Source organism: Zalophus californianus, chromosome 11 (assembly GCF_009762305.2).
Source record: "Zalophus californianus isolate mZalCal1 chromosome 11, mZalCal1.pri.v2, whole genome shotgun sequence".
NCBI lineage: Eukaryota > Metazoa > Chordata > Mammalia > Carnivora > Otariidae > Zalophus > Zalophus californianus.
The window spans coordinates 72,008,870-72,123,563 of record NC_045605.1 but is presented as its reverse complement, the minus strand read 5'-3'; the positions used below and the strand labels follow the sequence as shown (position 1 = coordinate 72,123,563).

The 114,694-nt window shown below is 49.8% G+C and overlaps 3 protein-coding genes and 1 non-coding gene across 6 annotated transcripts; 3 read left to right on the top strand and 1 right to left on the bottom strand.

Moving 5' to 3' along the window:
- Positions 1-2,672: 2,672 nt before the first annotated feature.
- ABCC8 (ATP binding cassette subfamily C member 8) lies at positions 2,673-75,599 on the top strand. 3 transcript variants are annotated; one of them, XM_027579534.1, is made up of 39 exons: positions 2,673-2,820; positions 4,109-4,250; positions 8,812-8,933; positions 13,974-14,140; positions 15,354-15,596; positions 16,490-16,678; positions 23,395-23,559; positions 26,588-26,743; positions 31,068-31,202; positions 31,570-31,732; positions 40,558-40,598; positions 41,783-41,928; positions 43,668-43,773; positions 43,937-44,053; positions 44,435-44,510; positions 45,225-45,330; positions 53,337-53,369; positions 55,095-55,130; positions 55,728-55,826; positions 56,925-57,009; positions 57,661-57,741; positions 59,349-59,486; positions 60,907-61,032; positions 61,935-62,034; positions 62,262-62,500; positions 62,608-62,774; positions 63,863-63,932; positions 64,437-64,594; positions 66,331-66,423; positions 70,120-70,222; positions 70,779-70,892; positions 71,212-71,332; positions 71,429-71,559; positions 72,487-72,565; positions 72,775-72,883; positions 73,298-73,401; positions 74,176-74,309; positions 74,805-74,867; positions 75,405-75,599. In XM_027579534.1, the coding sequence occupies exons 1-39, from the start codon at positions 2,673-2,675 to the stop codon at positions 75,540-75,542; spliced, it is 4,743 nt and encodes a 1,580-aa protein (XP_027435335.1). In that variant the 3' UTR covers positions 75,543-75,599. The 3 variants fall into 3 exon arrangements, with proteins under 3 accessions (XP_027435335.1, XP_027435336.1, XP_027435337.1); XM_027579535.1 differs by having other exon boundaries at positions 16,493-16,678; positions 75,405-75,542; XM_027579536.1 differs by having other exon boundaries at positions 75,433-75,518.
- Positions 75,600-78,643: 3,044 nt separating this feature from the next.
- Positions 78,644-82,515, top strand: KCNJ11 (potassium inwardly rectifying channel subfamily J member 11). The gene has a single exon (XM_027577968.2). The coding sequence runs from the start codon at positions 79,853-79,855 to the stop codon at positions 81,023-81,025; it is 1,173 nt and encodes a 390-aa protein (XP_027433769.1). The 5' UTR covers positions 78,644-79,852; the 3' UTR covers positions 81,026-82,515.
- A 4,432-nt stretch (positions 82,516-86,947) lies between these two features.
- On the bottom strand, positions 86,948-112,872 carry NCR3LG1 (natural killer cell cytotoxicity receptor 3 ligand 1). Its single transcript, XM_027579835.2, has 5 exons — positions 112,314-112,872; positions 108,981-109,328; positions 91,115-91,441; positions 89,310-89,404; positions 86,948-87,372 (listed from the first exon to the last, which is right to left on the bottom strand). Exons 1-5 carry the CDS (start codon positions 112,387-112,389, stop codon positions 87,283-87,285), a joined length of 936 nt encoding a protein of 311 aa, XP_027435636.1. The 5' UTR covers positions 112,390-112,872; the 3' UTR covers positions 86,948-87,282.
- Positions 110,666-110,797, top strand: LOC113915599. Its single transcript, XR_003517745.1, has one exon. It is a non-coding gene; the product is annotated as a small nucleolar RNA SNORA72 (small nucleolar RNA).
- Positions 112,873-114,694: the final 1,822 nt, after the last annotated feature.

Here is a 114,694-nt window from a genome sequence, read left to right as displayed (position 1 = left end):
TGCTACAGCAGAAGCTCTTCCATGTCTCCTTGTGCACCTGACTCCACACTTCCCAAAATAACTCTAGCACTTGCATGGTGGGCAGTGTGATGGGTATCCTTCTATAAAGCTAGGTATAGGAAGGTTGGAATATGGTCACGTCACACACCGGGTTTGTGCTAGAGATAGCAAACGTGGTGCCCCCTCCAGTCTCCAGACCTAACACTCTTGGTCCCAGCTGATGAATCCTTAAGTCCTTTACACATGGGTCCAGCTTGGGTTGGACCTGGTCTTTTGTTTATGTCAAATGGCCTGGAAGAGCAAAGTTTGTGGGTTGTGCCAAGCTGAATGTCAAGGAAAGGAGAGACCACTAGATAACCTTCAGGGACTAAGGATGCCCCTTAGTGGGCCCCCAGAGGATGAAGTGGCCTGGACTATCTTCCTGGTTTACCAAGCATATTTATACCTGTGATTTCATTTTACTCCCCTGGGGTGTGTATTATTATCTTCCTCATTTAGAAAGGAGGAAATCGATGCACAGAATAAATAACTTGTCCCACATCACACAAACTAGTAGTGGTAGAGCCAGGACTGGGGACTTGTTCTTTTAAAATACATACATAATCACCGCTAAAAGGAAAAATAGCATTCCTGAAAGTGTGAAAAACTGAAATTGCAGCTACAAAAATACAATGGCATCCTCACAGAAAGTTTGAAGAAAAAACTTGGAACAACCACCACCAAAAATCTTAAAAAAAAAAAAAAAACCTTATTAGGTGACCATGGGCACATCATCTCATGTCTCTGAACTGTGGTCGTCTTGTTCTTACAGAAAGAGAATGGTAATAACGGTAGTAATAAAGGGCAATGGTAGCCAATATATACCGCACTCGGCTCTGACGTAATAGCCATTTCCATTTCTGAGCTTCCCTGGCAGACTTGCATTCAAACATACATATTTAATGTGGCTATAATCACAGGAAACACAATTTTGTTTCCTGGTTTTTCACCTGACATTATCTCTTAACTTTTCCCCACTTGTCTACATGGATTCAGCAATCACCTTTTCAGAGGCTGTATCAATCACCCAGATTGATTAACTCCTGCTGCTGGTGCTGGACAATTTGCTGCCACCAAGTTTTCACTATTTTGGCGGATACTGCAGGAAACATCTTGTGGCTTCAGGGACATTCCAGAGTCAGAGACTATCAGAGACCTTAGGACCCTGAGCTCTGCTCTCCCCAGGCTGTTCACCCAATCCCACCTGCCCTTTGCCAGGGTGCCCAGTTCTGCTCTCCCCTCTCCCAGAGCCTGAGGCAGAGCTGAGACCTTGCCTGACAGCATCCTCTAAAGGCTAGGAGCCTCAAATCCTGGGGAAAAGGGCTGAAAAGAGCTTCCCTTGGTGTCCCCCTACCCCTGAGAACGTGTGTATTTATTCTCCATATCCCTAACTCAGGGAATTCTTCTAAAATCCAACCTAAAATCCCATTTCCCCCTTCTTTGTTCATAGGATGTACACTTTTTTTTTTTTTTTTTTTTTTTTTGGCCAGGGACCTGTGAGAATCTCTCCAAAGGTGTAGGAATTCATTACACTGTCTTTCTAATTCCACCAGGTCCTTTCACTCCTCATGCCTACTGGTATCAGGTTAAGAATACGGCCGAGGGTGACATTCTCTTTTTCCACCCCTCCTGGCTGCCTCCCATTGCTTTCCCTGGGTTTAATTCCGTAAGTGCCTCTTTTTCAGTCTTGGGCAGGGCCCCATTCTACCCATTCACCTGACAGTCGCTGGAATGTTCTATGTATTAGATGCATGCCTGAGGGAGATGGGTGGGGGGTGAAAGAGGGGATCTGAGGCGCTGGGTTCAGTTATGCTTCCACACTTGTTGGTGGTGAGAACTTGGGTCAGTCAGGTAACTCCCTGAGCCTCATTGCCTCATCAGAAATATGGGAGAAATTATAACCTGTACTTAGCAGGAGTGTTGAGAGTTCCCCTTTGTGACAGCGCTGGATACACCGTAAAGCACCCATGAGCGCCCCGCGCGTGGGACCACTTTTGAAAAATATGCCAAGCGTTCCCCAAGGTAATGATCTTCACTGCTTTTCTTATCCGTGTGGGGTGAGGGCTTGCTCCACTCTGCCCCCACTAGGACCCTCTGATCCAAATACATCCATCCTCGCCAAGTCCAGGTGAGCCCACATCTCGGCCCTGAGGCAGTGAGCTCGCACTCCAGATCCGAACTCGCCCACTGGGGACTCACTCGGACCCTCCTCTCTTCTGCCCACCCCCTCCCACCCAGACTCGAGCGTGCCCACCCACCCAGCCTGCCTTCCCTCTCTCCTCCAGCACACACGCGCAGCGGGGCACTCAAAGCGCCCCCAAGTACATCTGGGCTCGCGGGCCGCCACAGCTGGAAAGCGGGGGCCCCACGCGGCCCGGCCCCTCCGGCTCCTGGCCGCCCCCCCGCCGTCCGCCCCCGCCCCGGGCCGGGCAGGTAATGGAGCGAGGGTGGGGTGGGGGGGGCGGCGGGAACGCTGGCGGGGGGGGCGGGGCCGCGGGCGTGGGGCGGGGGCCTGACTGCCCGGCCGGGCGCCGAGCGGCGAGGGACAGAGGCGCGGGAGGCGCGTGGAGCCAGCTGCAGCCGCAGCCGCAGCCGCAGCCGCAGCCGGAGCCCGCGCCCGCGCCCGCGCCGCCATGCCCTTGGCCTTCTGCGGTAGCGAGAACCACTCGGCCGCCTACCGGGTGGACCAGGGCGTCCTCAACAACGGTTGCTTCGTGGACGCGCTCAACGTGGTGCCGCACGTCTTCCTGCTCTTCATCACTTTCCCCATCCTCTTCATCGGTGAGCGCGCCGGGAGCGGCGGAGGAGGGGAGGGCACGGGCGGGGAGGGAGGAGGAGGAGGCGGCGCAGCGCGCCGCACTGCTCTCGGTCCCCCTCCGGGCCCGTGACCGCCGCTCGCCTCCCTCCGGGGGTCCCCTGCTCTGTGTTCTACCCCGCGGTCCCCGCACTCGCACACCCGCTCATCCCCTCACCCCCCCGAGGTGCCCCCGAACCCGCACCAAACACAGCGGACGCTCCGGACCCAGGGAACCCCAAGTTTTCTACCGCAGAGCCAGAGCTGAAATGGAGAACCGGAAAAGCAGAGGTTTCTGTAGGCGCTGGAAAGGTCGGGAGGGTCTCGGGCTGTACCCCCAGTAGTGCTGTGTAGGGAGCCAGGACACCCTTCCCCCAAGGCACCCTCCCTGTCAACTGAACCTGGGCCCAGAGAGGAGCGCAGCCTGGCCTCAGAAGCCGGGATGGAGGCCCTGTGAACCCCTGCGCTTCCCGGGGCCGAGCCAGACAGTGGTCAGTAGCTTCTGACGTCCCCGGGGGTGGGGGGTGGGGGGTGGGGGGGTGGGGGGGTCCCACGCGCCCTGGGCGAGGAGAGGCGGGAGCTAGGGACTTGGGTCCCCTTCCTCTGCTACCCCACCTGGGTCAGCGTCCCTGCCTGAAAGCCCTCTGCAAAGTTGGGCACCACTGTCAGGACCATCCTACATGCCTCTTCACTGGGGTCCCCCTCATCTCTCTTTCAGACCTTGAATTTTCCAAGCTGGCTAGAGCTCTGTCAACTCATACCGCGTCCCCTACCTCTGCAAAACTTGTTAATTCACTCTAATTAAGAAAAAAAAAGCAAATTTTAAAATTCATATACAGCTTTTGGGAAGAAAGGAGAGATTGTCACAAAATTAAAAAAGGGAAGGATGCTGCGCAGGCATTGATGCTAGTAGTTATTGACAAAGACAAACAATTAGAAATTGGGAGGACGCATATGTAACTTATGCTTATATGTGTATCAAAAATTGTACCAGCATTTACACTTCTGGTCTCAAACAAATGGTTTATTTACATGATAATTTGTCAGACAAGATGTCAGCATAGAAAATGAGTACTTGCATAGGTGGGCCTGCATGGATCCAGGCTTCATGCTGGGACATTTAGGTCACACATACCAGACCTGGGCATTCTCATGCACAGGTGTACAAATGGATACACTCCCCACTGCGGACCCCATACCTACGCACCCTCCTGGGGCTCATGCACCCCTTCCTGGTGAGCCAGGCTTCCCACCTCTTCCTGCCTCTCCTTGCAGGATGGGGCAGTCAAAGCTCCAAGGTACATATCCACCACAGCACGTGGCTCCACTTCCCCGGGCACAACCTGCGCTGGATCCTGACCTTCATGCTGCTCTTCGTCCTGGTGTGTGAAATCGCCGAGGGCATCCTGTCTGATGGGTGAGTGTCTCAGGAGAGTGGATCTATCCCAGGGTGCTTCCTGGAAGGCCAGGGGAGACCCCAGTTCACCTGCATTCCAATGAGGCAGTAACATTTGCTCATAAATCCAGCAGTTGTTGACCCAACATCTTCTGTGTGTCAGGTTTTCTGTGCCAGGTGCTGGACACAGGTGAGACCCAGGCCCTGGCCTCTGCGTAGCAGGGTAGAAGGAATATGGATCTCATACCAAGACCCAGTGAAACAATCCTAGAGCTTCTTAGAATGCCCCAACTCTTGGAGTTGCCTTCTTGGAAAGAATAAAAATCACTCTTGCTGAAGACCTTTCCTTGGTTCCCAGTTGTTTTCAGGGTCCCAGGTGCTCAGCCTGGCATGTGGGGTCCTCCCAGTCAGCACCCCCCACTGTCTCTAGACTCATTCCCAAGGCCTCCCCTCACCCACCTTTCCTCCGGGCCTCACAGCACATTTCCTCACACCCCTGCCACTGCACAGATCATACTGTATTTAAAGTTTATGTCTGTTCGCAAAACTGTCTCCCGCTGAGTGAGAGAGGCCTCAGAGTTGGGTTTAATTCATCTTTGTCGTCACAGCACAAGGCACACAACAAAGCTCCAAAGACATTTATTGGCTCCGTAAGAGCATAAGTGAAATAATGCTACAAGCAAGAACTCTGGGAGGGGGACAGGAGGGCAGGGCTGGCCAAGCTTCCGGGTTGAGGGGGCTTCTGAGCTGAGTCTGGAGGGGTGACAAGGGTTCTGACAGCAGAGGACTCCAGAGAAAGAGGGCCAGGGAGGCAGGAGGGAGGAGGAATAAAGGCAGGGGGAGGAAAGGTTGGGGTGGGAGCAGTGCACAGGCGCTGGAGCGTGAAACACATGCAGAGGAGTGATGGTGGCTGGGACTTGGAGATGGGGTTGGGGGCATCTCTAGAAAGGCTTCGAATGCCAGGCTGTGTCTGGGTTGGATTTTGTCAGCAGTTTGGAACAGAAGAGACACATGGTCAGCGCAGCACGAGGCGTTTCCAGGGCAGGCTGGAGGCAGAGAGAGGCTGGAGGTAGAAACAGCACTTAGGAGGTGACTGCAGTAGTCTAGGTGAGAGATAACTGCAGCCGGAAATGGTGTGTCAGCAGCAGGGGTGCGGAGGAGGAGGAGATGAAGCCGCCATCTCACGGAGGAAGGCTCAGTGACTGCCTGGGCGAGGGGGTGGTACAGGGTGGAGGGCATTTGGCTAAAATATCAGAGGTCCAGCCACTCTGAGCTGGAATCAGACTATGCCTGATTCCACTCTGGCCGGCTAGACAGCAGGGCGATGGGGTCCCCCAGCCCACACACAGTACCTCCCCCTCCCACCCCCAGTGTCCCTGCATGCTGGCTCCAGCAGTAATCTCTGTGACAACTGCTTGCCTTGGGGCTCGTCCTGCTTATCCAAGTCCCCCAGACCAGCAAGAAGACTGCCTGCTGCCACATAACTAGCAGGAGAGAAGTCCACCCCCACGCCCCCATCTAGACACCCCTTCCAAAGCAGCACAAACGCTCAAAAGGGCAAGGATGCCTATGAGTCCTCAGGCCAAAAATTCTCACTGGGTTATAATTAGCGGGGTGGCAGAGAGGGAAACACCCCACCTGTGGAGAAGGTAGACCTGGGGCATCTGCTGGGCTTCTGCCACCTACCAGCTCTAGGACTTTGGACCAGCCACTCAGCCTTTCTTTCCTTTTTTTTTTTTTTTTTTTTTAAGGTTCTATCCATTCATTTGACAGAGAGATCACAAGTAGGCAGACAGGCAGGAAAGCAGGCAGGCAGAGGGAGAGGGAGAAGCAGGCTCCCTGTGGAGCAGGGAGCCCGATGAGGGGGCTCGATCCCAGGACCCTGGGATCATGACCTGAGCCGAAGGCAGACGCTTAACCATCTGAGCCACCCAGGCACCCCAACCTTTCTGGGCCTTACTTTCTCTACCTGTGAAATGATCAGCACCATCCCTGCCTTGCCCGCTTCACAGAGCCGTGGAGGATGAAATTAGAGCACGAACGGGGTACAGAATGGCAGAGCCCTGGGGCAGAGAATACATTCTCAGAACGTGGGAGACGGGAGTGAATCAGGTCAGGGACTCCCTCCTGCCTGCTGTCAGCAGCCCCTCCTGTGGGCGCTGCATCTGTATCCCGTTTCTCCCCCAGCTCAGTGCAAACTACCATTCCCTCCCCAGCAGGCAGGTTGGCTCTGGAACTGGACACTTGTCACCTGGTCTTTGTGGGTCTCCATCTGTGGGGACACTCCCCTGGGCAGGCAAGCATGAAGAAAAGACATAGGAAGGGAGCAGACAGGAAGAGAAACCACAGATCCTGCCATTTGGCTCCCCCAGGCCACCCTGGCCTGGGTTTGCAGACCTACCTGCAAGTGTAGGGGCAGGAGGCAGGGGGACTAGTTAAAGCAGTGGTCTTCAAACTCTAGTCTAGTTTAGGGTAAGCCTCATTTACTGCTTAATTAAGGCATCTTAAAATTTGTAGGGTTTCCTCTCTTTTCCTTTGGGTATGATTTTTGTGTGATGCTTTGAATTTAGAACAACCAAAGCAGTACAAGTTAAGAGAGGAAACACTTTTTTTAGCAATATAATTAGAATGTTTTCCTAGATCACCGTACACTGGAAAAAGCCCATACCTAAAGCTTTTACCTAATTTCTAACCTAAGTTAGTGTATCTTATTCAGTAAAGCAGCCAAAGTCTATTTTGTTAAGTCATGTCATGAAATATTTATTTCAACTCTGGTTATTCTTCATCTTATTTAATTATATCAAATGTTTATCATTTCTACCTCCTATTGCAAAAAATGAATTTATTCAAACTTATAACATGTAAGATGTCACTTAAAAATGTGTGAGGGAGTATAGTGTGTTTCAAAAACTTACTTCAAGGAGTACAAAGGCAGGAGTTTTGAAGCCCCCTGCAAAGGGTGTTGGTTGCTCCCAGTGACCCCACTAGTGACTGATTGCCTTGTACCTCCTGTATGTCTTTTGCTGAGAATATCCACCAATTAAGGCTTAAAGAATATCAACATTTATGGTCTCATTTAACAAGAAATTTAGAGGTCGCCTCTCTAGTTGGTTTGGTGACTTAGTGATGTCATCAGGGACCCAGCCTCTTCCCATCTTTCCATGTGTCGGCCATGTCTTTCCCCATGGTTATAATATGGCTGCCTAGCTCCAGGTATCACTTAGGGAGGAAGGCAAGGGCAGAGGAGACATGCTCCCACATGCCTCTTCTTTATGCAGGATATCATTCTTTGCAGGCTTTCCTTTGCATCTCATTGGCCGGAATTGAATTATATGGCCACCCTTAGACCAATCACTGGCAAAGGGGTATGGAATTGCATGGCTGCTTGAACCAATCACTATCATTCCCTAGGCTGGGCACATTGCTGCTAGAACATACTTGTGGTTCTTTTAGCTAAGCAGAAGGGGAACATGTTATTCGATAACAGCCCGCAGTGCCTCTACACCTATACGCTAGTCCTACCGGACTACTTAGGGCCCCTGCATGGCTCTTCTCATGTCTTCCCTCCTCTGTTGAACTCTTGTTCATCCTTCAAGGTCCAGCCTGGTGCCACCTCCTCTGTGAAGTTTTCCTTAGTTGCCTACCTGCTCCTTGTGCTCTCAGCATTCAGTCCATCTGCAATATCACTTCCCTAGACTGCATAGTTAGACAGTTAGTTCTGAGCATGGTTGCCCCCTCCCTACTGTCAGCTTCTTGAGGGATGCTCAAGGGCAGGGATGCTTGGTGTGCTGGATAGAAGGAACAGTGCAAGCAAGGGTATCACTGGAGGGTGTCCCAAAATGGCTTCAGCAGGAAGAGCAGGCTGGGCGGTGCTGAAAAAGTGGCTTGAGGCCATTATCACCTGCACCTTTGGTCCCAGGCTCAGCAATGTGAGTGTTGCTTTCTGTAGGAAACTGTAAATGAGGAGACTAAGAGTACCGACCTCATGGGATTTCATGAAGATTAAGTGAGCTTATATACATCACGTGCTCAGAGGAGTGCCTGGCACAGGGTAAATGCTCTGTAAATATTGACTACCGGTGTTGTCATTACAGCACCCGGGGCCGGGGGCCAGTGCTGACCTACGCTGTTCGTGGGAAATGGGGATGTCACTGAGAGAGTTGTGGTGGACAGGCCCCTGTACTACCCAAGGGGCCCCAGGGACAGGAACCCAGCTGTGTTCACTACCAGAGAGGGGGTTCCAGGTGAGGCTCTGCAGCTGTGACTGCCAAGGCCGGCTTCCCCATGCTGGCTTTTGTAGGCATGAACCCAGGGAGAGAAGGCCATGAGTTCCAGAGTCTGCACACTGAGCCCTCATAGCATTCTCGTGTGGACTCCTGGAGCCCTAACCGGTGGGCATGTGTGGGGTATGTTTGGGCTGGGCAGAGCTGCCAATATACAGAGTAGAGCTGTGCATATGATCCAGAGGCCCTACTGTGTGCTGAGCCCTAAACGCAGGGCCTGGGCTGGTCTACTGGGGCACTTGGCACATCTACCTCCAATCTCTCTTTCTCTCTCTCTCTCCCCCTCTCCCCCATCTCAGGGTGACGGAATCCCGCCATCTCCACCTGTACATGCCAGCTGGGATGGCATTCATGGCCGCTGTCACCTCCGTGGTCTACTACCACAACATCGAGACCTCCAACTTCCCCAAGCTGCTGATAGGTAGGGGAGCGGAGGGGGTGGGAGAGGGGTAGTCACCTTCATTCGTTCCTCCAGGTAATGTTTGCTGAGCACTTCCTAGGTGCCAGGCACTTTTCTAGGTAGCTAGAGGTTCAGAAGTGGAATGGAAAAAAAATCCCTGCCTCCTGGTGGGAGGAGACTGGCAAGCAAAGACACTGAATAAACAAATAGGTAGGAAAGATGCTACGAAGAAAATAAAGCCGGGCAAGGGTTTGAGAGTGATGGCAACGTAGCTGTCTCTAGAGGGTGGTCAGGAAACACCTCTGGTAAGAGAGAGCATGTGTATATTTCAGGGAAGAATTTTCCATGCTTTGGAACAGCAAGTGCAAAGGCCTTCCGGTAGGAAAAAAATTGGCAAATAGGCCAGTGTGGGCAAAGCCAAGAAAGGGGAGGGATGGTAGGAGATAAAGTCAGGGGCCAGGAGGGGAACAGGGGAGACTCCCAGGCTTTGGGTCTGAGCACCTAGGCAGATGATGGTATTAATAACGGACATGGCAAAGGAGCATGGGTTGGGGTTTGGGGAGTTGGTGGGTGTGGGGGCAGGTTGGGACATGTTGAGTTTCAGACAACCAACTCAAGTGTCAAGTGCACAGTTGGAGAAATAAGTCAGGCGTTCGGGGGAGGTCAGGACTGGAGATAGACGTTCAGAGGTCAGGGGCTTATAGGTGGCATCTAAAGCTTGAGCCTGGCTGAGGTCACCTGGAGAGAGAAGAGAAAGACCCCAAGACTAGGGCCTGCAGTCTGTGAACATTTAGAAAGATTCAAGAAGGAGTGCCTAGTTAGATCTTCTGACGCTGTGCGGCTGGGGTCCCAGGCAGAAACAACAGCGATGAATGTTTGTGCTTGTTGAGCATGTACTGTGTGCCGGGCTTGGTGCCAAGCTCCTCACATGCATTATCTCACTTGATCTCCACAGTCTCCATATTGGAATCATTGCTATCCCCATTCCACAGATGTGGACGCTGAACTCAGAGAGGCTACAAATAACAGCTCAAACTTTCATTTAACACTTGCTATGCATCAGGCATGCTCCTAAACATTTTATATATATTAACTCGTTTAATCCTTACAACAACACTATGAGGTCAATACCACTATTATGTCCCTTCACACAACGGGAAATTGAGACCCAGAGGTTAAGTGATTTACACTCCTCTGCCAACTAGTCGAGGGCAAAACCAGGTTTAGATCCCAGGAGTCTGGCACCCAGGCAGGCTCTTAACCTCTTCTGAGACTGTGTGTCTAACTAAGGGTCTTCAGACTGCTTGGGCCAAAGGTATAAATCTGGAGGTCTGCCTCTATGTTTGGCTCCATCTGCATGTCTAAGGTCAGGGCTGTCCATCTGGCTGGTAGGCTGCGGTCAGACTGTGTATCATTAAGTCAGGCTATGATTTTTAGGAGTCACAACATCTAATTGACGTCTGGAGTCTGGAACACTCTGTGCTAAGCCAGAGACAGCACAGTGTCGTGAGCGGGCAGAAGGTATTTCCCAAGCTAGTCGCAGGTCTGCCTTCCCGGGTAAGGTGGGAGCTGGGCTCCGTCAGCATCATCCAGGGCATCCCCTACCTGGGTGATGCTATGAGAGTGTGGCTGGGGAACCAGGGAGCAAGTGGAGAGAAATGATAGGTACAGACAGCAGAGAGCCTCCCTCTCCTGAAGCTTCTGAAGCAGCTCTTCCTGTATAGAGAACCCCTTATTAACCCCAGGGCCTGGCTGACCAGTGCCCCCAGAAACATCCTGTCTGGGCATCTGGCAAGTTTGTTTTCTCATTCTCCAGAAAGCACGTAATGTTCTTTCTTTAAAGCACAAATTGCTACCAATAGATGGACCGTTCTTTCTCCAAAGAATAAGGACTAACGTCCTCCATTCCCCTTTGTTAGGGTTTTGCGCTACAGAACCAGTAAGTCTAGAACAGGTAAAAGCAGAGATGATGCACCCTATGAGCTGCAGGGATTGAGGGCAGTGGGTATTGGGGAAACAGCTGGCCCTCTGAGAAGATTCCTCTCTGGTCAGGTCCGGAGTCCTGCAGAAAGGTGAACCCTGATGTGGCTTACACTGTCTCACAAAATAACTTTGGTCCTGAGGCCCCAGATGAGATCAAGGAAATGTTCTGTGAAAAAGTCACATCTGAGCTGGGAACCGAAGGATAGGTAGGAACTAACGAGGAGAAGGGAGAGGAGAATGTTGCGGGCAGAAGGAACAGCATGCGCAAAGGCCCTGAGGCAGGAGAAGCATGTTAGGAAATCTGTAAGAAAACCAGGGCCTGGAATGCAGAGAGCAGAAGAGAGCTGAATTTTGGAGGCTGGAGTGGCAGATGGGGACCGTACCAGGCAGCGCAAGCATTGATCTTCATCCCATAGGCACTGAGGCTTAGGGTGTGTGTGTGTTGGGGGGGTGTAACTTATATATAACATAAAATTTACCATTTTAACCACTTTTAAATACACAGTTCAGTGCCATTAAAAACATTCACATTTTTGTGCAACGATCACCACCATCCATCCAAACTACCCATCTCCAAAACTTTTCATCTTCCCAGACTGAAGCTCTGTGTCCGTCAGACGATAACTCCCTGTTCTCCTCTCTCCCCTCAAGCCCTAAAAACTACCGTTCTACTTTCTGTCTCTATGAACCTGACTACTCTAGGTACCTTATATAAGTGGAATCATACACTATTTTGTCCTTTTGTGACTGGCTCATTTAACTTAATCTAGTACCCTCAAGGTTCACCTGTGCTGTAGCATCTGTCAGAATTTCCTTTCTTTTTAAGGCTGAGTAATATTCCATTGTACAGATACACCGCCTTTTGCTTATCCACTCGTCCATCACCCAAGTGGTCACTTGGGTTTCTTCCACCTTTTGGCTCTTGTGAATAATGCTGTTAGGAACATGAGTGCGTGAGTTCATATTTGATCAGATTTATTGCTCCGGAGGCTAAACTGGAGGCGGGCAAGAGGAAAGTGGGGAAACCGTGAGAAGGCTCTCAAGGGGAGATATGATGGCAGCCCCCCAGAGATAGGATGGTGACCCAGCTGGCCCAGGAGTTTAGGAGGTAAAGGAGACAGAACCTAGTAATAGGTGGGGTGTGGAGAAGGCGAAGGAAGACACGAGGGTAAGGGGAATTCAGAGCCTGAACCTCAGCAGCAGTCCCTGTGTCATACCACCGTCCTTTTCTCTCAGTCAAGCACTAAGCTTTGGCTGAGGGCTGCTATGTCTGGCACTGGGGAAATAGCCCTGGGGCTTAGTCCTAGGTCTACCACTCACTCCCTGTGTGACCTTGGACATGACACTCAGCCTCTGCGTGCCTCAGTTTCTCTATCTGGACAGGAATAGTTAAGTCCCTGCCCACGTCACAGGGTTGTCACAAAGAGCAAATCAAACCACATCTGTTAGGACCTGTGTGAGGCATATTTTCAAGTCTGGGCCCCCATAGGTGACCTCATGAAGGACCAAAGAGGTTCTGAGGCTTGGGTTCTGTCTGGGGGAGTGTAGGTGTGGAGGCAGCTTGATGGCCTCCAGCTGTGGGACCCTTGTGACCTGGGGACCACACCAAGCAGAGGAGATTATCATCCTAGTCCTGGGCCAGAGGCAGGCAGCGCACAGAAAATAGGCACTTCTGTCCTCTGTCCTGGTGCCTTCACCCAGGGACCTGAGATAGATGGCATTTGTCCCTCCCTGGGCAAGTTCACCATCTTGGCCTAATTCCTTGCCCTGGGCAGACCCCAGCTTTGATCTCCAAGAGGTGCCCTGGCATTCATGTGACCAGGCCCACCTAGAGTTGGAGGGTGGGGTGAAGATGTCTCCTTCTCTGTGGTCCCACCAGAGAGGAGCTCTAGGGGATTTAGACTGATCTTGTCTGCATATGGCTCTAGGGAGCCAGGGGGGAGGAGCTGCCCACACTAAAGCGACTCCTAAAGGGGGACTAGTTATTGCTGCTTTCTCTTGTTGCCAGCTAGCGGTGGTTTATTAGCAGGTGGTGGTGGTGAGAATTTAGAGATTAGCTTCTGACATTTAGGGTCCCAGGTCTAAAATCTGGAGATGATAACAGTATTAACAGTTGATGTCCAAAGAGCACCCACTGTGTGCCAGGCCTACTGTGCCCAATGCTTTCCATACATTGCTCACAACAACCTTTGAGGAAGTACTATTATTATCCCCATTTTATGGGTGAAGAGACTGAGGCCCGAATGGGTTAAATGGCTTACCCCTTAAAGTACAGGATCTGAGCCCAGGTGTGTCTGGCTGCAGGGTCCTGCTCTAACGGCTATACACACTGCCTCACAGAACTGTGACTTACATGTTGGTACCCCCCAGGCCCCCAGGCTCCACAAGGAGCATCATCTTGCTGTCGTGGGCTCTGGACTGGGCACACTCAAGCTTGCAGTGAGCTTGGGCAGCTCACATCCTCTTTGGGGCCCCAGTTGCCTCATCTACAAAACGAAAGAGCAGATTGAAGAACCTTTAAGATCCTCCCAGCTTGGAAATCCCACAAGCAAACCATTATAGGATGGAGCCTCCGGACATGGGCTCCGGGTCAGGCTGGCCCAGTTCTGCCACCTGACCGCCCAGCTACCTGAGCCTGCCTTCCTTCGTCCATTCAGTCCGGGGTGGTGGCAGTTCTCCCCTCACAAGGTGACTGTAAGGAATAAGTGAGATAATACTTAAAGTGCTTGCTTGGCACAGCGCCTACAACTTATGTAAACCGAAAAAACAATTTATTAATTACTGTAAAGGGAAATTTGGCTGACTTACAAGACAGCTTGACTTACAAGATTATTGCTGTTTTGAACATACCCATCATGATGTTTTAATGTATGTACACCAGCTCAAAATTACACACTTACAGATTCACACACACAGCCCTTTACTCAGAAGGGTGCTCTCACACCCATAACATTGGCTTATTCACTCACACACATGCTTCCTCCCTGACACACTTCTTGTCTCCCCTTCTCTCCTATACCCTTGCACACATGTGAGTGCATATGTGTGCGAATCGCACACACATGCTCTCGCCTGCAGCCCTGCTAGTCTACTGGACCTTGGCCTTCATCACCAAGACCATCAAGTTCGTCAAGTTCTATGACCACTCCATCGGCTTCTCACAGCTGCGCTTCTGCCTCACGGGGCTGCTGGTGATCCTCTACGGGATGCTGCTCCTGGTGGAGGTCAATGTCATCAGGGTGAGGGTAAGCAGGCCACTCCTGGGCCACCCCAGCACCCACCTCAGGACACACCTGGGCCAGGGTGGAGCCTTTCCCTCCCAGGTAACCCAGATTAGCAACCTCATATGTGCCCTTCCACTCTTGGTTTTACTAATAGAATACCATATTCTTGTATCTATTCAAGGTTCTTTTTTCTCAACACATATAAAAGTTTTTCCTCTCAATATTCATTTTATAAAAATAGGATCATATTATACGCAGTTTTCTGCATCTTGTTTTTCTCACCCAACAGGTATCTCTTAGGACACCCTCCAAGTCTGGTATGGCTAATTTAGTTTTCTTAATGGCTGCATAATATTCCATCAAGTAGATGAGCAATAATTTCTTCAGCCATTACCCAATTGATGGGCCTTCGCTTCATTGCCAAGTTTCTGCCTTCACAAATAATGGTGTATAAACAGACTTACATCTTTATGTATCGCTGCTTTTATTTCTGTGGGAGAGAGTCCAGGGAGCGGAGTTGCTAGTTCAAATGGTCTGTGTATTTTAAATTTCAATCAGTGTTGCAGATCATCTTCCAGAAAGACTATAATCTACCAGCAATGAATAAGAAAACCTTCTCCCTGCCTCCAACGAGCAATGGGCCAGCCCCATTTGGGGTGATGAGTATCAAGTACTACTTGAGTTTGCATTTCTCTGACACCCCTGTTTTAGTTGGTGATGTACAGGGTACAAAGGCCAACTATATTCCATGCCTCAAATGACCCTCACAGCACCCCGGGGATGTGACTACCACCCACTTTTCAGACAAGGAAACATTTGAGATGAGAACTCATCCAAAGACACCTTGCTAGTAAGTGGAGGAGGCAGGATTTGAGCCGAGGTTTGCATGACTCCACGTTCTGCAAACCCAACATGAAACATGGTCATGTCCTCAGATCTGTGAAATGGTATATGGGAGATTTCTGCTCTTCCCCAATCCAACTTCAACCCAACCCAGCCCAGCCAAGGGAATTCAGAGTAGACCTCAAGGAAGAGTTACAAGTGGGGAGGCCCTGGCACTGGTAGCCAAGAGGTGCGGAGTGATCCTTCTCCTGGGAATAGGCAAGAGATAGCCCCATATGTTAGAGGTCAGGGTCAAGGATGGGGTGCCACAACCTCAGATCTTTTCTGGGGCAAAGTGGAGAGGGGTGAGAAGTTACATTTACCTGTCCCCGGTGACCCATGTTCCCCACAGAGATATATCTTCTTCAAGTCACCAAGGGAGGTGAAGCCCCCTGAGGACCTACAGGACTTGGGGGTACGCTTCCTGCAGCCCTTCGTGAACCTGCTCTCGAAAGGCACCTACTGGTGGATGAATGCTTTCATCAAGACTGCCCATAAGAAGCCCATTGATCTCCGAGCCATTGGGAAGCTGCCCATTGCCATGAGGGCCCTCACCAACTACCAGCGGCTCTGTGAGGCCTTCGACACCCAAGCGGTCAGTGGGGGCCCTGCCACACCATCCATTCCCCTCCCTCCAGGTTAGAGTCACAGATGGGGACCTCTGAAGGCATCAGGTCAAACCCCCAGTAGGGCCCACTGAGGAGAAGAGGCTTGCATGAGTCACACAGGGAACCGGGGACAAATCCAGAAGTTAAGGTTCATAGGACAGTCCCAGCTAGAACAGCCCTTACAGTTTAGGTCATCTGAACTAACACCCTCATTGTCCAGATGGGGGAAACTGAGGCCCTGAGAAGGGAAGTGACCCCACTGAATTCCCTCATGTCCTAAGTTCTTCCTTCTAGAGCTCAGTGATGAGAAAGGTGGGAATTTTCACCCATTTTAAAGGGGGGATTTAGTGGCCTGATACTTCTAAGAACTCTTAAGCTGAGCCAGGCAGAGTTCTCTCTATCTCACTGCCATGGAAACAGAGACCCCAAGAAAGGCCGTGACCTGCCCAGAGCTGGGCCACAGCCGGTAGGTGGCAGAACCAATCTCCCAACTCCCAGTCCCATGTTCCCTCACTGCCTCTGCACTAGCACAGTGGGGAGACACTGAGGCAGATGCAGTCGCAGGTGGTGACAAGTGAGGGTGCCACCTGCCACTTCCTCATTGCAGTGCTGTGCTCCTCACATCGTCCCTGACCAGCTATGTGACCTTGATCGAGCACTGGCCTCAGTTTCCCCATCTGGACCATGTTGGTATTGATAGGGCCCACCTAACTGTGTACTTGGTGACTCAGTGATTTCTTCCTGGAGTTCACCCGTTTGCAGCAAATATGGCCGCTGGGTTTCTCCAGGCAGTAGGAGCTAGGGACTTCCTGGGAGGCCGGGCCCTGCTGCGAATGGGCCCTCGGCCCTTCTGACCGGGCCATGGGTTCTCGCTGGGCAGCAGAAGGACTTGCAGAGCACGCAGGGGGCCCGGGCCATCTGGCAGGCGCTCTGCCACGCCTTCGGGAGACGCCTGGTCCTCAGCAGCACTTTCCGCATCTTGGCTGACCTGCTGGGCTTCGCCGGGCCACTGTGCATCTTCGGGATTGTGGACCACCTTGGGAAAGAGAACCGCGTCTCCCAGCCCAAGGTAGGTCACCCCAGGGGGAGAGCAGAGCCCCCTTTGGAAGATTTTCCCTTGTACATGAGAATGTGCAAGAGGTCAACGTGTGTGCACTTCAGCTGCACTGGGTCAGCTCCCCACACTGGCACAAAGCCCTTGGCAATATCTCCCTCTAGAAGATGCTCTGCATCCAGTTAACAAAAATGCCAGGAGGCAAGCTGGTGGGAGGATTTACGGTGCCCCACTCTCCTCACCATACCATCACTGCCATAATACCTCTCCCAGGTAGTAGTCATTCGGAAAGTTGTAGGAAGTGCATTTGTTTACCCAGCGTCTAGGGCTTCTCTGATTTGTCGGATATGTTGGCTTCCGTTTACATCATCTTTGTAGACTCCAAATAACTTCTCATGATCTGACTGCTTCAATTCTGTATATTCTGGCATCCAAGGTTCCACAGGTGCATCTTGGAGGCTGCTGTTGGCGGTGAAGGGCAAGGGAATCCTCCATGGGTTTCTCCCCCCAATTCCAGATTTCACTCAAAGCTGCCCCGGTTTTATGAATATGTTGGACTTTCCCATTAAGAATTCTTTGACAAAAGGATTCCATGTCTTAAAAATACTTCAAACTCATTGGACTAGATGGTATCTAATGGCCTTTGCAGCTTTAAAGATGCTACAGACTGAAATGTGTTGGACCAAAGAGGCAGGAAATCTTTCTGAGGGTTTATTTTCCCTGCTTGGGGCAATAGCATCCACTCTGTTGATGGAGTGGGGTACTTAATTCCTTCCTCTGTTTCTTTGCCGCCACGTAGGTTCAGATGGTCACAAAATGGAAAACTTTTCACCTCTAACAAGACTCAGAGTTTTATTTTCCCAGCAGAAGTATCATTATAAACTTTTAACCATCAACAGTCCGAAAATGAGGCTGAGAATTGCCAATTAGCGATCTTAATGATTTATGACACTCCCTTGTGTCACACTATTCATCTCATTGGCTCTAAGATCTCAGAGAGCATTTAATCCTCGGGTGGTTTATATTAATTTTTCCCACGGGTATAATCAACCAGCTGAGTACTTCTGGTCAGGAATATGAGATACTCCAAGTCTGTTTGTCTGATTTATTCAGCAAACATTTATTGAACCCTACTGTGTGCCAGGCCCGGGTTGGGCTGTGGGAATCCAGAGGCAGTGGTTATGATGGGGCCTATTAACTATAATAACAACCACGTGCTGACCAATTAACGCATGCCTGGCTGCTTGTGGGAGTTATCCATGTGCTGTCTCCTTTCACGCCTAACACAACCTTTTAGGGTAAATACTTTTTTTTTTTTTTGGTAATAGCTTTATTGGGATATAATTCACATACCATACAACTCACAAGGTAGGTATTTTATCCCCATTTTACAGATGAGGGACTTGCGGCACGGAGAGATTAGACAGTAACTTTCCCTAGGGTTTCTCAGCTACTTTGTGACAGAGTTGGGATCTGAATCCAAGTCTCTTTCACTCCAGAGTGTGGGCACTAGAACTGTCATGCTAAATTGACTTACTATTATCAAGCCATCACCTCTGGCTCCAAGGATTGTGAAATCCAATGGAGGAGAGAAATCCAAATCAAAGATTTTTCTACTGTGTCTTAAACGCTGCTATTAGGGCATATATACAGGGAACTGTGGGTAGAGGGAGTGACTAACTCAGCCAGTGGTCATGGACAGCTTCATAAAGGAACAAGTATTTTGCATGGGGCCTTGACATAGGAGTAGGAGTTAGCCAGGCTCAGATGGGCAGATTTCTAGTTCAACAAGAATGTGAGGATGCTTCTTGCTTATTTAGACCTTGATGGCTTTTGAGGCCTTCTCTGGCTTTTGAGCCTCTGAACTGTACTTGGCCCAAAAAGAGAGCGGAAAGGGCGGCTTCTCTTGTCTACAAGAGTGTCTCCTTCAGTTCTAGTCTGACTGTAGAGGACTCCAGAATATTTTACACTCATAATCCCACAGAAGCAAGAGCCCGCTATCAGGAGGGAAGCGACACTGGCCAGAGCCCTTCTCAGCTTGTTCACACCATTGTCTGCTTCCTGTGTTTCCCAAAACTCTGGTGGGGTTCTCCTGGAGAGAGAACTCTGAGGCAGGATGTGCCAAAGAGGTAGGGAGAACAACACTTAGAATCGTGGTTCATCTGAATGTCTCTTTTTTCTTTATCTATATACCAACCCTGGGATTTATTGCCCTCTCATTGGAATGCTCTTGTCCTGGTTCTTTGTTAGGCTGTAAATCCCCGAGACAGATGGCTCTGCCTCAGTGGCAGCAGGCCTTATCAGATTTAATATTTGTTCCTGCAACCCAAATGCAATCAGCAAATTACAGACATTGAAACAAGAGGTGAAAGTAAATATAAGTCTCCAGTGTCAGCAACAAAGAATCCTCAATCGTGTGGTCGCCTGGGATATGGCTTAATTCTCATTTGGGCTTCTGGCTCCAGAAAATGGGGGAAAGGGGTCATTTGCTGAGGTCATTTGGTTCATCCCCCTGCCTCCCAGCAGCTGTCACCCAGGGACAGGTGCTATTCTGGTCTTTATGAACCTACGAAGACGCTCTCCACGAGCAACCCTCTGTGAGAAAGCCCTTCTTTGGGCTCAGCCTCCATCCGTGCTGCTGCAGGCTGCACAGTGGGGCACCATTGTTTACTTCATTGTCAGTGGCCGCCCTGGCCTCTCTTCCCTTTCCAGGACACTCACTGTTGGCAAGAATCACACTGCCCTTGGAATCCGTGAGGACAAACATCATTTCTTCTTTAATTCCACTCCCCTGTCTTCTCTGCCACTCCCCTGGGAAAGCTGAGACCCAGGCTGGGTGCAGCCCATGACCTCTCTCTCTCTCCAGCCCCCTCTCCGGCCTAACCCCCACCCACAATCTGTCACCTGCCAAGGATGCCACTGATCTGGCTGCAGGGCAAGGGAACTGGATTCGTAAAGAACTGCCAAGCTTTGCTCTAGGCTGTCAGCTGAGCAGAGAAAGAACAGTATGGCTTTGGTCTGAGGGCCAAAGCTTCCAAAAGCTTCTAACTTCAGAGGGGAAATGTGTGTGGGTTCGTGAGTGTGAAAGTGTTTGTTTCTGAATGGGTTCTCCTGGGAACCGTTTATAATTCTGTATGTATATCCTTCTATTTGTCCTGTGTCTCTTGGTTTCTCTTTTTCCATGTGTGTCTATGTCTTCATTTGGGTACACGCATTTGTAGCTATCACTGTGGGTGACTGTGTAAATTGATATGCATTTCCATGACTTTGTGATATCACTATGTGGGTTGGTCTCTTCATGACAATGCCCACGCAGCAGCTCTGGCCTGGCATGCCTCCCTTCATCTCACTAGCCCCTCTCAGCCCCCAAGACTCAGCTTAGATGTCACCTCCTCCAGAAAGACTCCCTCTGGTTGGATGAGGTGCTCCTCCTTTGTGCTCCCATAACATCCTGGGCTTGCAGCATCAAACACCCCTTGTCTCTTTCCCACCTCGACCCTGAATCCCCGAAGACAGGAACTGCATTATCTGACCTCCTTGTGCCCAGCACCCAGCTCCATGTCTGACACTCAGGGGCACAGGAGACATGATTCTTCAGGGATTCATAAAGAAGCACTCACCTACTGAGTGCTTATGCTTACTAGATACTTTCACCTGCATTGTTACACTGATTTCTCACAACAATTCTCTGGGTAGAAACCCGTTGTGGCCTCATTTTACAGTGAGGAAACTGAGGCTCAGGGAGATTGAGGTACCTTACATAAGGACACAGTGGCTAATATATAACGAGTCAAGACTCAAACTCAGATATGGCTAACATCTAAGTCCAGGCTCTAAACCACCATGTTAAATGGCTAAAGATGGATGGGTGGGTACGTTGGTCCATGAGTGGTCAAAGATAGCTGTCATGGCTTTTTCCCAGGGCCTTCCAGGGCTGGGACCGATGGGCAATTGACTTCTGGCTCCTGCCCAAATAAGAAGCAAAAGCCCATGTGATCCCTGTCCATTAAGCTCTAGAGAACAAGGGAAGGCGGCCTTTGCAGCCATACCTCTGGCCAGGCGGGGGCAATGAGGCTCAGAACCATAGAGTCAAGAGTCCTAGGTTCTAGTCCTACCTGTGGAATGAACCAGCTCAACTGCAAAATGGGCAAGTGTATAACTTCTATAGAAAGCAGATGGGGGAGGAAGAGCATATGCATTGGTTAATTTCAAATACGTATTGAGCCTGGAAACAAACACTTCCCTGAGAGCTTGTGAAAGTGTGAGACTAGGGCATCTGATCTTCCGAAGCATTTAACTCCCACCAGATGTCCAGTTGTAGGTCCTTGGCCTTTTCTCTCCAGCCTTCAAAGTGTTGGGCAATGTCCATGCCCTCACACCCATTTAAAGCTTCCCAGGGCCTGCCTTCCTTGGGCAGGATCCTGGGTCCCTTTGGCTAGTCTAGTACCCAATTCTTAATAAAAACTTAGCTCTTCTGGGCCCCATCTCTTTTAGGCTGTCTCTTTGAAGAGAGATCTAATAACACCCTAATGACTTAGACCTGCAGGGAGATTTTCATCTTAATAGGCCACAAGAAGTTGATCCAAAAAAATAGTTTCTGCCCCAACAGTGTGTGTTTTGTCGTGGGAAGGGGTCAAGGTTTTGCCTTGAAAGCTGTGAAAAAGGAATTAGTTGCTTTGCTAAAAATGTACAAATAATGAGCGTATTTAACAAATACCACCCATACTTTAACCAACATATGTGATCAGGTGATTTTTCGAGTCCACATTCTCCAGCCCATGTGTTTTCTGATCATTGTGAGACAGCACATGCGTGGCATGCTCGAGGGCTTTTGTAGCAGTCAGTGTTCCCATGAGCATCAGAATATACCCAACTATCCCCTATGGATGCACAGGGACGTGGCTTTTCACCTCTCCCTCTGCTGTAAACCAAGGATAGAACACCTTCATTTCCTGATGTTAAATGATTTCCTTTGGGGAAGTTCCCAGGATGTGCTTTGTTGCTTTAACATAATGGACTCCATTCTCCAGAGCTGGGTCTCTGTGGAAGATGGTAGAACCGAAGAGTTCCAAAGTGTGTTGGGTCTTCCCAAGCCCGTGTGCCTTCATCTTTGACCCAGAACCAGCCACGTGGCCATGGGTCTGTCCCCCACAAGCTTGTAGGAGACTCGAGGTCAAGAGGCTGGGTGAGGCTTAGGTAGTGGATCTAGGGGTGTTTTTGGCATCACACAGGTTCATGTTCATGTTCATGTGTTCTGCCTTATCAGCATGTGACCTTGAGGCAGCCACATAACCATGCTGAAACTCCATTTCCTCATACATAAAATTAGGCTCATAAGGGTATTCTCATTGGTGTATTGCGAGGATGGAGTTCTGCACCTAACAAATACTGTGTCCTGCCCCTTCCTTCCCTGCAAGGTCAGGTCTCAACCCCTGCAGCCTCATTTTAAGGTCCATTTTGCTGCTTCCAACTCATCGCCCCCCCCCACACACACACTTCCTTCCTTCTCCCTCTGCCTTTCCCTCTGGTACTTTGATAAATGAGCCAGAGTCGGGGACTTCAGGCCTTGGTAGGCCTTCCTCTAGGAGACTTTAATTGTCTCTCTGTGCCTGCTTCCTGCTGTCCCCAAAAGGAAAAGACTCCTGTCCCACAGAGCCAGGGAGAGATAGTTCTAAGTTGCATGAAGCAGTAAGGGCTGGTTGAGAAGGCACAGTTGAAATGAGAGGCAAGATCTTTTGTACCATCAGACCATCAGAAAGCTCTGTATCCATGATCCAGGAATTTCTGACTCTAGGAAAAAGACTCCTCTTGGTATTCTGACCCCTTGGGCCTGATCCTGGCCAGAGACGTGCCCTCAGACTCCTTCTCATCACTTTGTTCCCACCACCCTTCACCCTGCAGCAGCTCCCATACCCTGCAAATAGCTTTCAGAGTTCAGGGCAGAGTCTCAGGAAGGGGAGAGTGCTGTCTTCATGGAAACATTGATGTGGTTCTGCTGGGGAGCAAAGGACTTAATCAGGATCAAAGTTTTCCTGGGAGCTGTTGATGCTGAATTTGGAAACAGACATGCTGTTGTTTCCTGGTATCTTTAGCAACAGAGTCAAAACGTTTGGGTTTTTTTCCCAGTGCTTATCATCTGAGATCTTGTTGGAGGTGTAGCAAGAGGACAATTTCAAAGGAGGTCCTGGGAGCCCACAAGGCTGGGGGGGCTTCTGAAATCTTCTCAGTCCATCAGAGGTGATGAGTTTCCACCTCGCCTGGGAGCACTACAGTTTTCCCACTGGCCTTTTCTCCCCAGAAATTTCTACAGGGCTGGGTGTTGGTGAGTGTAGGATAAGACCTCAGGTCATTCCGGGTTTTTTTGTAGCAGAGAACACACATTGTGGGATTTGCTCAAGCAGTTCTGGTTTTGGCTGCTCTGATTCACTCTGTTTATTCTTGTTCCATTCAGAGTGAGCTCCCCTGGGCCTGGTGGCCACACAGCTGAAAGTCATATTTATGGGCACGAGGTTAGAGCTGGGCCACACTCTGTTCCCCTAGGTAGGATGATGAAGAGGGTATAAGCAACCCTCCCTGTGGCTAGAAGAATGTTTAGTTGGATTTATCAGACTGATTTTGCCCTTATACCCAGCTGCACAGACTTTGCAAGCATGGAGGGTCCTATAATAATGGCCACCATGGCACAGTAACAGGTATTAATGGTGGTCATCTCCGAATTCTCTTTCCCATAGACGCAATTCCTCGGGGTTTACTTTGTCTCGTCCCAAGAGTTCCTTGCTAATGCCTACGTCCTAGCTGTGCTTCTGTTCCTCGCCCTCCTACTCCAAAGGACATTTCTGCAAGCATCCTACTATGTCGCCATTGAAACTGGAATTAACTTGAGAGGAGCAATACAGGTACTTGGCTAATGATGTTTTCACTTCGCAGTAAAAACCACAGTATTCATCCTCACGGGCACTCAAGAATAATTCTGCGGTGAGTTTATCTTTTTGTTGTTGCCCTTTAGCAGTGCTTTGAAACAATAACTGTTGACAAAGCAGTGTAGGAGGGTGGAAAGTGCTTTGGGCTGGACTCGGGGAGTGTAGGGGTCCAGCCTTGGTTCTGCCTGGCACTGGGTCTGTGATGTCACCTGCTCGGCCTTGACTGGGACAGACATCACTGATGGGTCACCTCACTCTTTCCTGCTGAATGCACATACAGACTCAGAATCCTTCTCCAGCTTCTGTTCCAGGGGTCTGCCACTGGTCTTCTTTGGGTGCAAAAAAAGAAACGAGTTTGACATACCAGAACTAGATAGCCTCGAGTATCGATTTGAGCTCTTAAATCTTGGGTCCTAACAAGAGAGATTTATCTGGCCCAGTGCGTCCCTTGGGTCTAGGTCCTTGCTCCTGCCCCCTATGGCTTCCTTCTCAGCCTGGGTTGAAAGGATGATCAAAATCAGGAAGGATTCAGGGCACTTCTAAGCAAGGCGGTGATGAGAGTTGTCTAAGTCCTAGTGTTTTCTTTAGAATTTTGGTTCCACTGTGGGGATGAGGAGACGCAGAGTGATAGTGGTTTAAATAGCATAAAAGTTTGTTTTTCACACTGAGTCAGGGCTGGTATGGCAGCAGCACGCTCATCAGAGACCTTGGCTCCTTCTGGAATGCTGCTTTCATGTGACTTTTGTCTTATGGTTGAAGGTGGCTTTTGGCATTGTCACTATTAGGCCTACACTTAAACCAGCAAGAGAAGAAAGGTGGGGCAACAGGAGGGAGCGCTGCCTTCTTTTAAAATCATAACACAGAAGTTGTGCATATTCTCTCTCATCCCATTGATGAGAAATTGGCCACCAGGCCATACCTAGAGAGGCTAGAATTTGTGGTCTTTATTCTTGACAGTCCTATATGTCCCCTAGAAATTCTTCTTGTGAAAAGGAGAGAATGGATCCTGGGGGACAATTAGTTGATTCTGCCATACCCAGAAATTCCCATGAAGTCAGTGGAACACTCAGAAGTTGTGACCAAACCCAAAGCCACCTCATACTTCAGGACAGAAATGTTCCTCAGATTAACACCAACCGGTCCTTTGGGAGCCCAGGATCAGAGGCTTTACAGAAAAGGGACTGAGAGGAGAAGGGGATGGCCTGGGCTGGGTCCAAACTCCAGTTATCTTAGTATAGTCCACGTGAATGGCGCCCCCCCTGAGTTGTGTAGTGCACAGCCTGTGCAACTGTACATGACAATGCTGCCCATCCCCAGTGGTTTTTCACTGAGAAAAAGGTCATTTCCTCAGGAATGCCATCATGTGAGAACGGTGGAAAAAGCCCAGGAAATCTAAGACCCTCTGAGATTCCTAGGGGCTCAGAGCTAGGAGGAACCAAGCTATTCCTCAGTTCAGAAAACTTCTCTGAAAGGTTTTTTGTCCAGGTTCTGCACGAACTGGCAGGCACATGCCACCATAGACCACCATAGACGACAGTGAGTTTTGTAGTCAAACAGTTTTGTAATTAAATCTTTCTGTTTGTATGTCATAAATTACACATTGGCCCAGTATTTTCCAATTACACTCAAAGAGCCAAAAATGGGTTTTAAATGTATTAGCATGTAATTGTTTTTATCAAACTGTCTGATCCAGGAGGGCTAAATTCATATGCTATGAAAAGAAAATGCTAGCATTGATTATGGAAACAAATTAGAAAAACAAACCGCTTTTTCAGAGCTTTACATAAAATTATAGGTAAGGGTCCATGTCTTCATGAGTTTGAGAATAACCACAGTTCTTGCATGAAACATTATTAAGCGAAATTTTTGTACTAGATACATAATTTTTTGACATACGCCAGCTATTAGTCAGTTGCATATTTCTGTATATGCTGGTCTTTACTGAATAATGCATTCTTTGATAGATTACTCTATGTTCCTACTTCACTAAAATAGATTTATTATTATTTTTTGAAGACTGATTTCACATAACCTAGGCTGTGCATAGATCTGTCAAAAATGTCATTGCCATTATTTTACCCATGGTGTATATAAACTCACTAAAAGACGTAGAGTAGGTTCATGCTTTAAGCAAACCTGACCCGCAAATAACCTGGGTTTCACAAAAGATGAATTAAGGGAGCTGGGAATCCACGTTATAACAAATGCACAATAGAATTTCATTTAAGAGCAGGCATCCCTAGGGCATTGAAGATGGGAATGGATTTTTCCTTGTTTAAGAGCACACACCCTGAAAATTGCCATCTTTCTAGGAGGCATGACCACTCTGCACAAAGAGCTTTTAGGTTCAGAGTTCTCCCGTTACCGTGGCTGCTCCCTATCTGCCCTGGAGAGACAGAACAAGGTGCTCAGGGTAGCTGGACTCCCAGTGATGATAGGGCTGATTGACACTTGTATGTCCTGTCTCACATAAGACCTTCCCAGGCTGACCGCCTGTTTTGTTTCAAGGCTCAATTAAGACAGGACTTGGCCTCAGAGCATCCCCCTGCCCCCGGCTAAAGGTAGCCACATTAATACAGGCAGCTGCCCCACTTTATCATTTTTATGGCTCTGAAGTGTGTTCTCCACTGGCTTCTGGCAAATCAAGAATACAACTGAACCTGAAGATCTGCTATTAAGATTTAAGAGCTAATTAAGTCCTGTCCCCAAGGGAGAGGTCTTGCTTTGCTGGGGAAAGTAGCTTGCCTTGCCGGCATGGATTCCTCATTTGAATACTGCCTTTCTGACTTGCTTGATCTAGAATCAAAGCCCTTCACCTCTCTGAGCCTTAATTACCTCATGTGTGAAATTGGAACATTAATTTTCCAATCGGTGCCCCCTTACAGCGCCGCTCTGTAATGTCTGAGAAAGTACCGGCCCATTGGAGACACATGGCATCTGGGAGAGGGATTAGGATGATGATGATGATGATGACAAATGTGCAACACTCTACTCTCATTTCCAGACCAAGATTTACAACAAAATTATGCACCTGTCCACTTCCAACCTATCCATGGGGGAAATGACAGCCGCGCAGATCTGCAACCTGGTTGCCATCGACACCAACCAGCTCATGTGGTTTTTCTTCTTGTGCCCAAACCTCTGGGCTATGCCAGTGCAGGTAAGGGCTGTGTGTCAGCATTGGCGGTGGAGGGCACAAAGTCAGAATCTTCTAGGACATGCACGGGGACTAGGAGCTCACCATCTTCCATTCCATGTTTGCCTGCACCTTCCACCCCTTTGGGGTCTCGCTGGCTCCCTATACTGTCTCACGCTCAGCAAATGGTCTAGCCATCTCTCTCAGCATTAAGGCTTTAAAAAAAGCAGCCAACCTTAAAAAAATTATCGAATCATCGTATGTGGAACAGTTTTGCAGACCTTAAAAGTTATGTAGCCACAAAGGACTTAATTACATTGAAAAACGTTCATGATGTATATTTAAGCCAAAAAAGTTACAAAATAGTATATGCAGTGAGCTTCGCACTGAATTGGAATGTATGTATATATACATATTTGCACAGAAACACATAGAAAAAAGAACTAGAAGGCCACATGGTGGGATTACGGTAATTTTTATTTTCTTTATACATTTCTAAATTCTCCAATAAGCGTGTATTTATTTTTGAAAATCAAAACCAGACAACCTTTGGGGCTGGCTCTGAAGGAGGTGGCATTCTCCCCCAAAGATAGTAGGCGAATCCTCAGCATGGCTTATCTGACCCCTGGGCTGATCTGCTCTGTCTTTCATCTGGAGCTTCTCCCATGGAGCCCGTGCTTCACTCTGGTGCCCAGACCAGAAGTGGGAATCCCAGAGCACCTGCAGGCTCCACAGAGACTGCCTGGTAGAGATGATAGTGCCTGGGCTTTGGTGAAACAGGTTGATTCAAATACTTACCTGTCTGAGCCTCAGTTTCCTCATCTATGAAATGGGCATGATTCCTACCCTTTGGAGTTGCTATGACAATTCAATTAGATGATGTAAGTAAAGCGCCAAGCAGAGTGCCTGGCACAGAGTAGTCACTAAGTAAATATCAGATCCCTCAAAATTGCACACTTTGGTGTGAGTGAGGACTTTATCGGTCCAGAATCCATTGTTCCTTGGGATGAAAATTCCACAAGCCTTAATCTCAAGTGATTTCTATTGGTCCTTCTTATCTGTCAAGCTTATATTTGAAAGACATTAAAGGAAAAGAGAAGGAGAGACTTGCACAGGGAGTCAGCTAGGCATCTTGATGCGGAGGTAGGGCAGGGAATCTGATGACCCTTTTTATGGGGACAGCCCTATATGCCATCCCCTATTACCACTTACCCATGCATAGACCCCTGTCTGCCCCCCTTCTCTGCCAAGCTGGATCGGTGACTACAGAAGCTATGGAAGGGCCTAGAGAGCTCATCTAATATAGTTACCAGACTTTTATCCACAAGAATGCTTTTTGTTGTGTCCCCTTAAACCACCTCCTTTGAAAGAGTTTGTCCACCAAACCTACTGTATTGTCATCATTACTATTATTTATAACGTTTATGGCGCATACATCATTGCTAACAATACTAACTAATAACACTTGCCTCAGCCTCTCTCGCTTGTGCAGTTAACCCTCCCAACAGTGGGGCATGGTAGTTTTATCTCCACGCATCACTTACCTTTGCTTATTTATCATGAAGTATCATTTGGTTTTCCATTTTTAATTCCTTGAAGGCTATACCTTTGCCACTAAGAAGAGGTTTCAGCAACCCTCAAGACCCAATGTTACTACCCAGAGTTGACACAGTGCCTTCAACCTAGTCAGGATGCTCTGTGCAGCCTGGCTGGCCACAGGCCCTGCGGCTTTTGAGCATACCCAAACCAGCTCGGGAGCTCCCCTGCTTTATCCCCAAGACACTCCTTGATTTCTAATCTTTTTTTTTTTTTTGATCACATATACTTTTAAAAAAGAACAGCTTCATTAAGATATAATTGACCCATTTAAAATGTGCAGTTGAGTGGGTTTAGCATATTCGGAGCTGTGCAGCCTTCACCATTTTAGAACACTTTCATCACCCTGGAAGGAAACCCGTGCCCATTGGCAGTCACTTGTCATCCCCTTTCGCAGCCCTAGACAACCTCTGATCTACGCATACTTTTGAAAATCTAATGAAACCTTCTCAGAAAAACCAATGTGCTTTCACACATTTTGCCTACAATTTCAGGGGTTTTGCTGGCCCCCTGAAGCTTACGAACACCATGTTAAGGAACTTGGCAAGAGCAGGGACTTCTTTGATTCCCCATCCCATGGGCGCTGGAGGCCTGGAGAGGGTGGGCCGCACAGTGAGCCAGTAGCAGTGCTATTCCCAAGTTATCTCCTTTCTGTGGTTCCCTAGTGACAGAGTTCCCATAAGGCCTATTTGTTTGTTTGTCTGTTTGTTTGTAAGAAGAGGGTTGCCACCCAGTCTTGATCTCTAACTACATGCCAGGTATTATTCTAGGTACTTATTATATATGTCCATTTAATTTTCACAGCAGTCCTGCTAAGTAGGCATTAAAATCTCCATTTTAAGGATGAAGAAGCTGAAACTCAGAGAGGTTAAGTAACTTACCTAAGATTGCACAGCTAAGTGCTGGGACTGCATTCAAACTCAGGCCTGCAGACTCCAGGGCCTACGATCTCCCCACTACTATACTAGATCACTTTCCTAACTTGAAAATAGGGGCTACAATAGCCCTTGTAGTCCCCACCTTTGTTTTGCATACTCAGAATCCCTGATTTCTGGTCTGTTCTTCTGGGGGGTCCCCTGAGACCCCTGCAGAATAGAGGCGTGGACAGAAGAATTTGGGGAGCATGACAAGGGGTGGGTGGAGGGTGAGAGGGAGCCTGGCAGAAGCAGCAGCTGTGTTTCCAGGTCCTGTTCCAGCAGCTGCTGGTGCTGGGAGGTGGTGGGGGTTCGGGCACTGCCCTCCAGCAGGTGCCGTGGTGGTGACTCTGGGAGTGCTCTGGGAGTTCCCTTGATGTCTGGCTCTATACGCTGCTGAACGATGCCCTGATTGCCTCCATATGAGGACAGCTAATGAAAAGACTGGATGCCAGGGTTAATTTGGGGGTAGGATGATGCAAGCAGAGCCGGGCAGGAGTAGGAGGTTCTTTATTTCCTAACGCGCTCCTCTGCACTCCTGTGTCGGCATTTAACATCAGTGAAACCCTGGGAGACAGGGGGTGAAGGGGTCACTTAACCAGGCCCTAAGATCCTGCTAACACAAGAGGCATTCTGTGATTCAGAGAAATTACAGAGCCGCTCACCTGCTCTTCCGTCCTTGAGGTAGTGCGAGGAGCTCACTGCCAGTTTCGTTCAGGGCTTGGGGAGTGCGGGGCCAACCCAGGCACACTTTTTTTTTTCCCCCAATTAAGGAAGACAGCACATCTGTTCCTTTAGAATAAGCCCTGAATTTAGAGCTGTCTGCCTCTGAAGGCAACCTGATAAATTGTCATCTCGATGCTTCAGGGGCTGGCAAGAGTAATTTACACTTCTCATAAATATTCAGAAGCAGGCGGTCGTTTGCATAAAGCTAGAAACAGAAGAATTCTCTTTTCAGAGAATACTTGCCAGAGTCACTAAAAAAGTGACGACAACAGCCTTCATGTACATATGTAGTTCTGTATTATAGATTATAAAGTGTATCTGCCACTAAGAATTATAAAAACTTCTATTTTAATCCAAAGACCACTCACTATACAGCATGTCACAAATTTAAGAGATCATTTTCATTTTCTTATATATGTAATAATTAGCTTAATAGAAGACAGTGCATATTTTATTTCTAAAAAGATGCCAGGAGGGACGCCTGGGTGGCTCAGTCGTTAAGTGTCTGCCTTCGGCTCAGGTCATGATCCCAGGGTCCTGGGATCGAGCCCCGCATCCGGCTCCCTGCTCCGCGGGAAGCCTGCTTCTCCCTCTCCCACGCCCCCTGCTTGTGTTCCCTCTCTCACTGTGTCTCTCTCTGTCAAATAAATAAAGAAAATCTTAAAAAAAAATTCTTTTTTTAAAGATGCCAGGAGCCTAAGAATGGAACTTGAACTCCTAGCCCCCGGACTGGTTTTGTCCGGCGGGACGCAGCAGAGCCCCTGTGCTCCTATGTCACTTTTCTCCCCGCGGGAGGGAACTGTCAGCTTGGACAGCCAGCAAACAGAACAAAGGGTGCTGTTACACCCGTTGTGCAGCCTCAGCTCCGAGACTCCCATCTGGAAGGTAGATTTGGAGAGAGTTAACGCCTCAGCGGGCTGGCGGATAAATGCAGTTAGCCATCAGCCCAGAAAGCCACTGCTTGTGCAGATATCCCATCATGTTAATACCTCTTTCTGAAATTGCTTTGTCACACCTCCTCCTCTGGCCCCCGGGGACAGCTGGAAATGGCACCCCCTCCCCCAGGGCAGCCAGCAGGTCAGAGGAAACTCACCCCCGTGACCCTCCCCCAGATCATCGTGGGTGTGATTCTCCTCTACTACATCCTCGGCGTCAGTGCCTTAATCGGGGCAGCTGTCATCATCCTACTGGCCCCTGTGCAGTACTTTGTGGCCACCAAGCTCTCCCAGGCCCAGCGGAGCACACTGGTGAGTGAGTGTCCCCGGTGTGCTCAGGCCCCCTTTCCCCAGCCTTTCCCCATGCGGCTGCTTGCTTCCTCTCCCTGTACGTCAGCAAGGCTCCTCGCTCTTCCCCCAGATGCCGCCAAACAGCCACGCACAGGTGCACACACACACGCACAGCCACACTGTCATTGGCCCTGAGCAGATCACTTCACTGGCCAGGCCTCAGTTTCTTTGTCTGTGAACGGGGATGAATGGAGAAGTCAGGGGGCATCCCCATGGGCACAGGAGCTGGGCACTGTCTGTGAAATGGTGAGGGCATTGACTCGGCTCCTTCCTCTTGGGTGGGATGGGTGCAAAGGAGACTCCTTTCTGACTTGGTGACCGCTGGCAGGAGTATTCCAACGAGAGGCTGAAGCAGACCAACGAGATGCTCCGTGGCATCAAGCTGCTCAAGCTGTACGCCTGGGAGAACATCTTCTGCACCCGTGTGGAGATGACCCGCAGGAAGGAGATGACCAGCCTCAGGGCCTTCGCTGTGTACACTTCCATTTCCAGTGAGTCCCCGCGACCAGCCAGCCCCATGCTCTGCTGCTTGCATGCTGGGAGAGGGTGTTCAGGGCTTGCGGCGGGGAGTGAAGGTGGCAGAAGCAAGAGACATTGGCATCCCCCAATCCAGGGGAGCCTCAAACTGTCTCTTGGAGCAGAGCCCCCAGAAGTCACAGTGTCCTCAGTCACTTACCCAGCAAATGTATATCGACAGCCTGCTGTGTGCAGGGCACTGTCCTGGCCCTCGAGACACAGTGATGACAAAGACGAGGGAGGTCTTTTACACTCCACTGAACTGATCTCTTATTGGGAGGCAGCCGTACATTTACATAAACAGCAACAGTTTTGAATTCTTGGGGGCCTGAAGACTCACTGCCCTGGAGCAGCTACAAGGAAGCTTACACCTACCTGGGGTATCAGAAGGAGAAAGGTTCTTCTTAAAGAACAGAAGTTCAAACCTGAGGTACTCACAGATGTAGGGACTGAATCCAAGTAGTTAGGAAACCCCAAGCCCAGCATATATATACGGGAAAAAAATAAAGACCAAAACTGGTAAAACCCCTAGGTCCTAGCAGACACACATATTACAAGTACTTTCCAGAGAACATGGAGCTCCACCGAAGAAAAATGTACCACCTGAGTATGAGCCATCAAATGCAAAACAACAGGGGAATTATTCCCTCGGTACCTGGAAATGATAAGACACTCTGAAAAAGAGATCATAAACTAAGCATGTCCAACCTAATTAAAGAGCTAACGGAAGGTGTTAAACCCACAAGGTAAAACAGAAAAGCATCAGGGGGAAAAGGGGCAAAAGGACTTCCAGAAATTAAAATTTTGGTTGTTAAAATTAATTTGCTGGACAGGATCCCCAGGCCAGGCCAGGGCTTATGGAAGTCAGGCGGCTGATGGAACCCTGGCCCAAGTTGCTGTTACAGTTGGTCTAGGGGCTTCCGAGGACCCACCCTGTTGCGCTTAGTGCCCACGTGCGTGGTTGGGATGGAGATAGCAGCTGGCGACCTCACGCTGGTTCCCTGGCCTGTCCAGTTTAAGAGCCAGTGTGGTAGGAAGGGCCAAGGAAAGGCCCCGGAGAGAGGAAAAGAAGGAGACAAAAATGACTCAAGTGTGAGGCTTAAATGAATTAACATACCTGAAGAGAACCTTTGTGAGTTAAAAGACAGATCTGTGGAAGTTCCATAGAATGGGGCAAGGAGACGCAAAGAAAGTGTTTCCTGCCGGTTGAGAGAACCATTTCACAGATGTGAAATGGGGGGCCGGAGCGGGGTGTTTTCCTGAGGTCGCTCCTGAGGTCAACGGCATGGCTCAGACTAGATCCGCTGGAGGCTCGTGCTATTTTCCACCAATGGCTGGGCCCCTATGTGGGCTGAGGAAAACTTAGGACTCTATGGGGCCCCATTTTCAGACGATTTTCTCTGAGTAGGAGAGAAACAACCAAGAATGGGCTCTGATGGGCCTGGGAGACGGGGGAGGAAGTTAGAAGAGACACACTCGGCTGACCACCACCCCCAGCTGAAGTGGGTTCTTTTGGTGTGCCAGGAAGAAACACCGCTGTGGGGGTCACCGGGGGTGGGCCGGGAGTGGAGGGTGCACTGGGCATGCCTCCCAGATAGGGTCATGGAGAATGAGACGGCCACTCAGGTCTTCTGTGTGTTCCTGGTGTTCATATTGCCTAAAGAGAGGGTCCAGGGGGGCCAGGTGGCTAGCATCCAAGCTGGAGTTTCTCCCAGGGCAGGACTTACACTGAGCACCCCAAGTGTCTCACTCCCTGTGTCCATCCAGACCATGGTGTCCTATGGCCCGACCATCCATGGCACCAGTCATGGCGTCTTTCTGCAGAGAGTCCTGCTAGGGCCTGCTTTTCTCAGAATGGAGTTGTGAACATGGCAGGCAGCGTGGCTTCCTGGAATCCTCACCGAGACACTCCAGGTTCCTGGTGTCTCCCCTTGACCCTCAGCCCTGACCATGCGTGTTCAGGGCCTCTGAGCACCCTCAGGCTGGGCACGCCACAGGATTGGTAGGAGAAATTGGAAAGGAACATGTGGGGAGCTGAGAGAAACCAGTGTCTGAGCCCCAGGCCCTCTTCCTTCTTCCCCCTGTCAGCTCTGCCTGCCCCTGGGCCTGGTTGTGGTAACAGTAACCCCACACTGCATATAACCCAGGTGAGGACACCTGGCTTCCAGACATCTCACCAATGGGAACAGCTGCTGAGGTGGAGGAGGGTTTCCCCCCACAGCTGGGTGACTGCCTCTTCCAGCAACAGCATAACAGGGTGGGGTAGGGCAGGCTCCCCATTGCTGCGATGGGAGCTAGGGAAGGGAAGCAGCAAGGAAATTGGGGGCACTGGGGCCCCAAGATTCCTAGCAGCAAAGTAAGGGCAACCACAGGTCACATCGATGGGGGCAGCTAACAGCTACTTTGCTCCGAGGAGGTGTATGCTCGTGTCCTGCATTCCAAACTACAACCTGGGATGTATTGTATATAAACAACATTGTGTGATGCCTAGGTTCCCAGGTTAGCCCACTGAAGCCTATCTAGTAGGTCTTCTTTGTCCCGCAGAGCCCTCAGAAGACAAGCCATGGCTTTATAAAGGTCCTGGGGCCAGGAAGACGTGGGGGAAAGAAGATGCCATGTTGTCAGGGGCTGAGATGACTGTGTTAGGAGTGAGGGGCTCTGGAGCCAAGCAGGGGTCTGTCCAGGGCTCAGCGACCTAGAAGGATGAACAGAACATCCCAGGCTGGTCCCTGGAAGAGGGCAGTGGGAGGGAAAGGGAAGTGCCCTCCCGGAGGGCGTTGAAAGCTAAGTGCTGTTTACTCCAGGTTTGCCCTTCCTGGGAAAGGTCTGTTAGTCAGCCGGGGGGGAGTGGGGAGACGGGGCGGGAGGGGCCCCTCCTGGCTGCAGGTATATGCTGTGAGTGTGTTTTTGTTTACCTCCTCCTGGACTTCCTGCCTTCTGCTCCCTGTCACCAGGGATCAGGACATAGGTCATTAGGCTTGAGGTAATGGGGCATCTTTCCTTCTCTTCCCTGGCGCCAGGCATGGGGTCCTGGCACCGCAGGAGAGCCCCAGAGCCACTCTTCCTGCTGGGGTCCATCCTAGTGCCACCTGCTGGGCTCTCAGTGCAGTCATCGTGTGCCCAGCTGTCAGATGACTGGGCAGATTAGGGTACCTCTGACACTCTGTCAGATGCTCTCGCCATCAGAGCCCTGAGCTGGTACAGGGCAGGGCAGGGCAGGGGGCTGGGAAGGAAATGGATACCGTTTCCCTACCATCAAAATCCAGAATTGAAGAAAAAGAGATGCAGGTCACTTAGCGGGGGTTGAGTGAGCCCAGCCTGGGTGCCCAGCCCTGTGCTAAGCCCTGGGAGGGGTGCAAGAGACAATACGTGGTGCTCCCCGTTTTCCAGGACTTTCTGCTCTGCTGAGAACTCAGAGCTGCCGTACACGAGACAGTGCGGCGGGGAGCACTGCGTGGCATGGACCTGCCCTGTGCTGGCTGCCTAGCGAGCCTGATGGCATTCAGTCCTCACCATGGCCTTGTGAGCTGTGTGGTCTACTGTCCCCATGTGCTGAGGCTCAGGGAGGTGAAATGACTGGCCCAGGTCCTCAGCCAGTAAATGGCAGAGATCAGAAAAGAAGGAAGCCCCTATGGGCTGGGACTTCACCAGAGCTTCCTGCAAGAGGTGGCTTGAGCTGCACCTCGTAGGATGGGCAGGGTTTCAATGAGTAGAAAGTAAAGTAGGGAAAAGCTGGAGGCAAGTGCTGGGGCCACTCCCCTGAGAAGTCGGTTCCTTTTTTCCCTACAGAAGCTGGTGACTCTAGGTGTCCAGCCCCACCATGTATTGGAGGACAAGCTTTGCAGGAGTGACAAAGGGGTCCTAGGCCCTACCCGTGGACCAACAACCATTCGGCCAGTTCATGGTGTCCTTCGTTCAGCACCCATCCCAGGGCCTTCTCTCTGTGCCAGACTCCACCAGGGCCTTGCGCATTAACGAGGGGGCAAGCACGATCCTCTCCCTCCCAGCCTTGAGAGAGACTGTGCTATGAACATTGGCTGTGAATGAGGCCAGCGCCAGGGGCTCAGTTCCAGATGCCCTGCTTTCTCTTTTGTGGTACTTACCTGACCCTGGCCTCTTTTGTTTCTCTCATCACTTAGCTGATAAATGTTTACTGAGTGCCCATGACGGGCCAGGACCTGGGCCAGGACCTGTGCCAGGCACAGGGGATGTGGTGCTGAGAAGAAATTGTGGTCCTGCCTGTGGGTTCCTCAGAGTCTTGCAGGGAGGCCAGATGTGTAAGTGTGTTGTGAGTGAGAGGAACAGAAGGGGGTATTTGAGGTGCCTGTAGAGTTCTATCCAACCTAGTCTGTACAGTAGTGGGTGTCAAGGAAATCTTCTCAGGGGTGCCCAAAGGATGATTAGAGGCTAGCCCGATGAGGGGAAGAATGTTCCAGGCACAAAGACCTAGAGGTGAGAAGGATGATGGTGTATTCAAGCCTGGAGCATAACTCGGCGGGGAGATGGTAACAAGACCCGATGGTGTGCTGTGTTCAGACCCCTGGACTTTCTCCCAAGGCAGGAGAGCCACTGAAAGAGTTTAGGGAAAGGACAGGTGTGTTTGCCATCACTTCCCGTGTTCTGTGGTGAAGGGGCTTCGGTCTTCCCAGCTGGGTCTGAACCACAGCCAGGTGGGCCCTCCGTGTCCGGAAAAACAAAAAGCGAAACCCCAAGCCCAGCTGTGCCACAGATAGGAGCGTGGGGGTGGGCAGGGTGGTGCTGGCGAACCTCAGTCTCAGGCCACCCAGCACCTGCCAGGGCCCGGCTGTTCTTGGCGAGTCTTGCCCCTGTCCTCCTCTGTGGAGCCCCTGACTCAGAGCGGGAAGTGTTGCACGACACGGTGACCTCCAGACCTGGTCCCCCTTCCTCCTCCGGCTTCTGTGAATTTCCTCTTCAAAGTCTGCCCTTCCTTCCACTGGCTGGCGTAGCCACAGTGTGCAGCTGGTGCAGATCCTGGCCTGCTTGGGCCGAGAGGTGGCGGAGGGAGAGCGGGGAGGTGCATCCGTGAAGGGGCAGACTCAGTGTGCCTGTGGGCCCTCCAGCCACGTTGCCTCCACTGTCAGCAGCAGACCGCCCTTTCCCTGCCCTCTGTCGACCGTGGGCCGACCATCCGACTGGGTGCATTGAAAATACATTTCCCCTCTGGCAGGTGCACCTGCAGTTAGGCCCCGCCTGGAACCTGCCGCCGCCCCCCTGCCCTCCATGGAGACAAAGATGAAGCTAACCAGAGGCACGAGTGGCCGGCTGTGTCCCGGACACATGGCCTCTGAAATATTTATCAATGCGGTGGGAATGAAAAGCTCCTGGTACTGCGGGGCAGGCTGGGGCACCCACGAGGCCAGGCGGTGTTTCTTGAGCAAAGCCAGGAGGGTGGGGGGGAACGGGTGGAGAGGGTGGCTGATCGGAGCCCTGCTTGGGTTTGGACTGATTTGTTGTTTGCTTTGGGTCCAGGGCAGTATGAAAAGCTGACACAACTGTTAACTACTACACTCCCAGGACCCAGCACAACACCTGGGACAGAGAAGATCCTCAACAAGTAATTTTTGAAAGAATACTTCTTAAAGGATATTTGGAGAGGAGGCTGTTAAAACAACACAGACTCATATGTCTACACCGTTCCAGAAAGACTTTCACTTTCAAACTTGGCATGGCGGGCCTGCCTACATGCTATGACACTTTTCCGAAACGGTAGCACACTCACACAGGATTTCCTAATCTTCTGCTTTCACTTAGAGCTGTTTCACTGTACTACCTGCTCCCTAGCATTTACGATTTGAGCACTATCATGTTCTTCTCCCGCCCCCACCCCCCTAGTTCCCCTGGCACGGCCCCCACCCCCCACCCAGATCAAATCCAAATGAGTCAGCCCACCCCACGCCAATTCTTGGTCATATTTCCCACCCATCCACCACCTTTAATGTCTTATGGGACGTTATGGGGTTCAGGAAAACGGAGGCAAGGCCTCAGGTCTTCAACTCATGACAGCTGGGACACCCCACTCCCTTCCCCCCACCCTCACTGGGTACCAGAGTGTCTGCTGAGCTCAGAGACCCGCCAGAGCCTGCAGCGCCCCTGGTTCCCGCCATGTCCACCCCAGGGCCCAGTGCAGTGGTCTTCAGAGAGGCCTTGACAACACAAGCAGCTGGTGATTCTCTTTCCCCAACCCCCGCCCTGAACGGGACCCAGAGCTCCCTGCACAAACGCTGTCCTTCCAGGAGAGGGTGAGGGAAATGGAAAATTACATTTTCATTCGCTAATGTCTCCATACAACAACAGAACAGGGCAGAAATTAATTATATCATATACATTCTCCACACTGCTGCATCAGCGTTGGAAAACTCATTTTCAAATTTATTTATAGCTTGTCTCATTCCTCAAAGGAGTTCAGGCCGCTGCAAGAAAAAAGGAATAAAATAGGAAAAAAATAAATTAAAAAAAAAATCACGACCAGAGAAAACATGCAGTAGAACAAAATGTCAATTATCACACATTTCTGACTGCAAAATCTCCCCTAGAGCTGATGTACCACATTTACTAAAACAGCCAGTTGGCATTGGATGTTGCCAATTTCTTTCGTTTCGGGTGGTTTATTGCTGTGGTTGTGGTTTTGTTCTGCTGTAACAGATAGCACTGCAGCTAACACCGTCTTGCTGAGGGCTTTGTGCTTCTCTTGAGTGATTATTCAAGATAAACTCCCGGGAGAGAGATTACAGGATCGGAAGGTCTGAACTTCTGTGTGGCTCTAGCTAACAAAGCACCAGATTGCTTTCTAAGCAGAGTTGTGCCAATTTGCAACCTAACTTCTAGCCTATTCTTGAGCTGGGAGTTGAGCCCCCGGTGTGCGGGAGGGGGGTCTCAGCCTGGGGCAGGGGGCCTCGGGGTGGTGCTTATTGATGGGGACAGGCAGAAGAGAAAAAGACGGAAGCCCCTGCCTGAAAGGAGCTTTTGGGAATAATTGGCCCTGGAGGGGATGAGCATGGCCACCCCAATGTTTAGAGCCGTATGGCTGGTGATGGTCACAGGTCCAGGCCTGCTGGTGTCCTCCTGTCCCTCCCTCTCTCTAGCCTGATGGCTGTGCTATGTCCTACATCCCTGAGCTGGGTCCCCCACACCGTAGGAAACCCGATAATGTTGGTACTGCCCCCTGCCAGAGACTCTGAGGGAGCGCTGCAGCCTGTGGAGGGTACCTGGAGACCATAGCACCTTCTTCAGGAAGGGCAGTTAAAGGTCAGGTATTATATTGGTATCGATCAAAAGCCTTATGGTCAGAGAGATTAGCAGTACCCACAAGAGCAACAGCTGTATCTCCTCCATGAGACTGGGAACTCTCCAATGGCTGGGGCTGTTTCCCTCTTCAGATGAGGAATTCCCCCCAAAAATGGGCCCGATATCTTTCCTGTCTGCTGGGGAACCGCCTAGAGCATGTTGTCTGTGTCCCCATCATAACAGGGGCTTCCTGAGAGCATAGTTCCGTCCCCTTCCTCAGACAAGGACCCCCTATGGCCAGAGGCCATGCTCGTGCCCTCACTTGGGGTCCCACACATCCAGAATGCACTGCGTATGTCCTAGCTGGTAACGGATTCTTGGAATAAGTAGACAGTCAGCTTCTTGGAATCGTGTTGACCATCTGTAACGCCTCAGCGTCTCCAGAGACTTCATCATTCATTAGATAGGGGCCATGTGCACAGGCTGATCCCTTGGCGTCTGGCTCCTGGCTCCTTCTGCTTTAATTTGGCTAATTATACAACCAGACTCCTTTCTAGGCTGGTCTGGAAAAGGCTCCTGGAAGGAAGGGGGAGGTCATGGGAAGATGGCAGCTAGGATAGTCATCTCTTACTCCAGGAGGGCTGCTCTCTGGAAATTTAGGCCTGGGGTCAGGGCTCTCTCCAGCATCTCACACCTTGGGCCAGAGGAGCGTGACCTGTGGAGCAGAGCTAAGCTCGTAGCCTGTGAGGTGTGATGTTCAGGCAGCATCCCGGGCTCACGGAGCCTATTCCATACATTATTATCCCCTCTTACCTTGGAAGAAGCCAGAGCATGTGAACAAGTAAATTCAAGTTTACAAAACTCAGGTGAAGAAACCGAAGCGCAGGAAAGGTAAGTGACCTGCCCGAGGTCAGGGTCTCCACCCTCCTCTGACTTGAAGTCCGGCTCTCGTGGCTCTCTGGAATCCCTGTGAAGGGCCCAAGGGCCACAGCAAACCAACTGCCCGCCTGGGCATGGACGCTAAGCCTTGGAGCCAAGGGAGACGCTCTTTCAAGCTGTCCTTAGTTCCTAGTACTTCAGTGTGAGTGAGTTCGAAACCCTTCCCAAGAGCCTTGAGAGGTTAGCAGTCCCCTAAGCCTCAGAGAGAACCTGGCTTGAGGGGACACAGGGACCGAAGGCAGAGGAAGGGCTAGCAACCTAGTGCCCCCAGAAACAACTGCTGACATCGCAGTTGCCCAGAGACAGTCACCTCTCCGATCCTTCTCTCACCACCTTGCACAGGGCTTCCTTCACACTGGCCCCTGGAGCAGAATAGAAGCACTGAAGCTTCTGTCTAAAGGCGGGGTGTCAGACACAGGGGACAAAAGTCCTGAGGGAAGCAGGGTAAGGAGCTGGAGGGACCGCAGGGCTGGAGTTCCGCCCCTCCCCTGCCCAGCTCTGCCCTGCTGGCTGCAGAAAGGACCCCCGGGCCGCACTCCCTCTGGGCCACCCTGGGCAGCCTCATCTGTAGCCATCTCATCCCTCCCACTAACCTTCCCTTGTGCTTCCTCCACAGTTTTCATGAACACGGCCATCCCCATTGCAGCTGTCCTCATCGTAAGTGGACCCCTTCTCCATCTCCGGCTGGGGTGGGTGGCAGAGCACGGCTGTAGCGAGAGGCCACCCAGGGTTTGGCCTTTCTGCACAAGGACTTTGGATGGTGCGCTTGGCAGTGGGACTGAAAATAGGGCAACAGATTGAAAGTCTGTATGCGGAGCAGGTCCCTCCCCGCGGACAGGCAGGGCACAGGGGCCCCTGCCTCTGGGCCCGGACCGACCAGCAGCTTAGGCTTTAAAGAGATCTCGCTGTCTTTTCAAAAGAGCTATCAAACTCCTAAATTATAAAAGTAAGACGTGTTTATTGCAGAAACATTGGGAAATTCAGAAAGGAAAGGACGAAAAGAATTTAAATCACCCATAATCCCACTGGCAACATCTTTAATGTGTTTTTTCCCAGTCCCTTTTTAAGGCACATAATATGACATTTTTACAAAAATAGGATTGTGCCATACATGCAGTTTTGTAACCTGCTTTTTGAAATTTAAGAACATGGCGCCAACAATGGCGCCATTAAATATTACAATGGAGGTTTTCTAAAGCGATTTTGACCCAAGCTGTGTGGGAGCCCAGCAGTGGGGCCCCAAGGTGTGCCCCTCCAGAAAGGCCCAGGCCCCCACCAGCCCAGGGCTCCCATCCAGCTTCTGTGACGGCCACAGTTCTTTAAAAAGATGCATTTGCTCCCCGCCCCCCAACTCCCCCCACCGGGGCCGGTGTCCCTGAGCTGTGGCGAGTTCACAGCCTGTCAGGCACCCTTGGGAATTCACTTTTGACATGATTTATTGGGCTGGGTCTGACCTGGATCCTTGGGGAACTCTGGGTAACAGAGGCTGCTGAGCCGGCCAGGTAGCCGGGGGCGGGCACAGAGAGGGGGTGGTTTGGGAATGATCGTGTGGACATTTTCCCCGACTGAGGACTGCTGTCTGAGGGAACAGAGCTGACCTACCCCGAGGGCTCCTCTCTGGTCATTCCTGGCCAGGAGGGGGCAGGGCACAGGGCAGCAGCTCCGGCCCTCCAGCTTGAAGTCCTAAACTTGCTGGAGACGTTTCCAGGAGGTGACTGAAGATGATGAACGAACTGAAAGTTCTCCTTGGGTCCCCCGTTCCAGCCCAAGGGCTGAGCGCTGCCTGTGGGGGAGAGGCCCAGGCTCTGAGTCACACATGTCCCATGTGCCTCCGTCCACAGACCTTCGTGGGCCACGTCAGCTTCTTCAAAGGGGCCGACTTCTCACCCTCGGTGGCCTTTGCCTCCCTCTCGCTGTTCCACATCCTGGTCACACCACTGTTCCTGCTGTCCAGCGTGGTCCGGTCCACAGTCAAAGCTCTCGTCAGGTGAGAGGAGAGTCCAGCAAACACACCGGACAGGCAGCTCATGTGGTGGCCCCAGGGCTTGCGCCCGTGACCACAGCAACTACAGCTGTTTGGTCCAAGACATGCTTCCCCGTTGACCTGGGCCACCCTGAAGGTGGTCAGAGTTGGCCAGAGGGACTTAGCCATGTGCGGCTCCCCTCCACGCCATCCCTGAGAAGGAATTAGGCAACTGGCTTACGTGCCTCCAAGGAGAGGGAACTCAATGGCACCTGCAAGACAACTCTATTTAAAAAAAAAAAAAAGAAAGAAAAAATGCAACGTTGAGCCAGAATTGGTATCTCCTCGTAAATTCTACCCATCAGTAGTGGTTCTACCCTCCAGAGCCCCACAGAATGAGCACTGTGCCTTCCCGCATGGCAGCCCCTCGGATTTCAGAAGGTATCCACCGAATCTTTGTCTTCCTCAGGCTGAACATCCCCTCTTCTTTCCACGGGTCCCAGAGCCTTCCCAACCCTGGTCAGTAAAGCAGCTTTCCCCTAAGTGCCTGCATGTCCTGTCCCTGGTTAGCTTGCAGCTCTGGGAGGTCCCCCACTGCTGGGCTCTAGAGCCCTGTGGCCACTCTCCCAGAGGCGTCACCCTCTTGGGAATGAAAACCTGAGGGTAGAGGCCTGAGGTTTTGGCTGGGGAATTCCATACCTGGAGTGTGAAGATCTCCTGGAACCTCTGAAAGAGTTCCTTGAAGGCTAGAGCTTGCCACGCCTCTGGGGAGAGCCATGCCACCTCCCATTGCCAGTGAGACCAGCCGGTAACAAATGTGCTCTGTACCCAAGCCCCTTCAACCTTGAGGAAAGTGACATGCCCTGACCCATAAGACCCTAGCAGGTCCTAGGCAAGCTGGCAAGGTGAAATAGCTGTTGAAACCAAGTCGCTGATGGAAGGAGCAACTTACATGAGGAAGCTCTGACCAGGGCTCAAGGCTAGAAGGGGGCAAAACTCAGCAGAATTGTGGTCAAAGGAGTATATAACTAGGGAGTAGTTAAACCAGGGCTGGGAAAAGATTAGCTCCCATGTCCAGGCTTGGCTGTGCTGATTCAGTTTAATCGGCCATGGCATTGTTACCTCTGATGATCACCCCTCCTCGCCCACCCCCACCCCAGCCCAGCTCTGTGATTCTGTATAGAAACCACAGGTTCAAGGATGCAGCCCCTGTTGGAAATCCCTGGTGCTGATCCAGCATTTCCATACGCAGAAACTCCTAATCTCACTCTGAGGCCAGACTATCTGAGGCCTTCTCCTCCTTGAGTTGGGAATAATGACACCTTCCCCAGTGGAATTTAATTGTATGCTTATAAAGCATTTAACGCAGTGTCTGGCCTATAGTACATGCTCAATAAATACTAGCTATTGTTAATAACCGATCCCAATCCTAACTAACCTTAACACTGACCAAACTTAACTCCAAAAGTAACTGATAAAGCCCAACACCAATGAACCAGCTTTAACATTTAACTAACCCTAAAACTAACCAATCTCACCCTAACCCAGGCCCACTGACTGGTCAACCCTAACAAATCCAGGTAACACCGACTGCCCACCCCGGATGCCCGCTGGTCTGGCCCCCTCCAGTGTGGGCTTTGCGGGGACAGCACCGCAGGACCCAGAACCTTCTCAGAGCTGCTCTCTCAGGGTGCGCCCTCCTCCCTCTCCCCTCCCCTCTGCCCCTGGCAAGGGTGAGGGGTGTCTCTGTGCTTCCTCTGCAGTGTACAAAAGCTGAGCGAGTTCCTGTCCAGTGCCGAGATCCGCGAGGAGCAGTGTGCCCCCCGCGAGCCTGCGCCCCAGGGCCAAGACAGCAAGTACCAGGCAGTGGTGAGTGCCTGACATTCCCCCGCCACTCTCGGTGTTTTTCTCTAGTGCCTGTAGCTTGTGTCCTGGCGTGTCCTGCTTCCACATTTCCTCATTGGAGAGGGAACTCCCTTCCGTGCACAGCTCCCACCCCTATGGACCCTTACCTCTTCCTGACCATTCCCAGCCCCTTAAGGTTGTGAACCGCAAGCATCCAGCCCGGGAGGACTGTCGGGGCTTCACGGCCCCACTGCAGAGGCTGGCCCCCAGTGCAGACGGGGATGCTGACAACTGGTGTGTCCAGGTGAGTCCTGGACCTTGCACCCCCATACCTGGCCCCCCAGCACCATTCCAGGAGGGAGCTCAGCATCAGAGATCTATGTGCTGAGTCCTCTGCCCTGGAGGTCACCCTGCCTGCTGGGAGGGTTCATTGCAGTCCCGAAACCAGGGACAACTCTTCCTTCTCCATTGAATGGGGGAACGTGTGACTGTCCTCTTGGAGAGGGTGCTTCGGGCAGGGATCAGCATGAGAAGGCCATGCCCCTCTACCCTGCCCTAAAAGTGATCCAGGGCCTGAAATCAGTGTTTTTTGGCTTTTGTGGGGGAGGGGAGGCAAGAGACCATTCGCACGAGAACCCAGCTGCCTTTCTGTTCTCTTCCGGGTGGTGGGGTACCACCAATAAAGATCATTGGAGGCTTCTTCACGTGGACCCCTGATGGAATCCCCACACTGTCCAACATCACCATCCGCATCCCCCGAGGTATGGCCCGGCTCACCTCTCCAGCATGGTCCGGGGGTGCGCCCTCAGAGTCATAGCTAAAGTGCCCCCTCCCCATGTCCACTGAATGACAGGGAGAGAAAAAAAAAAATCGGCATGTACTGAGTACCAGCTCAGTGCTCACTCCTGGTGGGTACTCTGGGGTATGAGCACTGCAGAGGGGTGGGCTGCGTCCTCTAGGAGTCCCCGTGCAGGGGGGCGTGCGGCAGCAAGGAAAGGACAAGACCGCAGGACCAAGCATCTGTTGCAGACATGCGGGTGCTTCACAACAAGAAGGGCAGTCCCGAGTAGCCAGGGAAGGCGCTATGGAAAAGGAGGGGTTTCTGAGAATGAGCAGGATCCCTCAGGCCATGAGGCACGGTGGGCATCCTGGCAGAGGCAGTAGCATGAGCAAAGCGTGGAGGTGGGATGGAGATGGGAACCAGAATGGCCTCTGTTGGGACCAGGACGAGCTGGGCTCGCCCTGGGGAGCACTAGCAAGGAGAGCAGCGAGTGCTTAGGAGGGAGCAGGGGACCACTGGTGGAGGAAGGACCTGGGAGGGGTTCCAGAAAGAAAGGCTCAAAGGGGGATTCTAAGTAGGAGGAAAGCAAATGGGGGTCCCAGGGTCGGGTATATCTGTCTGTCTGTCTTTCTGGGTGGTAGTCGTTCAGACTCCCTCCTGCCCCAGTCCCATCTGCTGCCCGCCCTCCCTGCAGGCCAGCTGACCATGATCGTGGGGCAGGTGGGCTGCGGCAAGTCCTCGCTCCTCCTAGCCACCCTAGGGGAGATGCAGAAGATCTCAGGGGCCGTCTTCTGGAACAGGTACTAAATGTATCCTCAGGGCCAAGTTAGTGGGGAGAGCAGACGGTGGGCAGGTGGGCAGCCTTTCTTTCAACTATCCTCAAGGGAGGGTGCATCATGCACTTATGGGGTACTTAACTAATGCTGTTCATTGTTATTCCCACCATCATCATTTGTACTTACTAAACCCTTACTATGTGCCCAGTACTTTGCTAAGTCTTCTGCATGCATTATTTCACTTGATCCTTATGACAACCAGCAAGATAAGGACTGTCAACAGTTCTTGTTTTATCCATGAGGGTTAAACTCTTTGCCCGAATTCACTCAGCTAGTAAGTGGCTGAGCTGGAACTCGAACTCAATTCCATTTGACTCCAAATCTCATATGCACGCTCGGCTACACTGCCTTCCTGTGTGGGAGACTACGGCACAAACATTGGTTTCCGGCTTGGTCATCAGCAAAACCAACACAGACCGCTCAGTGGGTGTTTTGAGGAGCCAGAGATAACCCAGACAGACGTGGGTTTCTGGACAAAGATCACTATCTTAATGAAAGAGCCAGAACCCCAGGTTGAGTCAATCATGAATCTATTATTTATACCCACGTACTTCCAAAAAAAACCACTTGAAACTAGTTGATAAAAGATACATATAAAATAGAAGCTTTTTTAAAAAGCAAAGAAGAGGGGCGCCTGGGTGGCTCAGTTGGTTAAGCGACTGCCTTCGGCTCAGGTCATGATCCTGGAGTCCCGGAATCGAGTCCCGCATCGGGCTCCCTGCTCAGCAGGGAGTCTGCTTCTCCCTCTGACCCTCTTCCCTCTCGTGCTCTCTATCTTTCATTCTCTCTCTCAAATAAATAAATAAAATCTTTAAAAAATAAATAAATAAAAATAAAAAGCACAGAAGAGCTGAGAAGTGAAGAGGGTGGGAAAGATGTACAGAAGCCTGGGTGGGGCCTAGCTAGGGCCCTCTGCCCCCACACCCACAGCCCGGGCAAGGGGGACCTGACAGGTTTATAGAGCCCATTCAGGAATAAGGTTTGCAGCCGATCCATCAGAGTTGTCGACAAGCTTTCCTTACAATCATTTCTAGGGGGAGATTATCATTCAAGAGGTCAGGTTTTTCATAAACCTGAGTGCAGAACTGAGCAGAGAGAAAGGCCCAGTGTCTGAATACCTATAGGGACCTCCATTCCCTGCTTTTCCAAAATGTCCCTGAATGGTGCATCCAACAGATGGCAAGTTTCCCTCCTCTGTGGGGCTGTGGGCTGGCAGACAAGGGCTTTGGGTTTCCTGTGACTTCAGTCTCTGGAGTCTGAATTCCATCAGGGACAGAAGGGCCTCTGCCTCCATTCCCCGTCTTATTTGGGGGATTTCTCAACACAGCCTGACTGGGGAGGTCTTTGTACCAACTGCCCCTTAGGGTTCTGAAGGGAGGAGCCCTTGCCCATTGGCTGACAGTGTGTATCTGTGAATGGAAGATGGGATTATAGGGCCCAGAGATTGGGGCCGCCCCTGGATTCTTGGGTCTGTGTCCCACTCAGCATGAGTCAAACCCCCTCTGGGCCTGGTCCCTCGCCCCCACTTTGTTTATCTCCTCCCCCAGCCGCCAACCTCAGGTGCCCTCACACCAGCATCAGCCCCTCTCTGTCCTCTGCAGAGGCAGCAGGCCTGCTTTGCAGGGGTTCAGCCCTGCCCTGGCCCCCACCTCTTCTCCAAGCTTTGCCAAACCTCAGGCTACTGACTACTGCCGCGTCTGTCTTTGGAAGCCTCTGCCCCAGCCTGGGGGATACAAGGGGCCTCTCTAGGGCAGCCAGCATTGAGCAGCACTCATGTGCCAGGCACTGGGCAAGGCGCTTTATTTACTTCATTGTCTCAGTCAGTCTGCACCAAACTCTGTGAGGTAGACATCATTCATCCCATTTAACAATAAGGAAGCTGAGACGAAGCAAGTGACCCGAGGCCACCCAGCTCTCAAATGGCAGCAGTGGGATTTGTCCCTAGGTGCTCCAGGGCATGGGCTTTCCACTGAGTGCTGAGAGAGAAGGAGCTCAAGAGCAGTGTGAAGAAATTGTTAGCCTGATAGTCCCCAAATCGGCAGCGCTGGTGGCCAGGGCACCTCTCTACCTCGTCAGCAGAGCCACCAACCAGGTGCTCACAGCTCTGTCCTCATATGAGTCTGGGTCGGGGGTTGGTGATGAGAAGGTTCTCGCTTCTCCAGCATCCATTTTGCCCTCCTCCATTGTGCAGCTTCCCTCCCAAGCACAGCGAGGCACATCCTGGCAGCCTGCAGCCAACTGTAGGAAGTTGCAAGACTTTGTTCGCCATGCAACTCAGACTCGTCTCTCTACCTTGATGTATTCACTCCCCCCCCTGTTTATTGAGCGCCTACTGTGTGCCAGACCCTAGGCACAGCGATAGCAATGCAAAGATGATTAAGACACAGCCCCCGCTTTTTTGGGAGGGGGGAAAGGAGATCAGTACCATAATCCAGCACAGAGGAACAACAAGGACCTCTGTGGCCAAGGAGAGAAGGCTCAAGTGGATGTGGTATTTGAGCCTTGAAGGATGAGCAGGGTTTCATCTGATGAAAAAGGCAATGGTAGAAGAGAAAGGTGTTCCGGGCAGGGGTATCGGCATGGGCAAAGGCGTGCTGATGTGAAAGAACATGATTCTGGTACCTGGAGCACTGGAGGTGTGGGATGCAGCGGCAGACAGCAGGAGGGGGGCTGGGCTCGGCTCAGACACCCCCATATACTAGGCCCCGGGGAAATAAGATTTAGCCTGAAGGCTGTAGAGGAATCATGCTGGTGATAAAGGAAGGGGGGGGAGGGGCTGCAGAAAGGGAGACCAGTTGGGAGCTCGTTACAGCGTACACTGGCTGGGAGGAGTCTGGACAGACACGGCTCCGTAGCCATCATCTGCTGCTTGCCTCTCAAAATCCTGGACATGGACGAGCTCTGTCCGGCCCACCTGGCGTGGACAGTGAGTGAGTGAAGTGTGGGGGCTGTGTGTGGAGGGCCCCCTCCCTTGCCTGCAAGCTCCGTGCCTCAGACACTGGGCCCAGGTCCGCAGGGGGAGGAGGCACTTGCAAAGTGAGCCAGGAGCAAAATGGCATTTAACCTGGCAGCCCTTCCTGCAGGTCTGCCTGTCTGCAGCCAGAGGCAGGGGCGATGCCAGGCTGCCCCGATGTTTTTGTCCACGCCGCTGCCAAGGCCTGGTGACCAGGCAGCCGGGAAGAGCTCCAGGAGGCAGAGGGCAGGGAGCTGGGGGATTATGAGGGGCAGAACGGCCAGTGCTCTGGGGAGACGGGTTGGTCTGTACAGCCATTCATGTATTCTTTCAAAGAACAAATGACGAGTATGGCTGAGCAGAAATAAGGAGCAAAATCTCTGGAGGCAGGCTGCCTGGGGTCAGGTCTGAGCTCTGCACTTTGGGAAATGCCGTGACCTTTCTGTACCCGTCTTCTCGTAGTCCCATGGGGTTGATGTGAGGCTTAACCTAGCATGTAGCAAGTACACTATAAATATTATCATAAATATTATTCTTTGACAATGGACTTTTATGGCAGGTACAGAATTCCCCTGTGGCTCTTGAATGCACTCCGGCCTGTCTCCCAGGAGAGATGGTAGTCAGTTCCCTGGGCACAGAGACCATATCTTATTTGTCTCTCTGCATCCACAGAGCCTTTGCTAAATGAACAAACCGGGAACAATTTATAACCTTCAAGAGACTGCCATCATAAATGTGTCTTTACATCTCTCTCCGCCAGCATGCCTTTGCCCAGGCTGTTCTCCTAACTCAGAATTCCACCACACAATTCCCCACCAACTTTTGGAAAGTGGGAGCCCTATTCATGTGTGCCTCACACTGTGTAATGATTATCTGCTCATGTGTCTGTCTCCCCCATGAAACGGAGCTCCTTGAGGACAGGACCGAAGGATTAGTCCACGTTGTACCCCAAGTGCCCAGCACAGGAGGTGTATTTTGTGAACTTCTCTGTGCAGACTACAAAGGAGAAGACCTACCCCAGGGAGCTCACAAGTCCTAGGTGGATAGAGGCATACAGGCGGAGCCCCAGGGTGGGCATGGAGGGTCCCTCAGGTGAGGGCCTGCATTCTGGGCTAAAGATTCACCACAGTGGCCCTGGGCAGACCCGGCACATTGGCCGCCGGCCCCAGGTCTCAGGGAGAACCACGTGGCTCCCAAACATCCACTTTACTAATAGGTGCCTGCCGGTGCCTGGCTGTCTGCTTCGGCGCACTATCAACCTGGGAATCTGCAAACTCTCTCCTTAATATCTAAGAAGAAAACACTTTGATGAAAAATTAATATTAGCAGATATACTCCATTGAAATTCTTTCCCTAGAAATAGGGAATAGGGCCATTACTGACTGCAGGAGAATGATTTTAAATGTCCCCAGGGAGCCGGCAGGAAGCAGGGCCCTGAGGAAAGTGCTGGGGTGGGGAGGAACGTTCCATTTCCTGATGAGGAACTATAAATCAGGCTCCCTGGAGCTCCTGCTGCCCCTGCTCCCACCACCTGCTAAGGCATCCACATAGGAGCTGTTTATTATTTCTGTCTGTGCCCACTCAGGCGGCCTGGGGCCTGCTTGCCCTGGGCTGGCCTCAGAATACTGTGGGGGTTGGTGTGAAGGCTGCCTCCCAAGACCCTTGATGCCCCACCAGGTGAGAAACAGCCTCCTTTCATGACTGCCCTGCTGTCCAATCTGCCCTTGCAGTTCCTGGAGGCTTTGGGGAGTAAGGGCAAAGGGCTCAGGTGACCCCAGGTTTACTGGAGGCAGGTGTGGTGAGGCGGTAAGCAGACAAGATAAGGAGCACGGCATGGAGGTGATGAGGCAGGCTTGGAACCCGATGGTCTTTGGTTGTAGTTCTGAGTCTGCAGGACGGTGGTCCTCGCTTGCTGTTGACCTTGGGCAGGTTATTTTACCTCTCTGAGTTTCAGTGTCCTCACTGGGACAATGAGAAAAACCCTTTCCCCTCTCAGAGACTTGGTGTTAGGACCCAAGGACATTAATTGGAAAGGGCTCTGTGGGTAAAAGGTAACAGGAGCTACGGGCCTGTCAGGGGCAGGATGAAGGGACCCTGGGGACCCAAAAGTTCTAACTTCCTCTTGTAACCTGTTTCTGCCTCTTCCCTGTTTATTGATTGCTGGGGTCTTAGATGAGTGGCGGGCCCATTCGATTCCTCCTCTGTGTGCATCTTTGGGACCATGCACGGAGCTGAAGGGTGATCCCCAGTTCTGCAACCCCACGCCTTGCCTCCAACTAGCTATGAGCTATGTCTATAATATATTCTCCCAGTGTTGCTGAGGTTTGGGCCATGACCCCAATTTTATACAGAAGGAAACAGAGACTCCCCTAAGGGACGGGACTTGCCGAGGATTTCACAACCAGCAAATGGAGAAGCTCCTCAGAGACGCACTTCAGATCGCACATTCTTTCCAGTTCTCTGCGCTGCCTGCCCTCCTGCACTGCCTCTTCCTCTAACCTAGAATTCCCTTCCTCTGTCTGCACTCGGGCCTCCCCTGCTTCAGAGTTCATCTCGGCTCTGACTTCTCGGAGCCTTTCCGCACTCTCTCAGATTTCTTCTCCCCCAGACTATTTTTGAAATTTACATTGTTCTCTGATTCTAGAAGAGCGTCCATTAACTTAGAAAATATAAAACATACACAAGTATAAAGAAGGTAAAAACCACCTAATATCCCATCCCCTGGAAGTTTCCAGTCTTCTCTCTATGCATTTGCAAAGTGTTTGTGGGTCCTTTCCTCCGAAATTTCTATAATACTTTCTTACTCCTACTTTGTTTTGGTCCTCATAACTTTCTGACCTCTGTACCTGTCTGATTTGCTCTACCAGGCGGCGAGCCCTGTGAGGCAGGCTCTGTGCCTTGACTCTGCTGGGTGCGCACACGCATGCCCAGCAACTAGCTGGTTGGAGGGAAGGACATGGGGTTGGAGAACTGGGGAGGAACTGTCCTTCAGCTCAGTGCTTGGTCCCAAAGGTACAGAGGAGGGATGGAATGGTCCCAACACATTTAAGACCCCAGTGATCAATGAGAGAAAGTCCGTGCCACATGTACCATTTTGTAATTTTCAGATGGAAACATCTACACACAAAGCCTTGGGGAGGCTCATTCTAGGGAGGCTGGGGCTATACTAGGAAAAGGTGAAGATGTACTTGGATTCATACCCCAGCTTCCGTTCATCCTAACTGAAACATTGGGCATGTCATGCAAACTCCAAGCCTCAGTTTCCCCATCTATAAAATGGGGGTACTAACACCTCTTTATAGTGTTGTCCTGTGGATGACGTGGTTCATACCAACAACTTCACACTGTGCCTGGCATGAGGATGGCTCTCACTGTGTGCTAGTCTCCCTCCCTCCCTTCTTCCCAAATGACTAAGATGTCAGCCAATAACCCTCCTTTATTACAGGTCTGTCGTGTGCTAAGCAAGGTGGGGGCTGGAAAAGTTGCTCTTCCTGCCTTTAAATCCCACCGGGGATAAAAGACTTACCCAGGAGCTGATTAGAGAGTAAGGTAGTCCATTATACGGGCTAACTGAGCAGCCCAGACAACGATGCAAACTGAGTTAAGGCCGAGAGTGTTCACTGTGTGCTGGGGTCCTCAGGGAGGCCGCAGATGCGCTTTCCTCCAGATAAATAACAGACTTTGCAACTCTGGAAGCAGGCAAGGCAAGAAGATTCCAGAGACAAGCTTCTCTGGGCCATGGCCACAGTTGGAATTTGTAAGCTTTGGTTTTTCATCTGTCTCACGTTACCAGCTGCCCAGAAATTATAGCAATCTGGTGCTTGGGGAACACAAGGTTAGGTGGGGTTGAGAGAAGAGAGGAGAACCCAAAGATCGGAGAACAGAATCTGAGGGGACATGGGACCACACATCCATCAGGATCTCCTCTTAGCTCTGCTCCTCAGGAGGGACAGAATGGAATTCATCAGGCTCCTTTCTGTCCCTGGTTTTGTCCATCCCCGTGTTCCTGACAAATCACAGTGAAATAATGTAGCATGGTCATTAAGAGCATGAAGCTTTATAGTCAGGTAGATCTGTTTCCTCTGCTACGTGCTGGCTGTGTGGCTTTGGGCAAGTTACTTAGCCTCTCTGACCCTCACTTTCTTTGTAAAGTGGAGACAGTCAAAATCAACCTCCTTCGTGTGATTATTTAAAGCTTTAAGAAAGTGATACTATTAGGGTGCTTATCACAGTGCTTACAAAAGCTCAATATAAACGTTAGCTGGTTTTAGTATGATTAAAGTAAGATCTGTATGAAAACAGAGCCAACTGTTTTTCCCCAAATGTGCATGTCAGAAGCACCCATTTCATTGGCAGAGGGCTATTTCTGGAAGGTTGAGAGGTGGTCTGGGGGAGGAGAAAGAGCACCGGCAGAGTTGGCACCAAAATTCAGGTAGCCTCACTCAGTGTTTTCAAATTTTTTTTACTATAATCCACAGTGTGAAATGAAATGCATTTTACATCACAGTCCACTACGTTCATGCATTGATAGATAAGAGAAAAAAATTGGCCAAAAAATACACATCTTACCAAATGCCGTGCACACTTTTTTTTTTTTTTTTTTTAGTGCTATTACAGTTCACTTACTTCACATGCCATTATTGGGTCCCAATCTACAGTTTGAAAGCACTGTATAAATTGATTGTGACCTTGGCAGAGTTACTTTTCCTCTCTGAGCTTTCGTTTTCCCAACTGGAAAACCAACCATCGTGATGCCCAGCCAGCCTCACTGCTGCCCTGAGTTGGCCGGGAGCACAGATTTAGCCTTTGCTATTGGGAGGGTGCTCATCTGGGTGCTGTGGGAGGGACAGAGATTGAGAAGAGCAGTTTGTGCCCCAAGGAAGCCACTTGAGGACACTGGGCAGGGGGGAAGGGGTGGGGGTGGTGGGGATGGCTGCTCTCCAAAGACCTTTGTGATAGAGAGAAAGGCAGTGGAATGAGAAGTAACTGGTGTTGGTTTTTCCCATTTGTGCCCCAGGAGCCTTCCTGATGAGACGGGAGAGGACCCCAGGTACAGCCATGGAACTGGGTTAGAAGTGGGTCCCAACAAAGGGAAGAAGCTGGGGGGCTGGGAGGGCTTGGAGGGGGGTGGGGTACTGAGTCTGGATTGCAGGGTATGCAGCCTACATCATGTCAGAGGCACCGGGCCTTATAACAAGGCATGCTTTCTCAACAAGGGCAAAATCTGGTTCTTGGAGTGAGAAAAAAAATCTTAGACATGCCAGTCTGTGGCCCTTCAAAGGGCCATATAGTATATAAACAGATATATAATATATTTGTGGTTTAAATTTCATGGTGAATGGGGCACTGGCTGGCTCAGTCGGTGGAGCATAAAACTCTTGACCTCTGGGTCGTGAGTTCAAGCCCCATGGTGGGTGTGGAGCCTACTTAAAATAAAAATTTTTTTAAATTAACTAATTAGTTCAAATGTCATGGTAGATAGCAGAAAGTAGCTTCCTGCTTGCCATGGGCTGGTGGGAAGGAAGAAAAGGAGTCACTGCTAATGGGTACAGGGTTTATTTTGGGGAGGTGAGGCTTGCACAATCTTGTGACTCAAGTAAAAACCATTTAACTGGAAAAGAAATGTGGCAGGGAAAAGACAATTCGGGGGGGAAAAAGTGTGTCTAAAAAGACCCTAGGGAATGCTCCTGAAAAAAAAAAGAGAAACACAGCTGTGAGAGAGGAGGTAGATATCCCCCAGGCCAGACAGAAAATGTGGCCTTACTGCTTTATGTTTATTGTACAGGTCTGAAAAAGTCTAGGTGAAATCGATTAATGAGGCTCTGAGACCCTCACAACCCTCCCCAACCTCACATCGGGACACCCTGGCGGGGGCATGCACTCACAACCGGGGAACATTGACTCAACTCTGTAATTACACTCAAGTCCCTGGCCTTGGCTCTGACCCCAGAGTATTTCACTTCCCCATGTTTCCTCTGCCCTTTCTCCCACCTTGTCCCCAAGTGCCAGGGTGTGATGACAGGCCCAGCCTCTCTAGCCACAATAACCATGGTTCTTGAGCCAAAAGGCCGAGCTGACAGTATGTCACCAGTCTGACCTGTGGATGACAACGGCAGGACAAAAGAGCTGACACTAGATCCATTGCAGGCAGCCCAGGGCACGGGGATACTGCTGCTGACCATGCCCCTCCCCGCAGATCCCCCAGATTCCACCGCCGGCCGCTGACAGGGCCGCACGAGGCTTCTCGGCCCTCTGGCTGCCACCACTAGAGCTCCATGGGCCGAAGGTTCCCACACACAAGCTGCGGGCCTGGCCTGGCTCTTTCCAGACAGCCCTCCGTGGCCCAGCTGTTTTGGCAGCCATGTCTGTCTGAGATGAGTCTGTGCATTTGAGCCCCGAAGCAGAGGCTGGAGCCTGGAAGGAGCCACGTATTGGCCTTCATACTCCTGTGACACGGGATTCCCCCCCACACACACACACACACAAGCTTACACCATTGGTGCCTTTCCCCCATTCTCCCTCTCAGCTGGGGCCCTGGGGCCCTCCTCACACACCCCACACATACTGGGGATGTTACACAGGGTCAGGCAGCGGAGGCTCCCCCAGGATGGCCAAGGCCCACTCCTCACCCCTCCATGCAACGTGGGTGGCTGCATCCTTGGTCCCAGGGACTCTGAAGGCACCCTCATGCCGGGTTTGAGGGAGCCCAGATGTCTGTGGAAAAGGTGGTGCATGCATGGGAGCCCTGAAGTTGTGTCTTTTCTTCCTGCTGCAGCCCAGAGCGGGAGCCGGTGGCCGACTCGGACATCAGGTACTGTGCCCGGGAGCACCTGCCCTATGGGCAGGCTTCCTCAGAGGGGCTCTCAGGCCCCAGGGAGCCACGGAACTCTCGAAGGCAGCCCCCCGCCAGCGCCCAGCCCAGGGGCAGGGAAGAGGCCCAGGGGGGCTCTGTACTCCATCAGATGGTTCAGAGGCCTCCACTGCTTCTGAGCACCAAGCTGCCCCCCCTCCTTGTTTTTGGTCTTCAAAAACCTTATCATACTACATGTGGTTTCCTTGGCTCTATTTTTAAAAAGTTCCACTTGGAGAATTACCTGTTAATATCAAAAGCAAGTGGTTTGAGGGCCACTCAGGGAAGCAGGAAATTAGGGGTTGAGGGTTTACTTGGTTTGGTCACATTTTGGGCTCCTCCCAGTTCTGGGTATAGATTCAGGAAGACAGATGACAGGGGTGGGACAGGTCGGTTGCAGGGCAGGGCAGGGTTGAAGACCCAGGCACCAAGCCCGCCCTTGGCCACCGGGGGCCGCAGAAAGCAGACTGCTGCCAAGTGCACCTCCCCAGTCTAAATTACTCTGCTTGACAACTGCCCCTGAGAAGGGCGCCCCTACTCCCACCTGCTTCATTCCAGGAAGAGAGGCCCCGTGGCCTACGCTTCTCAGAAACCATGGTTGCTGAATGCCACCGTGGAGGAAAACATCACCTTTGAGAGTCCCTTCAACAAACAACGGTAAAATCCACTCAGAGGACGACAGCCTGGGGGAGGGAAGAAACTGGTCAAGGGCAGCATCAGCCAGCCCTCCCCAGTACCTGAGCCCCAGCCGGCTGCCCTGCCCCTCCATTGATCACCCCACACCCAGCCATTCTGCTCTCCAGGATGCTTATCTGGATTCCAGCCTGTTCCATATGGCCCATCTGAAAATGATCCAGATGTGCCTGGGCATTGGGGCAGTCCAGCTCCTGTGGGTATGAGGGCAGGAAGGGGGGGGTCGTTGGGTGGAAGCCTTGGTGCCTTCTCTTGAGGCTAAGGGGAAGGCTGACCCAGCTCCCCATTATTCCCTACACCCAGCTCTGCAGCTCATGCACTATTTTCCCTCCAATGATGATAATAATCACTACCATCGATTGAGCTCCGAGGTGCCAAGTGCAGTGTCCCGCTCTTTATATGCGTGGTTTCTTCTAATGCTCACAACCACCCCAGGAGGCAGCTACTATTATTAGTCCCATTCTACAAAGGAGGAAACCAAGGCTCAGAAAGGTTAGGTAACTTGCCCAAGGCCACCCAGCCAATAAGTGAGAGAAATGAGTCTCAAATCCAAGGCTGCCTGACACCCAATTACTTGTCACCAAGACACTCTGATGCCTCCATGCACCCTGGCTGGCACCTGCCCAAGCTAAGAGCTGATCGGGGAAGTATGAGAGGAGCAGGCTGGGCAAATATTTGATCAGCCATCATCATTACTGCCGAAGCCAACCAGCAGTGATTTTTCCCTGGCAGTGCCCCCAGGGTGGGCTCTGGCCACAGTTTCTCCCACTGCACGTGGGCCTGGGGCCCCCTTTTGTCACTTACATGGCATATTTGCTACTATCCAATTTCATCCTTCAAATATTTAACCGGCCCCAAGACTCTGTGAGGTGCTGCCCTCAGCTATTTTGAAGCTCACGTGCTGTTTACCTACACCCAGGCAGAAGGCCATTAAAGCCATTGCTCCCCCTGAGCACAGCTGCCCAGAAGCTAATGACCCTCTGCATGTGCTCAGGTCCGACTCTGGCCAGGCTGATCAGCTGTGTCCACCCCGACCCCCCACCCCTGCCCCAACCACTCCAGGTACAAAATGGTCATCGAAGCCTGCTCCCTGCAGCCAGACATCGACATCCTGCCCCATGGAGACCAGACTCAAATTGGGGAACGGGTTAGTAGCAGCCTCTATAGGTTTTTTTCAGGGCAGGGGCCCTCAATCTCCCCTGACCCCCAGCATGCCCAGAGATCATTCTCAGGGAGAGCAGGTGACTGGAAAATAAGAGAGAGTAAAGGTGGAAGAGCATCCTGCAGTGAGGTCAAAATGATCTCGAGCCCTGGGCGGCTGGCTGTCCTTGACAGGTTTGCAACTCGCGCCTTGCTGGGCTAAGATGACTTGGCATCTCCTTCATTCATGCCCCGTGTATATACTAAGGGCCCACATGATACTGCGGTAGGCCCGGGGTTATCTCCTTCAGGTACCCTGGCCAGGTGGCGCCCCTCCTCCATAAGCTTAGGCAAATAGGATTCTCCCACGACTGTCCTGCTCATGTATGATTTAAATCCCTACTTTCTGTGTCTTAGTTGTCACCAGTCAGACGGTCCCTAGCACCTACATGATGAATCTTCAAAATGTGGGGGCCCTGCTCCCCACTTCTGAATGAATTTAGTAAATGTGTACAAGTTCCTCCTGTCTTCGAAATAAGAGGCAAAGAGGTGGATAGAGCCAGGCCTCCATCTCAGAGAGCTCACAGTCAAGTAAGGGCCAGGACAGTCCTTCCTGAGGGGCTCTGAGACCATGACCTTTCCTCTCCTTTGGTCACAGGGCATCAATCTATCTGGTGGCCAGCGCCAGCGAATCAGTGTGGCCCGAGCCCTGTACCAGCACACCAACGTTGTCTTCTTGGTGAGTGCATTAGCTGGGATCCCCCTTGGGGCCCTCCCTGACTCACTGCCTGTACACACACACACACACACACACACACACACACACACACACCCCAGCCTCCCTCTCCGTGAGTAAACCTCTCCTGCCAGAGATATTACCTAATCATTGATGGGGAAACTGAGGCAAGGATAGTGCAAATGACCCACTGTGGACTTCACACTGAACTCTGCAGTAGCCGTAAGGGGAGATGTGTAGTAGTTACAGGCCGCCTCCCTGTTGGACAGGCCTAAACTATCAACACTTAGCCCCACTATAATTCGTGGAATGTATGCTGCCACTGCCCATCCCATGCCCAGAGCAGACATTGCTAATTGATCACAGCAGTAGTAATAGAAAATTCAGCATTATCAATGAAAGCAGTTCTGTGAAACCCCACATTAAGTTTCTGTGGGAAAATTAACTTGGCTTCAGAATCCTTCTCAACACAGCACTCCAGATAACCTTTACCAGTCAAACATGAGATCACATTATTAGCTATCCCTGCCGTAGTTCATGCCAAGTTCTGTGTTAGGTGCTTTGGCTGACACTGAAGCATTCTGAGAGCCAATCCTCGGCCTCAAAGATGTAGAGTCTAACTAGAGAGACAGAGCCACAGCCCAGTCGAAAGCCAAACTGTGTGGCACGGTCTATGAGGAGCCTTGCCCAAGGAGACAATGGGGAGCACTAGAATAATCAGGGAGAGCTTCCTGGAGGAGGACCTTGAAAAGTGAGTCAGTTAAACGGAAGGAAAGAGGAAGGCCATTTGGGTAGGAAGTCAGAAGAAGGAACCTCAGGTCTCTGATCCCCCACCCCCCGGCGCCCAATACACATAAATGCTCCCCACTAAACACACTTCAAAATGTAAAGGTTCATTGTCTTTGTTACCATCTGACATAGCACTTTACAAAGTATTAGCTTATTCATGGTCTCGTATGAGCTTTAAACAACCTTGTTAGAAGTAAAGTGGTTATTTTCGTTTATTTCAGCAAAGGTGTATTAAGCTCCTACTCTACCTGGCACGGGCACAAGGGGTGTCAGTTCCTGGGAGTCTCACAGGAATGGGCAAATAACCAGCACAACCGGAACTGAGAGGAGGGAAGGCTAGGCGTGGAAGTCCAGAGAGGACACAGGAAGAGCTCGGACAGAGCACTGAAGGGCGAGTAGATGTTCACCGGGCAGACAAAAGGCGAAATGGCACTTTGGGCAGAGGGAGTGGCGAGTTCTCTAGAACCCTGGAGTTACGGGGGCTTGGACAGGACAGAGAAGTGAGACCAGACAGACTGGGCAGGTAATGGACGGCCTAGCTTACCATGCTAAGGAATTCGGATTTCATGGGCAATGGGGAGCTATTAAAGGTTCAGGAATCAGGAAGTGCCTGTGATTAAATCTGTTTGAGAGCAATGACTGATAACAGCCGCATTTTAAGGTGAGGCATCTAAAGCCCAGAGAGGTTCAATACATTGTCCAAGGCCATACAGCAACTATTGTCAGTCCCTGGACCCGTGCTGGTATAACTCTGATGGTTTTTATTCTCACTGTTACCCCCTCCCCCCCACCCTTGCCCCCACCTTCTCTCCTCTGCCCAGGATGACCCCTTCTCAGCTCTGGATGTCCATCTGAGTGACCACCTGATGCAGGCCGGGATCCTTGAGCTGCTCCAGGATGACAAGAGGACAGTGGTCCTAGTGACCCACAAGCTCCAGTACCTGCCACATGCAGATTGGGTGAGGGGCCACAGGAGGTGAAGCTATGGAGGGCTGAGTGGGAGAGGCAGTAGGAGAGGCGGGAGAGGCAAAGGAGTCGGTGTCTCAGTAGCAGTTGCTGAGGGCAGAAGAGATCCACACCGAAAGGTTCATGCAGGCTGATCCTGCACAGGCCCAGGGTTTGGTATCACTATATAGCTGCAGACGTGCCCACCCTCACCTGGGGCCCTTGTGCGGACATGCAAGTCTGGCACCAAGAAGTCTCGGAAAGAGGCAGACACTCAATTCCTACCTTCTGTTTATGGCCCAGTTTGATGACTCATCCCCCTGGCGTTGGGACTGCCTATTTGGATGGGAGAGCCATCTTCCCGCCCTCTGACCACAGAGGGTCCGATGCATTTAAGTCAAGATCAGCTGGAAAACATGGCAACAAACAATACAAGTAGTAATGGAAACTTCAATATTATCAATAGAATGCAATTTTGTGAAACCCCACATTAACCAAATTTGTGTACTCCTCAATATGTAGACAACAGCTACTTTTCAATTCATTGGAAAGCATTTAATCTTTAAGATGGAAATCATGTGACTTGTAAAATCTGGGCCTTGCCAGACTCCTATATAAACTTGCTCCTGAAAAGTGAGCTTCAGGCCTATGCTAAATGGGCCTAAATCTTCCTTCTACATGTGGTAAAATCCTCCCTCTACTATGAAAAAGGAAAAAAAATCCATATTAAAAATAAAAACCATTATAACAGGTGCAGAAGGTCTGCGACTGAGTTTCCATGGTGAACTTGGCAAGGCAGTTTGGGACAATCGTTAGTCCAAAGAGGGCAGACAAAGGCATGACTGGTTCCTTGGAATGTCAGAGAGCAAGACTCCCAGGCATCCCTCCCTACACCCCATCACGGGCTGGATGGGGGTGAAGGAGCAGGGGAGGGTCCCTGAATTAATGACAAGTGTCTGTGAGTGGGAAACATTGAGTGTTTCAAATAAAATCAGTTTTATTGATTTCAAAGAGGCATGGCCATGCCACACACACTTAGACCAATAGGTACTTTGTTAACCACTGGTGGAACCTACCAGACCTGTGGTCAGGGGAGCTAGAAGTAGCGTGCAATTAGCTGTTGAGTGTGTGAAAACAGCTGCCCCTGATGGGATCCTAGCAAGGAATCAGACCGCTTGGCCAGGATCCACCAATTTGCTCTGCAAACCCTCTTAGCAACCCTGGGGCAACCCCTGAGAATCACCCCCCAAAAGTACCGACCTCTAGATCCTGGGAGTGTGTCGGTGAGTACTGCAGGGGGGAGGCCAGTGGCCAGTTGTGGTGGGCAAGAGGGTGTGTGCCAGTCCATCTCAGAGCCCTTGCCGAGGTGGTGGCGTGACCGCCACACCCCCTTCCTGTTCATCCCCGGGGCTGGGTCTGTTTCTGCCTTTCCAGATCATCGCCATGAAGGATGGCACCATCCAGAGAGAGGGTACACTCAAGGATTTCCAGAGGTCTGAGTGCCAGCTCTTTGAGCACTGGAAGACCCTCATGAACCGGCAGGACCAAGAGCTGGAGAAGGTGAGTATGTCCTAAGGGCCAGGCAGCCAGCTACCCTCTGAGGAAAAGTTTCTGTTAGAATCCTGAACACACAAAGGCATTCCTGCCCTCCTTGCCCTAGGAAACCCCTCAAAGGACAGATGTGGGAGCTGAGCATGAACTTCCTCCTACCAGAGTAGGGCCGGTACCTGTGCCAGGTACTCAGGGCAGACTCAGGTGGACACCTTCCCCTTATCCTGAAATAGTCAGAAACCATCTAGTTATAAAGCTTCAGAGAATCAACTCAAACTGGTGAAGCAGAAAAGGGGAGAGGTAAGGACTTTTTGGCTCATGAAAGTAAAAAGGATCAGCTTCAGGTAGAGCTGGATCCAGGTAGTTAAACACTGTCATCAGGAACCTGTTTCTCTCCCTCGTTGGCTCTGCTCCCCTCAGACCGGCCTCATTCTTGTGGTGGTGGAGAGAGTTGATCAGCAGCCTCGAGCTTACCTTCTCCCAGCTCAACACCTCTACCAGCAAGAGAGTCTCTCTGTCACAACAGTTCGGCAGAAATCCCCAGGCTAACTCTCCTTTGTCCACTTTGGTCCTGTGCCCACCCTGAATAAACCACTGTGGAATGTGAGATTGGCCAGCCCTGGATCTCGTGCCCACCCCCAGAGCCAGGGAGAATGATCAGCCCACCCGAGTCACAGAGACTAAGAATAGGGGAGAGATGATCTCCCACAGGAATATTTGGGGTACTGTTAGCCGATAAATGGGGAGGAGTAAATTCGGGCATAACAGATTTGTGTCCATCTGGACTCTCCCCCAGGTGGGGGCACCCTGGAAACCTGACACTGGTCATTGCCAGTGGTGGCTGCCCTCCACCCTCACTTCTTCCCTCTGCACACTCTGAGGACAGTGGCCGGGGTCCGTCTGTCTTTCAGGAGACTGTCATGGAGAGAAAAGCCACAGAGCCATCTCAGGGCCTGCCCCGGGCCATGTCCTCAAGAGACGGCCTCCTGCAGGATGAGGAAGAGGAGGAAGGTACAGACTGGGGGCTAGCAGTGAGACCATGGCCTGAGGCCGGACAAACCATGGGGAGACAAAGTTTCGGGCTTCTGGGGGTGCTGAGATAGTGTGACTTTCATTAAATCCCTTGCCCTCTGTGTGCCTCAGTATTCCCATCTGTAAGTGGGGAGAACACGCGCCCCGGTTCACCCTCAGAGGGAGGGCGAATGGGAAGCCACAGGGTGGGTTCTTGCGGCCTGCAGAGGAGGGAGCTGAGAGCGAGGAGGACAACCTGTCTTCGTTGCTGCACCAACGGGCCAAGATCCCGTGGCGAGCCTGTGCCAAGTATTTGTCATCCGCCGGCATCTTGCTCCTGTCGCTGCTTGTCTTCTCCCAGCTGCTCAAGCACATGGTCTTGGTGGCCATCGACTACTGGCTGGCCAAGTGGACTGACAGTGCCCTGACCCCGAGCCCTGCGGCCAGGAACTGCTCACTCAGCCAGGTGTGGCCGACCGCCCCAGGCAGGGGCCGGGGGGGGGGGAGGGTGGGGGGAGAAGGGCTGAGCCACGGACACCCCCAGGACCCCACATCATTCTCTGCCCGGCCCAGGAGTGCACCCTCAACCAGACTGTCTATGCCATGGTATTCACGGTGCTGTGCAGCCTGGGCATCGTGTTGTGCCTCGTCACGTCCGTCACGGTAGAGTGGACGGGGCTGAAGGTGGCCAAAAGGTTGCACCGCAGCCTGCTGAACCGGATCATCCTGGCTCCCATGAGGTACCCCTCTCCCCCGGCCATGCCGGGGCTGTGGGCAAGTCGCTGTTCTCTGGGCCTTAGTTCTCCTATCTGTAAAATGGAGATATGCAACCTCTGTCACAGGCTGAGGTGGCAGGGGCGGGGTGGGGAGGGTGGCTCAAGGAGACAGTGTGTGTAAAAAGGCCCTCCTCGGGGCAGAAGGCAGAAGAAAACCAGCATTTACTCAGCCACACACGGTGCTAGGCATTCTATGTGGTTCGCTCATCTAATTGTCACAACAGCCCTTCAAAGTGAGTGTCTGCAGGCTCTGTGTAAATGTAAGTTTCCCTTCCTCAGGCAGGTACCGTCTGCCGGTCTCCGCTCTCCCTCTTCTCCCTCAGCCAGCCTGCAGGTTCTGATACCGGGCACACGGGGACATGTTTTAATCTCCTGGAAGGGGATGGATAAAAATTCCAAAGGCCACTTGGTGTGAAACAGATCTAAGGTGGTCACTGCTCAGTTGACTGGCTGACTCATTTTTAAAGCATGACAGGCAAACAGGTGGTCTGGCCCCTTGTCAATGCCAGGCCTCACCATCTGACTACGCTTTTTACTTTTCAGACCCATGAGCTCTCTGTGGCCCACAGACATGACCTCAACATTTACTCACCCTCTATTTGTCCCCGGTCTGAGCTTCCGAAACCCTCTGGTTAGGTTTGGGCCGGTTCTGGTTCAGAGCCAGAGTGATGACAGCTGGAGTAGCCTCGCAGGGTCAGCCAGCTGACAGCCTGTCCCCAGGGCCCTGTTCGCCCTAGAGAAGCCTCGATGTCCCCAGAGTGAGCTGCTGAGTGAGTCAGGCAGATCAAATAGCTGAGGAAGGTGGTGGTGGTGATACATGGGCTTGAGAGCCAGAGAGGTTAGTGAGGGGCCAGCACCCCCTTGGGCAGCTGCAGGAATTCTCAGGGAAACAGGCCAGACATCTACAGACTTGCAAAGGTAACCACCCCTAGGCAGCCAGACCCAGAGATGACCCCACAGACACTAAAATGAAAGAAGTAACTACCCTCATTCAATAAACAGGAAGGAAATCAATAAATGGATGAGTAACTGTTCTTCTGGTTGCCTCTTAGGTTTTTTGAGACCACGCCCCTTGGAAGCATCCTGAATAGATTTTCAGCTGACTGTAACACCATCGACCAGGTACACAGGACTGTGACCCATTTCCCCAGTTCAGAGAGACGCCAGGTCCCCAAGCTTTTCCTCTCTGGTGCTGGCTTCCCCAGGTCTGGTGCTCAGAGCCCCGTGGGACGAACCCAGTATGGGCCCCAATCTGATTACAACGCTGCCTCAGGGCCTGGGGCTGCCCCTGTGAAACTGTCATGATAAGACTGAGGGAAACCACATCGCTTTGGCTTCCATCCAATACCCCCTGGCTCACTCCAGTAAGGTTCCTGCATAGTCTGAACCAAGGTGGCTGATTTTGTGGAGAACATTCCTTTCCATTCAGCTTGTGTTCTTGGTTTACCATCGTACTAGATGGTGAGGAAACAAAGTCCTGATTCCTGCTCTCAGGGAGCCTACCGTGTAGCTGGAGAGATGAGACATGTACCTGTCATAATGTGAGAGAGCAAAACATGGCGGCAGGTAACACACTGAAGATAAACACCAAAACTCACCTCCCTCTGTCACCCTCCGCTCCGTCAGCACATCCCATCCACGCTGGAGTGCCTGAGCCGCTCCACCCTTCTCTGCGTCTCAGCCCTGGCTGTCATCTCCTATGTCACGCCTGTGTTCCTCGTGGCCCTCTTGCCCCTGGCCGTGGTGTGCTACTTCATCCAGAAGTACTTCCGGGTGGCGTCCAGGTGATGGCAGCCTTTGCCAGCCCCAGGGGGCGGGAGATGGGAGGTGCTTTGCAGTGGGCAGTTGGGTACTCTTACTAGAGTAGTCATCAAAAAGTAGTAGAGTCCTATTGCCCCTGAAGAAGAAAATAGAAAGGAAGGAAGGGGAGATATTCATCTTCCACCAGCCTGATGTAACCATCTGTCAGCACACACACACACACACACACACACACACACACACACACACACACACACCCTACAGTTAATATCGGAACCATTTCCTTAGGAGATAGGGTCAGGAGTAGAATTGCTAGGTCGGGGTGTATACACACCTTTATGCCCTTCATTCATTTTGCCAAAATGCTTCTCAGGAGGGTTGCTTCTCAGGAGGAGTCCAGTGACCGGGCTGATTGCTGATGCACGAAATCGAGGGCACCTGATGGCAGGGGTGTTATGGCAATCCCACGGGGGCCAGAGCATGCCTGGGAGCCCTCACTTGAGGGAGCCTTTCACAAGGATCACATTTGCCCTCAGGAGTCTTCGAGTCACACAGGCTTCTTTCCTACTCAAAATTTTCTAAGAACATTCTCTAGAAGTTCTTTCTGGGAGTGATTCTGTTAAACTCATAGGTCCAAATAATTGTCAGGAAAATTTGAAAGAATCTCTAGACCAGTGTTTTTCAAACTGCCAACTGCAACCTATCAGTGGGTCATGAAATCAATATCATAGATCACAGCCAGCATTTTTATCAAATGAAATTGAAGAGAGCATATCAGACTGTATGTACATAGTAACAGTAAGTTTTGCTTCATGAAACCTTTGGGGCGTGTAGGAGGGTGTGTGTGTGTGTATGTGTGTGTGTGTGCGCACGCGCGCGTGCGTGCATGCACGCATGTGCACTGATTTGTAGTATAAAATGCATTTCTTACCGCAGGTTATAATCAAAAGGTTAAGTAACTTTCCCAAGTGCACATAGTTGATTAGTAACTGGAGTCAAAATGCTGATTATCAATAAAAACAATTAAATTTAGATACATTTTGACCACGATTACCTTGCCCATAAGGACCAAGATTCGTATGCTGGATGGTGTAGAATCCCCTGGCACCCAGAAGGAGCATGTTAGTGTTCACAGATCACTGTGGCTTTTTAAACACTGTACAAGCTGTTTTACAAATTTCATTTCTTCTGCCAGAGAAACCACCCTGTTCCCCTGGCATCCTCTCTGCCCTGGGGACAGTCTGTCCAGGAACACTGCCTCCCGCATCCCAGCCTGACCTCCTTGGCACTGATGTGCTTGTCAAGGTGCAGCTGTGGGGAGCAGGGGCAATCCTGTTGCCATGGAAACCTCTGGCCTGTCCCCCTCAAGGAGCTCTGTAGATACTAGCCCGTGATCTGCCTGAGCCTATTGTGGTTACCAGGGAGGGGACTGAAAGCTTTGTGTGAGGTCTTTCTGCTCCTTTTGCTAGCTGTCTCAAGGTTCAGGTTGTTCCCCGTGAGAGAGAACCGACCGTACCTGCCCTGCCTTACTACACTCGTGAGGTAGACATTGCCCAGGGTTACAGTGCCTGCCCCGGCATGCTGTTTAAGCATTTTGCTGGGGTGGTACCACTGGCTTCCCTCTCTACAGGGGAGACACTGAGACCTGGACAGGTAAAGCCATTTGCACACACAGTGGTTGTCGGGGGAGCTGGGATTCAGACCCGAGCCGAGCCCTGCACCTGCCCTCTTGACCATTCTACTCTGCTCTCCTGCACAGGGACCTGCAGCAGCTGGATGACACCACCCAGCTCCCCCTGCTCTCCCACTTTGCTGAAACCGTGGAAGGTCTCACCACCATCCGGGCCTTCAGGTACCAGATTTACCCAAGGGTGGGTGGGAGTGGGGCCAGGGCCACAGGTCATGTGGTTCGGTTGTCAGGGCTTGGCTTAGGAAGGCCCAGGACACGTGTCTCCCAACCACTCCTCAGGCCCTGAAGCCTTGATGATGTCTCCCAGAGGGGTCAGGTCCGATGGGCTCCACTGTATGATCCAGAGAGGAAAATCTCAGCCCTGCAGCCAAGTCCAGAGCCTCTGTGAACTAAGGCGGGACATGAAAAGAAAGCTGGGAAGTATATGCTCACATATCAATGCTAGAAAGGCTTTTCCATCATGTGGGCCATCCCTGAGGCCATCTTTGATGGAGAATCTCCAGTGACTCGAACACTAGGATAAGTAATTTACATGTCATCTCATTGATTGTGCACTGCGATCCAAGGCAGTAAGCATGATTATTCCCATTTCCCAAATAAAGAAATTGAGGCTCAGAGAGACTGTATAACCCCTCTGGGTAAGGTCCTCTGAAGCCTAGACTTGAACCTGCCCATTCGTTCAGTAAACATGTACTGAGCTAAAACCCAAGCCAGACACTAAAAAGACAGAGCTGAGTCAGATGAGCCCCGGTCCTGGAGGCATTTACAATCCAGGCTTTGAGCAGGCCAGCGGAAAACCATGTGACAGGTACTCTGAAAGAAAGGGGAATGCAGACTATGGGGACATAGAAGGGAGGCAGTCACTGAAGACTTCACAGAGGAGAAGTTGTCAGAGCCAGCATCAAAGGGTAAATAAAAGTTCACCAAGCTGGAGGATTTCCCCGCAAAACTTCAGTGTCCCTGCTTTCCACCCTCAGTCATGACGTTGGGCTAGACGGGAGCATCTCAGGCTGCCTGGGGAGGAGAGGGGCCATTGCTCCCTGCCCCAGTCTCTGTCTGATGTATTAGAACATCTCTCCTCCAGCCAAACAGGCCAGAGACCCCTGCCTCAGACAGTTGGACTCTGGTCTCTAAGCCTTACCCAGAGAGTGATTCCAGGTTATTTTTAGGATGGCACAGCTGTGCAGGGGGTGACAGTAACCATGCGACACCAAGCCCCATGTCCAGAAATAATCCCAGGGCTCCAGGACCAGCCAAGAGGATTCAGGGAGGCTTGCGTCTCCTCCCTCCAAGCCCCAAAGCTCCAGGAGAGGTGCCCAGGCCCCTTGGTGCAGCACTGTGGCCCTACTGACTCCCTGGGCCATCTGCACCAGTGAAATGTCCTCTGAGGGGTCTTGTCTGAGTGAAGGAAAGCAACGCTGAGCTCTGCCCTGGCCTTGGTCCACTCCCTGGACAGCCCTGCGCTGTCCTCTGCGCAGAAGCCCCTTGGAAACTGGCATGATGCTAAGGTCTCCTCCGAGTCCCCGTCCTGTCTCAAGCCTGCACTTCCCCAGGTCCTCTGACTTCGGGGGCCCTCCACACTGGCAGGCCTGGTCTCTACTCAGTCTTAGTACTGTTCCTCTTACACGTGCTGTCCTGGCGGCCTTCGGGCTGGGCCTGGGGCAGAGAGATTGTGACTTTCTTCCGGGGGGGCTGGACCCTCTCAGTAGGATCTGAGTGGATGCAGCATCCTGCAGGCAGCCTCAGACCCAGCCTGTGGTCAGTCAGAGGAACTGCTGCTCAGTGAAGCCTCCCACGCCCTACACTGACACAGGGGGGATCTCGACATGTGGATGAAGGACTTTCTAGTCCTCCCTGGATGTGTTTAATTCATTGGCTCTTGCCTAGCAGCCTACCCTGCTGAGAGCTAACTAGCATTTACTGATTGTGCACCTCACACATGCCAGGCACTGTGCTGTATGTGTATTATTGCATTTAATGCTCACAAGAGCCCCATGACATAGATTCGAGCAGCCACGTTCAACAGATAAGGCTGAATCACCAACCTGAGGTCACACACGAGGTCAGAGCCAGTGCTAGGCTTGGAACCCAGGCCTGTGGGACCTTCCGGTTTCTCTAGGAGGCCCTGCCTTTTCCCAGAAAAGTTTCAAGAGTACCCCAGCCCCAGACTCAGTGTTGGGCTCAGAGGCTGTTTCAGCCCAGGTGGGAACTATTAGTGTCCCCATTTTACTAATGAGGAAACTGAGTCTTGGGCCTGACACACAGCCAATTAAGGAAGAAGGCTCAGAATCCAATGTGGGTCTGCATGGCCCCACACTGGCACTCTCCACATTCCTCACACTGTCACACACCTATCCCAGAAGCCACACCTCCCACATACACCCTCACGCACACCCACCCCTCAGGCTCGCCAGTCACACACACTCGGTCATACCCTTCAGACTTGGGGCTACACACTCGCCTCAGCCACATGACCCACCACCACCGTGCTGTGCGATCGTACACTCTCTCACACCTCAGAGTCTCACTCTGCTCTCCTCAGACACATGGGTCAGGCACAGCCCCTCCGCCCAGAAATAAAGCAGAACAAACACCTTCCAAGAGTGAGAAGCAAAGGCGCGGTAAGACTTGTCTTGAGCCTTCTGAGTCCCCAGTTGTTTCCCTGAGACCAATGCTAAGACGGCTTCGGCTTCCATTTGTTCCTTCGCTCGCCGTGAAACAAGTGTTCCACCCCCTCCTCTGGGCCTGGCCAAACCATCCTGGTGTGAGGGAGTGGACAGGGAGAGTGATGCCAGGAGCCCAGGCTGCTCAGAGAGAAAAAGCAGGTCCATTCGAAGTAACGCGAGAACATCATGAGGGCACAAGTGAAGGAAAGAAGTCTCTGGGGTCAGGGAAGCTTCCATTTGTTCTTTCAGCAGGTATTTATTGACAGTGCTGGGGCTAGGGATGCCCTGGTGAACAAAACAGCCATGGGCTCCATTCTCATAGAGTTTACAGTCTCGTGAGGGAGATAAGCAGCTAGAGAAATGAACATAAGAACAAAGGTTATGAAACAAACAGGCTGCAAAGATGGGGAACCATAGGCCAGGAAAGGCCACCCTGAGGAGGTGTCATTTGAGGTAAAGAGAGGAGTCAACCTTGTGAAGAGCAGAAGAGAAAGCATTCCAGGCAGAGGGGACAGCATGTACAAAGGCCCTGGGGTGGGAAAGACCTTGGTGTTGTCACAAAACTGAAAAAGGGCAAGTAATAAATTACTTTATTGTAATTTCTGTGGCTGCAAGGCAGTGAGCAAGGGAATTTGTGGCATGGAAGGAGGCTAGGTTGGCAGGAGCCAGCTCACGCAGGCTCCTGGCAAGGAGGTGGTTCTTTAGCCTCAAAACCATTGACATTCCAAATAGGAGAGAGATGGGATGTAATTTATGATTTACAAAGATTATGCCGGCTGCTGTGGGAAGACAGCAGGTAGACCTATGGGGAAGCTGACGCAGTAGCCCAGGCGAGAGGCAGGCAGAAGCAAGGACTATTTTGGAGGAAGAAATAAGAGGTCTTGTAGAGAGATTGGATGTGAATCCAGAGGACTCCTTGGTTTCTGGCCTGAGCATCTAGGTAGGCAGAAGTGCGCTTTACTGTAATAGCTAGACCCTGAAGAGAAGAATGGGTCTTGGGGTGAAAGCAGGAGTCTGAAGGAGGTGGGAGTCTTGACAAGTTTGAATAAAGTAGCAAGGAGCCGGGAGGGTCATCCAGAGAGGAATGGCATACATAACGTCAGACACAGCATGTTTACTGGCTGCTTCTCTGTAGGTAAGGAGAGGCCTGGGGGTCATGTGGACCCTCAGACCCTCCCCATCCTCCCTCCAGGTATGAGGCTAGGTTCCAGCAGAAGCTCCTCGAATACACAGACTCCAACAACATCGCCTCCCTCTTCCTCACAGCTGCCAACAGATGGCTAGAAGTCCGCATGGCAAGTGCCACCCACCCCCCACCCCGGGCCCTGAGACAGGGGTTTCTGATAGGGGTGTGGAGCCAGAGCAAGGGCCAAACATGGACTAGAGGGTGGGAAGAGAGGATGGAATAGCAGCCCATGTGTGCCCATGGGGCAGGCGCCGAGCCCTCCTCTTCTCCCAGCCCTGGCGGCCCTCCCTGTGTCTGCCCTGAGCCTCCTGTTCCCCATCCCTGCCCGGGGGCTTGTGCACCTGAGGTGTGCACCAGTAGCCGGAAGAGCTGTGTGTTTCACTGTGATGAGTGTGTGTCTGAAGTGGGCCATATGACATGCGTGGGCCAGCTGGTGAGGCATGCACGTTCAGGCCCGCACAGACGGCTGGGGTTGGGGCAGAAGCCGTGTGCACACGTTGTCTCCTGGGGCTCTGGCCTTCAAGGCCTCCTGCATGTCTGATGATGTGCAGGTGTGTTGCTGGGCTGGGGTAGAGTGTCTGCTGAGCTGAAGCGAGTGAGGTGGGTTGGGGGGGCACTGTGGTTTCGACCCCGGAGGACCCACACAGGCTCACCTCCCCCCGCAGGAGTACATCGGTGCCTGTGTGGTCCTCATCGCGGCCGTGACTTCCATCTCCAACTCCCTGCACAGGGAGCTCTCTGCTGGCCTGGTGGGCCTGGGCCTTACCTATGCCCTAATGGTGAGTGGCAGCAGACTGGGGCAGGGGAGGGCTCAGATATCAGCCCTCAGGGAATCTCGGAGACACCCTCCAGGCCCTACCCCAAGCTACTGTGAGTCTGATGCGGGAGGGACCATGGGGGTAGGAGGGCTAGCCCAGGGCCGGAGCCCCAGACAGGTGGTGGGTAAGGATCCACGTTCGTTGTAACCCTCCCATGCCTCCAGGGAAGACCCCCCCCCGAATAGCAGCCGGAGACACCGAGGGCCCCTGGCCCCCTCAGCTGTAAGAAGAGCCATCCTGGTGGCCCGGGTTGGACCAAGTGCTCACTGACTCCCCGCAGGTTTCCAACTACCTCAACTGGATGGTGAGGAACCTGGCGGACATGGAGATCCAGCTGGGGGCCGTGAAGCGCATCCACGGGCTCCTGAGAACGGAAGCGGAGAGCTACGAGGGGCTACTGGGTGAGAGGCCCGGCCGAGGGGCACGTCGGGGGCGGGGGGTCCTCCGGGATACCAGCGGTGCCATATCCGCTGGCTGAGCCCCGGTCTGGCCCCCAGCGCCCTCGCTCATCCCGAAGAACTGGCCAGACCAAGGGCAGATCCAGATCCAGAACCTCAGTGTGCGCTACGACAGCTCGCTGAGGCCAGTGCTGAGGCACGTCAACGCCCTCATCTCCCCAGGACAGAAGGTCAGCGGGCGGCGGGGCGGAGGGCTGGACTGTGGCGCAGTCAGCTCACGGCCCCCTGGGGCCTTCCGGGGCTCCCAACCAGTCAGAGCCGCCCCCCAGGTGCTGGCCCTGGGCTCCTCACACAGACAAGGCTCAGCCCACCTCTCCCCTGCTCCTTCTGCTGCCCTCACTCACCCACCAAGGAGACGGACACCCCAGACTCCCCTGGCTGAGAGGGCTTTGTCAGGGGCCCCCTGAGCTTCAGAGCAGGTCCTCGGGACAGAGAGTGGGGCCGCAGTTGTCTGGCACTCTGACCCAACTCTCTGACGGATTCCCTCCTCGTGCCCCCTCTGCTCTGACACTGCCCCCTTCCTTCTGTCTCTTAGTCCCTCTCTGTCTGTGGTGTCCGTCTCATTCTCTCTGACCTTCATATGTACCTCTCTCCCTGCCTCTGGCCCCCCCATCTGTCCTTACCTCTCTCGTCCTTCTGTGTCACCATCTCTGTCTTTGTACTGGTCCCCCATTGTCCTTTCCGTTGGTACCCATGGGCCTGGAAGCAATGGGGTCAGAGGTGACTGCAGTTTAAGGTGAAGCACACAGATACGTTGCTGCAGACCTCACCGAGCCACCCCCAGGCCTTCCTACCACACCCGCGCACATACACCACACACCGGGGCCCCCAGTCCCCCTGCAGCCACGCACCAGGCACGGCAGGGCCTACACCCAGGCCCAGGAAATGGACATATACGCCCTGTACTTGCTTGTGGGTCCCTGTGGGAGGCCCCTCTGGACCCAGGAAGCAAGCCCAAAGCCGGGGCCCAGCCCTGGCCAAATAGAAGCTGGTCAGAAAGGCAGGACAAGAGATGCTGTGACGTCCAGTGCCTGCATAGCCCAGAGCTAGCACCAGAAGCTTCCCCAGGCACTCACAGTACCTGCTCCTCTCTCCAGATTGGGATCTGTGGCCGCACAGGCAGTGGGAAGTCCTCCTTCTCGCTCGCCTTCTTCCGCATGGTGGACATGTTCGAAGGTGAGTGGTGTGACAGGCGCCCCACGTGTACCCACAGCCACCAGATGGGACCTCAGTCCTGGTGTATGGTCAGATGTCATAGGAGGCCCAGCAATCACTGCCTCCCCCTGCATCCTCGATGGGACCCACGTTCCCAGGCTCAACCTGTCCCCGGCACCACCCGCTCCCCCGCTCCTTGGTGCCCCACCCGTGCCCCTGTCCCCACACAGGGCGCATCATCATTGACGGCATTGACATCGCCAAACTGCCGCTGCACACCCTGCGCTCACGCCTCTCCATCATCCTGCAGGACCCCGTCCTCTTCAGCGGCACCATCCGGTGAGCCCCACCACTCCCACGGGCCCCCCTCCCCGTCCCAGTCCTGGTGCCTTGCCGCTGGAGCATGAGGAGGGGAGGGCTGAGCGAGGCCCGGAGTGCTCAGCTGAGTACCCCTCCCGGGGCAGGCAGCCCAGCTCAGGCTCTGGGCACTATGGGCCGGCCTGGTGCCTCACACTTTGACCCTCGCACCTTTCTCTCCGCTGTGGGGCCCTGTGAGGTAGCCCCACCAGCTCTGCCGGGGGGCAGCTTCCCCCCACCTGCTCACCAGCTTGCGGCTCCCTCGGCCAGCCAGGCCCCCGCGGCAACCAGTTCTCACTCACTGCTCCCTTCCCCAGCCTCGCCCTCGGCCAGTTCCCGGGGACAAGCCAGCACCCTGCTTCCCTCCCTAAGACGACTTTCTGTGGCACCCTCCAGATTTAACCTGGACCCGGAGAAGAAGTGCTCTGACAGCACGCTGTGGGAGGCGCTGGAGATCGCCCAGCTGAAGCTGGTGGTGAAGGCGCTGCCGGGCGGCCTGGGTAAGTCCCGCGGGAGCCGCGGGCCGGGCACGAGGCCGTCTGGAAGGGCTAGGCGGGAAAACTCACACCTGGGTCTGAGGTCTGCCCTGGCTTTAGCCTAGGGTCTGGCAGGACCCCAGAGACCATTCCGTGTCCCCTTTTACCTTACGGGAGCTCAGAGGGGTCACGTGAGTTGTCCCAGGCCACAGGACTGGTCAATTCAGGCTAGCTCCACCTCCGCCCCCAGGGACCCAGGACTCCGCGGGAGTCACTGTGGGGGAGTCCATCATCCCACCACAGTGTATTCGGCCCTGCGCACCCTGGCCACCAGCCTGCGCAGCTCTGCCCCGAGGAAGGAGAGGACAGAGGGGCAGCACTCCAGGGTGCAGGGAAGCCTCTGCCCCCCACCCCAGAGGGCTGCAGAGCCTCGGTGTATTTGCTACAGCCCCTGGGGCGGTGGGGGCCGGCCAAGCCTTAGCCTCAAAGACTCGCCCCGCCGGTGCCCACACACACCTCAGGCACCTACGTACTCAGTGCACACGCCCCCCTCCCGGAGCCGCCCGGGGCCAGGGCAGTGCACCCCTGCAGAGGGTGCTCCTCTCTGTAATTCATGCAAATGGCACCTGTGTCGTCGGGTAAGGTGCAGCAACCCTGCACACCCCCGGCCTCATGACACACGCCTGCATGTTCGGCCCTGTACATACATTTCCTAACACCCCCTAAGCCATGCTGTCTACTAAACTCCCAAAGCCAGACTACTGCAGCCCTGCTTCTCCTCCCCGGGCCTGTTTTCAGATGCCATCATCACGGAAGGCGGGGAGAATTTCAGTCAGGGCCAGAGGCAACTGTTCTGTCTGGCTCGGGCCTTCGTGAGGAAGACCAGCATCTTCATCATGGACGAAGCCACGGCCTCCATCGACATGGCCACGGTCAGTCCAGAGCACAGCCGTGGGGTGGGGTCTTGGAGAGGGTTGTCATGGGGTCTTGGGGTGAAATTTGCACAAAGTGGTCCTGAAGCTCAAGTTGTCTTTAACGTCAAGGGCCATTTGTGGCAGAAAAGGCAAAGGACTGGAGGGACCCTGACTCCAGCTAGTTTCAGGGCATGTTTGTAGCTCACAAACACACAAGCTGCACACAGACCCAGAGAGACTTCACACTCATCACCCGCCACACTGCCCAGCCAGACACACTCACAGCACACACACGTGCACAGAGCTGAGCCCCCAACAGGCTGAGCCCTGCCTCTGAATGCTAGAACTTGGTTGGTCCTATGGGGACAAGGACCAGACAGATGGAGGGAGGGGTGGGCTAGGATTGGGGTCACTTGGGAGCTGGACCGCAGACCTGGGCCCCACATTCCCAAAGCCAGGCCAGACCCCATCCACTAGGCAGATGAGCCAACCACTGCTGCTCCCACCCGGCAGGAAAACATCCTCCAGAAGGTGGTGATGACAGCCTTCGCAGACCGCACCGTGGTCACCATCGCGGTAAGGGGCCCCTTGTTGGGGTGCGGGGCAACACCCAGAGAGAGGCCTGGCCTCTTGAGGCTTTCATCAGAGGGCAGCCACCAGGCTTACCCGGTCCTGGTAAACAAGGAGAGGCCCCTGGAGCAATGATGCAGAGTCTGGAGGGCTTGCAGGGAACCTGGACCACAGGACAGGGGGTGTGGGAGGACATACACCTGCTCTTCCCTCAGATCCCTCTCTCTTTCTCCAGGTTCCAAGGCCCACCCCTGTCCTAAGGCCCCCGGGAGCTAGGCTAGGATACCTTCTCTTAGGAAGCGGGGGTTGGGCTGTGAGTCTTGAAGCCCAGAGGTGAGGGCAGAGCCAAGACTTGGTAAGGGGAGAGGGTGTCATTACTGTACAGAGCGCTTGGGGTCACAGCCACCCCCAGGAAAGGGCAGTGGCCACAGAGATGGGACATTCCATACACATGCCTCCTCCCCCAAACTGCAGAAGAGACACCCTCAGCTGCCCCTCCCTCCCCCCACCACCCTGATCAGCCCCCACCCCCACCCCACCCAGCACCGTGTGCACACCATCCTGAGCGCAGACCTGGTGATTGTCCTGAAACGCGGCGCCATCCTTGAGTTCGACAAGCCAGAGAAGCTGCTCAGCCAGAAGGACAGCATCTTTGCCTCCTTTGTCCGTGCGGACAAGTGACCAGCCAGAGCCCAAGTGCCACCCCGTGCCCCAGCCTGCCCCCACCTCCCGCCCGGGCTTTCTAACTGTAAATCACTTGTAAATAAAGAGATTGGTTGTTTCCTACCGGAGGCCTCTTGGGTCTGGTGGGCAGGGACTGGGGTGGCCTGTGGGGCATCGGGCAGACCTGAGGCTGTGTGAGTGTGGCCAGAAGTGTGTTTCCTTATCTGTGAAGTGAGGTTTGTATTAGTCTGCTCAGGCGGCTATAACAAAATAGTGGACTAGGAGACTTAAACAGAAACGTTTTCTGACAGCTCTGGAGGCTGGAAGTCCAAGATCAAGGTGTCATAGGTTTGGTTTCTCCTAAAGACCTAATTACCTCTTCACAGGCTCTGTCTCCAAATACTGTCACACTGGGGGGCTTCAACATGGGCATTTAGGGCTTTAACAAATCGATTTGGGGAAGGGGACACCATTCAGTCCATAACAAGGGTTATCACATTTTTGTGATTACCTCATTAGACAAAGTAGTCCCCTTCCTTCTCACTTTATTTCCTGGATTAGTACCACTTCCACGACAAATGACAGGAACCCAACTCAAGGGGGCTTACACAAAAACTGGAATTCATTGCCATATGTGATGGAGAAGGCCAGGAGGTGTAGGGCTTCAAGCATGGCTGGATCCAGCCGTCTGCCGGGATGTGTTTCCATTCCTGGGTTCTGTCTTCCTACCCCTCCCTGATGACAAATGGCCACTAGCCCCTCCAGCTTATACACTACGCCTCTGAAAAAGAGATGGTTTTTCCCAATAGTCCCAGCAAAAGTCTTGGGAGCAAATCTCAACGGACCAAGTTGGGTCGTATCCCTACCTCTACCCAATCACTGTGGTCAGAGGGCTGGGCTACACTGACTGGCTAGGCCTGGATCACATGTCCCCATCTGTGTCGCCTACAGGGAGGCATTTAGAATGGGAGAAGGGTGGTCCTTCAGAGGGAAGCACAGTGCATAGACCACAAGTCAGCCAGGTGGTGGCTGGAGATGCTGAGGCCCAGACGCTGGGGAGACGCAAACAACAGATATCTTCAGATTCTATCAACATCATGAAACAGGAGTGCACACCTCCCCCAGCCCAGAAATGGCAGGTGCTGATTCACATATCATGTTTGTATCATTTTCACATTGACTTCAGTACTGGCTATCCCAGCTCTGGGGCACAGACCCCGGAGTCTTGGGCCTGTGTTTCTCTTGGTTGCAACGCGATGACAGCAATGTAAGGAAAACCCACCAGTCACTGGAGAGAGGCCCAACACAGACCTTTTGGATATTCCAAGAGCCAGAGGGGATGAGGAGGTGCGAGCTCTGTAAGGCCTGGCAGGCTGCCTGGGGGAGGCAAGATGTGAGGTGGGCATGAGAGGGGTGGGAATTGGACAGGCAGAGTTAGAGAAAATGGCCCATGGAGCAGGGGGTGGGGGCATAAGATCACAGGGCCTTAAATGCCAAGACAAGGAGTCTGGGATAAGTTTATGAACAAAAGGGAAGTGGAGAAGGTTTCTGAGCGAGAAAGGAACCTGACAAATGTAGTATGTGGGGGAGATGAGTATGAGGAGGTAAGGATGGAGCAGGGCAGGAGGCTGAGCTCTTTGAGTAAGGGGCTCACCCTCCTAGAAAGGAATGGAGCAGGTAATAGCTGAGGCCTCAGGGCCACGCTGTGAGGCAGGGCCTTGCCTTTCCAGCTCTAAGATGCCTCTGGGGGCAGCCCTCTCTACTGAGGGGCCTCCCAAGGGCAGAGCCTGGGAAGGGAGAAGATTCCTAACCCCACCCCCACCTTGTGCCCACCACACCCCATGGGATTGAAGGGAGGTAGCAGGGGCAGGGCAAGGTCCAGACAGAAGTCTTGCAGGGATGCCCAAGGCCATTCTGGCCCAAACCCTTCTGTAGTATCCCTGATGGTCTGCCAACTTTGACTTGTATACTCCAAAGATATGGGTCATCTCTGGTTATTAGAACTGACTCTTCCCTATGTGAAATCACAACCTGCCTCTGTTCCACTCAGTGTCTGTACTGGTTCTATACTTTGGGCCACATAAAACTATCAGTCCATCCTCTTTGGACCCCTGGGATTTCTGCAATAGTGACCCAACTCCCTAGGGGGCTCTCTAAGGCTCCTTTTCTGGTGGCTGGACAGATGTAGTTGCCTCACAGTTTCCTGTCTCCTTGAGCTCCCCCACTCTGATCATCCTGTTCTCCCCTCCCCACTCTAGGCACTGCATCTCTGTTAATATAGCCCAAGCTTACAATTACCCTGAGCAGCATTGTTGACTCTGCCTGCAGATGAGTATGAGACAGAAAGGAAAACTCAATATGAAAATCACAGTCTGCCCCACTGTGGCCCATATCCCCACTCTTCCCATTCGGCGCCCTGCCTCAAGCCCCCACTCCAACAAATGAACACACCTGGGTCAGGGCTACGAAAAGATCTGAGCCCCAGAGAGGGGATGAGACCATTACTGTCCCAACACTAGAGACCTAGCAGTCTTTCTCTCCCCGCTGAGAACTGGGGGTCCCCAAGCCACAGGGCAACCCTAAGCTGATGCCTGTAGGAGAAGCACCACTCATGTTCAGGTCAAGAGCTTGAGTTCCCCAGTTCCCAAGCCAACCCTAATACAGCCCCTCAGACCCACGTGCCTCCCATGATCTAAGGTAAAAAAGACCAGGCTGCAGGTGTAAGGAGGTGTAAAGCAAGTGTCCGTAGCTCAAACTCTCTTTAAAATACAGGGGTGTGATTGTGGGATGATTAAGAGGATGCAACCACCCAGGCTTCTGGGCTGGTGTGAAACAGTCTTCCTACACCTACTAGTAAGGTCCATTGTTTTCTGGGGAGGGAGTACGTGGCTTTCATCAAATTCTCAAAGGATCTACGATGCAGAAAAGATTAAGAACGCCCCCAAAGAGAAGAAACAGTCAGCTGAGGAATCCTCAAGCCACCTAACCTCTTGCAGTCACCAGTTTGGTGACGCAGCTCCTCAGAGCCTCCTCTCGCTGGGAACCGGCAAAGCCCAACGCTGCACGAGAGGTGCGTGCTGGCCCTGCTGAGAAAGGGAAAATTGGAGGAGGAAAGTCAAGGCAACAGGGGCCGCAGTCCTCAGACTGAAAGGGCGGGTCGTGACTCCCCTCACTGTCCCCCCGTGGGCAGGAGGAACCTCTTTTGGTCCGTCTGATTGGGCAGACCCCCAAGTCCATACTGAATCTGGAACAGGAAGGCAGCGCGTGGGGCGGGTGTGAATGACGAGGGGCGGGGCTTGAGCCCGTGCCCGCCCCGCCTCCAGCTCAGGAATGGGTCGGGCTCCCCCTGGCGGCTCCGGGCCCCCACTCCATTCCTCCGGCGCCCCCGCCCTCAATCTTCTGCCCCCCATCTAGCACAGGTCCGTCTCCGCGGACCAACGGACAGAAGGACGGACGGACGGACGAGAGGACGACCCGCTGGCACGCCCGGGCAGCAGCAGGGGCGGGGAGGCGACGGCTGAGGCTTGAGGAGCAGGAGCAGGTGCCGCGGCGACGGGCGGGCGGGGCAGGACAGAGCGGAGCGCGGGGCGGGGGCGCGGCGCCGGCTTGCGTGGGCCGTCTGGGAGCCGAGAGGCCGCGACTGTCAGGGAGCCGGACCCCTTGCGCTGGGGGCGAGGGGATCTGGAGCAGAGTCGGGCGGAGTGGTGACTCTGGAGGGCGCAGGATTCCAAGGAGACAGAAAGGACAAGAGCTGGAGGTGGACCCGATCAGCCGCGGGGGCGCTACGGGGGGTGGGGTAGAAAAGGGGCCATACCTGGCGACGAGACTGGGGGTCGTCAGAAGATGAAGCTGGAGCTTGGAAGGGGCCCGGGAGCAGAAGTGAGTGAGGCGGGGGAAACGGTGGGGGTTGCGTGAGGTCTGGTGAGTTGGTAAGATCCCGAGGTGTTAAGTTCCAAGGTAGAGGAGGCGGGTTGAGAAGGAAACGTAGGTGGGGAGAAGGAGTGCCAGCGGGAGGTCTAGGGAAAGTCAGCGGTGGAAGAGGGTTGAGCTGAGATCGCCGGCAAGGCGGGGAACAGGCCGGGTAGGAGGCTCACTAGGCAGTGGGCAGGTGGGCTGAGGTTCGCGAGGCAGGCTTAAAGAAGCAGAGGCCAGGTGGAGGTGAGGATGAGTATGGTTGGGGAGGCATCTCAGAAGTGAGGCCAGCACAGACTGAGGGCGGTCTCAGAGTGGAAGGGCTCCCCGGGGAGGAAACCTCACAGTGAGCCCCAAGGCTTGGTCAGGGGCGTGCCTCCCATGGGGGAAGCTTCTCCCTGGTGGTTGCTGGAGCCATGCTGTCCCGAAAAGGCATCATCCCTGAGGAGTACGTGCTGACACGGCTAGCAGAGGACCCCGCGGAGCCCCGGTACCGAGCCCGAGAGCGGCGGGCCCGCTTCGTGTCCAAGAACGGCAATTGCAACGTAGCGCACAAGAACATCCGAGAGCAGGGCCGATTCCTGCAGGACGTATTCACCACGCTGGTGGACCTCAAGTGGCCACACACGCTGCTTATCTTTACCATGTCCTTCCTGTGCAGCTGGCTGCTCTTTGCCATGGTCTGGTGGCTCATCTCCTTCGCTCACGGTGACCTGGCCCCTGGCGAGGGCACCGCTGTGCCCTGTGTCACTAGCATCCACTCTTTTTCATCTGCCTTCCTTTTCTCCATTGAGGTCCAGGTGACCATTGGTTTTGGCGGGCGCATGGTGACCGAGGAGTGCCCGCTGGCCATCTTGATCCTCATCGTGCAGAACATCGTGGGGCTCATGATCAATGCCATCATGCTGGGCTGCATCTTCATGAAGACTGCCCAGGCCCATCGGCGGGCCGAGACCCTCATCTTCAGCAAGCATGCTGTCATTGCGGTGCGCCATGGCCGCCTCTGCTTCATGCTGCGCGTGGGTGACCTCCGCAAGAGCATGATCATCAGCGCCACCATCCGCATGCAGGTGGTGCGCAAGACCACCAGCCCCGAGGGAGAGGTGGTGCCCCTCCACCAGGTGGATATCCCCATGGAGAACGGTGTGGGTGGCAACAGCATCTTCCTGGTGGCTCCTCTCATCATCTACCATGTCATTGATGCCAACAGTCCACTCTACGACCTGGCGCCCAGTGACCTGCATCACCATCAGGACCTCGAGATCATTGTCATTCTGGAAGGTGTGGTGGAAACCACAGGCATCACCACCCAGGCCCGCACCTCCTACTTGGCCGACGAGATCCTCTGGGGCCAGCGCTTTGTACCCATTGTGGCCGAGGAGGATGGCCGCTACTCCGTGGACTACTCCAAATTTGGCAACACCATCAAAGTGCCCACGCCACTCTGCACGGCCCGCCAGCTTGACGAGGACCGCAGCCTGCTGGACGCCCTGACCCTCGCCTCGGCCCGTGGCCCCCTGCGCAAGCGTAGTGTGGCTGTGGCCAAGACCAAACCCAAGTTTAGCATCTCTCCGAATTCCCTGTCCTGAGCCATGGTCCCTTGGGCCCCCACGTTGCTGGTGTGCCCAGGGGCAGTGTGGTATGGTATGTAGAGTGGACATGGTGTGGGCCCCTTGGCCAGGCCAGGACCTGGTGTGAGGCTGCGCCCTCTTCAGCTCAGCCTCCCCTCCTGCTGTTAGCCCATGGTGTTACAAGGCACTTGTCACTACTCTATTTCTGGCCTCAGCGGGAGCCTGTACTGGGTTATTTTTGTCTCTGCTCCTCCCAGTCCCAGCTCAGGACTGGCTCACCCCCACCCCCCTCCCCAGGCTGGGGAAGCTGTGGGAAGTGTTGGACCCTAAAGTTGGGTCTCCTGCCAGTTCTGCATCCCCATGATCAACTGACCACAAGCTGGGCAGGTGGCTGGGGAAGAACAGTCCCCAGGTTGGCAAACTGCTGCTCTGTTTTGGTGGCCCCGAAATGACCAGCCACTCTTGGTCCCTGAAGAAATGATGGCCTAATGGGTGGACCCTGCCAGCTGGGGAGGGCAGTCAGTGAAGGAGCATATTCCAGCTGGAGGGTTAGAGGTGTGGAACCGACACAGACAGGGACAGGCTGACACTGGTAGGGCTCTCCCCTCTAGGGCAGACTCAGGCAAGGAGGAAGTGGTATGAGGACATGCAGCTATGCTGAGCCCTGGTCAGGCACAGGAACAAGGAGATGGGCCCCTGTGCCCCTGCCCTGTGCCCTGACACCAAGGCTTCTCTGGTGAGGGGCTGCTGTGCCTGCCTGCTCCCCTTCTGTCTCTGCCCCGGGAGGCTGGGACAGGCTGGGGCAGACAGTGGCGTGCCAAGCAGACAGGGGCTGTGGAGAGGGGGTCCTGGGTCTACCACACAGATCTGAACGCTGGCTCCCCACCAATGGTTCTCACTCACTGTCTGTCCAGAGGAGGGCAGTGGAGGGTCTTTGGGTCTCTAGAAAAGGAGATGTTGGAAAGCTCAGGATGGTGAGGGTGAGCAAGGCCCCTGATGCAAAGAGGCCCTTGGTCCTCACAGGCTTGACCTCAGGCAGGGCTCCTGGAGCAGTGCTGTGTACTTGGGCAGGGAGGGGGCTGGCAGCTGCCCACCTGCATTCCAAAGGTGCCACAGATCCTAGCCAGGCGGCCAGGAAAAGGACCTGGGGCTGACCCTTATCACCCAGTTCAGAGAGACTTGTACCTTTTTGCCTCAGGTAGCCCAGCCCTGCCAGCCTGTCTGGCCATCTCAATTTTGGGGGACCTACCAGGCTTATAGCCCTGGGCCTGGCCTCCACTCCCGGGGATCTGCTGGAAGGCTGGGGTGGTCAGGGAAGAGGTGGGGCCATCATACACATTAGCGTACAGAGATATTGCAGGTTTGGTTCCAGACCACCGCAACAAAACAAATATCACGATAAAGAGAGTCAAATGAATTTTTTTTTGGTTTCCTACCGCATATAAAAGTTATGTTTACACTATACTGTAGTCTGTTAAGTGTGTAATAGCATTATGTCTAAAAAAACAATGTACATACCTTAATTAAAAATATTTTATTGCTAAAAAGTGCTAATCATCATCTGAGCTTTCAGTGAATCATAATCTTTTTGCTGGAGGATCTTGTCTCGATGTTGATGGCTGCTGACTGGTCAGGGTGGTGGTTGCTGGAGGTTGAGGGGGGGCCGTGGCAATTTTTTTAAATTAGACAATGAAATTTACCACATCAATTGACTCTTCCTTTCACGAACAAGATTGTGACATCCCCAAGTCTGTGGCTCCTTGAGGTCGGGGACTATCTGACTCAGCACTGTGTCTGGCACTAAGTAAGCGCTAAGTGAATGAATGAATGATGAATATTGTACAGGACACCAAGCCAGCATCACTGTTGCTGTTGGAGACCTGCAGTGGGCTTTAGCTAGATCAGTAAGAGTTTGTCCCGGGCTACTCCAGAGGTAAGTTTGAAGAGCCACTGTTGCTGGTTCAAGCTCTAAGCTGCCCCTTCCTGCACCCACACAGCCCCCCAACATTGACCAGTTTGTGGTTTAGAAGAAGAGGGATGAGAAGCTACTCAGTCAGCCCAGATTTCTGGGGACAGTGCCTGGCTCCTGGGACTTGGCTTGGCTGTCCTTAAGACCAGGAGAGGGGCCAGACTCGTTAATGAGAAGCTGCTCAGCAGCACCATTCTTGGGACCGCATCCAAAATAACCTTCCTCCTCCCCCTCCATGTTACATGGCTGGGGACAGTGAACCGACAGAACTGAGGGCTCAGCGCCACCTGCTGGCCACAGAGAAGACCTACTTGATCAGAAAATCAGGACCACTGGTCCCAGTCTTTCCACCAAGAGACCTCCTAGCCTTAAGGCTTAGGTCGGGGAGGAGCTAGAAAGTTCCGGGCATGGAGGGAGCTGCTGAACTCAACAAGGAAGGGAAGCCAAGCCACCATCTTCCTGAATTTCTAGTGAAACGGAATTTCTAGTCTGGAAAAACTAGCCCACTAGCCATACTGGAAACCATAGGTCTGATGCCTATGAATTTGGCATCTCCAGCCAGTTACTGCAAGGCCCACATGTTACCCCTGAAGGTGGCCCTCTGGCCTTTCTCCTGGAGAGGACACACCCAGCTTCTACAAGACCCACTTTCTCTGCCCAGGTGGCATCCTTCCAGCTCTGTCCTAAACTTGAGATCCTCCCCAACATCCTTCCCTAGGGAGCTTGTGGTGAGGAGTCAAGTAGCTCCTGGCTCCCCACAGCTCTCTGGGCTCACCTCTGAGGTCTCCCCAGGTTCAGGTATCAGACACCCTATGTTGTATGAAGACACAAATTCTGCATGTCAAAGTCATGCTGACCCGAGATCAGGGCAGGTCTAAAGCACAAGAGATCTGTTCCAGCTTGAAAGGAGCTCAGAAAAGGCAGAGTGATGGGGTTAAAGTCAGAATTGGGTTCTAGAGCGTGGATTTGTTGCACTAGAATCAAGATTACTGGCATCCTCTCTGCCATGTCCACCTGCCTGGGGCACTGTATATACCTTCATGGAAAGGGAAGAAGGTGCTACCTACACCCTCCCCTATTTCCACTCTGGGAAGGCCCCACTCTGGATTGATATGAAAGGTAGGCTACCTAGACTGGCCAGCTTGCATACAAGGAATGCAGACTTCTGCCTTTCCCTCGACCTTGTGTCCTTCTGGGCACTGATGCCAATGAGCGGAACAGGTGATTCAAAGTACTATGCAACTATGTAATTTATTTCTTTCACTGGGAGAAACAACGGGTCAACAGCACACAAAGCCCTCTTCAGCTCTCATGAGTCACATGCCTCTACTTCATGAAACTATCATTTTTTGCGGCACAGTATGTCCCAAACTCCTCCTCCCCAGACCGTCGGCACTCAAGGTGAAGTAAACAGACCAGGTAGCCCTGCCTCTGTGTATACTTTGCTTCGTTTCATCAATTCCAGTTTTTCTCACGATGCCATCATTGTTGGGGAAGAGAAGTTACTCCCAAGAGAAGTAAATGCAATACAGTTCTGACCGAAACTTTCACTGGTTGTCAAATTCCTACTGTCCTTGATCTCCCATCCAACTTGGAAGTAGAATGAAAATCATCCTATATTCTGCCTCTTTTGTGCCCCTTTTGGTCTCTGAAGGTCTGACCAGCATACTCATTTCTGAGCTTAGTAACTCCTTAATGTACTTTCTTTTTTCCACATCATAGATTCCTTTACAATCAATAATGTCCATTCTACAATCCCCATTTTACATCTAATGTTTTACCTTCCTATAAAAAGATCCCATTTGTCATTTTCCCACCTAATTTTATTTTTCCCTTATATTACTTTATCACTCTATTATAATCTCTACAAAATTATAATTTCTTTTAAAATCTCGACTGCCTTACTCCTTGTTCAAGGGGTGTCATTCTTTTTGAATCTCTTTCAATGACTGTAGCAGCTTTGAACTACCTCATCTGTTTCACAGTTCTAACTGTTGCCCTGTTCTTCCTTCCAGATCTCCACTTTATGAGATTCCTTGTCTCCTCTAACGGTATGATATATTCTTGAAATAGGCACCAACTAAACTGATGCTGCAATCCCCAGTGGCGCCACTAGAGGCCACTCTAAACCACCCTCAGGTGGGAGCTCAGCTATGGAGAGTCCTCTCTTTAAGCCAAGAGTCTTCCATGTTAGTTATGCCCATGGATGAACTCACTGAGCCCCCCTTGCCGCTGAGTGACCTAAAAACTGTTTTCAGGGTCATTACTTCAACTTTCTTTTTTTTTTTTTTTTAAGATTTTATTTATTTATTTGACAGAGAGAGAGACAGCGAGAGAGGGAACACAAGCAGGGGGAGTGGGAGAGGGAGAAGCAGGCTTCCCGCCGAGCAGGGAGCCCGATGTGGGGCTCGATCCCAGGACCCTGAGATCATGACCTGAGCCGAAGGCAGACGCTTAACGACTGAGCCACCCAGGCGCCCCTCAACTTTCAGTAGAGATGTGAACAGGGCTTCTCTGCCCCACAAAGATCCTGAAATACAACTGCACATCCCTTGATAACTACATTCAGAACCACACTATATCTTACCCATGACTAACACCTGGCATGACACTCCCCACAGCCCTGTCAGCCTGTCCTGAATGCGGTGCCTGCACACAGGTCCACTTAGGAATAGCATCAGCTATTCCTTGGTTCAGTTACAGAAAATGAGGCAATGGTCAAACACACCAACAGGTCCTCCCCTAAGAATAGACAAGAACAGTATAGAGTGAGCCTCTCCTCTAGACCTAATGATCCAGTTCATCCTTCACACCCCAACCCCACCCTGGATCTTCCTTGGTAGTATGGCATATTGGTTAAAAATCCAAGCTCTACTCTTTACGAGCCATGAGACCCTAGACAAGTCACTTATCTCCTCTAAGAATAACTCAGAGATATTAAAAGTGCACCTGCATACTTTTAATCTTCTATGAGCATGTATAGGTGGATCTCATCGAACAAAGAAGTAGAATTTGAAATGGAAACAGGCCACAGTCTAGAAACAGTAAGTGTTACTTTTGGGGGAGGAGTATAATTGACATACAATATACCAGTTTCAGGTGTACATGATCCAGTAGTTGTATATATTGCAAAATATCACCACAATAAGTCTAGTTAACATCTGTCACTATAGTTACAAAAATATTTTCTTAAAAGTTTTTCTAAACATTTTTAAGATTTATTCTTAGTAACTTTCAAATATGCATTATAGCATTATTAACTATAAGCACCATGGTGTACATTACATCCCCATAATTTATTTTATAACCAGAAGTTTGTACCTTTTGACCACCTTCACCCATTTCATCCACCCCACTCCACCCTTGGCACCCACCATTGTGCTGTTATCTACGAGCTTGGGTTTTTGTTTCTGTTTTTAGATTCCACATGTGAGATCATATGGTATTTGTCTTACTCTGACTTACTTCATTTAGCATTATACCCTCAAGGTCCCTCTGTGTTGGTGCAAATGACAAGGTTTCATTCTTTTTTTAATGGATGAATAAAATTCCACTATATTCCTATATATATATATATATATATATGTATATGTATATACACACACACACACACACACATATATATATTTCATTATATATTTTCTTTATCACAGTCTCACATTTTCTTTATCCATCAATGGACACTTGTTTCCATATCTTGGTTATTGTAAATAATGCTTCACTGAACATAGGAGTATCTATCTTTTAGAGTTAGTGTTTTCATATTTTTCAGGTAAATACCCAGAAGTCTAATTACTGGATCACATGGTAGTTTTTTTTTAATTTTTTTGAGGAACTTCCATTCTGTTTTCCATAGTGGCTACTAGCAATTTACATTCCCATCAATACAGTGCACTAGGGTTCCCTTTTCTCCACATCCTTGCCAATACCTGTTGCTTCATGTCTTTTTGATACTAACCATTCTGACAGGTGTGAGGTAATATGTCATTGTGGTTTTGATTTCCCTGATGATGAGTGATGTTGAGCACCTTTTTCATGTGTCTTTTGGCCATCTGTATGTCTTCTTTGGGAAGTGTTGCTTTTTTTTTTGGATAAGTCAACTGGCAGGAGGCTATCAAAGAAGGCAGCTTGAACAGTCTGCTCTTGAGCAAGCCATCTAAGCCACCGGGAAAAGTAATTTCAGTTACAGACGCATTCACTGAGAGACCTTGTTGTCTCTGCTGTTTCTGGGTAAAAACTTCCGATTTTCTTCTAGTGGTTCCCCCATCAGAATAAGCCATGAATGCATCATAATGAAAGCACCTCATTATAGTTCTTCAGTCTCTCTTGTGTCAATCTGGGTATTCCGAGAATAAGCTTTCATGATGGAGAATAAGGCATTTGTTTGACGTAGTACCTGTAAAAGATAAAGGAGAGAGGACACATGAGTATGTAGGCAGAGCCTTTAGGCCGTGGTGCAGGTGTAATATCTGTAAAGGGAGGAAGAAGGGAGGATTGTGTAGCAAGAGCCCCAGACTACAATGCAAATCTGAGAGAGTCTCCAGGGAGCTACAAAGACTCCTGCATTTCTCAGCTCTTTTCTGGGGCTGCCCAGGGAAAGCATGGCACAGGCTTGTATACTGAAGCAGGTCCCTGATAGGCCACAGCTGGAGCATGTTGGCTGAGGACCCTCCATAGCAGGCTCTAAGAGGTCTCAGCAGCACATCCCCATAGCAACCACACTTGCTAGTCAAAACTCAACTTCTTGAAGAGTTGTATCGGTTAGCTTTTGCTGTGTAAAATCCAGCCTAAAACACAGTGGCTTTGAAAAAAAAAAAAAGATGTATGTATTTCTCAAGCATTTCAGAGTTGACTCTGTTGAGTGTGAGTTGTGGGCCATCATCTGAGCTAGACTGGCCTCTACTAGCACAACTAGCTCTAACTTCCGGTGTCCCTTGGCCCCCAACAGACTCACTTGGATGCATCCTCCTCTTACTAATATCAGAAGCACCAAAGAAAGCAAAACCTAGATTTAGAACTGGCACTCCTTCACTTTGGCCTCATTCTACCGACCAAAGCAAGTCACAAGGTTGAGCCCAATGTTAAGGGGCAGCCCATCATTGGAGGACACTACAAAATTACATGGCAAAGTACATGGATGTGAGGAAGGGCAAAGGCTTGGAGCCAAAACTGCAAACCACCACAGAATCCAGGCTAAAGTCTCTTTTTTAATAAATATCACTGGCAAATGTGAGGTTATCATGATAGCACCTAGATTATCAGAAGCCAGAGGAAGGCAAGAAATAGAACATTCACAAGTATCACAAGAAACATTTGAAAACCACTTTATATCTAATTGTGTCATTGGCCTAGGTCCCAACAGAAGAATAAATCCCATGAATCAGTCAGCAAATTTTAGATGAACAAATAGCTTTTTTTCTTAATTAACTGATCATTGTACTTTTCCTAAGGCATTTATAATGAGATGTATTAGCTATTGCACAAATTCTGTCTTGGCAGGTCCATAAATAACTGAAGGCAATTTTATTATATAGAACCATTTTAACCAACATGTTCACACTGGTCTCTTGGGCCTCTGCAGTCTGAGTTGTTTTATTTGCTATTTGGGGCAGAGTCAGGGATAAACATGTTAGAAAACATGTTCTAGTTTGGAAACACTTAGGGAGGGTTAGAAATCCCTGGTTAAACCAATGAAATCTGGTGATAAGTTACCCCACTGAGCTATTAACAAAATATGAGCACCTGGGAAAAGGAATTCTTACTTCTGAGGCACTGTTTCTATGTGTGAGAACAACACTGCAGCCCATATATGGTTCAAAACCTGGTCTGAATCAAAAAGGTCAGGTTTGATACAGTGAAACTGGTATATTATGAAGAGGCAGAGGGGCTTTATGCTGTATCTCCCCAGAGTCATAAACCACCACATGGAGATCAGAAAAGAAAGTTCATCAATGGAACATCAGAAAAAGCCACACACACACACACACCAGGACGCCTGGGTGGCTCAGTTGGTTAGGTGTCTGCCTTCGGCTCAGGTCATGATCCCAGTGTCCTGGGATCAAGCCCTGCATCGGGCTCCTTGCTCAGCAGGGAGTCTGCTTCTTCCTCTCCACTCCCCCTGCTTGTGTTCTCTCTCTATCTCTATCTGTGTCAAATAAATTAAAAAAAAAATCTTTAAAAAAGAAAAAGCCACCTACCACAAACACACACCACACTTAGAATACCCCCATATCAATCCTAAGAACTCCTTAACAGTGTCCACTGGCAATAATCCCTGAACTCCCAAAACCAACTCCAAACCACAGGGCTAAACTTTGCTTTGGAGCCACTTACCTGTTTCCAAAAAATAGATAAAATCAGTACGATTACGAAGATTATTCCAGCACAGAGAAAAACGTACTTCAGAGTACAAGGTGACTTCTCAGATTCTGCAGAAAGAAAGAAAAAAAGAACATTAAGAAGAAACCTCCTGGCCAGAGCCAGAGACCATACAACCACTGCTAGGATCTGTGGTTGTATGTCATTTTCCCTGTCCCTGTGACCATCTTGGCACCCTCCATTCCTATCACATACACCTCACCTATCAAACAGCGTGTTTAGCACTTGCCAGAATACACTGCAATATCAAACACCACATAGCACACAGATGCCATGCAACGTATAAAGCTTCCAAACTACTACACCATCTTACTGCTATAGAGTGAACGTGTGTGCCCCTCAAAATTCATATACTGAAATTCTAGTGCCCACTGTGATGGTATTAGGAGGTGATTAAGTCAGGAGGGTGGAGGCCCTCGTGAATGGATTTAGTGCCCTTAGGCCCTAGGGCCATCCCTCATCCCTTCCACCATGTGAGGATACAATAAGAAGTCTGCAACCCAGAAGAGGGTCCTCACCCAACCATGCTGGCACAATGATCACAAACGTTCACCTCCGGAACTGTGAAAGATAAAGTTCTGTTGTTTTTAAGCCACCCAATCTGTAGCAAATTGTTATAGCAGCCTGAATGGACTAAAACATACATATAACCCAGACAAATCCCTCATACTATACACACAAAGCATATTTCAATTTCATACTCCCCATGCCCTACACATACTCTGTACCCATCTCTTCTCACACCACCCACACACATTCCTAGCCCTTACTTCCAAGAACAATTCTTCTCTCCTTCCAGGACCACCCTGGATACCCAGACCACATCCCCCAGGGCCTGTGGTCAGACCCTGCCTTTTTTTTTTTTTTTTTTTTTTTTAAAGATTTTATTTATTTATTTTACAGGGAGAGACACAGCGAGAGAGGGAACACAAGCAGGGGCAGAGGGAGAGGGAGAAGCAGGCTCCCCGCTGAGCAGGGAGCCCGATGCGGGGCTCGATCCCAGGACCCTGGGATCATGACCTGAGCCGAAGGCAGCCGCTTAACGACTGAGCCACCCAGGCGCCCCCAGACCCTGCCTTTTTTAACCCTTCTCAGCTCCAAGCAGATGCATTAGACTAGCAGGGTCACACCCATCCAGGACCATAGCCATGACCATGGGAACCCAGGTATGAGCTCCACGAACCTCATCTCACCAGCAGGAGGGATTCTATAGTGACCTGTAGATCTTGAGCTAAGCATCCCATGTCCCTGGGGAAAGTCCTGGGCATCTGCAAGATCACCCTGCTATGGCGTCCCCATCTTGGGTACAACCCGTAAGACAGAACAACGGATTCAGCCGCTACCAGCCAACAGTTTGCAGTGGACCTGGGGCCCGAGCAGAAGAGTTACTGGCGGGGCTGGGTCACTGGCCCCTGACAGACTCTTATCTTCAGAGGACATGGACAGGATCCCGTCCCCTCTCTGCTGGTAGCTAGCAAGCTTCCCACTTCAAGCTATGCAGACCACCCAGATCACTTAAACTGCCAAAAGTAGACCTATTTCCACCTGAGGACTATTGTCACCACTCTCCACCAACTAGACCACCTGCCCTGGCTCAGATACCTAGTCCGGACTGCTGACTCTGGGGCTGAGCTATGCCAGACCAAGCTTTCTATCTTCCCCGCTGTCCCCTGTCTTCCCCGAGACTGCCTGGAAACCAAAGTTTTACGTTACCCAACCTTAAGGTGAGGAGCAGGGGAAATGTTCAGGAGGCTGCTTACCTATCATAGTCAAGGAGAAGTTGAGCCTCTGGGAGGTAGGCAAGGATTCGTGCCATACCACACACTGGTAGATGGTCATGTTGTCTTCCAGAGAGGGCTTTAGCATCAAGAAGCTAGTGACATTAAACATGCCGTCCTCATTTTTGGTGGTACAATTAGTGAAGACGCCCTCAGAAAACTCCACATACTGGGGATTCTTCGGGGTCCACTTTTTCCATGTTACAGTAATGTTCGTGGGGTAGAACCCACTTGCCATACACGAAATAAGTTGTTCTTCATTTTCTTTCACCATGGCTTGCTCTGGAAACAAGCTGCTGACTGGGTAAGCTGCCAAGAGAGAGAAGTCATGTTTCGAAGATAGGTAGGGACTAATTTATTATCAGCCCAATGCAAGCCTTCAGGAAAGGTGAGCATATTGAATGGGATTCTGCTTAGGCTAAATATTCTAGGTAGTTGGTTTCAGTGTCAGCTGATATGCTGTGGCCCCCTACTCTCACAGCAATTTTATAGAGCAGAGTTTCCTAAGCTACTCTGTATCATACATAGACACCTCTGAGAATCTGAGGAAAGCCTTGGAACACTGTTGTGGAGTAGAGTGTGGAGTAGAGACTACTAATGGCCAATTTCCATTCTTCAGTGACATATCCAAGTTAAAGCTACATCTCTCTCTACCTCCATGTAGCCATGTAAACTTAGGGTCTCATCGTTTAGATGTAATCAGAAATGATGAGAGCAACTTCCAGGAAGTATCCTTAAATAACAAGTGTGTCTTAAAGAAAACGACTGTGCCCTACTCTCCTCTCCCCCGCTTCCTCTTTCCTGCAGAATAGCTGGAATAGCACTTGACGGCTAGAGATGGAGAAGCCACTTCCGAACATAAGATGGCAGCTACGGGTTGAGAATGGCAAAGTGATAAGATAAAAGGATCCTAGGTGCCCTATGGTCACAGAACTGCCATAGCTGCCTTGGGTTGGCTACATTTGTGTAAAAGACAATAAACTCCCCTTTTTTAAAGCCATCGTTGACTTCTGGTTTCCCTTCTGACATGTAAAGACCCTGGAAGTCATAAGAAGAAAAAAGCTGAGCTGAACAAACTATAAATCAACAAGTTTTCTTAGATCCATGAGAGAATTAAGGTGACAGGGCAAACCAGCACCCCAAAAACTAGAGAGACAGGCAGACTGACAGAATCACAGCCAAGATCATGTCACCTTAAGCAGATGCCAGAGCCATAAACCAGTAGAAGCACTTAAGCAGTAACTCTTACAAATTGCTAAAGGATGAGCATGGACTAGCTTGACAGGAAGAAACTTCTGGGGGCCCAGTCTTATGGGGGTTACCACACTTTCATGGGTTTTACTGCCAGGAAACACACACTGGTTCTCACAGTGAAGATTCAAGAAAAATTCCCTCCTATTTTCAGGGGAGAGGAAAAGTAACTAAAAATATACCCAGTGCATTAACCACAACAAAGGATGCTCAAGAGAAAAGACTTTGCCAGAGCCTTCTCCAACCTGGGTAAAGGATGGTTAGCCAACTCTAGCCCCCTCTAGCCTTCCGGTCTCACCTATAAAAGCTTCTGAAGGTCACAGCCTCAGTCACAGGCTCAGGGGACTTCAAGAATGAGATTTAATGGTAAGACTGACTGCTACCCGGGGCGTCTGGGTGGCTCAGTCATTGAGCGTCTGCCTTCGGCTCAGGTCATAATCCCAGGGTCCTGGGTTCAAGCCCCGTATCGGGCTCCCTGCTCAGTGGGAGGCCTGCTTCTCCCTCTCTCACTCTCCGAGCTTGTGTTCCCTCTCTCGCTGTGTCTGTGTCAAATAAATAAAATCTTTAAAAAAAAAAAAGACTGACGGCTTCCCCTCTGCAACCCTTTATCACCACAGCAACAGGGCTCCAGGGTGATAGCAGATGAAAACTGAGAGAGCTGCAAGGCACCAATTCTGTTTAAGAAAGAGGGAAACTCAAAGAAAACAGGTAGCCAGCAATGAGGACCTGCCTATTCTGATGGGAAATCCTTACAAGGAGCCTCTTAAAAAATGTATCTTGTGTGGAAGACATGTAGATTATAAGAATGTACGGGTTTTGTCCCAGTTTATTTCTTCATTTACTGGATGCATTTATGGAAGGCACATAACAAGCTTTGTGAGAAAAAACAGAAAGAAACCACAAAAGCAATTAAGAGAGCTCAGATAATGAGGTTTATGCCAGGTACATACAAGGATCCTGCATATCTCAAAGACCCTAAAGTTTGTAACATCAAGTATCAGGAGTAAATTATATGTTTTATCATCAATAAACATATTTTATAATAAAAAAAGGGGGGGAGATAAAAAGAAAAGAAGCAAAGAACAAGTACAGCAAATAGAATGGTACATACTAATCCAACTATATACATAATCGCTTTAAATGAATGGTCTAAACATATCAATTAAAAGACAGAGACCTGGGGCACCTGGGTGGTTCAGTCAGTTAAGCATGTGCCTTCAGCTCAGGTCATGATCCCAGGGTCCTGGGATCGAACCCCATATCGGGGTCTCTGCTCCGCAGCGCATCTGCTTCTCCCTCTGCCCCTCCCTCCCTTCCCCTCCACTTTGCTCATGCTCTCTCTCTCTCATGCTCTCTCTCAAATAAATAAATAAATCTTAAAAAAAAAAAAGGTCAAAATACATGAGGAAAACCTGAAAGAACTTCAAGGAGGACAGACAAATCCACAGTTTAGTTGGAGTTTTTAGACTCATCTTTCACTAACTGACAGAACAGCAGGCAGAAAAGCAGTATGAAAAGAGCTGAAAGGAACATCACCACCAATCAACTGGATCAAATTAATCAATAGGATACTTATCCAACAGCAGAATATACATTCTTCCCAAGCTCACATGGAACATTCACCAAGATAAATTGCATTCTAGCTCACAGAATACATCTTTAACATTTTTAAAGAATAGAAATCAGGCAGAATATGTTCTCAGACCATAATAGAGTTAAACCAGATATCAATAAGCAGAAGGATGGCTGGAAAAATTCCAAATTTCTTAGGGTCAAAGAAGTCTCAAGAGAAATTTTAAAATATTTTGAACTAAATGAAATTAGAATGAAAACACTTATGAAAATTTGTGGGTGTGACAAAAATGGTTAGAGGGGAATGTATAGCATTGAATACATATGTTAGAAAAGAGGAAAGGGCGCCTGGGTGGCTCAGATGGTTAAGCGTCTGCCTTCGGCTCAGGTCATGATCCCAGGGTCCTGGAATCGAGTCCCGCATCGGGCTCCCTGCTCCTTGGGAGCCTGCTTCTCCCTCTGCTTCTCTCTCTCTCTCTCTCCCTCTGTCTCTCATGAATAAATAAAAATCTTTAAAAAGAAAAAAAAAGAAAAGAGGAAAGATATAAAGTCAACTATCTTAACTAATAAGCTTCTGCCTTCAGAAGCTAGAGGAAGAAGAGCAATTTAAGCTTAAAACAAGCAGAAGAAAAGCAATAACAAAAATTAGAGCAGAAATCAATGAAGTTGAAATCAATGGAGAAAATCAATGAAACCAAAAACTGGTGCTTTGAAATGATTACTAAAATTGATAAGCTTCTAGGTAAATTAAGGAAAAAAGAGAGAAGATATAAATTACTAATATCATAAATGGAAGAGGGATCACTATTGATACTATGAACAAAAGAATAATAAAGGAATATTATGAATACATTATACCCACATATTTGATAACTTAAATAAAATGGACCAATTCCTTAAAAGACACAAATTACCGAGATTCACACAAGAAAAACAAAATAATTTGAATAGGCCTGCATCTATTAAAGAAACTGAATCAATAATTAGTAGCCTTCAAAAAAAAGAAAGCACCAGGCCCAGATGGTTTCAATGGTGAATTCTACCATTAAAGTTAATTATGATACCAATTTTTTACAATTTCATCTAGCCACTAGAAGCAGCGGGAACATATCCTAACTCATTCTATGAGCCCAGTAATACACTAATACCAAAATCAGATAAAGGCATTACAAAAAAGGAAAATTACAGATCAATATATCTCATTACACTGAATGCAAAAATCCTCGACAAAATATTAGCAAATTGAATTCAACAATGTATAAAAATAATTATACACTACAACTGAATGGGACTTACTCCAGGTATTCAAGACTGGTTCATCATTCAAAAGTCAATTAATATCATCCATGACATCAACAGACAACAGAAGAAAAATTATGTGAGCATATCAATTACATGGAAAAACCAATGGCAAAATCCAACACCCATTCATGTCAAAAACTCTCAGCAAACCAGGAATAAGGGGAACTTTCTCAACTAGAAAAAGAACATCTACAAAAAACCTACATCTAACATCATACTTAATGGTGAGAAGCTAAGGACGGGAACAAAGCAAGGATACCGCCTCTAACCAGGCCTATTCAGTATCGTAACGGAAGTCCTAGCTAGTAAAACAGTACAAGAAAAGGAAATAAAATATACACAGGTTAAGAAGGAAAAATGAAACTGTCTTTGTTCTCAGACACATGATTTATATAGAAAACTTCCAAAGACTTGACCAAAAAATATTTAAAACCTAGAACTAGTAAGTGATTACAACAGGCTACAGGATACAAGGTTCACATATAAACGTCAATTGGTTTCTAATATACCAGCAATAAACAATTGGAATTTCAAGTTAAAAACGCAATACCATTTACATTAGTGCCCCTCTCCCCCACAAAAAAAGAAATACTTAGGTTTAAATCTAACAAAATAGGCACAGAATCTATATGAAGAAAGTTACAAAACTATGATGAATGAAATCAAAGATCTAAATAAATGAAGAGATATTCTCTCTTATCTTCTCTGATAAGAAGAATCAATATTGTTAAGATGTCGATTCTTCCCACTCTGATCGATAGATTCAATGCAATCATAAGCCCAGTAAGTACTTTGTGGATATTGACGAACTAACTCTCAAGTTTATACGGACAGGAAAAAGGCCTAGAATAGCTGACACAATAGTGAAGAACAACAAAATTGGAGGACTGGCACAACCTGACCTAAAGACTTACTGTAAGGCTACAATAATCAAGACAACATGGTATTGGTGAAAGAAAAGAAAAACAGACCAATAGAACAGAATAGAGAGCCCAGAAATTGACCCACACAAATGTATTCAACTGATCTTTGACAAAGGAGCAAAGGCAATTCAGTGCAGAAAAGGTAATCTTCAACCAATATGCTGGAACAATTGGACATTCATGGCATAAATTTTGCACACGGAATCTAAACATACAACTTATACTTTTCATAAAAATTGACTCAAAGTAGATCACAGACCTAAACATAAAACTATAAAACTTCTAGAAAGATAATGTAAGAGAAAATCTAGATGGCCTTGAGTTTGGTGATGAGCTTTTATTTTTTTTTCTTTTTTTTACACATTTTTTTAATTTAATTTAATTTTTTTTTTTAAAGATTTATTTATTTTATTTTGAGAGAGTGAGAATGAGTGAGAGAGAGAGTACATGAGATGGGGGAGGACCAGAGGGAGAAGCAGGCTCCTCGCCGAGCAGGGAGCCGGATGCGGAACTCGATCCCGGGACTCCAGGATCATGACCTGAGCCGAAGGCAGTCGCTTAACCAACTGAGCCACCCAGGCGCCCTTTTTATTTTATTTTAAATAGCTTCCACACCCAGCATGGAGCCCAGCATGGGGCTTGAACTCATGACCCTGAGATCAAGACCTGAGCAGAAATCAAGAGTTGGACACTAAACTGACTCAGCCATCCAGGTGCCCCACATGATGAGCTTTTAGATACAATGCCAAAAGCATGATCCATGAAAGAAAAAAATTGGTGAATTGGACCTTATTGAAATTTAGAACTTCTGCTCTGCAAAACACACTGTTAAGAAAATGAAAAAACAGGCCATAGACTGGGAAAAAATATTTGCAAAACTCATATCTGATAAAGAACTTGTATCTAAAATATACAGAGGACTCAAAAAAATAAGATAAAATATACAGAAGACTCTTAAAACTCAACAATAGGAAAACAAAAAACCCAACAGAAAAATGGACAAATGATCTAAACAAATATCTTTCAAAAGAAGACACACAGATGACTAAAAAAAGCAAATGGAAAGATCCTCAACATCATATGTCATTAGGGAATTGCAAATTAAAACAAAAGATGAGATATCACTACACACCTATTAGAATAGTTAAAATATAAAAAATTAACAATACCAAATGTGGACAAGGACACAGAACAACAGGAACTCTCACTCATTGCTGGTAGGAATGCAAAATGATATAGTCACTCTGGAAGAACAGGCAGCTTCTTACAAGTTAAACACAGTCTTGGGGCGCCTGGGTGGCTCAGTTGTTAAGCATCTGCCTTTGGCTCAGGTCATGATCCCAGGTCCTGGGATGGAGTCCCACTCAGTGGGAAGCCTGCTTCTCCCTCTCCCACTCCCCCTGCTTGTGTTCTTGCTCTCCTATCTCTCTCTCTGTCAAATAAATAAATAAAATCTTTAAAGAAAAAAATAAACACAGTCTTAACATATGATCCAGCAATCACACTCCTAGGTATTTACCCAATTAAGAGGAAAAATAATGTCTACACAAAACCTACACCTGAATGTTTATGGCAGCTTTATTCATAATTGCCACAAACTTGAAGCAATCAAGATGTTTCTCTGTAGGTGAATGGATAAACAAACTAGGTACATCCATATGATGGAATGTTACTCAGTGATAAAAAGAAATGAGCTATCAAGCCAGCAAAAAAAGAGACATAGAGGAATCTTTTTTTTTTTTTTTTAAGGTTTATTTATTTATTTTGAGAAAGAAAGAGAGAGAGAGCACATGGGAGGGGAGGGGAGGGGCAGAGGAAGAGGGAGAGACAGAATCTAAAGCAGAATCCTCACTGAATGTGAGCCTGACGCAGGGCTCAATCTCAGGACCCTGAGATTATGACCTGAGCCGAAATCAAGAGTCAGACACTTAACCAACTGAGCTACCCAGTTACTCCAGAGACACAAAGGAACCTTAAATGTATATTACTAAGTGAAGGAAGCCAGTCTGAAAAGGCTACATATTGGATGATTCCAATTCCAATTATATCACATTCTAGAAAAGGCAAAACTATGGAGATAGGAAAAAGATTAGTGGTGCAAAGGGTCCAGGGGAAGGGGCCAACAGGTGAAGCAATGGCAGTGAAATTACTCTGCGATACTGTGATGGTAGATGTATGATATCATACACATGTCAAACTCACAGAACTGTAAACACAAAGAGTGAAACCTTAAGGAATGCAAAATTAAAAAAAAAAAATACCATTTAGGAGTTCAAGGAATCCTAAGAAAGAAAGAAGGTAGACTGTAACAAGCAAATCTAAGTGTACTACAAACATATGAAGCAGCAACCTCACTGCAATGGACAGAGGAAGGGTGCTGACCTAAGAAATTTTTGAAATAAACAGAATCTATAAGAACAAAGGCAAAATGAGGGACGCCTGAGAGGCTCAGTCGGTTAAGCGTCTGCCTTCCGCTCAGGTCATGATTCCAGTGTCCTGGGATCAAGTCCTGCATCAGGCTCCTTGTTCAGCGGGGACCCTGCCTCTCTCCCTCTGCCTGCCACTCCCCCTGCTTGTGCTCTCGCTCCGACAAATAAATAAAATCTTAAAAAAAAACAAAAAAGGCAAAATGAATTGTAACTGAATACTGTACTCTAGTTGATAAAGTTGTTTCTCATGAGGTTACAGGTTAACAATTCTGATATGATTCCAGATGTATACTGGAATTAAATAATTAAGTAAATAGATGGGAGGATGGCAGAAGCCAGGTTTCTCACTGTTGGGAGTGTGGGGTTCACAAATAAGCAAAGGAAGGAGGCTAGAATGATTCAGACGGTAATAGATTAAAGTTAGGGGCATCATTAAGAACTCATATTTAATTTAATATAGACACTGATGGTTATAAATAGAAATACAGACATACATATATACACATATTACTATACATACACATTATTTCTTTGCTCTATCAGTTCAGAGGGCCTAGAAGCAATGATACCCCAGTGGCGACAAGCATATCTAGTGCCCAGATTTTGATTTCTAATATCATTTTCCAATAAAAAGAACCAGGGAGAACTCCTTGAGTAATTGGCTGATTCCGGGAATGGGACAAGAAATACACAAGATGATCCCGGAGCATCTTGTAGTGCCAGAAAGTAAGGAAGTGCCTAAAGCAGAACAAAACCCCACAATGATGAGGGGTATGTCAAAGAGACACAAGAGTCAACTGAAAATATTCCCAACGGCCAAAGCTGAAAGAATTTGAGCAACAAATAAAGTAGTGTTAAATTATAACCCAAAGTATAAAATAAATATCCTGAGTCTACCCTGATATAAATAAATGATCGAATAGGTTAATAAGTGGGGGAGAAGAGATAAATCTCAGGTGTGGAAGAATTCCAAATAAATTATGTAGCTACTCTACCCTAAAGGAGGGGGAGCACGATTCCCCACAACTTAAATGTGGGCTGCACAGAGTGACTTCCTTTCAAAGAGTATAGCATGACAAGAGGGGGGGAGAAGAGTAACTTTCTGGTGGAGAAACCAGGCAAATACTACGTAAGCTAAATGATTAAGGTCAACACCAATAGTCGTACATCGTTCAATTAGATGGGATGGGATGAAAATGTCACTTTACCTCTGTGATCTTCCTCCCCCAAAACCATAACTCCAGCGAATTATGAGAATGACAGCAGAGAAATGCCAATAGAGTGGCATCCTATGATATACCTGACCACCACTCCTCAAAAGGTCAAAGTTGTCAAAAACAAGGAAAGTCTGAGAAATTATCAGAGTCAAGAGGAGCCTAAGGACACATGACAACTAAATGCAACTAATCTGGATGGGATCTTGGAACAGAAAAAGGACATTAGATTAAAAACGAAGGAAATCTAAATAAATTATGAACTTTAATTAATAATAATTATCAATATTGGTTCATTATTTATAACAAATATACCATACTAATGCAAGATGTTAACTCTGTACTGTCTTTACAATTTTTCTGTAAATCGAAAACTATTCTGGGACGCCTGGGTGGCTCAGTCAGTTAAGCGTCTGCCTTTGGCTCAGGTCATGATCCCAGGGTCCTGGGATCGAGTCCCACATCAGGCTCCCTGGCTCAGCGGGGAGCCTGCTTCTCCCTCTCCCTCTGCCCCTGCTTATGCTCTCTCTCTCTGACAAATAAATACATAAAATCTTAAAAAGAAAAAAATAAAACTATTCTAAAAAGCTAAAACCTGTTAATTTTTTAAAAATACTTTTATTTTGGGGTGCCTGGGTGGCTCAGTTGGTTAAGCATCTGACTCTTGATTTTAGCTCAGGTCATGATCTCAGAGCCCTGAGTTCGAGCCCCATGTTAGTCTCCATGCTAAGCAGGGAGTCTGCTTGAGATTCTCTCTCTCCCTCCGCCCCTCCTCTCCACCCCATGCACATGCATTCTCTCTCTCTCAAATAAATAAATAAATCTAATAAAATAAAAGACTTTTATCTTAAGTTTTCTGTCAGTTGCAGAGGAAATTAATCCTAACTTAACATCCCCATCACCCAAATTAATACGTACAAAATATTAAAAGTCCTAAGTACAATTTGGGGGAGCTCACAGACACTGTCCCTTTTTTTATAGGCTGAATTGTGGCCTCTTAAAATTCATATGCTGAACTCCAAACCACTGTCCTGCAGAATGCGACTATATTTGGAAATAGGGTCTTTATTGAGGTAATTCAGTTAAAAAGGGGACATTAGGTTGGGCCCTAATCTAACAGGACTGATCTCCTTATAAGAAGAAAAGAGTAAGACACCCGTGTACAGAGGGAAGAATATGTGGAGACACAGCAGGGAAGACGGCCATCTATAAGCCAAGCAAAATGGCCTCAGAAAAAGACAACCCTACTTGGTACCTTGATCTCAGACGGCCAGACTGCAGAATTGTGAGAAAACAAATTTCTGTTATTTAAGCAACCTAGTGGTATTTTGTTATGGCAACTCTAGCAAACGAATACACCCCCCAAAGCTCACCTACATATTATCAGACCAATCATAATAAAGAAAAGTAGAGCTCAAAGAAGTGTTCAGGGAGGAGTAGGAGACCTAGATTTCGTCTGGTCTCAGGAATTCAGCTGAATAGGGATCAAACCATTCTGAACACCTACGAACTCAACAGGAGATCAAAGAGGAGAGTAGCAACAACTCTCTGAACAGAGAAGCGACCACTTACTGGAAGGTAGGACGTGCAGAGAAGTGAATCCGAGGCGATATTCGGGAGGATAGACGGCGGGGGAGGGGCCTCCGTTGGCCACTTCTGGCAAGTGCTAGAGCCGCGGAGCACAAAATCGGACCTTTTAGAAGTCGGCTCCGCTGAGGGACGTCGCTCCAGTGGCTAAGCGGGGGTGCAACCCTCGCAGGACAGTGGGGTCTCAGGACCCTTGGGGTCACAGAAAGACCAGGGGTACCTGAGTGCGCCAGAGCTCCCAGGTATCGGAGCGGGGAAGCCAGCTGCAGAGACGGAGCTGAGGCCGCGGGCTCTCAGCTTGGGGTTGCCATAAACTGTGATCGGTGGCCCAGTCGGGCCACTGCTCCTGCAGCAGGGACCCAACAGGCGGCAGATCCGGGGAGACTCCCCTTCCTTCCCGGGGAGGAGCGGCGCGGGAACGCACCGCAGGGATCTGCTGGGTTTGGAGACTCCACACGGGGTCGGGTGCCAGAGATACAAACGCTCGGTCACAGGCCGGGTGAGCACGGGGTGCGGCCGGAGACCAGGGACAAGGGAGTGACTGCTTTTCTCTGGGGGCGCACTGAGGAGCGGGGCCCCGAGTTCTCAGCTCCTCCGGGCAGAGATTGGGAGGCCACCATTTTTGCCCTGGTCCTCCAAGGCTGTACGGAGAGCTTGCAGTGAACAAAAGCTCCTGAGATCAAACCCGAGCAGCTTGCTTAGCCCGGACCGACAAGGGCGGGGCAATTCAGCCTCCGGCAAAGACATTTGGAAACCACAGCAACAGGCCGCTCCCCCAGAAGATCAGCACGAACAGCCACCAAGCCAAGACCAAGTTTACCTATCAAGGAGAACGGGAGAACTCCAGCGCTAGGGGAATACTGCACATAGAATTCATGGCTTTTTTTTTACCATGATTCATTAGTTCATCAAAGTTAATTTTTGTTAACTGTTTTTTTTTTTCTTTTTCTTCTTTTTCCCTTTTTCAACCAACATCTTATCAATCTCTTTTTTTAAAAAAAAAACATTTTTTATTTTTCATTTTTAGAGTCATATTTTATCCCTTCATAGTAGTTACCCTTATTTTTGGCATATATATATATAAGTTGTTCTCTCTTCAAAATTTTGAGATACAGTTTCTTCTAACAGATAAAAATATACCCTAAATCACTAGTGTATGGTTCTGTTCTAGTCTCCTGCCTGATCACATTCTCTCCCTTTTTTCTTTTTTTTTTTTAAATCTTCTTTCTTTTTTCAAACAACTTCTTATCTTATCAAGTCCTTTTATAAAATCTTTTATAATTTTCATCTTTACAGTCATCTTCTATCCCTTCATTGTATCAACCCTTATTTTGTACATATATGTCTTTCTTCCTTTAAAATTTTAGGAGGCACTTTTTTCTAACAGACCAAAATACGCCCAAAATCTAGTGTGTGGCACTGATCTATGCACTAGCCTGATCATATTTGATCACATTCTGCTTTTTTTGTATTGTTCTGTTTTGGTTTTTATCTTTTTTTTTCTTTTTTCTTTTTTTTTCTCTTTCTTTTTTCTTTCTTTCCCTTTCTTTTCCCCTGGTTTCAGGTCTTTTCTGATTTGTATACAGTATATTTGCTGGGGACGTTGTAAACCTGTTAGCATTTTGTTCTCTCATTCATCTATTCTCCTCTGGACAAAATGACAAGACGAAAAAAATCACCTCAGCAAAAAGAACAAGAGGTAGTACCGTCAGCCAGGGACCTACTCAATACGGACATTAGTACGATGTCGGACCTAGAGTTCAGAATCATGACTTTAAAGATACTAGCTGGGCTTGAAAAAAGCGTGGAAGTTATTAGAGAAACCCTTTCTGGAGAAATAAAAGAACTAAAAATCTAACCAAGTCGAAATCAAAAAGGCTATTGATGAGGTGCAATCAAAAATGGGGGCACTAACTGCTAGGATAAATGAGGCAGAAGAGAGAATCAGTGATATAGAAGACCAAATGATGGAAAGTAAAGAGGCTGAGAAAAAGAGGGAGAAACAACTACAGGATCACGAGGGCAGAATTCGAGAGATAAGTGATTCGATAAGACGAAACAACATTAGAATAATTGGGATCCCAGAAGAAGAAGAAAGAGAGAGAGGGGCAGAAGGTATATTGGAGCAAATTATAGCAGAGAACTTCCCTAATGTGAGGAAGGAAACAGGCATCAAAATCCAGGAGGCACAGAGAACCCCTCTCAAAATCAATAAAAATAGGTCAACACCCCGACATCTAATAGTAAAACTTACAAGTCTCAGAGACAAAGACAAAATCCTGAAAGCAGCTCGGGAGAAGAGATATGTAACCTACAATGGCAGAAATATTAGATTGGCAACAGACCTATCCACAGAGACCTGGCAGGCCAGAAAGGACTGGCAAGATATCTTCAGAGCACTAAACGAGAAAAATATGCAGCCAAGAATACTATATCCAGCTAGGCTGTCATTGAAAATAGAAGGAGAGATAAAAAGCTTCCAGAACAAACAAAAACTAAAGGAATTTGCAAACACAAAACCAGCCCTCCAAGAAATATTGAAAGGGGTCCTCTAAGCAAAGAGAGAGCCTAAAAGCAGCAAAGATCAGAAAGGAACACAGACAACATACAGTAACAGTCACCTTACAGGCAATACAATGGCACTAAATTCATACCTTTCAATAGTTACCCTGAATGTAAATGGGCTCAATGCCCCAATCAAAAGACAAAGGCTATCAGATTGGATTAAAAAACAAGACCCATCCATATGCTGTCTGCAAGAGACTCATTTTAGACCCAAAGACACCCCCAGATTGAAAGTGAGGGGGTGGAAAACCATTTACCATGCTAATGGACACCAAAAGAAAGCTGGGGTGGCAATCCTTATATCAGACAAACTAGATTTTAAAACAAAGACTGTAATAAGAGATGAGGAAGGACACTATATCCTACTTAAAGGGTCTATCCAACAAGAAGATCTAACAATTGTAAATATCTATGCCCCGAACATGGGAGCAGCCAATTATATAAGGCAATTAATAACAACAAAAGCAAAGAAACACATTGACAACAATACAATAATAGTGGGGGACTTTAACACCCCCCTGACTGAAATGGGCAGATCATCTAAGCAAAAGATCAACAAGGAAATAAAGACTTTAAATGACACACTGGACCAAATGGACTTCACAGACATATTCAGAACATTCCATCCCAAAGCAACGGAATACACATTCTTCTCTAGTGCCCATGGAACATTCTCCAGAATTGATCACATCCTAGGTCACAAATCAGGTCTCAACCGGTACCAAAAGATTGGGATCATTCCCTGCATATTTTCAGACCACAATGCTTTGAAACTAGAACTCAATCACAAGAGGAAAGTCGGAAAGAACTCAAATACATGGAGGCTAAAGAGCATCCTACTAAAGAATGAATGGGTCAACCAGGAAATTAAAGAAGAATTAAAAAAATTCATGGAAACCAATGAAAATGAAAACACAACTGTCCAAAATCTTTGGGATACAGCAAAGGCAGTCCTGAGAGGAAAGTATATAGCAATACAAGCCTTTCTCAAGAAACAAGAAAGGTCTCAAATACACAATCTAACCCTACACCTAAAGGAGCTGGAGAAAGAACAGCAAATAAAGCCTAAACCCAGCAGGAGAAGAGAAATAATAAAGATCAGAGCAGAAATCAATGAACTGGAAACCAAAAGAACAGTAGAACAGATCAACGAAACTAGGAGCTGGTTCTTTGAAAGAATTAACAAGATTGATAAACCCCTGGCCAGACTTATCCAAAAGAAAAGAGAAATGACCCAAATCAACAAAATCATGAATGAAAGAGGAGAGATCACAACCAACACCAAAGAAATACAAACAATTATAAGAACATATTATGAGCAACTCTATGCCAGCAAATTAGATAACCTGGAAGAAATGGGTGCATTCCTAGAGATGTATCAACTACCAAAACTGAACCAGGAAGAAATAGAAAACCTGAACAGACCTATAACCACTAAGGAAATTGAAGCAGTCATCAAAAATCTCCCAACAAACAAAAGCCCAGGGCCAGATGGCTTCCCAGGGGAATTCTATCAGACATTTAAAGAAGAATTAATACCTATTCTCCTGAAACTGTTCCAAAAAATAGAAATGGAAGGAAAACTTCCGAACTCATTTTATGAGGCCAGCATTACCTTGATCCCAAAACCAGACAAAGATCCCATCAAAAAGGAGAATTACAGACCAATATCCTTGATGAACATGGATGCAAAAATTCTCACCAAAATACTAGCCAATAGGATCCAACAGTACATTAAAAGGATTATTCACCACGACCAAGTGGGATTTATCCCTGGGCTGCAAGGCTGGTTCAACATCCGCAAATCAATCAACGTGATACAATACATTAACAAAAGAAAGAACAAGAATCATATGATCCTCTCAATAGATGCAGAAAAAGCATTTGACAAAGTACAGCATCCTTTCTTGATCAAAACTCTTCAGAGTATAGGGATAGAGGGTACATACCTCAATATCATAAAAGCCATCGATGAAAAACCTACAGCGAATATCATTCTCAATGGGGAAAAGCTGAGAGCTTTTCCCCTAAGGTCAGGAACGCGGCAGGGATGTCCACTCTCACCACTGCTATTCAACATAGTATTAGAAGTCCTAGCCACAGCAATCAGACAACAAAAAGAAATCAAAGGCATCCAAATCGGCAAAGAGGAAGTCAAACTCTCACTCTTTGCAGATGATATGATACTGTATGTGGAAAACCCAAAAGACTCCACCCCAAAGCTGCTAGAACTCATCCAGGAATTCAGTCAAGTAGCAGGCTATAAAATCAATGCACAGAAATTAGTGGCATTCCTATACACCAACAACAAGACAGAAGAGAGACAAATCAAGGAGTCGATCCCATTCACAATTGCACCCAAAACCATAAGATACCTAGGAATAAATTTAACCAAAGAGGCAAAGGATCTGTACTCAAAAAACTATAAAATACTCAGGAAAGAAATTGAGGAAGACACAAAGAAATGGAAAAACGTTCCATGCTCATGGATTGGGAGAACCAACATTGTGAAGATGTCAATGCTACCTAGAGCAATCTACACATTCAATGCAATCCCCATCAAAATACCATCCACTTTTTTCAAAGAAATGGAACAAATAATCCTAAAATTTGTATGGAACCAGAAGAGACCCCGAATAGCCAGAGGAATATTGAAAAAGAAAAGCAAAGCTGGCGGCATCACAATTCCGGACTTCCAGCTCTATTACAAAGCTGTCATCATCAAGACAGTATGGTACTGGCACAAAAACAGACACATAGATCAATGGAACAGAATTGAGAGCCCAGAAATGGACCCTCAACTCTATGGTCAACTTATCTTTGACAAAGCAGGAAAGAATGTCCAGTGGAAAAAAGACAGTCTCTTCAACAAATGGTGTTGGGAAAATTGGACAGCCACATGCAGAAGAATGAAACTGGACCATTTCCTTACACCACACACAAAAATAGACTCCAAATGGTTGAAAGACCTAAACGTGAGACAGGAGTCCATCAAAATCCTAAAGGAGAACACAGGTAGCAACCTCTTCGACCTCAGCCACAGCAACTTCTTCCTAGAAACATCACCAAAGGCACAGGAAGCCAGGGCAAAAATGAACTATTGGGATTTCATCAAGATAAAAAGCTTTTGCACAGCAAAAGAAACAGTCAACAAAACCAAAAGACAACCGACAGAATGGGAGAAAATATTTGCAAATGACATATCAGATAAAGGGCTAGTATCCAAAATCTATAAAGAACTTATCAAACTCAACACCCAAAGAACAAATAATCCAATCAAGAAATGGGCAGAAGACATGAACAGACATTTTTCCAAAGAAGACATCCAAATGGCCAACAGGCACATGAAAAAGTGCTCAACATTGCTCGGCATCAGGGAAATCCAAATCAAAACCTCCATGAGATACCACCTCACACCCGTCAGAATGGCTAAAATTAACAAGTCAGGGAACGACAGATGTCGGCGGGGATGTGGAGAAAGGGGAACCCTCCTACACTGTTGGTGGGAATGCAAGCTGGTGCAACCCCTCTGGAAAACAGTATGGAGGTTCCTCAAACAGTTGAAATTAGAGCTACCGTTCGATCCAGCAATTGCACTCCTGAGTATTTACCCCAAAGATACAAATGTAGGGACCCGAAGGGGTACGTGCACCCCAATGTTTATAGCAGCAATGTCCACAATAGCCAAACTGTGGAAAGAGTCAAGATGTCCATCGACAGATGAATGGATAAAGAAGATGTGGTATATATACACAATGGAATGTTATGCAGCCATCAAAAGGAACGAGATCTTGCCATTTGCAACGACGTGGATAGAACTGGAGGGTGTTATGCTGAGTGAAATAAGTCAATCAGAGAAAGACATGTATCATATGACCTCACTGATATGAGGAATTCTTAATCTCAGGAACAAACTGAGGGTTGCTGGAGTGGTCGGGGGTGGGAGGGATGGGGTGGCTGGGTGATGGGACAATGGGGAAGATATGTGCTACGGTGAGCGCTGTGAATTGTGTAAGACTGTTGAATCACAGATCTGTACTTCTGAAACAAATAACGCAACATATTTTAAGAAAAAAGAAAAGGAAGAAGATAGCAGGAGAGGAAGAATGAAGGGGAGTAAGTCAGAGGGGGAGAGGAACCATGAGAGATGATGGACTCTGAGAAACAAACTGAGGTTTCTGGAGGGGAGGAGGGAGGGGGGATGGGTTAGCCTGGTGATGGGTATTGAGGAGGGCACGTTCTGCATGGAGCACTGGGTGTTATGAACAAACAATGAATCATGGAACACTACACCAAAACAAATTGTGTAATATATGGTGATTAACATAACAATAAAAAATTAAAAAAAAAGAAGAAGAAGAAGTGTTCAGAGGATAGTGTTGCTGTTGTTGCAAGTCTTCACTGGGCATGGACCTCACAACAGTACCCAGCTGGGCGTTTTCACACATTATTTTATGTAATCTTCAGAATATTACAAGACAGGTATGATTTATCAACCCATTTTGTACAGGGGAAAATTCAGACCCAAAAATGTTAAATGGCTGGCCCAGTCACCCAGTTTGGAAGCAGCAAAGCTAAAACAGGATTCAGACCTATGGAACCAGAGCCCAGCATCTCTCTCCTTTCCCAGCTACCTTTCAGAGACACCTCTTCAGTGAACACGCACTGTCCACACACTAAGTGAATTATATCATAATTAATATAGCTATCTTTCACTGAGCACTTACAATGGGCCAAGCACTATGCTGTGTTACCTGCATTTTTCATAAGACTCTTCCCCACAATAAACCTCCTAGGTAGGTATTATTACATTTGTTCAGAGGGAGGTTCTATGTGATTAAGAACTTGCCCAAAGCTGTCCAGCTGTCCATGGAAGCCCAGGACTCAAACCCATGTCTGTCTGACTCACTGGCCCATGCTCCAAGCCTCTGCTCCGTTTGGCCCACAATTCCACCTCAAGCCTCAGCACCACGGCAACCACAGGGCCCTGTCCCCAGGCACTCACCCACAACCTCCAGCCGGACTGTTCCCACTGCTTTGTGAGGGGTGATCACCACCTCACATCGGTACTCTCCTGCTTCCCACAGCTGGACCCCTGGCAGCTGCAGCGAGGCATCCCCCCTTTTCAGCCTCCAGGGAGACACGGAGGCTCCAGGTCGGACTGTCATTTGGTGGTCTCCAAAAAACTCAAACAGTTTAACTTCTGTTGCAGACACTCGATGCTTCCAAAACCAGGTGATACCCATAATTGTGATGTCCAGGTGGTGGTAACCCTGGACTTTGCAGATAATAGTGGCATTGTGATTCAGAAGCACCGTCTGAGTCTCCCCTGCCATCTCCACTTGCAGAAAACCTGTGGCAATAAGAGAACTCAGTTATGGGAGACCCTTGGAAAAAACACAGGCATGGTACTCTCAAAAGCTGCCACATAAATGGAAAGAAATCCCTTTTTTTGTGGGGGAGAGGGTGTCTCAGGTACAGAGAGGCTCCTTAGTTCATGTCCCCACATTAATCCACATAAGATCCTTCAACTTTATTCTTCTTTTTTCAAGATTGTGTTTAATATTCTGTGTCCCTTGCAATTTCATAGGAATTCTAGAATCAATTTATCAATTTCTATAAAAAGTCCACTGAAATTCTAATAGGAATCGCACTGAATCTGAAAATCAATTTGGGGAGTACTGTCATCTTAACAATGTTGTCTTGTGGATGGAACTGGAGGGTGTTATGCTGAGTGAAATAAGTCAATCAGAGAAAGACATGTATCACATGACCTCACTGATATGAGGAATTCTTAATCTCAGGAAAGAAACTGAGTGTTACTGGAGTGGTTGGGGGTGGGAGGGATGGGGTGGCTGGGTGATAGACATTGGGGAGGGTATGTGCTACGGTGAGCGCTGTGAATTGTGCAAGACTGTTGAATCACAGTTCTGTACTTCTGAAACAAATAACGCAACATATTTTAAGAAAAAAGAAAAATAAGAAGATAACAGGAGAGGAAGAAAAGGGGAGTATGTCAGAGGGGGAGACGAACCATGAGAGATGATGGACTCTGAAAAACAAACTGAGGGTTCTAGAGGGGAGGGGGGGAGGGGGATGGGTTAGCCTGGTGATGGGTATTGAGGAGGGCACGTTCTGCACGGAGCACTGGGTGTTATGAACAAACAATGAATCATGGAACACTGCACCAAAAACTAATGATGTAATATATGGTGATTAACATAACAATAAAAAATTAAAAAAAAAAAAAAACAATGTTGTCTTCTAATCCATGAATCTGTTTTGGGGATATGCTATGGACTGAATGTTTGTGTCCCTCCAAAATTCTATGTTGAGGCCTAATGCTCAGTGTGATGGTATTTGGAGGTAGGGCCTTGGGGAGGTAATTAGGTCATGAGGGTGGAGCCCTCAAGAATGGGATTAATGTCCTTATAAGAGACATGAGAGAGAGATCTCTCAGCACGAGAGGATACAGTAAGAAGGTATTCCTCCACAAGCCAGGAAGAGGCCCCTCTCCAGGAGCCAAATCAGTCAGCACCTAGATCTTGGACTTCCCAGCCTCCAGAACTGTGAGAAATAAATCTCTTTTGTTTAAGCCACTCAGTCTAAGGTATTTGTTCAGGTGGCCTAAAAAGACTTGAGAGGATGTTTTTCCATTTCACTTATTTAGATCCTCTTAAATTTTTTCAACCTCGAATATTCTCACTGTTCTGATTTTGTAATAATCAGAGCAAGCTAAACATTCCCTGTATTAAGACCATGCATGTGTCCCCAGACTTAGTTCTTTCCCTAGGTCTGCTTTTATCAGTGCTGGTGATAGACCAAGTCTGATTTATATGATGCATCTTATGTGAGAAATGTCCACGACTCTAGGTACCTGATTGTCTTTGAGAAATGACAGCAAGACTAGTGTAGTAACTTTTAAAGATGACCATTCCTAATTTGATAACCAGTTGCTATTAAAGGAACTATGAAACTAAAAAAAAAAAAAAGCTTTATAGTTTTCAGAATAAAAATGTTATGCTTCTTTTGTTAAACTTATTCCTAAGTATTTTATTCTTTCTGATGGCTTCATAAATAGAATTATTTTCTTAATTTTATTTCTGGATTACTCATTGCAAGTGTATAGAAATACTATTTATTCTTTTTTATTTCCATCTCCCTCCCCAAACAGGCAACCATTCTAAGACGTTTAATGCTTCCATTTTTGTTCTCTTTAAAACTGCCTTGTTTTGTGGGACACCTGGGTGGCTCAGGTCATGATCCCAGGGTCCTAGGATCGAGTCCTGCCTCAGGCTCCTTGCTCAGAGGGAAGCCTGTTTCTCCCTCTGCCTGCCACTCCCCCTGCTTGTACTCTCTCTCTCTCTGACAAATAAATAAAATCTTAAAAAAAAAAAAGTGACTCCTTCAATAGGGTCTTTCTTTAAAAAAACAAACAAAAAAATCCTGCCTTTTTTTGTTTCTCAAACTTATGAAAATGGTATGGAGTCACATGTTACTGTTTCTGCTCTTGGCACAGTTTCAAAGCCTCTCTCATTGATGTGTACAGCTAGTCCATTGGTTGAAGTTAATGACGAGTTCTTCATATGCAAATCCACATTCGGTTCGGTTCATCCACAGCCCCAGTGATGGACACCCCGAGGGTCTCCTAAATGCCCACATCCCCACCCATCCAGCCACCACCACCGGCACAGCCCGGCTTAACTCTGTCCAGTCTATTAAGTGTGAAGTGGTATCTTACTGTTTTAACTTCTATGATTAGTAGTGAGTTTAAACATCTCTTCATGTGCCTGCCTTCGGTTTCCTGTTCGATAATTAGAAACATCCATCAGTGTTCCCCCCTCCCCTCGACCCCCCCAAAAAAGTAAAAGAGAAACTTTGAATGTCACCGTAAGGGTAAAACACGCCCCTCACACTCTCTTCAGCAAAGGCTTCAGTAAAGCGAAATATTCCCCTTCACTAGAACGCGGGGGGTATGTTCCTGACTTCCACTCCTCTCCACCCACCCACCCATACCTACTTTTTCTTCTCAGTTCCAGCATCTAAAATAATGCAAAAGCGGCTCTGAAATTTACAGAGCATTCACGGCAACAAATCAAAGGAGGCACCGTCTCCTGCTGCTACAAGCGCCGACTCGGTGCACAGTAGCCGGCAGTAAAAATTCAATGAGTAAACGAAGCCGCCTGTCACAGACGAGACCCCCGGGCGGCCGCGGAGCTCAGGTGGGGCTCCGCGGCAGGGGCCCGGTGGAGGAGCTGCGGCGGAACCGGCCCTCCCCGTCTGCCTCCGCCGCCTCGCTCCCCCGCCCCCATCCGCTCCTCCGGCGCCGCGGGCCTACCTGCGCTGGGTGGCCAGAGCCACAGGGCCAGAAGCTGAGGCCTAGACAGCGGCAGGAGCAGCCACCAGTGCTCCATGTCTATGGTCCGCGGGCCTGGCCGGCTGGAGCCCGGCCCAGTGTCCGAAAACGCCGGCGCCGCGCGCACGACCTGATGCAACTAGCAGCTGCGGCGACACGGCAGGAACCGTCACTGAGTCCGTGTGGAGACGGAGGGGATTAACCTGAACCGCAAAGCGGACTTCCGGGCCTTTATGTCTCCTCTGGTACTCCGCAAAGTGAGTTGAGATGAGTCCCTTCACACTCCTCTGACCACGTGAAAGAGCCGCGCGCCGGGAGGGCGGGCAGGAGGCTGCGCGCTGGGGGAGAGGGTGCCAAAGGCGGAGCACCAAGGCCGCCTTCCAGAGGTGGGGCGGGGCCTTGGGCCGAGGTCACTCTGTAAACTGAGGCCGGGAGCCGGCGGCGGGTTTACCCCAGGCGCCGCGGTACTTGGTGTCTTTGCTAGAGCGCTGCGCGGAGCGGGGCCACTGCTCTCACCATACAGCACGTGGCTCCGTCAGCTGAACTGCCCCCTGTTGATTTTTGCTTAGGTTACGATCTCAGCGTGGTGAGATCAGCCCCCCAAGGCTCCCTGCTGAGCGGGGAGTCCGAGATTCTTTCCGTCTCCCTCTGCCCCTCCCCTCATCCTGAGCCGACGCCATGCTCTCTCTTAAAAAACAAACAAACCAACCAACCAAAAACTATATATAGGGCGCCTGGGTGGCTCAGTCCGTTAAATGTCTGCCTTCGGCTCACGTCATGATCCTGGGGTCCTGGGATAGAGCCCCGTACGGGGCTCCCTGCTCCGCGGGTAGCCTGCTCCTCCCTACCCCTGCATGCCGCTCCCCCTGCTTGTGCTTTCTCTCTCTGACAAATAAAATCTTAAGAAAAAAAAGTCTAAATATAGATATATATAGCCATATATATCTATATATAGATAGATATCTTTATGTATGTATCTTTAAAGATATATGGAGACATATATAGAGATATCTTTAAAATAAGTTTACATTCTGAAACTGAAAGCCCATCCAGAACGCTTTAGTCAAACATCAAAAGGCAGCCCTTAATTTCCCTTGTTAATCAGAAAGTGGCTTCTGACTTCCTCCAGCAAAACCTAAAATGTTCATTCAGTGATGGTTACGTTTTACCACTTCCAGACCAGTTTTTTTTTTTTTAAGATTTTATTTATTTGCCAGAGAGACAGTGAGAGAGGGAACACAAGCAGGAGGAGCTGGACAGGGAGAAGCAGGCTTCCCGCTGAGCAGGAGGCCCAGTGCAGGGCTCTGTCCCAGGACCCTGGGATCATGACCTGAGCCGAAGGCAGACATTTAACTGAGCCACTCAGGCGCCCCTCCAGACCAGTTTTTAAATCAGTTTTAACTACAAAGTTCAAAACACAAGAAGCAGTGCTATAATAAATGCACATGCTTATTGCCCCAGCATCTTGCATTCCAGTAGTCTTGCTGATCCTACTTAATTTTTTCCTCACATCATTAAAAGCAATGTATGTAATCTATAGAAAATCACAGGCAGACCTGGACCAAGACCCAAGTTCCAGCTATATCATCACTGACTGTGGGACAGTGGGCAAGTTACCTCAGTTTCCGCTTCTCTAAATGAGATGGTAACAACCCTGCAGGGCTGTTATAAGAATTACAGGATCAGTGCTTGCTTCGGCAGCACATATACTAAGAATTACAGGATTAGGCAGTGTGTGAATGAAGACATAGTGATACTGTCAGTAACTAAGCAAAGGTTTACATTCTCACCTATCTGCAAAACAGCATGCAGAGGGGAAAGAGCATAGAACTGGGAGGTGGGCAGGGTGCCCACACTGAGACCAACTAGCTGAGGGACCTTCACAAAGTCACAGTTTCTGAGACACAGTTCTAACAAGTAAGAGATCTACAAGGTTAGGTCCAGCTACATTAGTCTATACCTCTTCTCAACTGACACCTCTTCCAGGGAGTCTTACCCTGAGGAGAAGTCCTCTTCCTGTATTACTGACATCATTAAATACTTCCCCCAAAGGAAGTTATTTGGTGAATCCCCATAGTTTCCCAGTAAACCACTCTGCAAACTACTGGAATTTCCACCTCTGTGCTGTAACTGGAAGCAGGGGCTAGATCTTAAGAAATATATATACTATATATATATTAGGAAATGCTGGAGGGGCGCCTGGGTCGCTCAGTCGGTTAAGCGTCTGCCTTCGGCTCAGGTCATGATCCCAGGAGCCCCACATCGGGCCCCATGCTCGGCAGAAAGCCTGCTTCTCCCTCTCCCTCTGCCTGCCTGCTTGTGATCTCTCTCTGTCAAATAAATAAAATCTTAAAAAAAAAAAA

Coding starts and splice junctions, on each gene's coding strand:
- ABCC8 (XM_027579534.1), top strand. CDS start 2,673: ATGCCCTTGGCCTTCTGCGGTAGCGAGAACCACTCGGCCGCCTACCGG. Junction 70,893..71,211: donor GCCTTACCTATGCCCTAATG/GTGAGTGGCAGC, acceptor GACTCCCCGCAG/GTTTCCAACTACCTCAACTG. Junction 74,868..75,404: donor GCACCGTGGTCACCATCGCG/GTAAGGGGCCCC, acceptor CACCCCACCCAG/CACCGTGTGCACACCATCCT.
- KCNJ11 (XM_027577968.2), top strand. CDS start 79,853: ATGCTGTCCCGAAAAGGCATCATCCCTGAGGAGTACGTGCTGACACGG.
- NCR3LG1 (XM_027579835.2), bottom strand. CDS start 112,389: ATGGAGCACTGGTGGCTGCTCCTGCCGCTGTCTAGGCCTCAGCTTCTG. Junction 109,329..112,313: donor GCTCTGGCCACCCAGCGCAG/GTAGGCCCGCGG, acceptor TTATTGCCACAG/GTTTTCTGCAAGTGGAGATG. Junction 91,442..108,980: donor AGTCCGGCTGGAGGTTGTGG/GTGAGTGCCTGG, acceptor CTCTCTTGGCAG/CTTACCCAGTCAGCAGCTTG.